The sequence below is a fragment of the Anomaloglossus baeobatrachus genome, chromosome 3 (assembly GCF_048569485.1).
Source record: "Anomaloglossus baeobatrachus isolate aAnoBae1 chromosome 3, aAnoBae1.hap1, whole genome shotgun sequence".
NCBI lineage: Eukaryota > Metazoa > Chordata > Amphibia > Anura > Aromobatidae > Anomaloglossus > Anomaloglossus baeobatrachus.
Genome location: NC_134355.1, coordinates 473,360,705 through 473,504,883, shown reverse-complemented (window position 1 = coordinate 473,504,883; position 144,179 = coordinate 473,360,705). Strand labels below are relative to the sequence as shown.

Sequence of the window (144,179 nt, the reverse complement as noted above, 5' to 3'; positions counted from 1 at the left end):
CTACAGGTGGCGTCACGATCCTAATAGACTTTCCTAAACCCCCAACTACTAACTTCATTCTCCCTGCCACCCTCCAATCCTTCCTCCTGTACACTTTGGGGCAACGAAAATGGGCCAGGCCACCCCATAATGACGTAGAGGATCTGAACCCCTGTCCCACCACGAGTAGGTTAAAACACCTGCCCCGTGGGGCGCTACACATACATTGAGTATTTGGTTGCAGACATTTCTGCATCAAATCTGCAGCTTCTGCAGTGCACATTGCCAGTAATCCGACATTGAATTCAATGACTTCACCTGAGTTGAGGTCACTGAGTTTAGTAAATTCACATCAGGTCAAGTCACCTGAGGTCACAACTGGGGTATCGTGGGAACCCCAGCTTGTGATATCAGGTGAAGTAATTGAACTCAATGCCGAATTAACAGATTAGGTGATGTGTGCACACTAAGTATTTCGTTGCATACATTTCTGCACCAAATCTTCATCTCCTGGCAAAAAATGCACCGATACTGCATGCATTTTGATGCAAGTTTTGGTGTAGTTTTTTTCCAGGAGCTGCTGATTTGGTGTAGAAATGTCTTGAAAACCAGAAAAATTCTCTCTAAAACGTCACTTTTATTAATACTACTAAAAATACTAAAATAATACTAATTCCGGGATAATATCCAGAAGTAAAGACATCAACAAGTCGTGCTTAGTGATAACTAAATAAGGTCTTGAAGGTGGACAGGGGACAAGGGGTGTGCACCGCCGCCTGTATTCAATTAATATGCTGATAGTTTTCAGGGTGAGATAGGGGGTCTGATAATCCCTGATATTATTCCCTACCTAACCACGGAGGTCAAAAGCACCTTAATTTTTTGGGTGCCCCCCGTTCCTCGGCGGCTAGCCCTAACTGGCCCTGTTACTACTCCTGACCCTAACCCACCACCAAGTGGATTGTGCAGTAGTGCATAACAGTCATGTGTCATAAGTAATAACGATTACAATAATAAACCCAAATCTCATGTGTAAATTAAGGATTTCAAATCACAGTTTTTACAAATTGCCTATATGGCTATGAAACTGGGAAGATACATGAGAATAAGGGTCTAAGCAAAAGATGATGGACCTGTGGTCCTAGTACTTATCCTGCCAGGACTAACTTGATCCCGACGCGTTTCCCCCCAACGTCTTGGGGTTCATCAGGGGATATAGATATATCAAATTATCTCTAATCTGTTTAGGCCATCAATCTCCTCGTTGTTTACATTCTCCATAAGATAAAGGTCCTGTGTAGTCCTTATGTGGGTCCAATTCATACTCTGAACCCCCCCATTAGGTGCTGGAGTTACAATGAAAGCTCCTTCCACATAATGGTACCAGGAAGGCTCTCTAGGCAGTAGGTACCTGCAGTGACAGCCTATCACTGTGGCATCAGGTCCATAAACAATGTTGGGGGGAAACGCGTCGGGATCAAGTTAGTCCTGGCAGGATAAGTACTAGGACCACAGGTCCATCATCTTTTGCTTAGACCCTTATTCTCATGTATCTTCCCAGTTTCATAGCCATATAGGCAATTTGTAAAAACTGTGATTTGAAATCCTTAATTTACACATGAGATTTGGGTTTATTATTGTAATCGTTATTACTTATGACACATGACTGTTATGCACTACTGCACAATCCACTTGGTGGTGGGTTAGGGTCAGGAGTAGTAACAGGGGCAGTTAGGGCTAGCCGCCGAGGAACGGGGGGCACCCAAAAAATTAAGGTGCTTTTGACCTCCGTGGTTAGGTAGGGAATAATATCAGGGATTATCAGACCCCCTATCTCACCCTGAAAACTATCAGCATATTAATTGAATACAGTAGGCGGTGCACACCCCTTGTCCCCTGTCCACCTTCAAGACCTTATTTAGTTATCACTAAGCACGACTTGTTGATGTCTTTACTTCTGGATATTATCCCGGAATTAGTATTATTTTAGTATTTTTAGTAGTATTAATAAAAGTGACGTTTTAGAGAGAATTTTTCTGGTTTTCAAGTGATCCTCTATTCTAATACAATTGAAATTGGTTTATGGTGTAGAAATGTCTGCAACCAAAAACTCAATGTACACACATCGCCTAATCCGGCATTGAGTTCAATTACTTCACCTGAGGTGAAGTCACTGAGTTCAATGAGTTCACCTCAGGTCGGTTCACCTGAGGTCACAGCTGGTGTACCTTGCACCTGAGATGAAAGCAGTATTTGGACTTCAGCCTGTCAATAGCAGTATCCACTGCTGTGTGGAGGGCCCTCCACACAGCAGTGGATACTGCTAATGACAGGCTGCAAACCACAGAGACTCTTAATAGCATTACTACAGCCCATGGCAGAAATAACAGGCTGCAGATCACAGTCACATATCTGCTAGCATTCCAAATACTGCCTTCATCTCAGGTGCTAGTTACTGATGAAGGCCATGTTTGGGCCGCAACGTCTGACTTGAATATACTGAGTATGAAATAATAAAAAATCATCATTTTACTGAATTCAGGAGTGCCTTGTATATATTACTACTGTATATGGTCTAGAAACCTACCTGAGCACCCTGGTAACTAGAAATTCGGTAGAAGTGCCTTATCCTTTTGAGGTGTACCTTGCAACCCCACCTGTGATGTCAGGTGAACTCACTGATGTCACCGCTCTCACAGCCTGTCAGTATGTCCCTGACGGCACAGTGCTCGGTTGCGTTTTCTAATGTGACTGCACACGCAACCTCAGATGTAGCAGAGCCTAGATCATCGAGGGACATTGTGTCTGTGGATTACATCAGACTTGCAGGGGTGTTTCCGGCATTAATAAATTGGAAAAGGAGGGTGTGTTTTTGTTGTTTTTTTAAAAAAGGACTTTTCTTTGTGGTTTGTGTTTATTTCTTTTGACTAACAGGTAATAGTAATTAGTAATAGGCGGTCTCATAGACCCCTCCTCATTACTAACCTAGGGCTTGACGACACCTGTCATTTTTTTTTTTACAAATCTCAGCTGTCATTAACCTCATTATATTACCCTGATTGCCATCACTCCAAGGCAATCGGGATGAGCAAGGTAAAGCACCAGAATTGGTGTATCTGATGGATGTGATAATTGTGGGGCCGCTGTGATCTGCTATTTTTAGGCTGGGGAGGGCCCAATAAAGATAGACCTTGCCAGCTTCAGAATACCAGCCCCCAGCTGTCCTCTTTATCTTGTCTGGGTATCAAAATTGGGGGGACCCCACAACATTTTTTAAATTAATTATTTAAATAATTATAAAAATGCAGAGGGTCCCTTGTTTTTTGATACACAGCCAAGGTAACGCAGACAGCTGAGGGCTGCAGCCTGTAGCTGTCTGCTTTATCTGTGCTGGGTATCAGAATATGGGAGACCCTACACCACACCATGTTTTCCAGTTATTTATTTGTATGCGCTACTTCTTGACCCAGACAGCTAGTGTGAGGGCAACCAATCACAGATGCTGAAACAGATGGTGGGCGGGGGAAGCAGAACTGCAACCAATCACAGACACTGTCACAGAGGGTGGGCAGGGTAAGCAGTGCATATTCATGAACTTTAATGATTGGACCAGGAAGCAGTGTGATAGTCGTGTGCTTTGATCCCGTAATACTCTGGCAACATTTTTACAAGAAACAAACTGTGAGTCAGAAATGCATCCAGGCATCTTCCCCATTTTGTTCCCATTCAGTTTCAGCACTTTTCTATCCACTGCAGCATTTTTACAGCCCTCCCAGACCTACTTCTAAGGTCCTCCAGAAAATTATTTGAGTTTCCATTAGGTTCGTTATTTGGTACGAATAATAGAAATGATTTGGCATGAAGAATCCGAATTCAATTATTTTAATAATCTTCTATCTCTATAAGTTATGCTATTCAGTTATTATTTCTTTTTATCTCCCAAATTTGGTGAATATAGAGAGGAATAAATCACATTTTAAGCAAAAAGGAATATTTGTTTATTCCCAATAAGTACCCCACAATAGCTGTTTATTCCCAATAAGTACCCCACAATAGCTGTAAGTTATTATTTGCCAAGTCTCTCTATTTTTCCATCATATCTTAAAGAAACAACATGTTTTGCAGATTTTGAATGAGATAGAATGGAGTGATGTAAGTTTGGAGACCATTGATTTGATCACCCCCTATAACATAATTGGAAAAAAAAAACAAAACAATTCATCAAAGATTTTACACCAGTATTTTGGCATAAAAAGGTTTAAAAAGTTGCATAATTTTAGTGCAACTCAATGCTGCTCTAAAATTATGCTAATTAGACTTTTGGAATTCCCATCCCATTTTCCCCCAGGTCTATCAAAGTGGGTGGAGCTGGGGCAAGACAGGGACCTGGCAACAACCGATCATCAAACTCATATTGAGCGCCAGCGGACTGGAGTAGTGCACAAGTATGCTTCTTCATGAATCAGGAGCTTCTAACTCCAGCACTGCTCCTTATTGAGAACAATGCCGGTCTTGACGAATCAGCCCCAAACCCTTGTGAGACAATCAACTTATTTCATAGTGAAAATTACTGTAAAGAACAAGCAATTTTTAATGTTGGATGCTTTTGGTTGTCATTATGATTTAAAAAGAGAAAACACAGTAGATTGACAATAATTGACTTCACCCAACCACTAGCCATGAGTGGGGAAAAAAGGTTTTGTGTTATCATTCATATTATCTGAAAAAAGGGCAAGAAAGCAAAAAATCTGTCTGGGTAAGTAAACTTTTGAGCACAACTGTAATCCAACACATACTAAGAAAAGTGAGGGCCCTGCTTGCATGCTTACAATCTAGGAAGAAATAAGGGTAACACAAAAGGTAAAAAGTAAAAATCAAGTGCTTATTTATTAAGGTCCAGCCATGAGTATACTAAATAGGAGCATGGAAATAACTACATGAACCAGTCACCAGCCAGTATCTGCACAAGCACAGATACAAAGTGCTACTGATGGATGGAAGAGAGAACGGGGATGATAATTAGTTAGATTAGTGAGGTGAGAAGATAGACTAATCTTATATATACTTAGAATAAACTGGATTATCTGGGTTAGCGCATTCCAGAAAACTGGTGCAGCACAAAATAAATCCTGGAGACGAGAGTGTGAGGTTCAGATTATAACTGTTGTCAGTCTTAGGCTATGTGCACACGGTGCGTTTTTTTGACGCTGCGTTTTTGTGCGTTTTTGGCCACTAAAAACGCACAAAAACGCACCTGCGTCGAAAAAACGCGGCAAAAAACGCACGCGTTTTGCCGCGATTTGGTGCGTTTTTTTGCTGCGTTTTGCTGCGTTTTTGCTCACTGCGTTTTTTATCAGTGAGCAAAAAAAAAAAAGGTCTGATGTCATTTCCTTCTTCAATGTGTTCTTCATTCTCCACTAGTGTATGCAGAAGAGCAGACAGCTGCAGAACTACAAGGCTCAGCATCCTCGATCCAATAGTGTATGCAGGACAGCAGACAGCAGCTGTCGAACTACAAGGCTCAGCATCCTCCATCCAATAGTGTATGCAGGAGAGCAGACAGCAGCTGTCGAACTACAAGGCTCAGCATCCTCCTTCCAGGACTGTATGCAGGATTTCTTTGCCCCCCCCAAAAAAAAAAATGACGTGGGCTTCGCCATATTTTTGTATGCTAGCCGGGTACAGCAGGCAGGTACGGGCTGCCCCCAACCCCCAGCTGCCTATTTGTACCCGGCTGGGAACCAAAAATATAGGGAAGCCCTTTTTTTTTAAATTATTTCATGAATTTCATGAAATAATTTTAAAAAAAAAATGACGTGAGCTTCGCCCCATTTTTGAGTCCAGCCGGGTACAACTAGGCAGCTGGGGATTGGAATCCACAGTGCAGGGTGCCCATGCTTTCTGGGCACCCCCGCTTTGAATTGCAGTCCCGCAGCCACCCCAGAAAATGGCGCTTTCATAGAAGCGCCATCTTCTGGCGCTGTATCCAACTCTTCCGGCTGCCCTGATGCCGGGTGGCTAGCCAGGTAATAATGGAGTTAGGGCTAGCTGTATATTATCAGCTAGCCCTAAGCCCGAAATTCATGGTGTCACGCCAATATTAGACATGGCCACCATGAATTTCTAGTAAAGATAAAAAAAAACCACAACACAGAAAAATATTTTTATTAGAAATAAAACACAACACAATTAGTGACTCCATCTTTATTGAAATAAACCCCCCTCCGCAGTAATCCTGGGTCAGGGTCCCGCGTCGTCCAATCAGGATCCAATATCATCTGATCGGTTTGCTGGAAGGCAAAGCGATCAGATGATGTGTCAGGTTAAAGGATGTGAATCCCATCACACATCAGCTGATTGTATAAAAGCCGATTATACAATCAGCTGATGCATCAGTAGAAAAAAAAAAAAAATAATACTCACTTATGTGCTGAATTACCGGCAGCTCCCGGAGCGATGGGGCGGGAGTCTGATCCTGTCCGATCGCTGCAGCAGCTGCCGGTAATCAGGGATGAAGTCTCCTGACGCATCCGCTGATACCGGCCGGGCGCCCGCGTCAGCCCGAGACTCGATCAGCTGATGCGTCAGGTGACTGCATCAGGTGATCCATCGCCAGGTCCTGCAAGCAAGGTCCTGCCCCGGGGAGACTGCACACAGCCGGAGCGGGAGCGGCGATACCGTGACAGGAGCTGGGAGCGGGCATGGCACCGCGAGGCTGCAGACAGGTGAGTATAACTTTTTTTTTTTTATTCTACTGTTAACTTTTGTTTTCGCAGCCGCTTCCACCTCCTGCCTGTACATGGCGCCGCACGGCAGCATACATGCACAGGACGGGAGATGGACGCGGCGGTGACGGTACCGGGAGAATTCATGCTTCTGTCTATACTGACAGAAGGAATCCTCTTCCTGTACACGTCACTTTACTACCCACCTCCTGCGCTTATAGCTGCGTTTTTGGTCTTAGAAACGCACCAAAACGCAGCTATTTGCGTTTCTCATTGCGTCTTTCAACATCCCATTGAACTCAATGGATGAAAAGCGCAGTGAAAAACGCGGGAATAATTGACATGCTGCGTTTTTGTGGTCACCACAAAAACGCAGCTGAAAAAAACCGCTGTGTGGGGACAGCAAAAATGAAAACTCATAGACTTTGCTGGGGAAGCAAAGTCATGCAGTTTTGAGGCCAAAAACGCACCCGAAAAACGCGCAAAAACGCCGAGAAAAACGCACCGTGTGCACATAGCCTAAAATCATTAGCCTAACAAAAAGGATGGGTAGAGTGTTAAACAGAGAAGAGGGAAGAGATGTAGGGCGATGAAGATCTGTGGACAGTTTTGTTTGTAAAGCGGGCTTTACACGCTACAATTTATCTAATGATGTGTCGGCGGGGTCACGTCGTAAGTGATGCACATCTGGCATCGTTAATTAGGTACATTGTAGCGTGTGAAACCTCCGTGCGATTGCGATTGAACGTTAAAACGTTGATCGCATGCACGTCGTTCAATAACTAAAAATTGAACGTCAGGTTGTTCAATGTTCCCGGGGCAGCACACATCGCTCTGTGTGACACCCTGGGAACGATGAGCTGCAGCTTACCTGCGTCCCGCGTCTCCCGCTGGCAATGCGGAAGGAAGGAGGTGGGCGGGATGTTTATGTCCCGCTCATCTCTGCCCCTCCGCTTCTATTGGCCGGCTGCCACGTGACGTCGCGGTGACGCCGAACGTCCCTCCCACTCCAGGAAGTGGATGTTCGCCGCCCACATCGAGGTCATATGGAAGGTAAGTAGTGTGACAGGAAATAATCGTTTGTGCGACATGGTCAACAAATTGAACGTGCCGCACATACGATGGGGGCGGGTCACATCGCATACGATATCGTATGCGAAATTGTAAGGTGTAAAGCAACCTTAAGAATGATAAGTTTATATTATATTCTGTAATGGATGGGAAACCAGTACAAAAACTGGCACATGGTAGCGGCATCAGTGTAGCAGTTGGACAAAGTATAACAGGGCTCCATCAGTGATCAACTGGCAGTTTTAAAAAATGGCTACCACCGACTGGATTAGTGTAATCCACTCTGTTTACCAAATCACAGGAGTTTTCCTTGCCTTCAACCTTTAACTGTTGGGTAAAGGTCTGGACTTCCTCAAGAGCCACTGGGTTGGGGAGATGGAGTTGGCTCCTGGCCAGTGGTGCAGACTGGTAGGAGTAATCTATTAACTGAGTAAGAACTACCGTAGGGCTTAGGTCAAAGTATAAAAGCATAAAACATGAGAATTTACTATAAACAGGTCAAGATCAAAACCAACAACAAAAACAGACAAAAAAAATATCAGGAAGCAGACAAATCGTTGGGAAATAGGCAAAATCAAAATAAGAATATCATAGGCTAATATGAGTTGGAGTAAAGATGTGAATCAAAGCTAGTACAGCTATATCTGGCAGCTCCCAGCACTAACCTGGGAATATTACTAGTATGTAGTGCTATCCAATTGGCCAAGACTGAGAGCTGACTACTCCAGCTCAACAGCACACAAAGCCATACTCCATAGAACTAGACTGGATGCTACTACTGATCCCAGCCATCCTAATCCCAGTGGATGGACAGAAACTGCACTGTCCACAGTTCTGCACGCAACATTTCCCCCATCTACAGTGATGCTGGCAGAAAGAACACAGCAGCACCAGGTAGAAGGGTAGACATCACTGCAGAAGGCAGTTTGTTCACCAAAGGGCTTGAAAGCAGAGCAATAATAAAGCTGGTGTCACACTAAACGACAGCGACAACGACGTCGCTGTTACGTCACCATTTTCGGTGACGTAACAGCGACCTTGTAAGTCGCTGTTATGATCGCTGCTTAGCTGTCAAACACAGCAGAAGCAGCGATCATAACGTCGCTGTGCTACATGTGCAGAGAGCAGGGAGCCGCGCTTAGCGCTGGCTCCTTGCTCTCCTGCAGCACACATCGGGTTAATTAACCCGATGTGTGCTGCAGCTACATGTCACAGTGCAGAGAGCAGGGAGCCGCGCGCACTGCTTAGCGCTGGCTCCTTGCTCTCCTTGCTACAGTATACATCGGGTTAATTACCCGATGCGTACTGCAGCCACATGTCACAGTGCAGGAGCCGGCACTGGCAGCAAGAGCGGAGGCTGGTAACCAGCGTAAACATCGGGTAACCAGGGAAAGGTCTTCCCTTGGTTACCCGATGTTTACGCTGGTTACAGCTTACCGCAGCTGCCAGACGCCGGCTCCTGCTCCCTGCTCGCTTCATTTCGTCGCTCTCTCGCTGTCACACACAGCGATGTGTGTGTCACAGCGGGAGAGTGACGACCAAAAAATGAAGCTGGACATTCAGCAACGACCGGCGACCTCACAGCAGGGGCCAGGTCGTTGCTGGATGTCACACACAGCGACAGCGACGGGACGTCGCTGCAACGTCACAGAAAATGGTGACGTAGCAGCGACGTCGTTGTCGTCGTCGTTATGTGTGACACCAGCTTTAGTGTCTCCAGGCAACAGTGAAGTTTGTTGGAGGATCCTTGCAAGATTGTGGCTACAGCTCAGCAAATAGATGTAAGAGTGGTGGACAATGGTGATCACGTTCCTATCCCTGAAGATACCAATTGCATTCCTGTCTTGTCATGTATTGTAATGTGAATAATGTCTTGCATCTTTTGTAAATATTGTGTCATGTGAAGTGTAATCCATTGTATTGTGTTGTAGAGTGTGATAAGCATTGCTAATGTGATATGTCATTTTGATGGAGTAATGTATGGTATCTATATTAGAATATTTTGTAAGAAATTTCTGCCCAGCAACAGACTGCAGGGATAGAAACAGTACAGTGTTGGCACTAACCAACCCTTGGAGCCATCAGCTGACAGAGAAAGTGTCAATTCTAGAAAGAGTCAGTGAGGGCCCAGTGAGTGAACAAGACAGACGCATGGTTGGCCAGTTATGAAGGACACGTAAATAGGGTGATTTGTGGCAAAAGAGAGCTGGACATAGAAGGCAAGATAAGCAAGATCCTCAGTCATAGCTGTAGACAAAGGATGTGAACAGCATTGTAACTTGAGACCGATCCTTGAACTGAGAGGCCCCAGACAATAGGAGTTGAAGGATAGAACGCTAACAACCAAGCCCCTTCAACCATAAAGATACAGGGTGACTACTACTGGTGCAGGACTTTAGTGGCCAGGACCCTTAACCATTAAGGTACTTGGATAACCTCAACTGGCGTGTGAATGTAGTCAACCAACCAAGCAGTTTCCTGCTAGGCGTCTCGGTGTACAAAGCTTTACTCTAGTCATTATGAGCCCCTGAAGGGAACTGCAAGAGAAAAAGGTGACCATTACAGTGTACATAGTAATGCTAGACTGGGTTGCACTGGGACTCACTGGCCCAATTAGATTAGACACAACTTAGAGGAAAGTTGAACTTTCTCATAATGTGGTGCAAAACTGTAACGTGCTGGAAGATATGTGCCTACCATCTGGAATGCAAAGCTGTGAATGACAATGAATCGCAAAGTAAAGAGTTATGGTTTAAGAAGAGCTGTTGGTCTCCTTGTGTGTGTAAGTTGTCATCCGGTCCTTGCCAACCAACACCAATGGCAGTGTACGGCCTGCAGGGGTTCCCAGCCCACATGGTCAATGTCTACACACCCAGCCAGAATCAGGTGTTTCATGTAGCGTGCTGAGGCATCTGGAGTCAATCCCTTGCTCTCATCTACCGCCCTAAGCTACTCTGCATAGAGTTAGGATTTTGGTCAGGATTAATGGTGCTAAGAGATATAGGAATATACTGTACTTATCTATCATGCAATACTTTCTGCTTCTTTGTCTTTCTGAATTGCTCTTTCACTCTCAAATTATGAGTAAAATCTGCATTCATTGTACACCGGTTTTCCCATTACTGAGTCTGTATTTTTAAAATTCTATGGAGATGGGACAGGGGACAGGGAGAGAAGAACTAGAGACAGATACAGATATTCTGCCCCAAGTTCTCCTGAATGGACAGTTACATTACTCTATAGTTACTTTATGATATACTTATACTTTATGAGCACCAACTGTCATTTTATCTTGGGAAAGTCTGTGATCATTGAAGACAGATTTTACCCATGAATTAAGAATTTTGAAAATATTACAAAGTTTTATATAATTTATGAGTAATAAGTTAAAATAACTGATAATCTATAAGTTTAAAAAGCTTAAAAAGATGCAAACTCTGTTTTCAAGAGGTTTTTTTGCCCCCGATATTAGAAAAGTGAGCAGTAGGTAGCAGCTATAGTATTTCTTAATATGAAATTTATTTTTTTAATATGAAGTATTTACAAGTGAAACCAGCTTCATACAATTTTACAGCTGTTTGGAACAATATTCTAGTTAAACACTCCTGATTTTAAAGTTTGATAATGTCACTGTCACGATTCCTCTTAGCAGTGTGAGTGACAGTTCCAATCTGTGCAGGGGCGTTCTGAGCTGTCAGTATGGTGATAAACAGTTCATCTGTCCAATCGGAAGCAGGGGCGTGCTGGGTTTCATCCATGTGTCTCTTGTTCAGAGTGACTACCTGGATATTTAGCTGGCTCCCTGACTCCAAATTACTGCCAGTTGTAGCTTATGCTCAGTGGTGTATGAGTGCTGTGATTCCTGTGCTAAGTATTTGATCTATTGTTACCTGACCTTGGACCTTTGTTCTGATTATCCATTTGCCAATTCTCTTTGTCTTGATAAGCTACCTTCCTGGAATTCTGACCTCAGACCATGACCAGACTAGGCCTTTTGTTTTACCCCTTTGTTTATTACGAGCCCTCTTGGTATTTGACCCCAGACCTCTAGATTACCCAGCCTCACAGCTAGCCTGAAAATAGTGACTAGCGTCACAGTCATATCCTAAATTGTTTTTTAAATCATAAGAGAATTAAGTTTTGATGGTTTCATGTTGAAATGACATCATCTATACAGCTAAGCAAAGTCTAATTTTTTGTGCAAGAAGAAGACTGCACTGGTATGAATTATTCTGCCATGTTTATGGCAGTGTAAGGAGTTATTCTGTGAATGTGGAGGTGCAGGATTTGGTTGGGCTGTGTGGATAACATTGGATACATCATCCACTTCTTTGAAACATGGATCGTAAGTGAGATAAGGTAGTTGGAATTGTATTAATATAGAAAACCTAGTGTCATGATTCCCTTTAAGTAATATGTTCATGAAACTGGAAAATCCATGAAAAGTCACATTCACCCCTATGTGACATCTAGCTCAATTGTAAATTATAATTTACAAGCCATAATACAACAAAGCCAATGTCTATTAACATATCTTTACAGAGCAGTCTATTGTTTACTGATGGGCATATAACATTTTTCCACAAACTGATGAATTATTGCTAATCATCCTTCAGTTTGAAGGTCTCTACACCCATCTGGACATGTGATTTAATTATCTGATTGTTTGATTTGTTACAAACACAAGACTCAAGTATGGTTTGATTTGCACACAATCTGTCATTGTCATTGCAATTGTCATTGAAAGTCGTGTCCTTTAGCTGGCGACCTTGAGTCATAAATATTCAGACTATATAGCCGCTATTGTTTAAAATAGCTATTCTGCATAATACATCTTCATGGAAATGATCTGGAGGAATCATGCAAGGTCTAATGTTGCATTCAGCATTAGACATGCTTCATAGTCATTTGTGCAACAAAGCATCTAATGGCCTGAACATTTCCCCAGGTCTTATGGCGAATTCTTAATGTACTGAAAATCAGTAGGTCATGATCATGGAAGGAATTAAACAGTTATTCTCTACGTTCTGCTAAACTACATATTGTCTATTAATAAATGTTTCAGTTTTTCTGGAGCCAAGAGTATGTCAGTTCTGTTTTATTAGTAATCTGTTTATGTACCATGCAGACAACTGAACTGAATTTAAAGTGTTCATATACTGAACAGAACATTTACGAGGCTCATGTGCCATTCCCATGAAGACTGGTACTTAATCACTGGCAGCAAACGTCATATCTGGAGACAACAAAATATAAGCAGGTACATGTGTATGGGAGATAAATGACATTGAGGGTGAAATTATAGAAAGTAGCAAATTTACCAGCCTTATAATTGAAGCACATAGGTCTCAAGGCAAAATGTCTAAAAGGCTATAGAACCAATCCACTAGAAGGAAATGGCAAGAAATATGTAAAAAAATATTTTAAGTTCAGAGCAAAATTAAGGCTCAGTACTAAAACATTAGCATGAAACCCTCTATAATGTCAAAAAGTGTACAAGCAAACTATATGAAAAAATATAGATACTTTATTTATTTATAGCTTTGTGTCTTAGCCAGTTTTGGCCTTTTTGATAGACTATTTTATTTTTACTTTTTTATTGTCACATTCCAGGAGCCATAACTTTTTTATTTTTTCAGCAACATACCGGTAGTAGCCAACTCTTTGATCATTTCATATTCCCCAGTTTTGGAGACAAAATGAACAAAAAGCTTTACTTCTAAAGCTACCTTATTTTTCGTTTTCACCGGATTATAAGACGCACCCCAAATTTGGAAAAATAATTTTTAATGTTAAACTGAGGATTCGTCTTATAATCCTAGTGCGTCTTAATTCTAATTCTCACCAGGGGGAAACGGCGGTGGTGAAGCAGGTCAGGGTCACACGAGGCTGGGTAGGCGATGCTGCGGCTCAGGAGAGTCGGCAAAACTGCTGGCTCAGGGGTGCAGCGGCAGGCGCAATTGAATCCCCTGGGTATGCCTTACCAGGGCGATGGTGGTGGAGCGGGGTCATAGGAGGCAGGTCACAGGACACGCTCAGGGGTGTCGCGGCGAGCATCATGGATCTGCAGGCAGGCGGTCTATGGAGGTCTCACTGCACGGGTGTCTCAGCGGCTGGTGCATTGAGCTGACTGCTGGCTCCATTGAATCACCCACGGTTGACTAGAAGGACATCAAGAAAATGGCAGTGGAGGCGGCGTGTGTGCAGATAGAACTCTGCAACCATTTTCTTGAAATCCAGGACGTCAATCTGTGCACGCGCCGCCTTCGCTGCCATTTTTTGAAGTTCATTGCGTCAACCACTGGCGATTCAATTGAGCCGACAGTCAGCTCAATGCACCCGCAGCCAAGACACCCTCGCAGCCCACCCGCAGATCAATGCACCCACCACCGAGACACCCTCGTAGCCCACCCACAGGTCAATGCCGCATGCCACGACAGCCCCGAGCGCGTCCTATGAGCCTGTCTCCTATGATCCTACTTGACCACCGCCGCCCCGGTAAGCCATATCTGTTTTGTAAGATGCACCCCCATTTTACCCCCAGTTTTGGGGGTAAAAAGTGTGTCTTAGGCCTCTGGCACACTCACGTGCCTCCGGTACGTGTTTGCCATTTTTTACATGTACTGGAGACACGTACACATGGGGACCTAGGTAATCCCAATGGTTAGGAGACACGTAAGTATTTAGGAATGGAACGTGTGTCCGTTCTGTACTTACGTGTCTCCGTGAGTTCCATACGCTGACATGTCCGTGTTGCTCCGGCAACACGGGTGTCACACGGCCCGCACACGTACCACACGGATGTAGTGTGGATGCGGTTCCATGTGACACGCGCTGGAGAAACACACATGTCAGGTTAAAAATAAAAAAAACACATACTCACCTCCATGAGCCCTGCAGTATTTGCCGCGGCTGTCACCTGCATCCGTCCCACAGTGAATTTGAACAACGCATCTTCTTCACTGGGGGCCGGAAGCAGCGTCAGCGGGGCGTGTGTGAACAATCCAGTCACATTCCAGACCTAAATCCAATTGACTATCTGTGGCAAGACTTGAAAATTGCTGTTCACAGATGCTTCCATCCACTCTCATTGAGCTATTTTGTAAAGAATGAGTACAAATTTCAGCTTCTAGATGTGCAAAGCTGATAGAGACATACACCAAAAGACTTGCAGCAGTAATTGCAGCTAGAGGTGGTCATACAAAGTATTGACTTGGGGGGGCTGAATACAAAGGCAAGTCATATTTTTCAGATTTACAATTTAAAACCTTTATAAAACCATGTATCATTTCCTTTACACTTCACAAATACTCATTCCATTATCACATAAAATCTCAATAAAATATGTTTGAGTGTGTCGGAGTAACATGAAAACATGTGGAAACGTTCACAGAGTATGAATATTTTTTCAAGGCAGTTTATATATCGGTGTGTGGGAAATCACCTGCAATCTTAACACACTGTTACATAATTTTGCAGGAATCGGTTAATAAACAAATTGACTGTCCACAAGACAAGGTAAAGGCATTAATAAAGATGCATAGACAACATAAAACAATTCTTAAAAAATATGTAGAGAGGTGTAGGGGCAGTGGAAAGGGAGAATATAACTAGCTGTCCAGTGGACTGAAAGACATGCAATAAATAAGCACTAAAGGAAAATTGTAAGACACGAATTCTAAACATAGTTAAATACCTGTGTATATATTCAGTAGATATGTAGACCAATAGAAAATATGCAAATTGTAAACCACAATGTAGTTGAAATAAATAATGTAGCCAATGTCAAATATAAATTCCATATATAAATGAGACCTATTCCTAAACAGCTGATAAGGAATAAATAACTGTACACTTAGCGTTTAATATTGCATTAAACAAATGTTGCTCAACAGGCCACATATACGAATAAATAGATACACATACAAAAATCTCAACCTGGATCTTGGCGCCAAAAAGTGTTGAAGGCTGCCTGAAGCGATAGGACATAAAATGAAATAGAAAGTGCACAGGTGTAGCTATGAGGCTTTACTGTATGTAGTCGTGTGGTGTAGCAGAGGCCATCAGAACCTAGTTAAATGAAATGAGGGGCTAAACACTGCCGTGATGAATCTATGGAGAGAGGAAATGTGTCAGGAGTAGTCCTCAGCTACGGATCCTACTCAGAAGGATGTTAAATAAATTTAATCCCCCTGATTTTCTGCCATAGTTTAAGTACTTTCACAGCTCAATTAATTTAAAAACAAAATGTTCCAGGTCTCCGAAAAGTATGACACAACCCAAACATTTTTTTTTATCTTTACAAAGTTCTGTTTTTTACCCTTTTCCAGTTGAAAACAGAAGCTTATATACACTATCTAAAAAGACACATCTGCAGGTTTTTCTCACTATCTGACAAGAAATCAGAATTAATCTTTCCTGTTTTAGATCAATTAGGATTTTCAAATTATTTATATTTGCCAAATGCCAGAATAATGGGAGAGAGAGAAAGAGAGAGAGAATGTTTAAGCCATTTTCATTGCTTTCTGCAAATTCAAAAGTTTACATACATTTCATTAGTATTTGGTAACATTGCCCTTAAATTGTATGACTTGGGTCAAATTTCACATTTTCTTCCACAAGCTTCTTACAATAGTTGGTAGGAATTTGGGTCTATTCCTCCTAACGGAACTGGTGTAACTAAGCCATGTTTGTAGGTCGACTTGCTCGCACCTGCCATTTCACCTTTGTCCATAAATTTTCAAGAGGATTGAGATCAGGGCTTTGTGATGGCCACTCCAAAACATTGACTCTGTTATCCTTAAGCCACTTTGTAGCCAGTTTGGCAGTATGCTTCGGGTCATTGTCTATTTGGGAGACCCATTTCCGCCCAAGCTTTAAGTTCCTGGCTGATGTCTTGAGATGTTGCTTCAGTATTGCGACATCATCTTCTTTCCTCATGATGCCATCTATTTTGTGAAGTGCACCAGTCCCTCCTGCAGCAAAACAACCCCACAACATGATGCTGCCACCCCCATGTTTCGCGGTTAAAATGGTGTTCTTAGTCTTCAAAGCTTCTTCCGTTTTCCTCCAAACATAACAATGGTCATTATGGCCAAACAGTTCAATTTTAGCTTTGTCTGTCCAACCAGGCATGACTCAAAAAATGTAGGTCCTTGTTCCTATGTGCATTTGCAAATATTGATCTGCCTTTTTTATGTTTCTTTTGGGGTAATGGCAGAGTGGTCTTTTAGCCCATGTTGATACAGTACTTGTTTCACTGTGGATAATGACACAAATTTACTAGCTTCCACCAGCATCTTCACAAGGTGTTTTGCTTTTGTTTTGGGCTGATATGCACATGTCTGACTAAAACATGTTTATTTCTGGTACACAAAACCCGTCTCCTTCCTGAGCGGTATGATGGCTGGACATTCCCATCTTGCTTCTACTTGCGTGTAAATGTTTGTAAAGATGAACGAGGCACTTTCAGGTATCTGGAAATTGCGCCAAAGGATGAAACAGACTTGTGCAAGTCCATAATTCTCTTCCTGAGATCTTGGCTGATTTCTTTTGACTTTCCCATGATGCTACACAAAGAGGCAGTGTGTTTCGGGTGTGCATTAAAATACATCCACAGCTGTGTCTTTAATTAACTCAGATATTGCCAATAAACCTATTAGAAGCTTCCAAAGACATGACATCATATGAGCTGTCCCATATTGTTTAAAGGCATAGTACTCAGAGTATGTAAACTTTTCACTTTGCAGAAAGTAATAAAAATGCCTTAAAACATCCTCTCTCTCTATTATTATTCTGGCATTTAACAAATAGAAATAATTTTGGTAATCCTAATTGACCTAGAACAGGAAAGGTTTATTCTGATTTGATGTTAGATAGTGAAAAAAATGTAATATTGGTGTGCACTCAGCCCGAATTTTCTTCAAAGGTGCTAGTGAGAGAACCAGGGTCCAAGTCATATACTGTATCTAGAAGGGAACACTGCACTCTCTTTTCTTTCACTTATTCAATGAAACAGAATAAAGGTTTGTTTGCAAACGTTTCGGCCTCACAGGGCCTTATTCATATACAGTCGCTCAATGATAGAAGAAATAGACTTCAGAAGAGTGGAGAATGAGAAAAAATATATCCAAGCAAGATATATTAAGTGGGGAGTCTCAAAAAAATGGTTGCCTCCTTCCCAGGATGTGGCCATGTTTCTCAAAACAGGATGTGGGTTGTTTCCCACCTGTCTTGATTTTGGCAATTGGTGGCTGTTCACATTCAGTCATCAGGCCCTGTCCACAGGCTATTTACTTCAAGCAGCATTTGCTTGGGCCTATCCCGCTCACTGCCATGAATCAGTCATGGGTACGGGATTGAAAAACAAGTAAGTGCTGCTAAGAACAGTTCTACTTTTTCACATGTGAGGCCATATGGCACATTTTATATAAAAATATTTTAGAGTAGGACTGCCCCAAAGAGATTTGCCGTGATGTGGTGGGGTAGCTCAAGAAATTGCGATTTATTTTTTTTTGCAAAAAATCTCAAATTTTAATAATAAGTACAGTTAGGAATTTTTAGTGCTGTAGTGCACATTTAGTGCTGGCTTTCTTGTTTTTTTTCATATAATAAAAAAGTTGAGGTTGTATTTTTTTTCACCATTTCATGCCACTTAGATTTTTTTTTAAGTACTGTCAGAATTTTTCTTGCCAGCAGTCTGGTTTTTGCCACAGAATAAATCTGCTGCAATACTAAACAAAATAACCAAGAAAACTGAATAGAAGGTCAATAGATAGTATAGTCAATAAATGGTATACACTTCATTAGACAGACAGTTGGTGTGCAGTAGACTTGCAACAAGATGAAAAAAAGGAGGCGCACATTCAGATACAAATACAAAAAATATATGTGTATAAAGTTAAAATATGTAGACAATAATAGTAAAGACGTATAGTAAATGTATAGGAAGAGAGCTAACTAATATAAAGATCCATATGTGATATAAAGACAGTAGTATGCTGTTATAACACTATGCATATACACCCATGGGCTATATGTCAATTAAATGACCAAAATGTCCCAGGTGCAAAAATAAATAAAGCCAGTGAATATATTATTGCGATATCTTAAGTATAAATAATAAGACATAAATAAGACCTATAAATGGCAAAACCAACAAGAGTCCCAGTAGCCAGAACACCAATACACAAAATGTAGGGGGAGACCACTGGTAAGAGAGAGACCAAGACACAAGTACTTAGTGAAATACAAAAATATTTTAATAAACTACATGTGACATAAGGACAGACAGTAGTGACGAATAGGATCTTAAAATTGCCAGACACAAAATTGCACAAACACCACCTGAAAATATAATGAAGCTGCTAGATATGAGAGGGTTAATGTAAAAAAAAAACCCAGAAAGCCGGAGGATGGGGAGATCATGTGATAAATAATAGACAGGTCGTAGTCACCCACGTGTACCTCCCCCTATGTATGCCAAGGGAACATGCCACTAAATAAACATATAAGAGTAACTACCTTGAGATATGTTGGGAGTGCTAGCAGACCAAGCAGGTGGCGGTGGGCGGAGCCTCGACGCGCGTTTCACCAGGCGTGTCTTCGTCAGGAGGCCCGGTTGTTATATAGATAAAAAAATATGTAAAAAATATGTTTTACATATTAGTATAGTGGATAACATTGCAGCATTTAATCTTCATCCTTTCATTCATTTTCAGATCTCATTATATGCAGTTTGCTGCTGCATCCAAGTTTTAGACTTTTCTCTGGTGGGATTGTCTCTCCCAATAATGTAGGCTGGATGTGAGCACAGTGTGAATTCAGGGCTTACAGACACTGTACAGCAGCAAAAGTGTAAAAAAAAGACGATTTAGAGAATTGCTTGATTGGACATTTAGGAAGAAAATTAAAAAACAAAAATCTGTGCAAAGGTTTGCATAGGCTTTCAGAAATATTAAAAATAAAAAAAGTCAAGAAGTGGGCATTCAATAAAATTGGTATGGACCCGTGAAAGCACCCCTAGAGGTGCGAAACGGTACCGTCGTCCTTGTGCTCCGCTCCGCCTCGCTCCCCCATGTTTGTATCACCTGTATGCAAAAAGGAAAAATAAAACAAATTTTTTTTGACACCACAGAGTGCTGCCAAACTCCTCTCCTTTTGCTACATGATTCAATAAAATTGATAATCATACATGAGCAGAACTTATATACAGTTAGGTCCAGAAATATTGGATTTGAAATGAAATCTCTACAACAGAATTCAAGTGCAGATTGTAACGTTTAATTTGAAGGTTTGAACAAAAATATCTGATAGAAATTGTAGGAATTGTACACATTTCTTTACAAACACTCCACATTTTAGGAGGTCAAAAGTAATTGGACAAATAAACCAAACCCAAAAAAAAATTTTTAGTTTCAATATTTTGTTGCGAATCCTTTGGAGGCAATCACTGCCTTAAGTCTGGAACCCATGGACATCCCCAAACGCTGGGTTTCCTCCTTCTTAATGCTTTGCCAGGCCTTTACAGCCTTCAGGTCTTGCTTGTTTGTGGGTCTTTCCGTCTTAAGTCTGGATTTGAGCAAGTGAAATGCATGCTCAATTGGGTTAAGATCTGGTGATTGACTTGGCCATTGCAGAATGTTCCACTTTTTTGCACTCATGAACTCCTGGGTAGCTTTGGCTGTATGCTTGGGGTCATTGTCCATCTGTACTATGAAGCGCCGTCCGATCAACTTTGCGGCATTTGGCTGAATCTGGGCTGAAAGTATATCCCGGTACACTTCAGAATTCATCCGGATACTCTTGTCTGCTGTTATGTCATCAATAAACACAAGTGACCCAGTGCCATTGAAAGCCATGCATGCCCATGCCATCACGTTGCCTCCACCATGTTTTACAGAGGATGTGGTGTGCCTTGGATCATGTGCCGTTCCCTTTCTTCTCCAAACTTTTTTCTTCCCATCTGTCCATAGAATACTTTTCCAGAACTGAGCTGGCTTCATGAGGTGTTTTTCAGCAAATTTAACTCTGGCCTGTCTATTTTTGGAATTGATGAATGGTTTGCATCTAGATGTGAACCCTTTGTATTTACTTTCATGGAGTCTTCTCTTTACTGTTGACTTAGAGACAGATACACCTACTTCACTGAGAGTGTTCTGGACTTCAGTTGATGTTGTGAACGGGTTCTTCTTCACCAAAGAAAGTATGCGGCGATCATCCACCACTGTTGTCATCCGTGGACGCCCAGGCCTTTTTGAGTTCCCAAGCTCACCAGTCAATTCCTTTTTTCTCAGAATGTACCCGACTGTTGATTTTGCTACTCCAAGCATGTCTGCTATCTCTCTGATGGATTTTTTCTTTTTTTTCAGCCTTAGGATGTTCTGCTTCACCTCAATTGAGAGTTCCTTAGACCGCATGTTGTCTGTAAATTATATACCAATACAAATTACGTAAAGTAGATATTTAGCCAAAACCAGAGTCTAACTACTTTAAAAAATTTTATATAGAATTTTATTGATCAAAATTACGTACAAACATATATTAAAATTGGAGGTTTGAGAAAGGGAGGAAGAAGGAACTTCCCTACCCTGGCCCTTCCTCAACGACGGGGGTCGGCGTCCTAATGTTAAGACGCCCCCGTTCCACGACGGCTAACCCTGAATAAAGCCCTCCCTCGCGGGTAAAGATGTGACCCCTATGAGATAGAATCAACCCCTAAAGTAGTAACACCACAGTGAGGAAGAGGTGCTCAGTCCACAGTGGCTAATTTGTCTGTATCACCACTTGGGTGAGTGAGGGTATGTCTTACTCACGGGTTAATAATATGCATAGTCCATCGATCACTGGACGCCACACCTGGTTTCTCCTATACGGATCTGTTTAAGATACTGGTTGCTGTGGTCCCTTACGGTTATTCCTAGCCCCATTGTGGGACAGCAACTAGGATTTGCCTCTGATATTGGTGGCTGCATAAGCTTTACATGGCCGTTGGGAAATGGGCTACCGGTCGAAGATATTTACTTTGGCCGATATATATAAGTGCAATTGCCCGTATTTTGGGCTAGATGCGTTTAGCCACACCCCACAGTCCGTACTTTGAGCAACGTTGCGCATATTCCAGGGTGGATTAAGCACATAATATTCCAGGGTCCTGTTTGGACTATGCATATTATTAACCCGTGAGTAAGACAGGAACCTCTACTTGGAAAGGTGAATAAGTCATCCTGACAAGCCCCATGATAGACCAGCTGAGTAGGCAGCTTATTATTATCCTATACCCTTCTGAAGTGAACAATATTTACCACTGCTGATATGTTCAAAACTGGATACTTCATTCAAGAACATGTTGGAAAGCCCCTGATGAGCCCCTGAATACTGACAAGGGCGAAACGCGTCTGGCATTTCTTGAATTAGTTTATAATTGGCATATGAATTATGTCTCTAATTGACTAATCTGTATTGTGGTTAATCAATGTGACTCTTACTTCTAATATTTATACTGAGCACATGGACTTATTAATACATGACGACTTCCCTAGGCCCATACCCTCACTCACCCAAGTGGTGATACAGACAAATTAGCCACTGTGGACTGAGCACCTCTTCCTCACTGTGGTGTTACTACTTTAGGGGTTGATTCTATCTCATAGGGGTCACATCTTTACCCGCGAGGGAGGGCTTTATTCAGGGTTAGCCGTCGTGGAACGGGGGCGTCTTCACATTAGGACGCCGAACCCCGTTGTTGAGGAAGGGCCAGGGTAGGGAAGTTCCTTCTTCCTCCCTTTCTCAAATTTCCAATTTTAATATATGTTTGTACGTAATTTTGATTAATAAAATTCTCTATAAATTTTTTTAAAGTAGTTAGACTCTGGTTTTGACCGCATGTTGTCTGGTCACAGCAACAGCTTCCAAATGCAAAACCACACACCTGTAATCAACCCCAGACCTTTTAACTACTTCATTGATTACAGGTTAACGAGGGAGACGCCTTCAGAGTTAATTGCAGCCCTTAGAGTCCCTTGTCCAATTACTTTTGGTCCCTTGAAAAAGAGGAGGCTATGCATTACAGAGCTATGATTCCTAAACCCTTTCTCCGATTTGGATGTGAAAACTCTCATATTGCAGCTGGGAGTGTGCACTTTCAGCCCATATTATATATATAATTGTATTTCTGAACATGTTTTTGTAAACAGCTAAAATAACAAAACTTGTGTCACTGTCCAAATATTTCTGGACCTAACTGTATATACACACAATATTGCTGTATGGACTGCTTCTAAAAATATTGTATATGTTTTTGTTTGTATATCATAATAGCATATATTATTATGTTTTTGAAGCCTATAACCTAAATGCCATTCTGCTTGTCAAAGATCAAAAGAGATATAATAGATAGGCGCTAAAGAAAATATAAACAAAGATTTTACAGCATAACCATCGTTTTTATTTCATACATCAATAGGACACATGAAAATAAGCAACTTTGTAAATACAAGGTGGCCATAAGATAAACTAAGGTGTTTGGAGCCGTGTGCAGACTGACTCAGTTGACAGAATTGGCTGAAAATTGGTATGTTTGCTATTTAAGGCATGGGGAAGCAGAAGGCATCTTAAAATTTTTTTTATAACAAAACTCCCCACCAAGTGAAAAAGTGGCGCTGTACAGTGAGCACGCCTTGCAACTCAGTCTGCAAGATGCCTGTTACGGGGGGCTGTCTGATAATAACCTAAATGAGTATCAGACAGTCAGGGTCCACCGTGCAAAGACTCTGCTGCAGACTATGGCAGAGTGCAATACCTCTGTTAACTCACAGAAGGATATAATAAGTAAGTAAAGCAATTCCTCCCTTACTTGGAGGGTGTGTGGAATGATCTCTGTTAATAATCACAGAGACAAAGGCAATGTGTGCGAAATGGCACCTACCTAGGTCCGCTCTTCTAGTGGTGCAAAAGAGACGAACAGCAGCGTAAGCCGCACAAAGCTCCTACCTGCGTTCGCTCCACTAGTGTGCGAGGACACGAACACGAACCACTAGATATGGCACCTGCCTAGGTCCGCTCTTCTAGTGGTGCAAAAGAGACGAACAGCAGCGTAAGCCGCACAAAGCTCCTACCTCTGTTCGCTCCCCTAGTGTGCGAGGATACGAACAACTGCCAGATGCAGTATAAGGAACGTTACCCTAGCGGCAACGTCCACCTACGAGTCGAATCACAAGGCCCAGCCAGACCATGTGCCTCAGGCACCTGCCTATGTCCGCTCCCCTAAGAGGTAAGGATACGGACAGCAGCCGAAGCTGTAAGGTATAAGAACGCTACCCTGCCGGTAGCGCTCACCTAGCATAGACAGAGGAATGCCTAGAGGAACGCGCACAGAGCGTCTACTCTTATGCATGAACCAAGAGGACTGAGCGCCATGCGGCGTGTGTCAGGGTCTTATATAGACTCTGTGCCTCATCCAAGATGGAGGACACCAGAGCCAATCCGCTGTCAGAACGACAGGAGTGACGTCATGCTGGCCTATCACCGAGCAAGGCGTCACAAGCACATGACCAGCGACCAATCGGCATAGAAGGTGTCAGAGACATGTGACCTCGTGTCAGCGATGATGTCACCCGCACATGTGCAATGGCTCCAAGATAGGACTTAGTCTCCGGCGCTCGCACATGTGCAGTAGCAAGAAATCTGGACTTAGTCTCCAGCGCTCGCACATGTGCAGTAGCAAGAAATCTGGACTTAGTCTCCAGCGCTCGCACATGTGCAGTAGCAAGAAATCTGGACATAGTCTCCAGTGCTCGCAGCAACCGTAACAGTACCTCCCCCTCAAGGGCCCCCCTCCCAGCGACGCAGGTAATCGGCAACTAAGTCGGGAGCATGGACAGCCTCCTCAGGCTCCCAAGAGCGATGTTCCGGGCCATAGCCCTCCCAATCTATCAAGAAGAACCTGCGCCCTCTAACCATCTTAGAACCAACTATGGCTCGTACCTCATAGCTAGAGCGAGAGGAATCAGAGGCAGGAGAGTGCACTTCACGAGCGTGAAGTAAAATAGCCGGCTTTAGCAGTGAGACATGGAATTTGTCATGAATCCTAAGATGGACAGGTAACTTCAATTGGTAGACTACAGGATTTACCTGTCGAAGAACCTCATAAGGACCCAGGAAGCGAGGAGCAAATTTGACAGAGCTCACTCTAAGTCTCACGTGTTTTGCAGAGAGCCACACAAAGTCCCCTGGAGAAAAGACAGGAGCCGGGCGACGAAACCGATCGGACACCGTCTTCATACGGTCCTTAGCTGCTTGGATCGACTCTTGAGTCCGATCCCAAACCTCTCTGGCATTAGTTGCCCAGTCGGCCACAAGAGGAGGAGGTGCAGCAGAGGGAAACGGTACCGGTACCCTAGGGTGTTGCCCATTATTGAGTACGAACGGTGTCTGCCCAGTGGCCTCAGCCAGCGAATTGTTAAGGGCAAATTCTGCCCAGGGTAGGAGGGAGGACCAGTTATCGTGATTCTCAGCAACAAAGTGTCGAAGGTATATAATCATAGATTGATTGGTACGTTCAACCAAACCATTGGTCTCCGGATGGTATGCCGAAGAGAGATTCAATTCAATTTGCAGAAGGCTACAAAGATCTCGCCAGAAACGGGAAGTAAATTGCGGGCCTCTATCACAAATGATACGATCTGGCATCCCGTGAAGCCTAAAGACATGCTTGAGGAATAGTTTGGCTAGTACCCTGGAAGATGGGATTCTCGATAACGGTACGAGATGAACCATCCGGGAGAAATGGTCCGTAATGACCCACACAAATCTATGTCCCTGTGAACATGGAAGATCACCCACAAAGTCCATGCCTACCACCTCCCATGGTCTATCTGGCACTGGTAAAGGATGCAAGAGCCCAGCCGGTCTCTGCCGTAATGGACGGTTGCGAGCACACGAGTAGCAGGAACCGACATATCTCTTGACGTGGCTGGCTAAGTGTGGCCACCAATACCCCCTCTCCAGTAACTCTCGTGTCCGCCTAATACCAAAATGCCCACCCACCTTTGAGGTGTGGGCCCATGACAGTATATCATTCTGTCGATCAGGCGGAACAAAGGTCTTGCCCGGTGGGATTTGGTCTAACGTCACAGGGGAGAGCGTATGAAAAACCCTGGAGGGAAGGATAAGACGAGGTTCGTCAATCTCTTCCTGGGTAGAAAGCATAGAGCGAGACAGGGCGTCTGCCTTGTTATTCTTACTCCCAGACAGATAGTTGATGGAGAAGTGAAAGCGGGAGAAAAACAAGGACCAGCGGGCTTGGCGAGGATTCAGACGCTGAGCGGTTTGTAAGTACGTCAGATTCTTATGGTCTGTATAGACCTGGAAAGGATGTTTCGCTCCTTCCAGCAAGTGACGCCACTCCTCCAAGGCTAATCTCAAGGCGAGCAGTTCCCTATCCCCAATGGTATAGTTTCTCTCTGCCGGTGAAAAGGTTTTAGCAAAGAAGAAACACGGCCTTTTTCTACCTGCACCGTTCTTTTGATACAAGACCGCACCAGCACCCACTGAAGAGGCATCAACCTCTAAGAGGAAGGGCTTACTCTCATCGGGTCTTTGAAGAACGGGAGCAGTTGAAAAGTGTCTTTTTACTGCCTCAAAAGCCTGAGATGTCTCAGTAGACCAGGCTTTGGGATTAGCACCTTTCTTAGTCAAGGCCACCAAAGGGGCCACCAAAGTAGAAAAATGGGGTATGAACTGCCTGTAATAATTTATGAATCCTAAGAAGCGTTGCACCGCCTTCAAGGAATGAGGTTCGGACCATTGCAGGACAGCAGAGAGCTTCGCAGGATCCATAGCCAGGCCCTCTTGTGAGATAATGTAACCCAAAAAAGGCAATGAGGACTGCTCGAATACACATTTCTCGAGTTTAGCAAACAATGAGTGCTCTCTTAAACGGGAAAGGACACGAACGACATCCTGACGATGAGTCTCCAGATCAGGAGAAAAAATCAGGATGTCGTCCAGATACACCACTACTGAGGATAACAGTAAATCCCTGAACACATCGTTTACGAAGTCCTGAAATACTGCGGGTGCATTACATAACCCAAAAGGCATGACGAGGTATTCATAGTGACCGTCTCGGGTGTTAAAAGCGGTCTTCCATTCGTCACCCTTTCGAATTCGTACCAAGTTATACGCACCCCGCAGATCCAACTTCGTAAAAACTTGAGCTCCTCTCAGTCTGTCAAAGAGCTCCGAAATTAAAGGTAATGGGTATTTGTTCTTTATTGTGATTGCGTTGAGACCCCTGTAATCTATGCAGGGACGCAAATCACCCTCTTTCTTCCGAACAAAGAAAAACCCAGCTCCCGCGGGAGAGACAGACTTACGAATGAACCCCTTCTCTAAACTCTCTCTTATATAGGTCGACATGGCCTCCGACTCAGGTATCGACAGGGGGTAAACCCTGCCTTTAGGTGGAACCGAACCTGGGATAAGGTCTATGGCACAGTCATACGGCCTATGGGGTGGAAGAACCTCAGCACCCTGTTTGGAGAACACGTCAGCGAAATCCAAATAGGGTGTAGGTATGGGAGAGAGATCAGTTGATGCAACCGCAACGACCTTAGGTGGTAAGGGAAGACATCGGGACTGACATTTCGAACCCCAACTAATAATGCTGTCAGACTCCCAGTCAATGTGAGGAGCATGAGTCCGAAGCCATGGAAGACCCAGAAGGATGTCGTCTATACCCTCAGGCAAAACAAGAAAAGAAATCTCCTCTATGTGACCCTGAGACAGGGAAAGGCGCAAGGGAACTGTCCTCAATGTAATGGAGTCAGACAACATAGTTCCATTAACAAGACGGACAGGAATAGGCGCCTCTAACATGATAGAGGGAATATTGTGTCCCTTTACAAATCCTGAGGACACAAAAGTCCAGTCAGCTCCGGAATCCACAAAAGCCATAATAGGCCATGTATTCTCAGATAACGAGAGCTGACCTGGGATACAACACTTAGAGGGTGCAGAAGATGTCTCTAGTAACCCCCCTCTAATGGTTACTAGGCCAGGGAGTTTCCCTGACGACTAGGACACTTGTTGGCATAGTGCCCAGCCTGACGACATACGTAACATATAGGAGGACCAGACTTGCGTAGTCTGGAGAACGTATGACCTAACTCCATAGGAGTGGGAGATGTTTCAGATGCTGAGGAAGATGGTAGTGGACCCTCAACAACTGGAATAGCCCGATGCTTAGGGCGTGAGGAAGAGACCTCGAGTCTACGTTCCTTATGGCGTACATCGATCCTCGTTGCTACTGTGATCAAGTCCTCCAGAGAAGCAGGGACCTCACGAGTAGCAAGAGCATCCTTGACATAGCCTGCCAACCCTCTCCAGAAGATAGGAATCAACACCTTCTCTGGCCAATCTAGTTCTGCCACCAGAGTTCTAAAAGCAATGGCATAAGAACTAGTGGATAACGAACCCTGAGATAGATCTAACAGTCTCAGGGCCACATCATGGGTAACCTGCGGACCCATGAATACCGCCTTAAGAGCATCAAGAAAGTCTTGATGTCTCAGAGTAACCACATCAGAGCGCTCCCATAGGGGAGTCGCCCATTCTAAGGCTTTGTCCTGAAGTAAGGTGATGATAAAGCCTACTCTGGACCTCTCCGTAGAGAAGCGAGAAGAGTTGACCTCTAGGTGTATCTGACACTGACTAATGAAACCACGACATGATCTGGCATCGCCAGAATATCTGTTTGGCAGAGCAAGTCGAGGATCATGTGCAGCTGTCACCATGGTCTGAGGTTTATCCTCTATACTCTTGAGCCGTGTTTCAAGTACTTGTATGTAACGATGTAACTGCTGATATTCTGTCATAACTGCCAGACCCTTGGCTCAGTCCTAATGTTACGGGGGGCTGTCTGATAATAACCTAAAGGAGTATCAGACAGTCAGGGTCCACCGTGCAAAGACTTTGCTGCAGACTATGGCAGAGTGCAATACCTCTGTTAACTCACAGAAGGATATAATAAGTAAGTAAAGCAATTCCTCCCTTACTTGGAGGGTGTGTGGAATGATCTCTGTTAATAATCACAGAGACAAAGGCAATGTGTGCGAAATGGCACCTACCTAGGTCCGCTCTTCTAGTGGTGCAAAAGAGACGAACAGCAGCGTAAGCCGCACAAAGCTCCTACCTGCGTTCGCTCCACTAGTGTGCGAGGACACGAACACGAACCACTAGATATGGCACCTGCCTAGGTCCGCTCTTCTAGTGGTGCAAAAGAGACGAACAGCAGCGTAAGCCGCACAAAGCTCCTACCTCTGTTCGCTCCCCTAGTGTGCGAGGATACGAACAACTGCCAGGTGCAGTATAAGGAACGTTACCCTAGCGGCAACGTCCACCTACGAGTCGAATCACAAGGCCCAGCCAGACCATGTGCCTCAGGCACCTGCCTATGTCCGCTCCCCTAAGAGGTAAGGATACGGACAGCAGCCGAAGCTGTAAGGTATAAGAACGCTACCCTGCCGGTAGCGCTCACCTAGCATAGACAGAGGAATGCCTAGAGGAACGCGCACAGAGCGTCTACTCTTATGCATGAACCAAGAGGACTGAGCGCCATGCGGCGTGTGTCAGGGTCTTATATAGACTCTGTGCCTCATCCAAGATGGAGGACACCAGAGCCAATCCGCTGCCAGAACGACAGGAGTGACGTCATGCTGGCCTATCACCGAGCAAGGCGTCCCAAGCACATGACCAGCGACCAATCGGCATAGAAGGTGTCAGAGACATGTGACCTCGTGTCAGCGATGATGTCACCCGCACATGTGCAATGGCTCCAAGATAGGACTTAGTCTCCGGCGCTCGCACATGTGCAGTAGCAAGAAATCTGGACTTAGTCTCCAGCGCTCGCACATGTGCAGTAGCAAGAAATCTGGACATAGTCTCCAGTGCTCGCAGCAACCGTAACAATGCCTGTGTATTTGCCGTACCATGCGCTGTTATTGTGGTTGTTTTATTAGAATGCCAGGAATGCAACAGCTGCACTGACAGCCTTTCATCATTTGAAAGACCTTCACAGACATATAGCGGTCCAATGGCTGTCAATTCGCTGAGACAGATAATGACACATCTTGAGGTAACAGGCTCCAAACTCCTTGGGTTATTTTATGGCCGCCTTGTATATCTTATCAGACAAATTTGTTTCTTTCACTGCCAGAATTGATCAGTTTTTATTAAATACTGAGGTAAAATCTGAATTCAGTGAAGACTTTAACATTACTGAGATAGGAGATGGCAGTTGTTACTGATGAGAATCTATGTAGATAAAAGAGGGAGAAGAGGCGAAGCTCTGCCTCTAGCTCCTCCCTCTGCCTCCAGCTTAATCCTCTGCCTCTAGCTCCTCCCTCTGCCTCCAGCTTAATCCTCTGCCTCTAGCTCCTCCCTCTGCCTCCAGCTTATTCCTCTGCCTCTAGCTCCTCCCTCTGCCTCTAGCTTATCCCTCTGCATCTAGCTCCTCCCTCTCCCTCCAGCTTAATCCTCTGCCTCTAGCTTATCCCTCTGCCTCTAGCTTATCCCTCTGCCTCTAGCTTATCCCTCTGCCTCTAGCTCCTTCCTCTGCCTCTAGCTCCAATCTCTGCCTCCAGCTTATCCCTCTGCCTCTAGCTCCTCTCTCTGCCTCCAGCTTATCCCTCTGCCTCTAGCTCCAATCTCTGCCTCCAGCTTATCCCTCTGCCTCTATCTCCTCTCTCTTCCTCCAGCTTATCCCTCTGCCTCTATCTCCTCTCTCTGCCTCCAGCTTATCCCTCTACCTCTAGCTCCTCCTTCTTCCTCTAGCACCTTCCTCCTCCCGTCATCATAGAATCTCTTTAGTAACAACTGCCATCTCCTATCTCAGTGATGGGAAAGTCTTCACTGAATACCGATTTTACCTCAGAATTGAGACTTTTGATAATGACTGATCAATTTTGGCAGAGAAAGAATCAGCTTTGTCTGGAAAAATATATTAGTTGTTTATACAAAATTAAAATGATAGTTACTCTTTAAAGGTTGATTTAAGCCTACATTGATTTGCAATTTGTGTTAGTTCAGTAATAAACTGTTAGAAACCTATTGGCAGAATTCATTTGGCTAATGGTTACAGAGTTCCAGATGGTCAACTAAATGCAACTATAAGAAATAATTTGGCCCCTAAAATTTTAGGTTTAGAAGCCAAATACCTCCAAGTTGTTGTTGTTTTTTATGCATGAATACCTACTAGATGGAAAATGTGATCTTACAGTATGCTGTTTTTTTTACTTAAAGGGAACTTGTCATAAACCATTGATCCTCAAACCATCAATATGACTGTTTAGCCCTTTAGTTACTCAAGCACTTTAAATTATTACTCAGTTGATCTCTTTATGACCCCAAAGTGCTGATCCTGCAGTTAAGAAATCCTGTTCTGAAGTTCTATCCACAAGTGTCTGGAAGTGCATTGGTATGTGACAATGTACTTACAGCTCCTCAGCCTAATGCTTTATTCCCAAATTAGCAACACCTTCTCCTGGCTGATTGTCAGGTTGTTTGCTCTGGTGCACTAGCCACTGACCTGTTAATGAGCTATGTGAGAGTTCAGGAAAACACTATGAGGCTGAGAATCATGTGCACCATCATATGCCAATGCAATTCCAGGATCATGTATACAGAACTTCAAAACAGGACACCTCCACTACGGAAGCAGCATAGTGGGATCATAAAGGGATTGACTGGCTAATCTTTTAATGAATTACACAGACATATAAATGGTTTGGGGGGGTTAAAGTTTCTGACAAGTGCCCTTTAAATCAATAAAGGAATGCAATAAGTAGTGATGAGTGAGCACTACCATGCTCGGGTGCTCGGTACTGTACTTGTTAAGAGCAGTAGGACACTCAGATGGGCATGACTCGAGCACACGAGTATAATGGAAGTCAATGAGAAACTTGAGCATTTGTCCGGAAAAATGCTTGAGTTCCCCACTGACGTCCATTGTACTTGGTTACTCCAGTCACACCCATCTGAGCATCCAACTCCTTGTTATAAGTACCGTGCACCCTAGCATGGTAATATTCACTCATCAATAGCAGTAAGCTTTAGTGGTGGCCGTCATAGTGAAGTACAGTTTTTATGTAGAAGCTGCTGCCTGGCTGATGAGCCCGCACATAGCTTCCTTATATACAGCATGAGCCCCCATATATAAAAAAGAAAAACCAACAACATGTACTCACCTCACTCCTGCTTGGTGCACTGCTTAGGCCCCCGGGGCTCCACTTCTTGAAGTGGAGTGATGACTGTTGTGAATGTCAGTTATGCTTTTGCTGCCGTGAGGCTCCATCTTGTGGCCAGGAATGGTTTGGACAGAGACCAGGTGTGCTGGAGCAATGGGCGTTTCCATTGCTAACTCTCTGCCTATTTAAACCTTGGTCTGCTAGCAGTCTGAGCCGGTTGTCATTTGTTCTTTAGTTTACCAGCCTTCTTATCTTGCTGCAGACCACATCTACCCCAGATAAGTGCTTTGTTCTTTCTTATGTTGTTTTGTTCTTTTTGTTCTTATCTAGGTTTGTCATTTACTGTGGTTATTGTCAGTTCATTTGCATGTAGGAATCTTCCCTCTCTGTTGCTTAGCTGGGAAGCTCCCTGCAGCTATGTTTGGAGTATTGCTCCTATAAGTCCATGTGTTTGTTGCTTCTTGAATTTGTAATTGTTCCTGTTTTCTGTTCATTGGTTTGACAAGAGCACCTGATATAGGACGGAGTTCAGATTGTGCGATCTGAGAACTTTTTTCCTTCAGGTATTTGGATTTTTGTAGGGTTTTTCTCTGGCCACCATCAGCCCCTTTCCTATCCTTTCCTATTTAGTCAATGGGGCCTCACCTTTGCTAATCCTATCATCCATCTGTGTATTGTGTTTTCCAATATCACCGTAGTCTTTGAATGTGCTTGCTATACCTTTGCGGTCTATTTCTGAGGCAGAGAGTTATTCATCCTTCCTTCCTTTAGCATAGTTAGTTCTCCAGCTGGGTTCACGGTGCATAGGATGTTAGTTCACCCCTCAGCTACTTCTAGTGTTGATGGTTAGTAAGGGGATGGCGGCCAGATTAGTTGCCAATGCTCTTGTCACCTTTTTTGCCAATGATCTATTGTGATCTTCCATGGTTCCGGATCATAACAGATGACGCCCCAGTGTGCCCAGATTACAATCCGGCTATGGTTGAGACTGGCGTAACAACACCAAAGCTGCAACATTTTTGAGCAATTGTGAGTAGAGCAAAAAATGTTGCAATTTTTCGATTTAGACACTGCTTGATCAATTGGGGCCTATATTGTCTGAAAGGTCAAAGTTCTATGTTTCCTAAATTTTGCATATATCTTTATAGTGTTTAGAATTCTTCAATAGACATAAAATTGGTTTGGCTCACCTGGTGAGATGGATCTTTTTAGCCCAAAGTCCAGGTAGGCACATGGGCCATGGGTGTAGAATTCACATGAGGTACATGGGAAATGGGTAGTATTAATACTGAGGCTGCAAGTAGGCAAGAGACCAGGAAGCGGGTAGCAGAGACAATGAAGAATACAGGCAGAAAAAAGACCGGTACGAATGTAGCAGAAGCACTGGACGACGCAAGCAGACAGGAGACCAGGAAAGCGTGTAACAGAAGCACTATAGGCCACAGACAGACAGGACACAAGAAAACTAAAAAGTCTTAATACTAATACACAAGTGTGTGTCTTGGGAGCCTTACGCAGGTCCAGGGAAATAATCACATGGCAGGATGCAGGGCCACTTGCAAAGCTCGTTGTGGAGCACATGGGAGCAAAGCTCAGATCTGGGACAGGTGTACAACAGTACCCCCATTTGAGTAGGGCACCTTCAAGATGAGTCCATAACAGAAGAAAGAAGATGACATTTGTTGAAGAAGATTGGAGCATTTAAGTCTTTTTGGCACCCAACATCTCTCCTCAGGATCATATCTCTTCCAGTCTACCAAGTAGAAGACATTACCGCTTCTTAGAGTGCAGAATTTGGTTGGTCTCATATTCTGTCGGGATAAGGAGCAAGAGCAGGGAAAGTCTTGACCACAGGGAAGAATCTATTGAGGACCAGAGGACGTAGTAGAGAAACATGAAAGGCATGAGGGATTTTGAAAGTAGGAGGTAGTTTAATTTATATGCTTAAATGTCTACTTTGGCCGGCCATAGGACCAAAGATTTAGCAATCAGAATTTAAATGCTGAAATTTCAATTTCTGGGAGGACCACAGAATTAGCAATCTATTTGTGCCAGGAGAATAGAGTTATGAATTTGTATTTACAGTATAGGAAATAAGTATTTAATCCCTTGCTGATTTTTTAAGTTTACCCACTGAGAAAGACATGAACAGTCTATAAATTTAAGGGTTAATTTTAACAGTGAGAGATAGAATATCCAAAATAAAATCCAGAAAATCACATTGTATAAATTATATAAAATTATTTGTATTTTGCAGAGAGAAATAAGTATTGGATCCCTTACCAACCCACCAGGGTTCAGGATGATAAATAACAACTTGGCATGGACCTTGATTAGTGCGAATAATATAAATTTTATTATACATGGGGTGAAAAAACACTCACATTTAAAATCATTTAAAAACAGACATACAAAATACTGTTTCCTGCATGGTTCAAACCTGGCACATATTCAATAATTCAGGGAAAACATATACAATCCAAGATGGAGAATGGACTCTGTCCCCTAGGGAACTCTAAGTACTCTATATATGCATCCCATATACAATCAAGTGTGCCTGCATTGCACCTACTGGTTTTGAAAAGCCTGAAAACTACCACCAAGTAATATAAATCACAGCTGAAATAGCCAGATTTAAGTCTAAATAACGACTATACAGGATTACCCAGGCAGCAATGCAAGGTGCAGGAAACTCAGTACAGGACCCGACGCGTTGCGCCAGTCAAGCTGGCTTCATCAGGAGAATATCTATATCTGATATTCTCCTGATGAAGCCAGCTTGACTGGCGCAACGCGTCGGGTCCTGTACTGAGTTTCCTGCACCTTGCATTGCTGCCTGGGTAATCCTGTATAGTCGTTATTTAGACTTAAATCTGGCTATTTAAGCTGTGATTTATATTACTTGGTGGTAGTTTTCAGGCTTTTCAAAACCAGTAGGTGCAATGCAGGCACACTTGATTGTATATGGGATGCATATATAGAGTACTTAGAGTTCCCTAGGGGACAGAGTCCATTCTCCATCTTGGATTGTATATGTTTTCCCTGAATTATTGAATATGTGCCAGGTTTGAACCATGCAGGAAACAGTATTTTGTATGTCTGTTTTTAAATGATTTTAAATGTGAGTGTTTTTTCACCCCACGTATAATAAAATTTATATTATTCGCACTAATCAAGGTCCATGCCAAGTTGTTATTTATCATCCTGAACCCTGGTGCCTTTTTGTATCAAGTGTTGTTTCAATGTTTTGTTAGGTACTTGGCACAGTGGTTTTCATATTATTCATTGGTGGTACTGAGGCTCTCTTTTGGAGGTTGTTATATGGGCAAGACCAAAGCGCTTTCCAAGGATGTCAGAAACAAGATCATAGACCTGCACAAGGCTGGAAGGGGCTACAAAACCATAAGTAAGATGCTGGGTGAGAAGGAGACAACTGTTGGTAAAATAGTAAAAAAATGGAAGAAATACAAAATGAGTGATTTCGACATCGATTAGGGGTAACATGCAAAATCTCACCTCGGTATCTAGGATTATGAGGAAGGTGAGATATCAGCCTAAAAGTACCCAGGAGTAACTTGTTAAGACAGCTGGGACCACTGTCACCAAGAAAATTATTGGTAACACATTATGCCGTAATGGATTAAAATCCTGCAGTGCCCACAAAGTCCCACTGCTCAAGCAGGCCTATGTGCAAGGCCGTCTAAGGTTTGGCAGTGAACACCTGGATTATTTTGAGAGTACTTGGGAGAAAGTGCTGTGGTCAGATGAGACAAAAATTGAGCTCTTTGGCCTTAACTTAACTCACCTTGTTTGGAAGAATAGAAATACTGCCTATTACCCAAAGAACACCATACCCAGTGTCAAGTATAGAGGTGGAAACATTATGTTTTGGGGGTGTTTCTCTGCTAAGGGCAAAGGATTATTTCACTGCATCAATGGGACAATGGATGGATCCATGTATTATAAAATCCTAAGTGACAACCTCCTTCCCTCCTCCAGGACATTAAAAATGGGCCGTGGCTAGATCTTCCAGAATGACAATGAGCTAAAACATACAGCCAAAGCAACAAAGTAGCGGCTTAAAAAGAAGCACATTAAGGTCATGGAGTGGCCTAGCCAGTCTCCAGACCTTAAACCCATAGAAAATATATGGAGGGAGCTGAAGCTCCGAGTTGTCAAGAGACAGTCTCAAAATCTTAATGATTTAGAGATGATCTGCAAAGAGGAGTGCACCAAAATTCCTCCACACATGTGAGCAAACCTCATCATCAACTACAAAAAACTTCTGACTGATGTGCTTGCCAATAAGGGTTTTTGCTCTAAGTATTTTCTTATTTGCCATAGGGATCAAATACTTATTTCTCTCTGCAAAATGCAAATAAATTTATATAATTTATACAATGTGATTTTCTGTATTTTATTTGGATATTCTATCTCTCACTGTTCAAATTAACCTACCCTTAAAATTATAGACTGTTCATGTCTTTGTCAGTGGGCAAATTTATTTACAAAATCAGAAAGGGATCAAATACTTATTTCCTTCACTGTACCTGTAGTGATATATATGTGTTGGAGGCCCACACAAGTTTCAAAATCTTTTTAGCTCTGCTCACATAATGTGGCAGGACCACAGAATTATCAATCACCATTTATATGCTGAAATATCTATTTGTGACAAGCTGCAGGACTACAGGTTTAGCAATCAGAATTTAGATGCTGAAATTTGAATTTCTGGAAGGACCACAGAGTTAGCAATCAGTACCATATTTAGATGCTGAGATGTCAACTTGTACCAAGAGCACAGAGTTATGAATTTGTATTTATCTGCAGTGATATATATATATATATATATATATATATATATATATATATATACATATATATATATATATACACAGTACAGAACAAAAGTTTGGACACACCATCTCATTCAAAGAGTTTTCTTTATTTTCAGGACTCTGGAAATTGTAGATTCACATTGAAGGCATCAAAACTATGAATTAAAACGTGTGGAATGAAATACTTAAAAAGTGTTAAACAACTGAAAATATGTCTTATATCCTAGGTTCTTCAAAGTAGCCACCTTTTGCTTTCATTACTACTTTGCACACTCTTGGCATTCTCTTGATGAGCTTCAAGAGGTAGTCACCGGAAATGGTTTTCCAATAGTCTTGAAGGAGTTCCCAGAGATGCTTAGCACTTGTTGGCCCTTTTTCCTTCACTCTGCGGTCCAGCTCGCCCCAAACCATCTCCATTGGGTTCAGGTCTGGTGACTCTGGAGACCAGGTCATCTGGCGTAACACCCCATGACTTTCCTTCTTAGTCAAATAGCCCTTACATAGCCTGGAGGTGTGTTTGGGGTCATTGTCCTGTTGAAAAATAAATAATGGTCCAACAAAACGCAAACCGGATGGAATAGCACGCCGCTGCAAGATGCTGTGGTAGGCATGCTGGTTCTGCATGCCTTCAATTTTGAATAAATCCCCAACAGCGTCACCAGCAAAGCACCCACACACCATCACACCTCCTCCTCCATGCTTCACGGTGGGAACCAGCCATGTAGCGTCCATTCATTCACCTTTTCTACAAAGACATGGTGGTTGGATCCAAAGATCTCAAAGTTGGACTCATCAGACCAAAGCACAGATTTCCACTGGTCTAATGTCCATTCTTTGTGTTCTTTAGCCCAAACAAGTCTCTTCTGCTTGTTACCTCTCCTTAGCAGTGGTTTCCTAGCAGCTATTTTACCATGAAGGCCTGCTGCACAAAGTCTCCTCTTAACAGTTGTTCTAGAGATGAGGTGTGTCCAAACTTTTGGTCTGTACTTTGTATGTATATATATATATATATATATATATATATATATATAGTCATATGAAAAAGTTTGGGCACCCCTATTAATGTTAACCTTTTTTCTTTATAACAATTTGGGGTTTTGCAACAGCTATTTCAGTTTCATATATCTAATAAATGATGGACTCAGTAATATTTCTGAATTGAAATGAGGTTTATTGTACTAACAGAAATTGTGCAATATGCATTTAAACTAAATTTGACAGGTGCATAAGTATGGGCACCTCAGCATAAAAGTGACATTAATATTTTGTAGATCCTCCTTTTGCAAAAATCACAGCCTCTACTCGCTTTCTGTAGCTTTTAATTAGTTCCTGGATCCTGGATGAAGGTATTTTTGACCATTCCTGTTTACAAAACACTTCCAGTTCAGTTAAGTTTGATAGTCGCCGAGCATGGACAGCACGCTTCAAATCATCCCACAGATGTTCAATGATATTCAGGTCTTGGGACTGGGATGGCCATTCCAGAACATTGCAATTGTTTCTCTGCATGAATGCCTGAGTAGATTTGGAGCGGTGCTTTGGATCATTGTCTTGCTGAAATATCCATCCCCTGCGTAACTTCAACTTCTTCGTCACTGATTCTTGCACATTATTGTCAAGAATCTGCTGATACTGAGTTGAATCCATGCGACTCTCAACTTTAACAAGATTCCCGGTGCCGGCATTGGCCACACAGCCCCAAAGCATGATTGAACCTCCACCACATTTTACTGTGGGTAGCAAGTGCTTTTCTTGGAATGTCGTGTTTTTTTGCCTCCATGCATAACACCTTTTTGTATGACCAAACAACTCAATCTTTGTTTCATCAGTCCACAGGATCTTCTTCCAAAATGTAACTGGCTTGTCCAAATGTGCTTTTGCATACCTCAGGCGACTCTGTTTGTGACATGCTTGCAGAAATGGCTTCTTTCGCATCACTCTCCCATACAGCTTCTCCTTGTGCAAAGTGCGCTGTATTGTTGACTGATGCACAGTGACACCATCTGCAGCAAGATGATGCTGCAGGTCTTTGGAGGTGGTCTGTGGATTGTCCTTGACTGTTCTCACCATTCTTCTTCTCTGCCTTTCTGATATTTTTCTTGGCCTGCCACTTCTGGGCTTAACAAGAGCTGTACCTGTGTTCTTCCATTTCCTTACTATGTTCCTCACAGTGGAAACTGACAGTTTAAATCTCTGAGACAACTTTTTGTATCCTTCCCCTGAACAACTATGTTGAATAATCTTTGTTTTCAGATCATTTGAGAGTTGTTTTGAGGAGCCCATGAGGCCACTCTTCATAGGAGATTCAAATAGGAGGACAACTTGTAAGTGGCCACCTTAAATACCTTTTCTCATGATTGGATACACCTGTATATGAAGTTCAAAGCTCAATATGGTTATAAAACCAATTTAGTGCTTGAGTACCGTAAGTCAGTAAAAAGTAGTTTGGAGTGTTCAAATCAAGAAATTAATAAGGGTGCCCATACTTGTGCATCTGTGAAATTTAGTTTAAATGCAGATTTGCTGTTAGTACAATAAACCTCATTTCAATTCAGAAATATTACTGGGTCCATCATTTATTAGATATATGAAACTGAAAAAGCTGTTGCAAAAACCCTAATTGTTATAAAAAAAAGGTTAAAATTAATAGGGGTGCCCAAACTTTTTCATATGACTGTATATATATATATATATATATATATATATATACGTGTGTGTGTGTGTGTGTGTGTGTTGAAGGTCCACGCAAGTATCAAAATCTTTTAATGTGGCAGGACGACAGAATTATCAATCTCTATTTATATGCCGAAATGTATATTTGTGGCAGGCCGCAGGACCACAGGTTTAGCAATCAGAATTTAGATGCTGAAATTTCAAATTCTGGCATAACTACAGAAATAGCAATCAGTATTTAGATGCTGAAATGTTTTTTTTGTGCCCAGAGCACAGAGTTATAAATGTGTGTTTATCTGCAGTGATATATATGCTGCAGCAACACCCTCCCAATCTGTAGCAGTCTCAAAATAGCGCAGATACCGCATGTCCAATTCTTATATGCAGAGGGACATGTGACTTAGGCAGTCAATGACATTCTGGGTGGCTTTGGCGCCCTCATTGGCTGCTGGAACAGCAACACATTAAATTAAGGGGGAAAAAAACAGTCTGCCGCTCCTCTGACCTATTACCACCCCCTCCTCACAGCAAAAACCTCCCCCCACTCATCATACAACCCCACTATCCTAGCTAAAGTGATAATAAGGTAGAAGCAAAGTATTAATGCAAACGCGAATAGTTACTGAACAAAGGACACATTGTTACGGATTTTGAAAAAAGTGCTCAGGCATCTAAACCTGAATGGGCAAGGTTCGTGCTGTATTTGAGATTTGCGAACCCTTTTCAAATAAGTTTGCTCATCTCTCCAAAGAGTTCGGCTTGACATAACTTAGCCAGGAGAGTAATAACTTCTGCATTGTTTATTGCCCACGTATTACCCTATTATGTGCTTTTTGTTTCTTTTTAGCTATACCACTCCTCAACATATTGCAACACCAAATAGAAAAACTTGTAGAATTTACAAGATTGACAGACATGTTAGTGCACCATAGGCAGAAATGCATAATTTGGCAGCTATGAAAGAGACTATTAATGATTGTCTGAGGACTTTTCTGCCATGCTGAATGCACTTGGGAATGCAAATCACCATGATCTGCTGCTGAAAGCTGCTTTTGCAATTGTTGACCGATGACGTCCCAGATGTGCTTGATGTGAGATAAGTTTGGAGACACTGCAGGCTCATTCTGGGAGGAAAAGTTTAGTAGGTGGTTTGACTCAGTGATTGACAGCTACCTTATACAAAAAAACATGCTAGTTATTGAGTTCCCACCGGACTTATAAGTTCAGAATTAGTATTGCTTCATCAATAAAGAAAAATTATATAGAACAGGTTACTACAAAGCTATATAGCAATTTGTTCAGCTACCTCTACTCTAAAGAGGGCTTTACACGCTACGATATATCTAACGAGATGTCGTCGGGGTCACGTCGTAAGTGACGCACATCCGGCATCGTTAGTGATATTGTAGCGTGTAACAGCTACGTGCGATGGTGAACGAGCTGAAATACTCACCTTCTCGTTCATCGTTGACACGTCGCTCATTTTCCAAAAATCGAACGTCTGGTTGTTCATTGTTCCCGAGGCAGCACACGTCGCTCCATGTGACACCCCGGGAACGATGAACACAGCTTACCTGCGTCCCGCCAGCAATGCGGAAGGAAGGAGGTGGGCGGGATGTTTACGTCCAGCTCATCTCCACCCCTCCGCTTCTATTGGCCGGCCGCTGTGTGATGTCGCTGTGACGCCGAACGTCCCTCCCCCTTCAGGAAGTCGATGTTCGCCGCCCACAGCGAGGTCGTTTTGAAGGTAAGTACGTGTGACAGAGGTTACAGCATTGTGCGACACGGGCAACAAACTGCCCGTGCCGTACAAACGATGGGGGCGGGTGCGATCGCAAATGCGATTGCACAAGAAATTGTAACATGTAAAGCAGCCTTAAAACAAGTTGCTTGCTCATCGGACTTCATGTCAATGTGACAGGCTTTATTTAAGCTTTTGGGTCACCAAATGTCATTTGTTATGTATGCTGGTAATGAGGCGGTGAGTGAGAGTGGACCCACTGGACCATAGCAGGGATCTGGACTTACCCTGATGTGGGACAGGCTTAACTAAGCACCTACCAGGTATATGCCAGAACCCCAGGTGGTGAACACGGGCTTGGTTACTGGTAGTCATCAGGTGCCACTCCCAGACCAGTGCTCAGGCATCTAAACCTGAATGGGCAAGGTTCGTGCTGTATTTGAGATTTGCAAACCCTTTTCAAATAAGTTTGCTCATCTCTCCAAAGAGTTCGGCTTGACATAACTTAGCCAGGAGAGTAATAACTTCTGCATTGTTTATTGCCCACGTATTACCCTATTATGTGCTTTTTGTTTCTTTTTAGCTATACCACTCCTCAACATATTGCAACACCAAATAGAAAAACTTGTAGAATTTACAAGATTGACAGACATGTTAGTGCACCATAGGCAGAAATGCATAATTTGGCAGCTATGAAAGAGACTATTAATGATTGTCTGAGGACTTTTCTGCCATGCTGAATGCACTTGGGAATGCAAATCACCATGATCTGCTGCTGAAAGCTGCTTTTGCAATTGTTGACCGATGACGTCCCAGATGTGCTTGATGTGAGATAAGTTTGGAGACACTGCAGGCTCATTCTGGGATGAAAAGTTTAGTAGGTGGTTTGACTCAGTGATTGACAGCTACCTTATACAAAAAACATGCTAGTTATTGAGTTCCCACCGGACTTATAAGTTCAGAATTAGTATTGCTTCATCAATAAAGTATTGCTTCATGTCAATGTGACAGGCTTTATTTAAGCTTTTGGGTCACCAAATGTCATTTGTTATGTATGCTGGTAATGAGGCGGTGAGTGAGAGTGGACCCACTGGACCATAGCAGGGATCTGGACTTACCCTGATGTGGGACAGGCTTAACTAAGCACCTACCAGGTATATGCCAGAACCCCAGGTGGTGAACACGGGCTTGGTTACTGGTAGTCATCAGGTGCCACTCCCAGACCAGTGTCCGAGATTTTGGCAGGGGAATAGGTACAGACCGGTACAGTCTCTAGTGCAGGCAGGCATAGATGGAACTGTTTGTACAGGCAGGAAGGAAGATGAAGGCAGATACGGATGGCACAATAGATACTGACAAGTATGGAAAGGCAGGTACAGGAAAAGGTAGTGGCCCAGGTATGAGTAGCAGATACAGGATAAATGGATAAATAGGACCTGACAACAAACTTGCAAGAAACACACTAAACTAACTGAACAAATTGCTCAGGCTCCTCCCCTAGTGGGACTATGTCTTAAGTACCTAGTGCCTCTCAGCATTAAGCTGAGAGTTACTTCTGGGAATTGGTGTACTAGTCCTTTTAAAATAGGGAAGGCGTGTGCATGCGCCCTAAGTGCACTTCCGAGGAACCAGTGCTATGTGCCCAGGCTCCAGGAGCAGGAGGCAGAAGCACAACACATGGAGGACCGCAGCAAAGTGGAGGAACATGCACTCTGGCTGCGGAGCTGAGCAAGTCGATGTCCCTGTGTGGAGCCCCCTGCCCAGGTGTAGCGGTGCATTACCTTCAGGGACTCCACATTGCAGTGGTCTGGTCACAGGTAGGTTGCTTCTTTAGGAATTTCGTGACGCCACTCTAGGTATTGCGGTCAGGGTGACCGCCACTGCAGATTAGGGGACGCCTGGGGCTGATGTTGGATGCAGCTAGATGAAGTGGCCTCCAAAGAGTGAGGCAAGCCCCAGGGCCCTGTGTAGGTGTGTGGAACCACAGGTCGCAGAATGACTCAGGCACAGTCCAGACAGTCTTTCAGGGTTTTTACTCACAGCAGATGGCAGGGTGAGTACCCGGGCGTAGCTGGGATTAACCAGAGGAAACCAGGCACTCCGTCAGGCTGACTTTTGAGGGTGACTACCGACTCACCTTCTCTAGCCCTGATGTTTTTGTGGTGACCCCGACTTGAAGTCCCTATGGGGGTCACCCAGGGAAGTTGCTGCTGCCTGTTCTCCCCTCTCTTCGGCCCATTTTCTTGTAGCCTGGACCAGGTCACTCCGGCTGCTTGCCTGTTGTGAGATATGGGCCCTCTCGTTGCTATGTGGCTGCGGACTCTGTGGTATTGTGGTGGGGGTCTGAAGTGACCCCTCCGGCAGGTTTGGCAGGAGAAAATTGAATGAATCTCTGCACTGGGACCTGTTACCCTTCGGGCCTGGTACCTCCCTGGCAGTTCCCTTACTCAGCCACCGCTTGCCTTCAGCCTCAGGTGGTTTTCGGGTGGCACTCCCAGGTGACCGTTCTCCCCCGTCGGTAGCCACTGCACGTGCGCTGTCAGATTGTGCCAGACTCCAGGGTCTACTGCATGCGTCTGCTCTCCCTGAGCTGCACTCACTAACTGGATCACTACTCCCTCCCCACTGTGCCTACCTATGCAACCTAGAAACCAGGCTCTCTACCACACCCCTTGAGTGGAGATGGAGGCCACGCCCCCTCCTGGATTCCACAGGGGTTCACTCAAAGATCTATGTGGGAGACCTGATTACTATGCGCCTGTGTAATCACACCTCGGTCAGCCTTCTGGATTACCTGTATTATACTGCCCCAAGCATGGGAGCAGTACTCAGTGGTGCCTGACCAGGTCAGGGGCGCCACACCTGCAGCAGGGGAGAGGCAGGATAGCACAGGGATGCCAGTATTACAACATTTCGAGGTATTGTGTAAAAGCCAAATGGTTAAATGGTACTGCTATCCTCTAACTATATATGACAATGACCAGGTAAACTGCATCCTCTATAGTTCCACCATTATTCATCTGTGCCAAAAAAGTAGGCAGTTGCTTGTGGTTTTGCTCTTACAGTTCAATGTTAGGTTATATAGTAAACAAAAATGCTACTGCAGTTCATCTTCTTAGGTAAAGATAATGGAATGATTTTATAATATACCAATATAAATGTGGTATTACTGTAGAAAAACTAAAAATAAATTTTCCCATTTTATTAATACAATTAGAAAAGACACTTAAAGTTCTGATACAAAAGGTTGCATTAGAAATTTAGACCTTTTTACTGACTCATTTTCAGCATTTACACGCTTTCTCAAAACTTATGTGAAAGCAATTTTAGACAATTTATTGGTTCTATTTATATCTCAATGACAAAAATACAATATGGTATCTGTCCAGGAAAGTGGTGATTTCAGAGTTCATTAAATTACCCCCAAAGCCGTATAATTCATGCAGAGCTACCGGAAGGCTTCTTATACCATTTGCTCCAAAAGAAATGTTTTCAGGATTCAGAAATAATCTTTTTCACCCCCGGCATCAAGGGTTTATATGGAAACATCATTGACTTTGGGGCATAAGGGCATTCTAACTTCCCATGCCTTTCAACACTTTCCACTAATGGGCATGAATCACTTATTAAACACCAAAATAGAAAATTAAATGACACAAAACTAAAATTATATTTATATACATTATATATATATATATACATATATATATATATATATATATATATATATATATATAAAGTGCTATCTCGTAAATTTAAATTAGTTTACCTTTTTTAGGTTTCAACAAAATAGCTTTTATATACAATATATGTACATGTATGTAGTTTAATTGCTGAAACACATTCATTGGGGGGGGAGAGAATTTGCCAGAAAAATCCAGACAACTTGTTTTTTTTTTCTCCTCGCAAGCTTTAGTTTTGTAGCTATTATATCACATCAATTTTCTTGTTATTTCTTATATTGTTGGTACTTCTGCTGGGATAACTGCAAGTTATTTTTTATTGAGATTTGTAATGAAGAAAATAAGTTAAAAGGCACAAAATAAAACAATAAAGGATATTTACGGAAATCTAGGAGGGTTCTGAGGAGATGATCATTATTTTGAGTCATTACTTTTCTCGAAGATATTTAGAATAACGCAGTTTATTTACTGATCCATCATGCTTTTTTGCTTCAGGTCTAACAGTTTGGATATTTGTCATATTGAGAGTTTCTGTGCAAGAAAGTAATGATAATGATTTATCCTTTCAAAATGAGTTTGCTTTACCTTCGTATTTACACTCATCCATTTTGGACTGGGGAATTAAAAATAGTGTTTTTTCAAGGAGGTGAAAAAACCCACTGGGATTGATTTTTCATAAACACCGAACAGCTTCTATCAATATGTTTTCTTTCGCATTCAGTAGCTAAAGTCTTTTGACTTTTAATATGAAAGGCACTGTAATAAATCTACAAAGAAGCCAGTATGCTAAATAAGTGATCTAAAGGCCATCTTTACTCTTAAAAGTCTCTTAATGTCACAAATGAATGTTTTATGAAGAATTGCTGTTGTATGTCCCTTCCTCACAGTCGAAACATATTTGCTGAGTCAGACCATTTTAAGTAACAACTTATTAAATTGATTACAAATTTAGGGAGACTTGTGTCCTCTAATTTACCACAGCCACAAAACTCTGGCCAGGAGGTGTTGAATGTAGTGACACCCATATGCACTGGTGCTCTATTCAAGTCTGCAGGTGCCATTATGATAGAATTTAATTAAGCATCAGGGTGCATGGGCGACCTGCAGCGCCATTCATCTCCTATTGGTTACAGTCTTGAGGAAGGGAACAAATGGCTAAAAATGTCAACCTGGTGTAATGCAAGTATGATGTCATGTCAGGCTTACAAATCAAATTAAGAAAGAATTGACTAGTATTTCTTACTCCAGAATTGCAATGAGTTGTTTTGAATATTATTGTAAGGCAATCCTACAAAAATGTAACGTTTTCGTTCTGCTTTTTGAACTTCAAATTAATAAGATTTGTTTTACTAGCGCTCCGGAAATCAATACGGCACAGCCTTGTATGGTGTACTCAGGACTTCTGCTTTAGTAGCACATGTAAGCACTTTAAGGAAAGTTCCCTCTGAACTAAGAGCCAATAGCAACTTTAAGGGCTAGAACAGAAGTGTTAAACTTCACCGCCCATAAGTTTTATTTGATCACTATGACATCAGAAATTATAGGACAAGATGGCTACCACAGATACAAAATAGATTCTGTTGTCTCACATTTGCCACTATTGTGATCAATTACGGATATATCAGGAGGTATATAGGAGAGTACCACTCATGTCCTTGGGACTTTTCTACATGATGCACCTCAGTTTCCTACCTGTACACCAATAATTATACCCCAATAATAATGGATCTCTTTTTGCCTCAGGTCCATAATATACAACCAGGGATTCTTTGACAAGGTTACATACAGTTGTGCGTTATCCAGGAAAGTTACACGCTTACAAAATTGAACTAATTGGCTGGTTCAGGAAACAGAATGTTTCTCCTATGATAAGTTTTTGCATCATTTTCCTGTAACCATATCTCCCTTTATTTTCTCTATTTTCTGTATATTAGCCCTAACCTGGAGATCTCCCACAAGATCAATATGCAAGATAGTCTATCATTATGTGTATTGGTTAGTGACTACAATTATCGGAGACTACCATTCCGCTGGTGATGTTTCACTCCTTACAGCAGCTGATGTGTCTCCAAGTGGATGTTCTCTCAAGCTCCACCAAAGTTATTGGTTAGGAGAACCTGGAATGGTCCATCAACATTTGGTTCAAGGGTTTTTCTCACATGACCTTTCTGCACCACCCAGTCTCCTAGCTTGATAACATGTTTTCCTGATAATAATTCCCATACTTGACTTGAAGAATACACTTGTTTATCACACTCTTTAGTCAGGCTAGCATGCTGAATTTGAAGCAACTGTGGGAAATATAATCCTGATCTACATGCTAAAGCAAAAAGATCCTTATATGGAGACCTATTTTCTATCTGTGTCTTATTAAGAAAGAGATAAAGGGAAGCATTCAGTTTATGGCTTGCAGGTCTTCACCTTTACCTTCTGGATTTTTAACTTTAATGCCCTATTCAGCCTTTCTATCATCCCACTTCTTTGTGGATGGTAAGGAGTGTGAAAAGCCTGCTCAATTCCCAGAGACTGCAAAATCTCTCTCATGACTTCTCCTGTAAAATGTTTACCTCTATTACTTCAGGAACGTCATATCTGCATACCACCTCCTACATTAGTTTTTTGAGCAGTAACCTTGTAGCTTTCTGCATGAGATATGCCTCAGACCAAACTGAAAATAGATCAATACAAAGAATCACAAACTCATATACCATTACTCATGGTATCTGTATATAGTCAATCCGAAATCTCTGACACAGTAGATTCAACGAGGGGTATGTTTCTGCAAGGTCTTTCCAAATTTTTCTATGTTGTGTCGAGCACACATCATGCAAAGCTGGGTGTTCCTGGCCACCTGGGTACTGAACCCTGGGGCCATCCTTATCTTGTCTACCAAAGCACACAGAGCCTGTTTTTGACAAATGTGTTAGTCCATGGGTTACCTGGACAATCATTTAGTAGAGAGCTCATGGCAGACAAAGCTTACTGCCCATTATACACAGACCTTCGGTAGTGAGCTGGTCTCCTTGCATCTCCCACTTCTTGTGCAAGCATTTAAGAATTGCAGGAGTGACAGGAGCCACTGAACCTCTCGACTCTTCATCAGTGTCAGATCAGGTGTGAGCTTTTATCTTTAGTCACATGCGAGCCTCTATCAGCACTCATGCTCTTTTCCGTTTGTTTCTCATGTGACGTATACTTACAGTTTTGGCCATCTTACTGTCATGCCTCAGTTTCGGGATTAGATCCAGTGACCTCTTGCTCGTGGTCGGTTTCCCTCTCTACTGAGCCACAGCCTGTTTTGGTGTCTGGCCAATTACTGATGGTTATTTTCTCATTTCTTTCTTTTCTTTGGATATGCCTCTATTCAAGTGTCTCCACTTCCCTATTTGGTTCTGTCCTTTTGCATTTTGGGTGAGGCTAATTATACTCACCTTGCACAAGACTTCTTTGCTTTCTATATTCCTGGATCTTGCCTGTCAGCAGAGAAAATTTGTATTACTTTTGTGTGTTTGTTGATTTACCTTCCGAAAACTTTTCCTCTCTCCTCAGATAGGTTGGTGGGAAATTTCTCTTCCTTTCATTTTTTCTTCTTCTTTTTTGTACTTTGTGCACATGCTTTTAGCTTCCTCACGTATAACTGTACACTTTCTCTTGGTTAGCTCTGCATGCCAGCCTCTCTCCTTTTTCCCCAGGAGATTCGAGAAACCCTTCAATGGCCTTTCAAGAAACCAGGTCCGAGATTGTGTATTTAGTTTTGCGGCTAGGGGTTTTCTAATCTGTACAGGAATTATTATATGGCAGTGGCTTCTGGGTTGTAGACTTTATTACTCACATTACCCATTTTAGAGTGAGGTACGCGCAAAATACTTACCTTTTGCAGCTCTACACACCTCAGTGAGTGCTTCCAGCTCTGCCTCCTTTGTTGATAGATGAGGAGGGAGTGGTTCGGCTTTTATTACCTGATGTTGTGTAACCACAACAAATTCAGTGTAGCATTAACCAGCATCTTAGTATCTTAGTTAATTTACAGAAATTCAATGGACAATGGGCTCATCTGAGACATGTTGAAATCCTGCCATTTCTTATTTCATTAGAGCAACACAATCATGAGGTGTTTGTATGTCTGCTGTAAAAATTGGTGAATTTCTGTATTTTTCCCCTTTATTAGACTCCAGTGACCAGCACATAGATTCAAATTTGAATTCAAAACATGGATTCAAAACTATGCATCAATTGACTTCCACATTTCAGGAATGAGAATGACACATTGTACCAGGTTCTACCAGATTAAGAACACCATAAATATTGTGTTAGATCTAACCTTGTAATCAAGAACCATTTATATGGCATTTTTAACCATGGCTTGAACCACAGTAATGTATCTGATACAAGAAATGCACCCCTGGCAACGGGGTCCAATATGGCTGAATAGTAACTCACAGGTCTCTGCTGTAGAGCATGTGTTTAAGGCAATTTCAGCAGCTGTATTATAACCTCCTATTCCTCTGTGAGACATTTAGTAGCTTCCACAGGCAGTGTCCTAAGAAGACTACCCTCTGCTGACAGCACTGTAGTTTGTTCTTAGAGGCTATATCTATGTTCTGCTAGGCAACAGAAAAGGAAGATAATTGACTCCTGATATGAGATTTGATCAGGACAGCAAGCAGTAAATCATCCACATAATGTAAACTAAAGCAACACAACCTCTTAATATAGCGGAGTCCAACTTTGCAAAATTGAGGTTATTGCAACAGTAGAAATTGTCAGTGAATTTTTAGCTCTTTAGGATAACTCCATGTGAACTGTTTATGGCCAAGGAAAAAAGTAAATAAATGCTGTCAGAGTGCAGAGGTACAGAAAACAATGTGCTTTCCAAGTAAATTATTATGAAATGCTTCAATGGTTTGCCAAAGAAAAATATTATGTCTGTTTGTGCATCATCTAAGTGCATCTATAAGTGTATTGTAATGAATTAGACCAGAATTTAATATGATGCACTTGGTCATCTATCATCACCACTCTCCATTCATCAGCTAATCATTGTGTCTACTTTTTCCACACGTATGATTGAACTACTACTCAACTTTCACAACAGCTGACATACCTTACCTCTGCTGCTTGTGTCAATCTGGTATGTTTGAACTACTAAACTTTCCAACAACTGACATTCCTTACCTCTGCTGCTTGTGTCAATCTTGTATGCTTCTAATTGACCACTCCATTATCTACTCCCCACTTTTCTTTATAACTTGCTTATTTACTCTGCCTATGTGTCACAACCATTTCTCTGTTACTATAGACTTGTAACCGGATCTGGGCCAGAGTCTCTCTTTACTATCTGAGACTCCTCACATTAAATGTATTTTTTTCCTTTGGTGCTGAAAGGGTTAATGTCAGTTTTGCTTTCCAGCAGCTTCTGACTCCTGACCTCAGGTGCTTCCGGTTGGTGACCACTCCCTTCCCCTTTATATGGTCACATCTCCCATTAGAGGGCGCCAGTTATTTTGATTCATTCTGTAGCTTGGCCTTGAGGTGGAAGGAGCTGCTGGAGCCCTTGTTGAAGTGAAGCAATGTAGGCTGCAGCTCTGGTGTCTGACTGCAGCCATGAAGCTGGGCTTTGTCCTTTTGTTGTTTCCCCTGTCTGTCGTACCTTCCCTTCATGTTGTATTAGTGCAGTGGTGGGAATAGAGATCCTGACCTGTCAGCCCACTAGCCAGGGTTATTACAGGGTCTCCAGGGTTTAAAGTAGCCTGCTCGGAGATAGGGTTGGAATCTGTATAGGGACTGGCTAGGAGTGCTGGGTGCAGCTGCAGGTGAGTGTAGGTGTCCCATCATCCCTCTCACTAGCACCAGGGCCCACCGTTGTTAAAGTGTCCCCGGTGTATCCCTTGTTTGTTCTGGTGAAAACCCTATTTGTTGTGTGTCTTGCCACATGATGGACCAGACAGGGGAAACCAAAACTCTGTTACTCAGCACCCACACACAAAGGTATAAGCCAATAAGAGATAAGGAGGAAAACAAGAGCAGGGAAGAAGACAACAGGGGTAAACTCCACAACCACTCCAACCAAAAGCAACACTCTTACCAGAAAGTCTGGGGCACTAAACCTCACAGACCAACACGGGATAACCTATAGCTGGCATGGGTAGAAATTTCATCCAGCACAAATAGGAGGAAAGTAGATGCGATTGGCTTCCCCACCACATGTGATCACAGGAGCCTAACAAGCAGACTAGGAGAGATTAACTCTTGCTTGCCTGCCTATAAATCAGCACACCGCATGTTGACACCCATGTCTACCTGTGTTGATCCCAGACAATAGAGAAACCAGCGGGTGGAGTGTCAGAATCTGCAATGTGAACAGAGCCCAACACCACCATGAGAATCAGCGAACATTGTGCAAAACTCTGTGTGAAACTTACCTTATGCTGCAGCTTTTTAGCTTTACTTTTTCATGAGGGTTTATTCTCGAGATAGATGGGATCCATTTTTGGGCTCCACACTTTAAACAGGATATTCAGACGTTAGAGTCCATTCAAAGGCGGGTAACTAGATTATTGCAAGGAATGCAAGGCCTCCCATATGAAGAGAGGTTGAAAAAGTTAGATTCGTTTAGCTTAGAAAAAAGACGTCTCAGAGGAGATCTCATTTTTATGTATAAATACATGAGTGGTCAATACAAAGGACTGGCATATGACTTATTCCTTCCAAAGACAATACTAAGCACCAGAGGACACTCACTGCGAGTGAATGAAAGGCAATTCCAGCAGCTAAATAGGAAACAGTTCTTTACAATAACAGCAGTCAGACTGTGGAATGCCCTACCACAGGTAGTAATGGTAGACACTATAACAGTTTTAAAAAAGGGTTGGATGATTTCCTCAGTAATAATAATACGTTTTATTTCTATAGCGCCAACATATTCCGCAGCGCTTTACAATTCAGAGGGGACATGTACAGACAATATGAGACAACACAAAATAACAAAATTAAGATAACAGGAGGAGTGAGGGCCCTGCTCGAAAGCTTACAGTCTATGAGGAAATAAGGGAGGCACAAAAGGTGAATGGGGGGGGAGAAAATCTTGTTATATATGGTCCAGCCATCGATTTAATAGGGGATTCAAAAGCAGCTGCATGAACTCGTCATTGGCCAGAATTTATACAGGTACAGGGGACAAGAATTGGAAGTAAATTTTTGGGAAGGGCAGAAAGGGACTAGATTAGATCAGGGCAGTGAGGTGATAGGCTAGTCTAAAGAAATTAGTTTTTAGGGCCCGCTTAAAGGTGTGGATGTTGGGAATTAATCGGATTGCTCTTGGTAGTGTGTTCCAGAGCATAGGCGTAGCTCGTGAGAATTCTTAAGACGGGAGAGAGAGGTTCGAATTGTTTGAGGATGTCAGTCTTAAGCCTGCTTTACATGTTACGATTCTGCATACGATATCGTATGCGATTGTAACCGCCCCCATCGTATGTGCGGCACGTTCAATTTTGTTGAATGTGCCGCACAAACGATTAACCCTGTCACACGTACTTACCCGTCGATACGACCTCGATGTGGGCGGTGAACGTCCACTTCCTGGAGTGGGAGGGACGTTCGGCGTCACATCGACGTCACGCGGCAGCCGGCCAATAGAAGCGGAGGGGCGGAGATGAGCGGGATGTAAACATCCCGCCCACCTTCTTCCTTCCACATTGCTGGCAGGGAGCCGCAGGACGCAGGTAAGATCTGCTCATCGTTCCCGGGGTGTCACACACTGCGATGTGTGCTACCCCGGGTACGATGAACAACCTGATGTTCAATTCATGAGGAATGAACGACGTGCATGCGATGAACGTTTTACCGTTCATTCGTAATCGCACGTAGCTGTTACACACTACAATGTACCTTACGATGCCGGATGTGCGTTACTTACGACGTGACCCTTCCGACACATCGTAAGATATATTGTAGTGTGTAAAGCGGACTTTAGATCATTAGCAGAGCGGAGGGCACGGGTGGGGTGATAGACAGAGATGAGGGAGGAGATGTAGGGTGGTGCAGAACCATGGAGAGCTTTGTAAGTGAGAGTGATAAGTTTATGTTGGATTCTGTAGCTTCAGTGAAGCGGTTGCAGAGGAAAATGATCCTGGCTGCGGCATTCAGCATGGATTGGAGAGGGGAGAGTTTAGTAACAGGGAGACCAATTAGTAAAGAATTACACATGACATTGACAGTTATAAATGATTTAGTGATAAAATGTATAATTGGTGAAGGAAGGTTGAACTAGATGTACCTAGGTCTTTTTTCAACCTATAACTATGAGATCCAGATGCTATGATGAGGGTCTGGTCCTGGGTTTTGGCCTCAAATTCTGTGAGCAAAATACACTTCTTCTATTCCTTTCGAACTCTAAATTAATAACATTTGTTTTACGAGCTCTTGGCTAGTCAATACTGCAAAGCCTTGTATGGTGTACAGAGGACTTTTACTTTATTAGCACATGTAAGCACTTTAAATAACGTCACAAACAAAGGAAAAGTTCCTTCAGAGCTATTAGCCAATAGGAACTTTAGAGGCCTGAATAGAAATTTGAAACTTCCCTACCCATTAGTGTTATTTGATCACCATGAGATATAGGACAAGATAGATGCCACAGACACAAAATGTATTCTTGTCATGGCTCCACTCCGTGGTTCGAACTGGTGATCTCTGGTTGTTGGTCGGTTACCCTCTTGGTTGTACCACAACCTGTTTTGTGTTGCTCCAACTGCTGAAGGATCTCTTGTCTTTCTCTCTTATTCTCTATCTTCCTGTTTCAGTTCTATTCAGGTGTGTGCACTTTCTCGCTCGGTTTGCCCAAACACATTTTGGGAGGGGCTATTTATACTCCCTACTCTTATGCTTCAGTGCTGGCTATATTTCTGGATGGATCGTTGTCTGGAATCCCAGTTCCTCGGTTAAGGTTTTGTTACTGAGACAGTGCTATTGCTCTTCCCACAAGTTTGTTTATGTAAATCCCTTCCCAGTTAACTCTTTTGTTTTTTATTTAGGTTAGGTAGGGTTTCCACATAATCTGTTACTCTTTTTGGTTTCATTTATTCCATCATTCCTGGAAGACTGTGTTTATATGTTTCTAGCTCTGTTTCTCACCTTCTGCTTCTGAGCACTTCATTTATGTATATTGTTTTGTGTTACAATTGGTATTTAGCTTAGGGTGCTGTTAAGGACACTCAGGGTCAACTGTCAATAAGTGATCTTAGAATAACAACGTCTGCTGTCAGGCAGGCAGGCACAAATCAAGGTCAGGTATAGGGTACGTACTAGCCTGTTTTGGGACCTGTTTATTTCTGGTTTTACATCTCCCCTCATTTGTCCATCCCTGTGAGAGTGTTAGGGTGCAGTCGTAACAATTCTGTTCTCTCACAATCCAATCCTTTCATCAGTCATCTTGTAGTGGTCCCAATAAGCTTATCAGTATTTAGCAGAGGTTTGTTCATTGCAGCAGAGCTCACATTTTTGGGAGAAGATGAGAAGGTGAGTTCTGCTGGTAAGAACAAACCTCTGCTAAACAGTGACATACTCATACTGGGATCACTACAAGATGTTTGAAAAGATCAGGACATATGACTAACACGTTATTTTTTTAGGATTGCCTTACAATAAAATTAGAAAAAAACCTCTTTGCAACTTTGGAGTGCCAAGTACTATTCTATTTTTGATATTTAGATGTGGAAACCTTCTTGAGCACGATCCGCTTTGTAGGCGTGCTGAATATCTTCTAGATTTAATCAAATGAAAAGTTGGGGATGCCAACAGATAGCAGGAAGTTTTCAGGGCAGTGGTCCAGCAACCATAGGCTACAAATGAGGTTGCTGGATAAAGGTCCTGCAAATCATTTGGAAGAATTATTTTTGCCACATTATACATTTAGCACATAAGTTAAAAAAGGATTAAAGGGCTTTTCCAGGACTTTAATATAGATAACCTATCGGACTCTGAATCAGCTGATCCATTTAGGCATCCTATTTAGGCAGATTTGTCATGGTGGAACAAAGTTCTAAAATTCTTATTTGGTACAACCATCGCATGCAATTGATGTCTTCTATTTCCTACCCTACTATTCCATTATGGTTGTAAACATAAAGTCAGTATAAAGACTTTAGCTGATGGAGACTGTGCAAAACTGTTTTATATATACTATAATGCTGCTTAGCAAAGTACTTACTCCCAAAGATATTCCTCTGGGCATCCCTTAAGCACATTTTCTCCCTTATATTTTAATAAGCTCAAAAATGTTACGTGTCATTTGGAGACCTTTTGGAGAATACCATTTGTACTACTGGGATTTCTTCAGCTCTGCTTTCCATAGGCCCTGCAGGCATAATATGATTTGGAGACTGTACGGCATTGGTGTCAAGGTTTATTACACAGTTATCCCACTGCCCCAGATTTGCACCAGATCTGATGATATGATTATAATTTAATGCCCACAAGAGAAGAGTGTTAAAAAAAATAAATGTGTTGAAATGACATATTAATATAATCTACTGGTGCACTGGAATTTCATTGTCATAAAGAATTTGTGAACTTTTTTTAGTCCATTTCCTCCTAGTAGATTGTGATTTTGGAGATATTTCTTTTCTATTTATTGCTTCTTATACCATGACTTAGCTCATGAGACTCCTAAGGCAGCAGTCACATCAGCGGTATTTAGTTGCAAAACCGGATCCGTCACAAATGCGTTTTAGATCCATTCATTTCCAATGAACTCGTGGCAAGATACGGTCACGTGCGTCATACACAACCGGATGTGACCGCATCTTGCCGCGAGTCCATTGGAAATAAATGGAACTGAAATTTGTGACGGATCCGGTTTTGAGGCAAAATACCACTGATGTGAGCGCAGCCTAACTGAAATAAGAAACTAGGAAACCAGTTCATGTCTATAGAGAAGAGTGAAAGCGATAAACTCTAAAGTCTACTTCAGATGCCTATCCATATAGCTGTACTTACCAAGGCCCCGGGGCAGCTGTACACTGCTTCCAGACCGCGCATTCACTTCAGAGGTTGCTCATTACTTTCATTACATATGCACTGCTTTCCCTGCCCATCAGCTGTCCTAGCGTCTGTGATTAGTTGAAGTCAGATGCACCCCCAGCCAGTGTGACAGCATCTGCCTGCAACTAATCAAATGTGTAATCAGGAGAGAGATAGGTAGTATGCCTCGCTATCACCAGATGATAGATGTTGATTACTCCATTTCTTTATTTATAATACAGGTCAGGTCAACGCGTTTCAGAGATCGACTATCTTTTTTATCAGGACATCAAGGAACCATCAAACAGACTGCTGTATAAAGGGGAGGACACCCTTTATATGCATACAACTACGTCACAGGGACCAAGCACTGTATTTTAAATCTTGCGCAATCTCTCACTGTTAAAACAACGGCAATCCCATAGCAAAGAATGTGACATCAAAAAATAGTTTGAAACATTAAAAATATCAAAACTTTTAAATGTATAAACAATGAAAGCAGAAAAAAAACACATTTAGTAAATAAAAAAATAAATAAAATCAGGGGATCCAAAAAAATCTTGAACTCAGAAGTCTAGGAAGAGAATCTAACGGTTAAGAGACAACGGGACTATAGCCACTGCTACATGTGGAAATATCGAGTAAGAGGGGAAAAAAACCTGTATGTGTATTAAAATGAGTGGAATAAAGAGAAGTGGAGAACCTCACCTGTGAGGTTCAGGCCATGACTGAAGTGAGCCGCAAGAGCAGCAGTGACATCACTCAGGTGAGTCCTTCACCTGCGGCTCACTTCAGTCACGGCCTGATTTGCGGTCACAGGTGGAGGACTCCAGCTGTGACCTGAAATCACCTGAGTGACGGCACCACTGATCGCGCACCTCACTTCAGTCACTCGGGTGATTTGCTGTCATAGGTGGAGGACTCCAGCTACGGCCACGGCTGATGTCACCGCTGATTGCGCCACTCATTTCCGTTACTGCATGGAGCTCACAGCGTATGTCTTGTTCTATGATGCGCACTGTAAGTGTCAGATGTAGCAGTGCTGGAAGCGTTGTAGGACCTCGTGTGGATTATGTCGGACCTGGAGGGATGTTTGGGGTGTTAATAAAGTGGGTGGCTTTTTTGTCTTTTATTTCAAATAGAGGAATTTTGGTCTTTTTGTGGTTATTTACTTTCATTTACAGATTAGTAATGTGGGGTGTCTCATAGACGCCTGACATCACTAACCTAGGGCTTAGTGGCAGCTGTGGACTGCCATTAACACCTTATTACCCCGATTGCCACCGCACCAGGGTAATCGGTATGAGCCGGGTAAAGTCCCAGGACTGTCGAATCTAACGGATGCGGCAATCCTGGGCGGCTGCTGGCTGATATTTTTAGGCTGGGGGGTGCCCAATAACGTGGGTCTCCCCAGCCTGAGAATTGAGGCTTTGTCTCGCCTGGTGTCAAAATTAGGCGGACCGTACGCAGTTTTTTTGTTGTTTTTTTTAAAATTATTTATTTATTTATTGTACTGTACAATATAGACCCACCCACCGGTGGCTGTGATTGGTTGTAGTCAGACACCTGTCACTGAGCATGGGGGCGTGTCTGACTGCAACCAATCACAGACGGAGGACGCATTGAATATGTATGAACCTAAAGAGCAGATGCAGTGAATATGTAATGAGGCTAATGAGCGGGTTGGGAAGAAGTATGAGAGGCTGCGGGAGCAGTGTGACAGCTGCGCTGATGATCAGTGAGTATGAAGGGAGAGATACAGAGAGAGAGATTTCACTCCTGCAATTTTTTTTTTTTATCCTGGAACAAAGTGGGTGACCAACGTTTTTTGTGACAAGAGCGCAGGTACATCACATACAAAAAGCAACCCACTTTGTTACAATGCGTGTTGCCATCCAATTTTCATCCCCACATTGAGTTTGATGGTTTACAAAACGTGACCAAAATGCAAAAAAAAATGTCATGCAACTTTTTTTTGTCAAAGATTTTGACAAATATTTAAATAAAACGCTGACAAAAAAGTGTGCATGGAAATTCTGATTTCTCATAGACTTTGATGGGGAAGCAAAAGCATGCAGTTTGCCATTGACACTGCAGTGTAAAACGTGATAAAATCGAGAAAAAAAACGCAACATGCGCACACAGCCTTATACAAGCTGTACACTGACTACTTTACATTATATCAAAGTGTCATATCTACAATGTTGTATCATGAAAAGATATAATACAACATTTACAAAAATGTGAGGGGTGTACTCACTTTTGTGATATACTGTATATATATCACATAACCTTGTTGCAGGTTCTGGCTTTTTGATGGTGTAATGACCTAGCATTTCACATTTTGCCATTTTTTGGACGCAGGGTTATATTTTACTGAACACAACAAAAAAAAAATTGAAGATACTTAACTATGAATGTCCACTTTTGCACATCTAGTTTACTAGTCCAATTTGACAACCGGAATTTGACTACCTACATAGGATATTTATTGAGTCCTTTTTGGTAAGGGTTGAATAACGGGTTGAATGAATTACAGATAAAGTAATAAAATAGCAGCTTGATTTTACTTAAGAAACCACAAGTCTAAATTAGTAATTTATTCTTATATATTTCTGTACGTTATAAAGAAAAATATCATTTCATCAACATACATGAACAGCAAAACTACACATCCTATAAACAGACATATGGTACCACGCAGCAACAATGTGCAGTAGAGTTAGGCCATGTTCACACGTGGAGTATTTGGTGAGTTTTTTACCTCAGTATTTGTAGTCAAAACAAAAAAAAAATCACACTTTTCCCTTGATTGTTCAACTCCAGATTTTGGCTACAAATACTGAGATAAAAAAACTCACCAAACACTCAGTGTGCACGAGGCTTTAAAAAGAGAAACAGGTACATGTCAAAATCCTTCATTCCTAAGATAAAGGTATTAAGCACATAAGTAATATGTTAAATAAGGATTATGCAGTAATGGGCAACAGAAACAGCAATATTTTATTTGGTTAGCCTCTGAATTTCTGCATTGTGGATAACATTAGAGGAGGGGAGACTGCCCATTGAACCTTCTATCTCTTCTAATGTGACAGTCAAAACCAAGTGACAGATGAGAAGATTCTTGAGTTAATACCTGATGTGGCGTTAAAGAGGACCAACCACCAGGATTTTGCGATATGAACTAAAGTCAGTGCCATACAGGCACTAGGATGCTGAATCCAGGCATACCTGTTGTGGAAAGATCGGATGCTTGGTTTATGAAATATCTGTAATCAAAGTTCAAGAAATGCACTGCCCTTTGATTGATGAGTGCAACAGGGGCAGGCCTTTGTGAGTCGGGTCCTTGGCATTTGTTTCTCCTCCGGCATCCTCTGGCTTACCCCCTTTTCTTTACTTGAATCTCGCACCGAGCCACTATTGCTGTTGTTGACGGCGCATGCGCATTGTTAATTCTGTCTTCATCAAAATGGTGCCAGACTCCGCACATGCGTGTACCACAATGTCTGACACCATTTTATTGAAGACACTACGGTGAAGACTATCAGTGGCAGGGGCACAAGCACAGATGTAAAAAAAAAAATCTGTTGCCGCACTGATGCCTCTCATAGTCTTCACCTCAGTGTATTGAATAAAAACGCGCATGTGCGGACTCCGGCGCCATTTTAATGAAGACAGAATTACTGTGGTAACATGCACATGTCGCCAATGACAGCAATGGCAGCGTGATATTCAAATAAGGAAAAAGAGGCAAGGCAGGAGGGCACAAGAGGCGGAATTAATGGCAACGACCCGACCCACAAAGGTCTGCCCCCGTTGCATCCATCAATCAAAGTGCAGTGCATTTCTGCAACTTTGATTAAAGACATATCATCATCTAAGCTTCTGATCTTTCTACAACAGTATGCCTGGATTCAGCATCCTAGTGCCAGTTTGGCACTGCCTTTACCTCATATAGCAAAATCCTGGTGGTTTACCCTCTTTAAGGGCCATTTCACATATCCAGCATTTCGCCGAATTGCCGGATCCGGCGCACTCCAGTACAGTGTATACAGTACAATGGCATCACGGCAACCTTCGGGCACATGCTGTCATGTGACCGGAGCATGTGACCGGAGCTTCCCGCAATGCCATTGTACAGTATTAACACTGTACTGGAGTGTGCCGGATCCATCAATCCGGCGAAATGCCGGATGTGTGAAACAGCCCTAACTGTCATGGGTCTTAATAAAGTTAAACAAAAAAAGTGCAGGTGCAACATCAGAGTTGGTCAATTTTGTCCCAGTGATAAGAGACTGAAGGTAAGAAAAAGTAGGGTAGGTGGTTAGGGTACACATATATTATGCATTTCAGACATCACAAAAATAGGAAACCGGTTTTAAATAAATGACCAACATAGGGAATGACAAAAAAGGAAAAATACTCTTTCTTAACTGACCGACCAAAGTCCCTTGAAGTCTTTGTCATTGACACAGTACCTACAGCAGCAAAGGATTTAAAGGGAGTCTGTCAGCACAGAATGACGGTTCAAACCAAGCCCAGGCACTCGGTGCACCCTTGGATTGGCCAGTTTAAGTGCACCTTCCCATATATTTATTTTACATTCATCTTTGCCCTTCCTTGGCTCTATAATGTAAAGCCAGAGCTGTTAATCAAAGAAGTGGTGGGGTAGAGATGGAGTGAAAACAAATAGGCAGGAGGGCCCACTTAAATGTTTGGCCACGGCATGATGCACCGAGAGCATGTAATAGGTTTGAACAGTCGTTCTGTGCTGAAAGACTCCCTTTAAGTGCAAAGTGAAGGATATAAATTTACCTATCAAGAGACACATACAATACAGTTCATTGCACAGTAATTGATTAAATGCCCAACAGCAACAAACCATTAAGAGGAATGATCTATAAGGTTTGTTGGGAAACACAGTGATGAGTTCTGGAGCGTTCCACAGTAAAATACAATGTACACAAAAAGTTTTGAACCATGCTTAGATCTACATGCTGTACACGTCTGCGCTGCCTCTGGTCGTCTCATGTCCTATTCAGGACATGTAGGCGTTTTCCATCGAGCTATTCATCATTTTCCAAAATGGGATTCTTTGGCTACTAAGCAGACAGTGTAAAAGATAGTGTAGTGGCAAATAGTATAATGCAAAGCCAGTAATCAGTATATCCATAGTAGGATATTTAGGACACAGCAAACCCAGTACCTTTACCAAGTGTAAACTACCATAGCGCTGCTTAAAAAAAGTGGCTAAATCCCTTTAGAAATAGCGGTATCAGTCTGAACAGGCCTCAACAGAAGAAACAGTTTCCACAGTGCAATACGGTCTATCTCACCAAAGCTTCATCATTCTAAGAAATTCCTATCAATGTCTTATTATGAGTAGCTCAAAAAGTAATTTACCTCCAGTAAAAGCAGTGCATGAAAACGGTCAGTGTTGGCCTACCCTCATAAAAAGTACAGTGTATTGTCTGGTACTGTCATGCTAAACCTAACACCCCTTGAAAGGGCTAAGCCTCATATTAAAATAAAACATAGGAAAAGGAAGTCAGCCCTCCATATCTGGCAACCAAAATCAGCATCTGAAAGGCCTCCAACTTGTGAAATGATTACAAGGTAAATTGGTAATAACAAATAAGGATTAAAGCAACAGCTTAGAAACACCATCTGGTCTATTTACATGTATCCCAAATTCTCCATCTCACTGCGGTATCGCTGCTCGGAAACTTTGCTTTTGTGCTGCTTGGTCTCCAGGTGTTGCCTGAACTCGAGCTCCTCACTGGCTCCAGCATTGCACATGGAGCAATAGAACTGTCCACTGGGGGTTACACACATAGCCAGGTCCTTAGGGATCCGCTGACGAGACCGAGGATTAAAATATGGACCTAAAGGAAATAAAACAAAACATTGTTTTATAACGGTAAAAGCGCCATGAGATCACAAAAAACAATCTAATATAATAATGTATTGGGAAACAATGTGAAGTGACTTCTAGAGAAAAAGCCAATGCTCTCATAAGTTTTCATCTGCGTGTTCTACAACACAGACAATTTGTATTGTTTGGTCCATTAACTTTGCCTATTTCTTAGTTAATGGGGAAACCTTCATATAGTGACACATGACATTGATATAAAATGTCCTAATAATCTGAGCCACTCCAAGGAGCAATCTTACGAGCCTGATTATAAACATTCTTCTTAAAGACAGGTTACAAGGGTTATTCTCATCATTACCATCACCTTTTTTTAGGCCTGGATGACATAACACCTTTTACAACCTTTTTAGATCAAATGACGTTATGACTTGATCCACTTAAAGGGAACCAATCATCAGGATTTTCGTATATAATGTAAAGCCAGTGCAGTACTGGCACTATCATGCAGATTATCTACATACCATTAGTGGTCAGCTCGGATGTTTAGGCTTTCAAATCCAAGAAAGTGAAGTTTCAAAATTCATCAGCTTTTTGATTGACAGTTGCACCACAGCAGATGGTAGCAGGGTGGGTTATGCACATGGATTCCCACCCCCTGCCTGTTGTTCCTCCCTCTCTCTGCTCTATGCTAATCTTTCTATTCAGTAAGATGGCGTTGGAGTTGGCGCCTGCACATAACGCTTATCTCCGGCGCCATCTTTCTGAAGCCCGTGTTACCCAGTTATTATACTCTTGTGGCTAAGAGGGCGGCGCATGCGCCCTCCCATCTTTAGCTCTAGTTGTGACCGCGGGAGCGAGCGGTCACAACAGGAGTGGAGATCAGCTGATCGTAGCAACTAGCTGCAGAAGAGGATATTGTGCCGCACCAGGACACCGGGCCAGCACAGCAGTCTCCCAGGACACCGGGACGCCATAGGACACCGGGAAGCCACAGGACGAAGAGGAAAAAGCCGACATTAGCCTGCCAGCGACATCGGGGGTCAGGTGAGGTGAGTTGACAATGGACTCACCTGACCTGTGACGTCAGTGCTGCAAGACCGGGTCGCGGGGTCAGGTGAATGAAAATCACTCGCACATGTGACGTCATTGCCCCAGGAGGCGCACACACACACACACACACACACACACACACACACTGCTGTATGCGCCCCTGCGGTGTCCTTGTCTCACCTTATGAGTGCCAAGTCACCAGTCACCACAGGGAAGCACACACAGCAGTGTGTGTGTGTGTGTGTGTGTGTGTGTGTGTGTGTGTGCGGCTGCAGGGGCAATGACGTCACAGGTGAAAGTGAGGGGCTGCTCTCACAATCAATGGGGGAGTTTTAGTTCTCCATTGAATGTGCCAGGGAGTATGGGATTGACCCCAGATTTGGATTACGGCGGACCTGGATTATGGATTTCATAGGGAATTAAATTGGAAAAGATGGCGTATTTTGTGTTTATTTAACTAATTTCTATTTTTATGTCTTTTCAGGTTCAACTTTGGAGAACGTTGGGGGACATCTAAATGGATTACGGCAGACCTTTTGCATTTTAATACATTTTTTAATAAATTGGTCAATGAAGGATGGAGTTGGGTTTTTTTTGTTCTAATTAAAAATGTATTACTTTCAAATAATGGAATTCGTAATGGGGGTGTCTGCTAGATGCCCACCCATTACTAATACCAGGACTTTATGCCAGCTGGCAATTCACAGCTGGCATCAACTCCATTATTTACCCCGTTTGCCACCGCACCAGGGCAACAGGACGAGCCGGGTCCAGCGCCAGAATTGGCGCATCTATAGGATGCAACACTTCTGGGGTGTCTGTGGGCTGCTATTGTTAGGCTGGAAAGGGCCAAATAACCATGGCCCTTCCCACCATAATAATATCAGCCCCCAGTTGTCTACTGTTCCTTGGCTGGTTATAGAAAAATGGGGTGAACCCATGCCATTTTTTATTTTTGTTTAATTATAAATGCGTGGAATCACCTCTAATTTTTATAATCTGCCAAAGTACAGCAGATAGCTAAGGGTTGCAGCCCACAGCTGCTGCTGTTCCTGTGTTATATATGAAAAATAAGGGGGCCCCACGTCATTTTTTTTACCAAAAAATAATTTTGTTTTTTTGCGCAATGAGTTGTACTTTTAAATGAAACCATGAATTTTACCATATAGTGTACTGGGAGACGGCAAAAAAAATCCAAATGTAAGAAAAACTGCAAAAAAATGTGATTGCACGATTGTTTTTTGGATATTGTATTCACTATGTTCACTATATGGTAAAACTGATGTGTCTCTGTGATGACTCAGGCCGGTGCAAGTTCGTACACACCAAACATGTATAGCTTTACTTTATGTAAGAAGTTCAGTAATGGATTATTTTTGGCTTCACGAGCTGACGTTTTTAATGGTAGTTTTGCGCAGATGCTACATTTTGATCGCCTGTTATTGCTTTTTTCGCAAAATTTGCTGCAACCAAAAAACGTAATTTTGGCGTTTGGAATTTTTTGTCGCTACGCCTTTTACAGATCATATTAATTGATTTTATATTTTGATCAGCCATTTCTCAACACGGAGATACCAAATCTGTGTTAATTTTTTTAATTTTTTTAACACTTTAATTTTCAATGTGGTGGAATGGGGGTGATTTCAACTTTTAGGTTCAATATTTTTTATTTTTATTTTTTTTAATACTCCCCCTAGTGGGTTATAAGTAGAGTTGAGCGATGTTCGATGTTCGAGGTTCGCCAATTTCATCTTCGAGTGATTTTGGGGGTGCTCGAGATCGAACTCGAACGCGAGTTTTTCGCTAAAAGCTCGAGTTACGTTCGACAATGGTTCGATCAGCAAAAAGCCTAGCTAGTTACTAGCTGGCTTTTTACTGTAATAGTGTGAGTCACTCTGTGATCCACACTATTATCAAATTTCAGCGTATAGTGTGCGGGGGGCAGGGGGCGTTTAGATCAGTGCTGCTGGGATAATGGCGATCGCCATTTTTTTTTATTATTTTTTTTCCCTAAGCCCGCGTGTAGTGGGGCGGGCCAGCATGTCAGCCAATCACAGACACACACACAGCTAAGTGGTCTTTTTTGCCAGACAAGCAAGGGCAAGTGTCATAGGCTGTGAATGTCACATGTCCTTGCATTATAAATACGGCCATTTTCCCTCACAGCGCCATTATCTGCTTTCTGCGTGTAGGTGACAGTCACCGCTCACGCATCTCCTATCGCTGCTCCGGCTGTGTAGGCTATACACACAGCGCTCTACAGATTAGGGACAGAAGTTTATTTCAGCCCTTTTCAGGGCTGATTTCCTGGGGCTCAGAGCCATAGGTGACAGGCAGGTCTGTGGAAACGCTGTATACAGCTTCAGATAACAGCGTCTGTGTACCTAAGCTCAGGGAATTCCTTGCTGCACTTCACCATTAAGAGGGATAGAAAGTGAGGCTTCCTTTCCTGTCCACTGACCCAGAGAACCCGGCCACTGTACACACCTGCCCACTTTTGCCACGCTATTTTTATAGCAAACAGTGCTGAAACTTCGTGGCATCCAAAAAGTGACTGCTATACTCCATTGTTGTCCCACTGGTGCCAAGCAATTTCCAGCACCTCTGCATTCTAACCTCATGCACATTTTGCTACGCTATTTTTATAGCAAACAGTGCTGAAAATTAGTGGCATCCACAAAGTGTCTGCTATACTAATTTAGTGTCCCACTGGTGCCAAGCAAGTACCAGCACCTCTGCATTCTACCCTCCTGCCCATGTTTGCTACGCTATTTTTATAGCAAACAGTGCTGAAAATTAGTGGCATCCACAAAGTGTCTACTATACTAATTTAGTGTCCCACTGGTGCCAAGCAAGTCCCAGCACCTCTGCATTCAACCCTCATGCACATTTTGCTACGCTATTTTTATAGCAAACAGTACTGAAACTTAGTGGCATCCAAAAAGTGTCTGCTATACTAATTTAGTGTCCCACTGGTGCCAAGCAAGTCCCACCACCTCTGCATTCAACCCTCATGCACATTTTGCTACGCTATTTTTATAGCAAACAGTGCTGAAAATTAGTGGCATCCACAAAGTGTCTGCTATACTAATTTAGTGTCCCACTTGTGCCAAGCAAGTCCCACCACCTCTGCATTCAACCCTCATGCACATTTTGCTATGCTATTTTTATAGCAAACAGTGCTGAAACTTAGTGGCATCCAAAAAGTGGCTGCTATACTCCATTGTTGTCCCACTGGTGCCAAGAAATTTCCAGCACCTCTGCATTCTACCCTCATGCACATTTTGCTACGCTATTTTTATAGCAAACAGTGCTGAAAATTAGTGGCATCCACAAAGTGTCTACTATACTAATTTAGTGTCCCACTGGTGCCAAGCAAGTCCCAGCACCTCTGCATTCTACCCTCATGCACATTTTGCTATGCTATTCTTATAGCAAACTGTGCTGAACATAAGTGGCATCCACAAAGTGTCTGCTAAACTAATTTAGTGTCCCACTGGTGCCAAGCAAGTCCCACCACCTCTGTATTCAACCCTCATGCACATTTTGCTACACTATTTTTATAGCAAACAGTGCTGAAACTTAGTGGCATCCAAAAAGTGGCTGCTATACTCCATTGTTGTCCCACTGGTGCCAAGAAATTTCCAGCACCTCTACATTCTACCCTCATGCACATTTTGCTACGCTATTTTTATAGCAAACAGTGCTGAAAATTAGTGGCATCCACAAAGTGTCTGCTATACTAATTTAGTGTCCCACTGGTGCCAAGCAAGTTCCAGCACCTCTGCATTCTACCCTCCTGCCCATGTTTGCTACGCTATTTTTATAGCAAACAGTGCTGAAAATTAGTGGCATCCACAAAGTGTCTACTATACTAATTTAGTGTCCCACTGGTGCCAAGCAAGTCCCAGCACCTCTGCATTCTACCCTCATGCACATTTTGCTACGCTATTCTTATAGCAAACAGTGCTGAACATAAGTGGCATCCACAAAGTGTCTGCTAAACTAATTTAGTGTCCCACTGGTGCCAAGCAAGTCCCACCACCTCTGCATTCAACCATCATGAACATTTTGCTATGTTATTTTTATAGCAAACAGTGCTGAAAATTAGTGGCATCCACAAAGTGTCTGCTATACTAATTTAGTGTCCCACTGGTGCCAAGCAAGTTCCAGCACCTCTGCATTCTACCCTCCTGCCCATGTTTGCTACGCTATTTTTATAGCAAACAGTGCTGCCAGTTTTAGGGCCATAGTTGCATTGTCAGGGATAGTCAGTGTTTGTTCTTCAGCTGTCAATAAAGCTAGACCACCTCTGCAATCTACACCACCTCTCAATTTTTGCTACCACATTTTAAGTGGCTAATCTTGTCGCTAACAAAATGAGTGGCAAAAGGACAGATGCTGGTGGAAAGGGGAACAGGCATGTTGGAAAAGGAAAAAAAGTTTGTGTCCGTGGGGAAGGTGGCAAAGCTACATTAACATCTGCTGAAGATGAGCCATCTTCCAGCAAAAGTAAGATATCTACTACTTTCCGTGGACAATCCGATGTGCTCCGAACAACTGTAAGAAAGGTAGATGATGCACAAAAAAAGAACATGCTTGAATGGATCTCAAGTGCTCCAACAAGTGCCCTCTCCCCCACCTCAACTACCACATAAAAAAAACAGTCCTCTGAGTTGTCATCCCAATCACACTTGCTTTCTCCCAGCTCTCAAGTCTCCACCCGCCCTGCACAGTATGGTGTAACAGAGATGGCTGAGTCTGCAGAGCAGTTCAGTCATACTATAGCCTGGAAATCAGAGGTCTGCTCCCAAGCTACAGTGAGTACAGACCAGGAAATGGTCTGCAGTGATGCCCAGAAGCTTTGTGACTCAGATTCAGGCCCTGATGACCAAGTTTATGAGCATAATGTAGACCCTCATTCATTTTGATACTGTCCAGTTGTGCGCGGTGAATTCTCACCGCCACACAATTAGAGAAAAAAGGATGGATCTACCTGTGGCCAAACATTTTTGTAACCCAGACCACAGCATCATGGACATGAAATTGCTGGTATTGAAAGGAAACTTCAAGTCCCAGAGAGACAGGAGACTATGGGAGTACAAACTTATGATGACCTTTGACACATTCAGAGAAGGAATGAATGTGTCTCATGGATTCATGTCTTTTTACATCAGTTAAAAGATGTGCTCCTCTGACCATCCGAGCGTGTCACAGCCCGGACCAGACCCTTATCAAAGGACAATAAAACTTTCACACTGAACTGCATCAGTATTTATGGCTAGAACAGCTTGTCCCCCTGCCATAGAGATAGTTCTGTTTCATATAACTTGTTCTTTTTTTTTTTTTTTTTTACTGCACTATTCTAAGTCCTGTTGTGTATAAATACGTGACTCTTCAGATTTTGTGTTATACCATGCCTGATGAAGAGACCTGAGTAGTCTCGAAAGCTTGCAATTATTACCATCTTTTCAGTTAGCCATTAAAAGGTATCAACCACTGAGGACTCTCTGTTCTTTTAAACAATTTTTTTGACCCTCATTCACAAACTGTAACACCTGTTGGTGTAGACAATGAGGAACATACTGATGACGATGAGACGCAGATACCAGATTGGGATGACAACTTAAATATTCGGTCAGTGCAGGAAGAGGCTAGGTCTGAGGGAAAACTCTGTGAGTGAACGGGTGCATTTCACCTCCGATACTTGGACCAGTAAGCATGGACCGGGGCGTTACATGTCGCTGACTGGGCACTGGGTAACTATGGTGATAGATGGAGAAGGGTCTGCTGAACAAGTCTTGCCATTCCCACGACTTGTGAGTCAATCCTCTGTATGTATAAGTTCCTCCAATGCTTCTGCCTCCTCAACCTCGTCTGGGACCTCCACCTCTGCCCCAAGCCTGCCTGGTCATGCCACCAGTGTTGTAACTGCGCACAAGGATTCACGCACACCTCCTTACTATGCTGGCAGCAGAGCGCAACGGCATCAGGCGGTCTTTAGCTTGAAATGTCTTAGAAATAAGAGTCACACAGCGGCTGAGTTGTGGGCAGCTCTGCGGTCCGAGTTTCATAAATGGTTGTCTCCACTCAACCTGCAGCCAGGTAAGGCCGTGTGCGACAATGCTGCAAACCTGGGTGCGGCCATTCGCCTGGGCAAGGTGACACACGTGCCTTGTATGGCTCACGTGTTGAACCTTGTTGTCCAGCAATTTTTAACACACTATCCCGGCCTAGATGACCTTCTGCACAGGGCACGAAAACTGTCTGCTCACCTCCGCCGTTCAAACGCCGCAGCTGAGCGACTTGCATCGCTCCAGAAGTCTTTCGGCCTGCCGGTTCATTGCCTGAAATGCGATGTGGCGAAACGCTGGAATTCGATTCTCCACATGTTACAGCCACTGTGGCAGCACCGCCGAGCACTGGTGCAATACGTCATGACGTATAGCCTTGGCCAACGAGATGCAGAGGTGGGGCAGATCACCCTGATGGAGTGGTCTCAGATCAAGGACCTATGCACCCTTCTGCACAGTTTCGACATGGCGACGAATATGTTTAGCGCTGACAATGCCATTATCAGCATGATGATTCCAGTCATTTTCATGCTGGAGCACACACTAAACACTATTCGGAGTCAGGGGGTGGTTCAACAGGAAGGGGAGGAAGTACATGAGGATTCATATGCGCAAGGGATAACAACATCACCAAGGTCCAAATGTTCATCATCACCAAGGCGGCAGGCATGGGACGATGGGGGAGAGGGATTAACAAGGGCGCATGGTAGCAGGCAAAATGTTGAGGAAGGTGCAGGAGAACATGAAGAAATGGAGGACGAACTGTCCATGGACATGGAAGACTCAGCAGATGGGGGAGACCTTGGTCACATTTCACTTGAAAGAGGTTGGGGGGAGATATCAGAGGAAGAAAGATTGGTTAGCACCTCTATGCCACAAACACAGCAAGGACTTGGTCCGCATGGATGCGCAAGACACATGAGCGCCTTCTTGCTGCACTACCTACAACATGACCCTCGGATTGTCAAAATTAGAAGTGATGACGACTACTGGGTTGCCACACTATTAGATCCCCGGTACAAGTCCAAATTTTGTGAAATAATTCCAGCCATAGAAAGGGACGCACGTATGCAGGGGTATCAGCAGAAGCTGTTACTCAATCTTAGCTCGGCTTTTCCACCAAACACCAGTGGTGCACGGAGTGAATCTCCCAGTTGTAACTTGAGAAACATGGGACGGTCTCGTCATCAACAGTCTAACCGTACCAGCAGCACCGTATCTGTTGCTGGTAACAGCAATTTTATTGAATTGTTTCATAATTTTTTTAGACCACCCTTTGCAAGGCCAACAGAGACAAGAAGTCCGAAACATAGTCAACGGCTGCAGAGGATGATACAGGAGTATCTCCAAATGAACATCGATGCCATGACTTTGCAACTGGAGCCTTGCTCATTTTGGGCTTCAAATCTTGAAAAATGGCCTGAGTTCTCCACTTACGCCTTGGAGATCTTGTCGTGTCCAGCTGCCAGTGTTGTCTCAGAACGTGTCTTTAGTGCTGCTGGGTGTGTGCTGACAGATAAGCGCCTGCGTCTGTCCAGTGACATGTGGACAGACTAACGTTCATCAAGATGAACAAGTCATGGATCCGCAAGGACTTTACTACCCCTGTGTCATCCTGGGGAGAGTAAAGGCTTGTGGATTTGGAATGTGTTTGATGCAAATGTACCTGTCAAGTTTGCAACTGGGGCACAAGTGATGTCACTGAAGTGGTGTCTGTGGGGCACAATTTTTGGAAGAAAGGGAGACTCCGCTTGGAGTCCCCTTGCTGTGTTTTTAAAAATGAGCCAAGATGAACAGGTCATGGTTCAGCAAAGACTTTGCTATCTACCCCGGTGTTATCCTGGGGACAGTTAAGGCTGGCGTATTTTTGAATGTGCTTGATGCAAATCCCACCTGTGAAGTGTACAACAGGAGCACAAGTGCTGCCACTGAAGTGGTGTGTGGGGCCCAATTTTTGGAAAAAAGGGAGACTCTGCTTTGAGTCTGCTTGCTGTGTTTTTAAAAATGATCCAAGATGAACAGATCTGGGATCAGCAATGACTTTGCTAGACCTTCCCCGGTGTCATCCTGGGGACAGTTATGGCTGGCGTATTTTTGAATGTGCTTGATGCAAATCAACCTGTCCAGTTTGCAACTGGGGCACAAGTGCTGCCACTGAAGTGGTGTCTGTGGGGCCCAATTTTTGGGAAAAAAGGGAGACTCTGCTTGGAGTCCACTTGCTGTGTTTTTAAAAATGAGCCAAGATGAACAGATCTGGGATCAGCAAAGACTTTTCTACCTACTCCGGTATCATCCCAGGGACAGTTAAGGCTGGAGTATTTTTGAATGTGCTTGATGCAAATGTACCTGTGAAGTGTACAACAGGGGCACAAGTTCTGCCACTGAAGTGGTGTGTGTGGCCTAATTTTTGGAAAAAAGGGAGACTCCGCTTGGAGTCCCCTTGCTGTGTTTTTAAAAACGAGCCAAGATAAACAAGTCATGGTTCAGCAAAGACTTTGCTACCTACCCCGGTGTTATCCTGGGGACAGTTAAGGCTGGCGTATTTTTGAATGTGCTTGATGCAAATCCCACCTGTGAAGTGTACAACAGGGGCACAAGTGCTGCCACTGAAGTGGTGTGTGTGGCCCAATTTTTGGAAAAAAGGGAGACTCTGCTTTGAGTCTGCTTGCTGTGTTTTTAAAAATGATCCAAGATGAACAAATCTGGGATCAGCAACGACTTTGCTAGACCTTCCCCGGTGTCATCCTGGGGACAGTTAAGGCTGGGATATTTTTGAATGTGCTTGATGCAAATCAAAACATCCTGTTTGCAACTGGGGCACAAGTGATGCCACTAAAGTGGTGTCTGTGGGGCCCAATTTTTGGAAAAAAGGGAGACTCTGCTTGGAGTCCCCTTGCGGTGTTTTTAAAAATGAGCCAAGATGAACAAGTCTTGGTTCAGCAAGGACTTTGCTACCTACCCCGATGTCATCCTGGGGACAGTTATGGCTGGCGTATTTTTGAATGTGCTTGATGCAAATCAACCTGTGCAGTTTGCAACTGGGGCACAAGTGCTGCCACTGAAGTGGTGTCTGTGGGGCCCAATTTTTGGAAAAAAGGGAGACTCTGCTTGGAGTCCACTTGCTGTGTTTTTAAAAATGAGCCAAGATGAACAGATCTGGGATCAGCAAAGACTTTTCTACCTACCCCGGTATCATCCCAGGGACAGTTAAGGCTGGCGTATTTTTGAATGGGCTTGATGCAAATGTACCTGAAGTGTACAACTGGGGCACAAGTGCTGCCACTGAAGTGGTGTCTGTCGGGCCCAATTTTTGGAAAAAAGGGAGACTCTGCTTGGAGTCCCTTTGCTGTGCTTTTAAAAATGATCCAAGATGAACAAATCATGGATCAGCAAAGACTTTGCTACCTACCCCGGTGTCATCCCAGGGACAGTTAAGGCTGGCGTATTTTGGAATGTGCTTGATGCAAATGTACCTGTCAAGTTTGCAACTGGGGCACAAGTGATGCCACTGAAGGGGTGTCTGTGTGGCCCAATTTTGGGAAAAAACGGAGACTCTGCTTGGAGTCTCCTTGCTGTGTTTTACATGATTTTAGAAGGGCATGCCATGCCTATATCTGTGTCTCCTCCTCTTTTTCCTCGTCCAGCTGTTTAGCTTTCGCATGGGTATTTGTCCTTGTCACTTTCCCATGTGTTTGTGTTGTCTTGGGAGTTGTTTGTCACCTTTTGGACACCTTTGAGGGTGTTTTACAGGTGTTTTTAGGTGTTTGTGATTGCCTCCCATTGTTTTCAATGGAGTTCAAGAGGTTTGTCGAATGGTTCGTCGAATGGGGCACCGTTCGACAAACCGAACTCGAACTCTAGGGGGGTGGCTCATCTCTAGTTATAAGGTTCAGCTGATCACTCATTCTTTTCTCCTTATCAGAGAAGCACCGCTAAGATCGGGAGAAATGCTCATATCCTGTAACTTACAGTACACGGCTGCTGGTTATGGGACCTGAGTCATGTGAGCTACAGGAGTAATCACAAGACCCTGTGCTAACATGCCAACTATCGGATCCAAGTGATCCCTTCACGTGACTTCCTGTGGAGGCTGGTGAGTATGCGATTAAAGCGATCGCCATTAAAATGGCGCTGTGATATTTTGACAGCGCAATTTAAGGAGTTAACAGATACGGGTGCATAGCGACTCCAATCGTGCCTGCAAGGCACACGTCAGCTGTACAAATCAGCTGACATGTGCACTGATTGCTGCTGTCTAGCTGCAGCAGCCGGTGGGGATTAACAAGATGACCGCAGGGACGTAATATATTTGCATGCATTTGTTAAGGGGTTGAAAAATGCATTAACAAAAACGCGGCAAAACTCTTGTTCTTTCATGTGTTTTTTGGTCACAAGCTGTGTTTCTGTGACCACAGGTAAAAAAGATGCATTCAGGTTCAGGATGCAGCCTGTTGTCATAGCCATTAACTTATTTGTCTGCAAACCTGTACAATTTCTTGTATATTTTCTCACTATTTCTATACCTTATCATTAAAAAAATGTTTTTTATATTAGTATTTTATTGGTTTTTTTTGGGAATAGGTTCTGTTGCCCCCATATACTAGTATGCAGAAACATACAGTATTTTGTGCCACCATACAGTAGGATACAGACCCATATTGTATTATGCGCACTCATATTGTATTATGCACTCCACATATTATGCTCCACCCTGGGGTGCAAAGTAATACATGCAGGACTATGAGGTGTGCATTAAACTGTATAAAGGACTATGGTGCGCTTTATAATACACGTAGGACTATGAGGTGCATTAGATTATACGGAGGACTATATGGGGCACATTACTATATGGAGGACTGTGTGGCACATTATACTATATGTAAGGCTTTGTGGGGCCATGATAATATTTAGACGGCTGTGAGGAAGCCTTTATACTTTATCTACAGTTATATGAGGGCCAAGAAACGTGGAAGAGTTCTGGCTCTCACAGACCTGTAATTCTTCTGTAAGAGGCTCCTCTGTCCTCCACTCATTACCTGTAGTAATGCCACCTGTTTGAACTTGTTATCAGTATAAAAGACACCTGTCCACAACCTCAAACAGTCACACTCCAAACTCAACTATGGTGAAGACCAAAATGCAGTAGAAGGACACTGGAAACAAAATGTAGCCCTGAACCAGGCTGGGAATACTGAATCTGCAATAGGTAACCAGCTTGGATAAATGAAATCAACCTTTGGAGCAATTATAAGAAAATGTTAGACACACAAGACCTCTGATAATCTCCCTTGATCTGGGGCTCCACGCAAGATCTCAAGGGTCAAAATGATCCCAACAATGGTGACCAAAAATCACTGAACCACACGGGGGAACCTAGTGAATGACCCGCATAGATCTGGAACCACCGTAACAAAGTCTACCAGCAGTAACACACTACACTGCCAGGCACTCAGATCCTGCATTGCCAGACGTGTTCCCTGCTTAAGCCTGTACATGTCCGGGCCACTCTGAAGTTTGCTACAGAGAATTTGGATTATCCAGAAGAGTATTGGGAGAATGTCATATGGTCTGATAGAAACTAAAGTAGAACTGTTTGTTAGAAACACAACTTTTCGTTTTTTGAGGAAACAGAATGCTGAGTTGCATCCAAAGAACAACATACCTACTGTGAAGCGTGGGTGTGGCAACATCATGTTTTGGGGCTGTTTCACTGCAAAGGGACCAGAACGAGTGATCCGTGTATATGACAGAATGAATGGGGCCATGTATCGTGAGATTTTGAGTGCAAACTTCCTTCCATCAGCAAGGGCATTGAAGATGAAACGTGGCTGGGTCTTTCTGCATGATAACGATCCCAAGCACACCGCCAGGGCAACAAAGGAGTGGCTTCATAAGAAGCATATGAAGGTCCTGGAGTGGCCTAGCCAGTCTCCAGTTCAACCCCATAGAAAACCTTTGTGAGGAGTTGAAAGTCCGTGTTGCCCAGCGACAGGCCCAAAACCTCACTGCTCTACAGGAGACCTGCATGGAAGAATGGGCCAACATACTACAACATACCACCAACAGTGTGTGCCAACCTTGTGAAGATTTATATAAGACCTCTGTCATTGCCAACAAAGGATATAGAACAAAATATTGAGATGACCTTTTTTTATTGACCAAATACTTATTTTCCATCATAATTTAAAAAAAAAAAACTTGCCAAATCAGACAATCAATGCAGCAATCTATTGGAGGAAGCCAACATGTACTGTGAAGCAGAGCATAATCTTCACCGTTCAGAAACTAGGCCGCAGGGCAGTATCCCAACACAATAACGACCCCAAACATATCTACAAGACGACCACTGCCTTGCTAAAGAAACTGAGGGTAAAGGTGCTGGACTGGCCAAGCATGTCTTCAGACCTAAACCCTATTGAGCATCTGGTGAGGATCCTCAAATGGAAGGTGGAGGAACACAAGGTCTCTAACATCCACCAGCTCCGTGATGTCATCATGGCGGATGGAAGAGGAGTCCAGTGGCTCCTGTGAAGCTTTAGTGAACTCCATGCCCAAGAAAGTTAAGGCAGTGCTTCAAAATAATGATGGCCACACAAAATATTGACACTTTGGGCACATTTTTGCCATTTTCAATAAGCAGTGTACTCACTTTTGTTTCCAGCAGTTTTGACATTAATGGCTGTGTGTTGAGTTATTTAGAGGGCACACCAAATGTACACTATTATACAAGCTGAACACAGACTACTTTACATTGTAACAAAGGGTCATCTCTTCAGTATTCTCACATGAAAAGATATAATAAAATATTTCCAAAAATGCTTGGGGTGTACTCACCTTTGCAATATACTGTATATACAACAAATAGCCCTGTTGCAGGTTCTGGCTTTTTGGTGGTGTAATGACCTAGCATTTCACATGTTGTCATTTTTGGGAAGAAGGGTTATATTTTGTTGAACATAAAAAAAATGAAGCTATTTAACTATGAATGTCCACTTTTGCACATCTACTTTACTAGTCCAATTTGACAACCGTAATTTGACTACCTACATACATAGGATATTTATTGAGTCCTTTTGGTAAGGGTTGATTAACTTGGGTTGAATGAATTACAGATAAAGCAATAAAATAGCAGCTTGATTTTACTTAAGAAACCACAAGTCCAAATTAGTAGTTTATTCTTAGTTTTCTTTATAACGTACAGAAATATATATTTGCAGTAGAGTAAGGCCATGTTCACGCAGTGAGCATTTGGTGAGTTTTTTACCTCAGAATTTTATAAGCCAAAACAAAAAAAAAATAAAAAAATCACACTTTTCCTCTCATTGTTCCATTCCTGGTTTTGGATTACAAATACTGAGGTAAAAAACTCAAAGATACTCAGTGTGCACGAGGCCTTAAAAGAGAAACAGGTAAATGTCAAAATCCTTCATTTCCTAAGATAAACGTATTAAGCACACAAGTAATATGTTAAATAAAGGCAGCGTTACAGGCTACGATATATCGTGCGATCGTATGAGCAATCGCACCCGCCCCCGTCGTTTGTGCGTCACGGGCAATTCATTGCCTGTGGCGCACAATGTCGTTAACCCCCGTCACACGTACTTACCACCCTAACAACGTCGCTGTGGGCGGCGAACATCCTCTTCCTGAAGGAGGAGGGACGTTTGGCGTCACAGCGACGTCACACAGTGGCCGCCCAATAGATGCGGAGGGGCGGAGATGAGCGGCCATAACATCTCGCCCACCTTCTTCTTTCCTCATTGCCGGCGGTACACATGTAAGCTGTGTTTGTCGTTCCCGGGGTGTCGCATGTAGCGATGTGTGCTGCCTCGGGAACGACGAAAACCGGCGCGCAGAAGGAGGAACGACATTATGAAAATGAACGACGTGTCAACGAGCAACGATAAGGTGAGTATTTTTGCTCGTTAACAGTCGTTCGAACGTGTCACACGCTACGACATCTCTAACGATGCCGGATGTGCGGCACGAATTCCATGACCCCAACGACATATCGTTAGATATATCGTAGCGTGTAACACCGCCTTTAGTCATTTGGGCCAGGATTATGCAGTAATATGCAACAGAAGCAGCAATATTTTATTTGGTTAACATAATGCCCCCCATATTGTTGTAATGTCCCCCTTTCTGCCACTCTTTAAATACAAAGAACATCATCCTTTTTCACAACCAGGGTAGTCTAGCCACAGTCAGAGTTTCAAAGAATCACTGCCATTACAAACACGGAGCCTCTCTCCATAGCATTCTATGGCGCTTGCTGTGAGTTGCAGAAGGACCAGAACTGTAATCGTCGTGGACCTCGTGTGGGTTACATCGGACCTGCAAGGGTATTTTGGGGGTTAATAAAGGGGTGAAAGAGTTAGTTTTTTGTATTTTATTTCAAACTAGCTGTAGTACCCGGGCGTTGCCCGGGATAGTAACTGTCTCTCTTCGAGTTTCTGTCTGTCTCTGTCTGTCTATATCAGTTTCTCTGTCTGTCTCTGTATCAGTCTCTCTGTCTGTCTCTATCTCTGTGTCTCTCTCTTTCTCTGTGCCTGTCTCTATCTGTCTGTCAGTCTCGTTCCCCGTCTGTCTCATTCCAGGTCTCTTTCTTTCCCCGTCTCTCTCTTTCCCCGTCTGTTTCTTTCCCCGTCTTTCTCTTTCCCCGTCTGTCTCTTTCCCCGTCTGTCTCTTTCCCCGTCTGTCTCTTTCCCCGTCTGTCTCTTTCCCCGTCTGTCTCTTTCCCCGTCTGTCTCTTTCCAGGGCTGTCTCTTTCCAGGGCTATCTCTTTCCAGGGCTGTCTCTTTGCCCGTCTGTCTCTTTCCAGGGCTGTGTCTTTGCCCGGCTGTCTCTTTCCAGGGGTGTTTCTTTCCAGGACTGTCTCTTTGCCCGGCTGTCTCTTTCCAGGAGTGTCCCTTTCCAGGGCTGTCTCTTTGCCCGTCTGTCTCTTTGCCCGTCTGTCTCTTTGCCCGTCTGTCTCTTTCCAGGGCTGTCTCTTTCCAGGGCTGTCTCTTTCCAGGGCTGTTTCTTTGCCTGTCTGTCTCTTTCCCCGTCTGTCTCTTTGCCCGGCTGATTTTTTCCAGGGCTGTCTCTTTCAAGGTCTGTCTCTTTCCAGGTGTTTCTCTTTCCAGGTCTTTCTCTTTCCAGGTCTGTCTCTTTCCAGGTCTGTCTCTGTCTGGCTCTATCTCTCTGTCTCTTTCCTCGTCTGTTTCTGTCTGTGTCTGTCTGTCTGCCTCTTTCTGTCTCTCTCTATCCATCTCCCTACCGACATCATATTACCTCACACATCACATAAGCTTCTTATACTAACAGTTTATTTTGTTCCTATAGCAACCACTGACAGTTGCTATTAATAGCCTCTAGCTCCCACCTCCATTCAGTTAAATGGAGCATGTTTTTTAGAGACTAACTGTAAAGCGCGGGGTTAAATTTTCCCGCCTAAACATAGTTTATGATGTTCCCTGAGTCACATGGGGCGTCTGTGTAAAATTTCGTGATTGTACATGCAACGGTGCAGATTCCTTTAGCGGACATACACACATACATACACTGAGCTTTATATATTAGATAAAGATTTTTTCGGTGCTTGTGTTTATTTACTTTTACTTACAAATTAGTAATGGTGGGGTCTCATAGACCCCCCCCCCATCACTTTTCTAGACCCTGACTGCCATCGCACCAGGGCAATCGGAAAAGCCTGGTAAAATGTCGGGACTGTCACACCTAATGGATGCGGCAATTCCAGGCGGCTGCAGGCTGCTATTTTTGGGCTGGGGAGGGACTCGGTAAGCACAGGTCTCCCTAATCTGAGAACACCAGCCCCCAGCTGTCAGGCTTGAAGATGTCTGGGTATCAAAATTGGGGGGACCGCACGCCGTTTTTTTAAATAATTTGTTTAAATAGTAAAAATATATAAAAAGCCACATGCAGTTCCTCCAATTTTGATACACAGCCAAGATAAACACAGGGCTGGGTCAGCAGCCTGTAGCCGTGGGCTTTATCTGTGCTGGGTCACATAACATGGGGGGACCCTAAGCCAATTGTTTTACTTTTATTGTATGATAGACCCGCAGACCAGGTCTGTGATTAGAAGCATCTGACACGCTGTCACTCAGTGTGGGGGTGCATCTAACTGCAACCAATTACAGACGCCGGTGGGCGGGTAAAGCAGTGCATATGCAGTGAAGGTAATGAGTGGTCCTGGAAGTGACTGAGCAGCTGCAGGAGCAGTTACAGCTGCAACGCAGACTTCAATAAGTATGAAGAGCTTGCTTCATTCTTCTTTTCTTTATTTTTCCTTTATTTATTTTTATTACCCGAGTGCCGGATACAGATCATTACCCACAATCCCGAGAATTCTGGGCCCGGGTCTGGCACTTGGGTATATTTGAAACCGCACAGATCCAGGTCCAACCATCACTATCAGTGAAATGTGGAGAAACCTATCAGTCAGTAGGCATTTCACTTGCCTGCAGCACCACCACAGGGAAAATTAGACATAATGTCCAAACCAAGCATTGTTTTTTTGTTGTTGCCCAAACCAGGACAGGTCATTTAGAGCAAGAGATGCTCTTTGTTGGAAAGTACATCTCTATATTAAATCAAAAGTTTCAAAAGGGTTATACAAAAAGAGGTTATCTAAACCATATAACCTATTTTAAGAGGCTCCAGGCCTCTCCCCTAGGGCACGCTGAGGCCACGCCCACTTTCTTAAATGGCCAGCATTCTCCTAACCCGGATGTGCCTCCCAGGTCAGCTAGGAGGCTGCAGGTATTTAAGGCATCTCTGCCCTGTGAGAGTTGCCTGGGCAATGAGTTTGTCTATCACTCATTGCTGTAGTCAGGTTCCCTAGTACTGTGCTGCTGCTGTAATATTGTGCTAGTTCTGTCACTTAAACCTGTTTGTATTATAGGGAGCTGCTGCCAATACCTATACTTGTTGCTGCGAGCCGTTATGCAGGCTGCGTACCTGCTGTCTCGAAGTATTATTACTAGCTGTTGCCGTCCATCCATCCATCCCGGAGTCTGACATCAGCTGCTGCCGCAACCTACACCAGAGTCTGCCCCCAGCTGCTGCCACAACCTGTACCAGAGACTGTCACAAGCTGCTGCTGCAACCTTATACCAGTGACTGCTGCTCCCGTACCCCTGAGGCCAGCCGACGCAACACCAGTCTTCCTGAGTGGCACCCAGACCAATATCTGCAGCGCAACACCTCCACCATCAGGAGCTCTGGAGAAGACCAGGATCAGGGCCGTAGTCAAGCTCCCCTGTGTTTTCTGTGGGTTGCAGCCCAGTGGATACACAAACATCTCAGCTCGCTCGGCGAGCATAACAATTGCTTCTGCCATGTTGGCATTCTGATTCCCAGTGATCATGTGACATTATAATGGCAAGGGACCGCTGCAGAAAATCGGTGACCACTGACCAAGTGCAGCCTTTCAGTATTCTACCAGAGCTGAGGTCTACTCTGACAGGATAGTGAAAGCTGCAAACAATCAATAGGGGCTGATTAACTACAGTGGTCACGTGACATAACAATGCCAAGCAATATAGTATATGCCCTTTATCTTATTTTCAAGACTAAGGGCGGCGTCACACGGGACGATCTATCGTGCGATCGCACGAGCGATCGTACCCGCCCCGTCGTTTGTGCGTCACAGGCAATTAGTTGCCCGTTGCGCACAAAGTCGTTAACCCCTGTCACACGTACTTACCTCCCGGACGACGTCGATGTGGGCGGCGAACATCCTCTTCTTGAAGGTGGAGGGACGTTCGGCATCACAGCGACGTCACAGAGCGGCCGGCCAATAGAAGCGGAGGGGCGGAGATGAGTAGGACGTAACATCCCGCCCACCTTCTTCCTTCCGCATTGCCGGCGAGATGCAGGTAAGCTGTGTTCGTCGTTCCCGGGGTGACACACGGAGCGATGTGTGCTGCCTCAGGAACGATGAACAACTGGAGCACAGAAGGAGGACCGACATTTTGAAAATGAACGACGTGTCAACGAACAACGATAAGGTGAGTATTTTTGCTTGTTCACAGTTGTTCGTAGATGTCACACGCTACGATATGTCTAACGATGCCGGATGTGCGTCACGGAATCCGTGAACCCGACGACATATCGCTCGATATATCGCAGCGTGTGACGCCGGCCTTACTATACAGAAGTACATCTGAAAGTCACAAGATAAATTCCGCTTCGTCTTATGCTTTAATATCTGCTCTCTAACAATATGCACAAAAGTAATGAGAAATCCAATGAGCTAAAGACCCTTCCCAACTTTGACAATTAAAATCTAGCATAAACGTAAAGCGCGTCTGTCTCTACACTGTATAAGTACATTTGTGAGCCAGGAAAGAGCACTTTGGATCTCTGCCGTGGTACATACACAATATGGACTAGAGATTTCTATTGCATTTGGTTCCATCAGTACATTTCTTATCAGCAACTTAAAACCCAACTTAAACAATAATGTAAAACAGATAAAAAATACTATCAAGAAATAGCGGCCTGCCATATGGTGTCAGCAATAGAATGAAAAATAATTGTGATTGAAGCCTGCGTCTGTAAACGTAGCACGCGATAAATACAGTAAGAATACGTCAGGTCTTGGAGATTACCATAATGGTAATGGAAGATGATGGTTATTTCAATTATCCTAGAGATCATTTTGTAAAGGTAACAGATTGCAAAAGTAAAAACTAGCCAAGAAAGTTTACATATGGAATAAAGATCAGTTCCTCGGAAATCATGATTTATACACGATTGAGGATCACATTTTAGTATGTATCAGGTAGATGCAGCTCATTGAAATTCAATTTAATTCTACGGAAAAGTGCACCTCACTATACACTATGCATGTAACATGGCCCCGGCAAACACATTCTTCATCTGTTACCATGGTAACCCTAATCCATTACTCTATCAGGCCTATTCTACGTACCGGCCTGGACAAGTCTCCCTGATAGAATACCTGTATTATTCTGAGGAGAGCAGACATTTCTCCGATTCTGCATCATTTTATGCTCATTGCCTTCTTTCCGAGCTCTTCTCTTGCATTCAGAGTCCCTGAGTGTGATAAAAATCACATTACATCAGTGATGAAAATACAAGCAGCCCATCATATGTGTTTATATACCGATCAGATGAGAAATATGCAGATTTGTAGCAAATTGGTGAAAACTAAACCAAGCAGATAACAGTTTTATTACATTACTAGTTCAGGTGAAACGTGGAAGTCTTTCAGGAGAAACTGATAAAAGTCAAATCTTTAGTGACTACTTAAATGTTATATATTATGAGCATAATTGGTTCCGGGACTATGCTCTTAAACCAAGTTACTCTTATATCAAAGCAAATTTTCCCATAGGAAATAATTGGAATGCAGACAATTCATTCCACAACCCAAAAATATTTACTGTATTTATACAAACTCATTAGAGTAATACAAATTGTAATGTATTCATATAAAATTATTACAGTACACTAATACAACATACTGTACAGTACAGTAAAAGCATATAAAGCAAATTAAACTGCACTTTAGCTTACAATAGAATTGTTGGTGTGCGGGATGCAGGAGGTACAGTATAAGCAATGTGCTGTACTAGTTATCAATAAGAAAGTACAATACTGTATCCACAAATGCAAATTGATAGATTATATAGTATATACTCTACAGTACAATGGTACACTGTATATAGTATACAGTACATATGGGCAGAAAGTTACCTCCAGAGCGGGTCAGAGCGTAGTGAAAGGACAGAACCAGAAGTGTGCACGGTGGGAATTTGCTCTTATTGCAAAGCATTGCTCTTACACCAAGTTACAAATTTGTAAAAAGCATTGCTTGTCTTGCAAAACCCTCTCAAACCAAGTTACCCTTAAACCAGGGTTCCACTGGATATATATATATATATATATATATATATACACACACAAACAAACGCAAATAGAAATATATATTTCATCCCTGCTCAGTTTCATTCACACATCTTGAAATTCATGTGTAGCCACCAACTGGGCTTCACAGAAAAACCAAGATGGCGACCATGAAGTACTTCAGTAGGCTAGCAGCTGGTGAGCCAACCCATCAGTTTTTTCGCAAATGCGTTGATAGAAGCCGTGGTAAATGCTTGCTCGTATTCACTCCATTTAAATGCTTCTGTCAGTGATAAATAGCAGCTATCGGAGCTAACTCTGGTCGCTGCTGTCTAACTTCTGTATTTCCTAGGTATGGAGTTAGCGACGTTGCTTAGCCCACTCTATACACCCCACCTGTGACAAGGGTTGACAACCAAACAGAAATTCCTGAACAGTTTGTAAAAATAGGGCACTTTGTACTGTTCATGATTTTTTTAGCTGTAGAAACTTTTACAAAAAATGTCATGACTGTAATTTGCATCATATTCCAGTTCTCAGTGATGGCTGCTCATGTGTTCATATCAGAATTGCGAGCTGCAGACATATCGCTTGCAATCTTAATGATTTATTACAACCTATCTACAATGTTGCTACTGTAAAGACGCACATTTTCTGTCTGGATGTCTACTGTGTATACGGTAAGCACCATGATATTTATTAGCTATCAGGCTAAGTTTATAGATCAAATGGTAACCATTAAAAGCACTTTGACCCCAACTCATCAAGCAGTTTTTCACAGAATTCTGTCTGTAAATCTCTTTGAAATGTAGCAAAGTGTTTGCTCAACTCAAAAACGGACAAAAATTCAGTGACTATTTTACAAAAGTAGGCAAAGCTGGGTGGGACGAAGAATGGGGAAACCCACCAGACGCATCGTAATTTAAGCTTGTATACCTTTAGGCGATACCTGACATCAAGAGACTGATTGGGCGCTGTCTTGAAGACTTGCTTATTTCCTTAACAATCACAGAGGCCATACACAATGCTAGATGTAGTAGGTAGGTTTTGATGTGGGGTGTATTCATTTTTGCATCAACTCATTCGAGTAAAGGCCCTGTCACACACAGAGATAAATCTGTGGCAGATCTGTGGTTGCAGTGAAATTGTGGACAATCAGTGCCAGGTTTGTGACTGTAGAAATGGAACAATATGTCCATGATTTCACTGCAACCACAGATCTGCCAAAGATTTATCTCTGTGTGTGACGGGATTTTGTAATGAAAGTTATATTATTAACCTTACTTTCATTTTATGGGTTAAAAAATTGTTCTAAGAAACTCAGTCTTGTCAAAATTTTGGAAATTCTTCTTGTATTTAGTAGGATATTGATTAAAGGGAATCTGTCACCACTTTGACCTCCTTAAACTGTTAATACGGACATACAGGTTATAGAATGCTGAAAAATGTCCTACCTGTCTGCCTCATATCAGATGCCTCGTTGTGGATAAATCATCTTTCATCACTATGTAAATGAGCTCTTCCAGGCTATGGGGAGGATACTGCCTGGAAGATAACTCCGTCTCCAGAGATTATGTTAAATAGAAGAGGCATTACCAGTGTGAGACAAGTGACTGACACAAAATAGGAGAAATTAAATTTGTTTCCTTGCAAACACATTTTTGCAGCTCCCTGAGCTCTGCTTCATTGCAACACTATTGTAACACTGTCTGGCTGTGAGATGGAGGCTGAAGCTGAGAGGAACCTGCAGATGTGTCAGTTATAATCACACAAAGCTGTGCAGTGAGAGCAGAGAGCGGATGTCACACAGCACACTGGTAACGCCCCTCCTTTTATTTAAAATAAGCTCTGGAGGCGGAGTTATCTTCCAGGCAGTATTATTATTATTTATTTATAGAGCACCATTGATTCCATGGTGCTGTACATGAGAAGGGGGTTACATACAGTATACATATACAAGTTACAGTAGACAGACTAGTACAGAGGGAAGAGGACCCTGCCCTTGCGGGCTTACATTCTATAGGATTTTGGGGAGGAGACAGTAGGTGGGGTGTAGGTTGGGCGGCAGTTCCGCACGGTGGTGGGGCGGAAGCTCCGCACAGTGGTGGGGAGGTAGCTCCGCACGGTGGTGGGGAGGCATAGCCTGGAAGAGCTCATTTATATAAAGTGATAAAAGATAATTTATCCACAACAAGGCATGTGATATGAGGCATACCGGTAGGACATTTCTCAGTGGTCTATAACCTGTATGCCCATATTAATAGGTTAGATAGGTCAAAGTGGTGACAGAATCCCTTTAAAATCTGTTTTCAGAGGGAATGTATGCTAGATGGCTTTTACCACTTTTACTTTTTCCCTACTCTATTAGTAAAATATATAAAGTCCAATGCCATGTGTACTCCGTAAAGTGATGGAAAATGTAAAGGAAGAAATTCATTTCCCTGTGACGATTTTCTACGTACGTAAAAGCATTAGGTGGTGTCTCGGCCAGACGTAACCTCTTGGCATGGTTCTTTCCTTGGTAGTGTGCTTGAGCCACGACTGGGGAGCTGAATGAAGCGTCACAGAGTTTGCAGTAGTCATTCTCAGTAGCAAGAATCACTCGCCCACCACTTTTAGGGGCTGTCACCTGCATGAATTGAACACATAACTTTTAATTTTCGGCTAAGTGATCAAAGACAATGAATTAAACAATTTCTAACGATACACTGGAGTTGTATCACAGTCATTCTTCAGGAGCACATCACTCCCCCGCCTCCAGGCTTCATTCTCACCTGGGAGTAGTGTGCTACAGATGACTTATAATGGTATAATTGTGCTATGGATCCGACCTATAAGCAGAAGCAGCTATGCATTTGCAGTATTGGAGTTCAGGGTCGGTAAAACTGGCTGAAGGATCCAGTGATCCAGCCAACTTCAGAGCAGCAAGTACAAGATCTATAACAAAGAACTTGTAAGCACTCTTACTCCTTGCCTAGGCGACCTGGCCACCACTGATAGAGAAAAGAGGTGGCTGGTAATCTAGGTAATGAGCAGAACATTAGAATTACAAATTCCTTTGTTCTTGAAAACAAAGAGAATATTTAATAAGAGCTCAATTGCAAAGTTGTTATTTTCTACAAGCACTTTGCCATTTTACCCATAAGAAAACCTCTTTAAAGGGAATCGGTAAGCAGGTTTTTGATATGTACAGTGCTGGCCAAAAGTATTGGCACCCCTGAAATTCTGTCAGATAATACTCCGTTTCTTCTTGAAAATGATTGCAATCACAAATTCTTTGGTATTATTATCTTCATTTAATTTGTCTTCAATGAAAAAAAAAAAAAAATTGTCATAAAGCCAAATTGGATATAATTCCACACCAAACATAAAAAAGACCTGGAGCAGTTTGCCAAAGAAGAATGGTCTAAAATTCCAGCAGAGCATTGTAAGAAACTCATTGATGGTTACCGGAAGTGGTTGTTCGCAGTTATTTTGGCTAAAGGTTGTGCAAACAAGTATTAGGCTAAGGGTGCCAATACTTTTGTCTGGCCCATTTTTGGAGTTTTGTGTGAAATGATCAATGATTTGATTTTTGTTTCATTCTCTTTTGTGTTTTTTCATTGCAAGCAAAATAAATGAAGATAATAATACCAAAGAATTTGTGATTGCAATAATTTTCAGGAAGAAACTGAGTATTATCTGACAGAATTGCAGGGATGCCAATACTTTTGGCCAGCACTGTAAGTTGAAGCCAGCATGCTGTAAGGGTTAACACAGAAACTTTAGGCGTGCCTGGTCTATCACAGTCCAATCTTATCTTAGATTTGTTTAAGCAGCAGGACTCTAATCATTACAGGACTAGAAACTCACATACAGAGAAGTCCAACATGCCCCCTGCTGTGACTGACACCTCACTGTCAATGTACAATCTCTATAGAGAGCCTGTTGTGGGCGGGGACAGCTCCCTGGACTCAGCTACATGACTAAACCTAAAAATTCTAATTTTGTAAGAACAGCTGTACCCAGTAATCTAAGTGATACATCATTGCATTCAGAATTTCCTTGCCTACATTATGCTGCTCTCAGATCAGGTAGCAAAAATCTTCTGTCAGATTCCCTTTAACAGTTTATGAGCAGTTTTCATATTTAATAGCACATACTTTTTACATTTCAATTCACAGGAAATAAACATTTAGACATCACCATTCCAGAGGGTCTGCTAATTACAATGGAAGCTGTTAATTGTCTACATTGCAGCATTGTGCTGCCAGTATAAAACACAACAAATTAAAAAATGCACAAGATAATGATTAGTAGGTGCTTATGTACCAACTAAATGGCACCCGAAGTGCAAATTTGGGGAACAAAATGCATCTATTGAATATAAAGGTGGCAATAGGCATTATACGACTGCTGGCGGAGAGCTGTCCTGCCGGCAGTTATCAGTCTTCCCATAAACGTACATACTGGCCGGCCAGAATGGGAATGTTCACTCCAAATGAGAAGGGAAGAGAATAATATAAGGCTCCAGTGTAGCTTCTGTTAAATGGGGAAAGATAAAATAATGAGTGGAAAAACTTCAGAAAGGAAGTCACCATAGACAATACACAAACAGCCCATTAAGAACCAGTAAAATAACATACTGGCATTTGTGAACATGGCATTAGTACATCTCCCTCTGCAATAAAGATTCTTTACGTTCTGTGTAATGGATTCATTCCAGCCTTCATCTGAGCTTTATTATGGCACAATCCTCATAATAAAAGGGCCCGAGGGCCTGTCCTACTATATTATTATATTATTAACCCTATAAAAACACTGTCCTTTTTATATACTCAAAATGAAGTCACATACTGTACTTTGTAAGTATATCTCATATTCTATGAGGGAATGTCGGCTATATCCGCGCTCTAGATGTCAGATATAAAAGGATGCCATGTCACTGGCCACAGAACGAGCACTGAGGTCCGATCCTCCAAATATCAGATGTTGTGTATATTGTATTATGAAGGGATGACGTAAGAATTCATTCTGTATTATTCCATCAGTCATGCAGGACTGTATCCGTCCTACTTGTACATCAGGGTTTTATGCCGCCACTGTCTGAATATGCAGAGGGATGTCCTTACACAAAACTAAACTCGAAGCGCCCTCCGGTGGACACTACCGGATACAACCTCTCTGCATTTCACCAGCAGGAAAAGAAAATTCTCTTTTTTAAAAAATCTATATAGATTTATATAAATTATATAAGACATTTATAAAAAAAAATGAAAATAAAAAAAACTACTAAGAATGGAGCTGCACCTTAATATGTAAATAATTTAGCAACTGGCAGAAAACATTGGAGCACATAAGACGCAGGGTAAACTTTTGGCTCCAAGTACAGGAGCAAGCAGTATAAGGCTACTTTCACATTGCGTTTTGCCTTACGTTTAGTGGTCCTGTCGGGGCATCTGTCCGAACCGTCCCTCCCCCCACCCCGCAAAGTGTGTTTCGGACGCATGCGCCGACAGGGCCATTGACTGTTATGGAGCAGACTATGTTAGCGTGTGCTCTGTTTTGTACTATTTTTGCACATATACGTTTCTGCAGATGGACACCCGAACATAGTCGACTACCTTCGGGTGTCCGCCTGCAGAAAACGTATGTGCCCGAAAATAGTACAAAACAGAGCAGACGCCATTGTAGTCTGCTCCATTACAGTCAATGGCCCTGCCGGCGCATGCGTCCGAAACACGCTTTGCGGGGTGGGGGAGGTACGGTTCGGACAGATGCCCCGACGGAACCACTAAACGTAAGGCAAAACGCAATGTGAAAGGGGCCTAAGGCTTTTTTAGATCACCTTTCAGAACACCACATACAGCAGATCCCTTGCAGTTGCAGACTGTACAGGAAGGTGAAACAGGCTACACCTTCCTAAGTAGTACCCATGAAGCCAGGGGCCATTGCTGGCACACACTCTGAGAATACATGGCAAATGCAGTCTCAAATTTTTATTGTATTTTTTCTTTCTGAGAAAGTGAACACTAGTGAGGACTAAAGCACCCTTTACACGCTGCGACATCGCTAAAGCTATATCATCGGGGTCACGTCGTTAGTGACGCACATCCGGCGCCGTTACCGACATCGCAGCATGTGACACCAAGGAGCGACGATCAACGATCGCAAAAACGTCAAAAATCGTTGATCGTTGACACGTCGCTCCTTTTCATAATATCGTTGGTGGTGCATGCCGCTGGTTGTTCGTCGTTCCTGTGGCGTCACACATCGCTATGTGTGACGCTGCAGGAACGACGAACATCTCCTTACCTGCATCCACCGGCAATGAGGAAGGAAGGAGGTGGGCGGCATGTTCCGGCCGCTCATCTCTGTCCCTCCTCTGCTATTAGGAGGCCGCTTAGTGACTCCGCAGTGACGTCGCTATGACACCGAACGCACCTCCCCCTTGAAGGAGGGATTGTTCGGCGGTCAGAGCGATGTCGCAGAAAAGGTATGTGCGTGTGACGCTGCCGTAGCAATAATGTTCGCTACGGCAGCGATCATCAAATGTCGCACGAACGACGAGGGCGGGTGCTATCGCGCACGACATCGCTAGCTATCGTATGATGTTACTGAGCGCAGGGACTAAGGGCGTTAGTTCCTGCACTCATTCCACTCTCTTAGCATGTTAGCAAGCCCACAGGGGCGTACTAACATGCTATTCAGTGCCCACTGCCCAGCGCTCATCAGTGGTGACGTACATACCTGTGTCTGCTGTCATCGCTTCAGACGCTGGGCAGTGAGCATGATCAGAAGTCTCTGCATTTTCTATCATGTGCACTATACCTCTCTGAAGCCAGGATGTATACACCAAGCTTCATAGTGCACATGACTGGAAGTGCCAGGGACTTCTGATCATGTGCACTGCCCGGCATCTAAAGCAATAACAGCAGACACAGGTACGCACCTCTATGCTGATGACGCTGGGCAGTGGGTATAACATGCTAAGAGGGTGGAATGAGAGTAGGAACTAACGCCCTTGCGACTAGTTCCTGCACTCATTAGCATATCATAAAGGATCTTTAGAAATACTTTTTCTATAGATTTCTTTATGTACACTGCTAGATACAGGGACGGTTAGGCAGAGATTAGCAATATGCACCCAGAACTGCTCGTGGTGCTGGGTGCATATTGCACCTGACAGGTTCCCTGGTTTGTCTGCCTCACTTCGGTATCAGGAGGTGCCTGTCAGGGTGTCAGGGTGCATGTGCGTGATCTATTCAGTTGTTGGATACTTGCCGATCGCCCTGGTTGGTATGTGTAGGCGTGATGTCATCACCACCGCTGACCTCATGTGGAAGTGAGCAGCACTGTACAACCAAATTATGGTCAATTTCAGAGTAACAAGTAAGTAATTTTGTGAATTTAAGGGTACCATAGACACACGGGCTGGAACCAAGTCACTTAAGGAGAGATTTCATCAAGTAGGGTCAGCAATGAATATTAGATAAGATCCCACACTCTGCATCCCTATTGGTCAGTTATTTAAAGAATCAGGATTTTTTGCACAGCTTCGTACTTTTAATACCATGTGAGCTCAGTCCCGTTCATCTGATGATACTTACATTTGTGGATTCAGACGATACTGTATGTAACGTGTGTCTTGATGACTCTGGACAACTACTCGATGCACAGTAATTCCGTAACTTCTTGCTGTGGTTTCTGCCCTAAAATATATGGGTTACATAATAAATATAAGGGTCTACATCTACAATACACACACATATATTCATAGAGTTATAAAAGGACAGAAACAATGAGCTCACTGTTTTTATTAATGACATCTGTATCATAAGCCTCATTTTCTATATACTGTATGTATTTTGTGTACTATTACATGGAAAGAGAATTTGGGAGAATTTGTGCTAAAGTTAGATGGATATGCCCATAGCAATCAGATACCAGTTCTAATATTGCTAGATCTCTCCCAATATTTCTTCCATCAATAGCAATTATTTTTTTATTTCTTTTGCGGCTCTTAGCCTGAAGCCATTTAATTAGGGGATAAATGGGGTGGGGTGCAGCATGTATTATGTGAAGCCACTTCAATGCTGCAGAAATATTCAGTAAATCCGCACAAATCTTGTATAAACTTGTTTTGCTGTTTTAGAAAAATTAACTGTTGAAAATGTTTGGTAATAAGTTGCAAGTGCAGTGGGGTGGGCAGTGCCCTTCCAGCCCTCCTGCCTCTCTCCCTATTACCCCCCCCCCCCCCCCCACTGCCTGCCTCCTGCCTCTCTCCCTATTACCCCCCCACTGCCTGCCTCCTGCCTCTCTCCCTATTACCCCCCCCACTGCCTGCCTCCTGCCTCTCTCCCTATTACCCCCCCACTGCCTGCCTCCTGCCTCTCTCCCTAATACCCCCCCACTGCCTGCCTCCTGCCTCTCTCCCTAATACCCCCCCACTGCCTGCCTCCTGCCTCTCTCCCTATTACCCCCCCCACTGCCTGCCTCCTGCCTCTCTCCCTATTACCCCCCACTGCCTGCCTCCTGCCTCTCTCCCTATTACCCCCCACTGCCTGCCTCCTGCCTCTCTCCCTATTACCCCCCCCTCACTGCCTGCCTCCTGCCTCTCTACCTATTACCCCCCCACTGCCTGCCTCCTGCCTCTCTCCCTATTACCCCCCACTGCCTGCCTCCTGCCTCTCTCCCTATTACCCCCCCTCACTGCCTGCCTCCTGCCTCTCTACCTATTACCCCCCCACTGCCTGCCTCCTGCCTCTCTCCCTATTGCCCCCCCCACTGCCTGCCTCCTGCCTCTCTCCCTATTACCCCCCACTGCCTGTCCCCTGCCTCTCTCCCTATTACCCTCACTGCCTGCCTCTCTCTATTACCCCCCACTGCCTGCCTCCTGCCTCTCTCCCTATTATCCCCCACTGCCTGCCTCCTCTGACTGACAAGTCACTGATTCAGGGACAGAACTGTAGAAAAAAGACATGAACTGCACATCCAAAATGCACTGATCTAATATGTCAGGCTCGGACTGGCGAGTGTCCGACACACGCCGTGACACATGCGCACAGACCAACGACTGTCTGGCACACAGCGAAATACACCGGTATCAACAGGGATGGTAAAGGAGAAGAGGACCCTGACGATAGGGTGCAGGGGATGGGACACCTCCTGACACTAACCTGTGTCTGGTCCCTGGGTTCACCTAACGTCCCTATAAGAGTCCTTCCCTCATCACCGTCACGTGCTTAGTCCCTTACTGTCCCTCCTCTCACCCTGGATAGTGACAAGACATGATAGACATCACCACTACAGTAGCGACACATAGGGGACAAACATGGAAACATAGACAAAAGGATATACAAACAAACTTCATTGCTGCAGCCAGACACCAAGGCTGCAGTTGACTAGGCTCCAAAAGATAGCACTGCAACAGCTAAGCTCCAGCAGCATAACACCAGCAGCTTAAAGAAAGCTTCCTTCCTCCATAGTGGTCAGAAACACAATGAGATTCTGTTACCAGCCTCAGGTGATGGAGCAAGTGACTATTTAAAGGAGAAGGGAGTGGTCACAAACTGGCTGCTCCAGAGATTGACTAACTTCAAAGACTTGTGCTTCAAAGACTTGTGACATCTCTGGGACCCGAGCTTCACATTGCTCTGTGATTCTAAATGTGTTTTGCTTTCTGTTGTTGCCGCAAGGGTAATGACATTTTCCTTGTTTGTAGCACCCGGTTAGTCAATCTCTGGAGTAGCCAGTTTGTGACCACTCCCATCTCCTTTGACATAAAGGGAATCTGTCAGTAGGTTTTTGCTATGTAAGCTATAGACAGCATGCTGCAAGGGTAAACACAGAGAATTCAGGGATGCCTGTCTTGTCAAAGTCCGGTCTGTTGTTTATTTGTTATGTTTGTTTAAGCAGGGTGACTACATATCACGGCAGTCTGAGACGCCCCCTCCTCTGACTGACACCTCACTGTCAATGTACAATCTCTATTGAGAGCATGTTAGGGTGGGACAGCTCTCCCAGTTAAGCTACATGACTAAATCAAAAAATTCAATTGTGGCAGAATGGCTGCACCCACTAATCTAAGTGATACATCATTGGATTCAGTGAATCGTTGCCTACATCATTCTGCTATCAATTGAGGTAGTAAAATCCTGCTGACAGATTCCCTTTAACAATTAGTTATTTTCTAATGGCATGTTCTATTGAATTATACACTATTTCACAAAAGGTCTGTCGTGGTGTTTTCTATGGCTACACTCTCACAAATGTTCTTGGACCCATCACATCTACAAACTGAGGATGTGGCTAGTTCTGGATGAGACTAGTGCATTTGGAAAGTCACAATGACTAAGGGGTACTTTGCACACTACGACATCGCAGCTGCGATGTCGGTGGAGTCATGTCGAAAGTGACGCACTTCCTGCGTCACTCTCGACATCGTAGTGTGTAAATCCTAGATGATACGATTAACGAGGGCAAAAGCGTCGTAATTGTATCATCGGTGTAGCGTCGGCGAATTCCATAATTACGCTGATGCGACGGTACGATGTTGTTCCTCGCTCCTGCGGCAGCACACATCGCTGTGTGTGAAGCCGCAGGAGCGAGGAACATCTCCTACCTGCATCACCGCGGCTCCCGTCGGCTATGCGGAAGGAAGGAGGTGGGCGGGATGTTTACATCCCGCTCATCTCCGCCCCTACACTCCTATTGGCCGCCTGCCGTGTGACATCGCAGTGACGCCGCACGACCCGCCCCCTTAATAAGGAGGCGGTTCGCCGGCCAGAGCGACGTCGCACGGCAGGTGAGTGCATGTGAAGCTGCCGTAGCGATAATATTCGCTACGGCAGCTATCACAATGATATCGCAGCTGCGACGGAGGCGGGGACTATCGCGCTCGGCATCGCAGCATCGGCTTGCGATGTCGTAGTGTGCAAAGTACCCCTAAGGCAACTTTCAGACATCCGTTCTTTGCCATCAGGAACAATCCGGTTTGTGCCTGATGCAACGGATCCGTCACAGATTGTGTAAAAATTGATGCGACGGATCTAGCAAAAAACGGATCCGGGTTACCGGCACTACCGCCCCCATCATCATCGCAGACACGCAGGCACTACTGCCCCCATCATCAACGCACACACAGACATTACCGTCCCCATCATCATTGCAGACACGCAGGCACTACCGCCCCCATCATCACCGCACACACCGGCACTACCGCCCCATCATCACCGAACACACCGGCACTACCGTCCTATCATCATTGCAGACACGCAGGCACTACCGCCTCCATCATCACCGCACACACGCAGGCACTACCGCCCCTATCATCACCGCACACACCGGCACTACCGTCCCTATCATCACTGCAGACACGAAGGCACTACCGCCCCCATCATCACTGCACACCAGCACTACCGTCCCCATCATCACCACACACACAGGCACTACCGCCCCCATCATCACCGCACACACCGGCACTACCGCCCCCATCATCACCACACACACAGGCACTACCACCCCCATCATCACCGTACACACGTAGGCACTACCGTCCCCATTATCACAGCAGACACGCAGGCACTATTGCCCCCATCATCACCGCACACACGCAGGCATTATCGCCCCCATCATCACCGCATACACGCAGGCACTATCACCCCCATCATCACCGCACAAACACCGGCACTACCGCCTCCATCATCACCGCACACACACAGGCACTATTGCCCCATCATCACCGCATACACGCAGGCACTACCGTCCCCGTCATCACTGCACACACACTGGCACTACCGCCCCCATCATCACCACACATATCGGCACTACCGCCTCCATCATCACCGCACACACACAGGCACTACCCCCCATCATGACAGCACACACGCAGGCACTACCGCCCCCATCATCACCGCACACACGCAGGCATTATCGCCCCCATCATCACCGTATACACGCAGGCACTATCACCCCCATCATCACCGCACACACATACTGGCACTACCACCCCCATCATCCCCACACACACCGGCACTACCGTCCCCATCATCACCTCACACACGCAGGCACTACTGCCCCCATCATCACCGCACACACACACAGGCACTACCGCTCCTATCATCACTGCACACACACACCGGCACTACCGCCTCCATCATCACCGCACATACCGGCACTACCGCCCCCATCATCACTGCACACACGGAGGCACTACCCCCCATCAGGCACTATCACCCCCATCAATCAGCACACACGCAGGCACTACCGCACCCATCATCACCGCACACACAGGCACTACCGCCTCCATCAACACCACACACACACAGGCACCATCGCCCCATCATCACCGCATATACGCAGGCACTATCACCCCCATCATCACCGCACACACACTGGCACTACCGCCCCATCATCACCACACACACCGGCACTACCGTCCCCATCATCACCGCACACACGCAGGCACTACCGCCCCCATCATCACCGCACACACGCAGGCACTACCGCCCCTATCGTCACTGCACACACACCGGCACTACCGTCCCCATCATCACCGCACACACCAGCACTACCGTCCCCATTATCACAGCAGACACGCAGGCACTATTGCCCCCATCATCACCGCACACACACAGGCATTATCGCCCCCATCATCACCGCATACACGCAGGCACTATCACCCCCATCATCACCGCACAAACACCGGCACTACCGCCTCCATCATCACCGCACACACACAGGCACTATTGCCCCATCATCACCGCATACACGCAGGCACTACCGTCCCCGTCATCACTGCACACACACTGGCACTACCGCCCCCATCATCACCACACACATCGGCACTACCGCCTCCATCATCACCGCACACACACAGGCACTACCCCCATCATGACAGCACACACGCAGGCACTACCGCCCTCATCATCACCACACACACGCAGGCATTATCGCCCCCATCATCACCGTATACACGCAGACACTATCACCCCCATCATCACCACACACACATACTGGCACTACCACCCCCATCATCCCCACACACACCGGCACTACCGTCCCCATCATCACCTCACACACGCAGGCACTACTGCCCCCATCATCACCGCACACACACAGGCACTACAGCTCCTATCATCACTGCACACACACACCGGCACTACCGCCCCCATCATCATTGCACACACGCAGGCACTACCCCCCATCAGGCACTATCACCCCCATAACTCAGCACACACGCAGGCACTACCGCACCCATCATCACCGCACACACAGGCACTACCGCCTCCATCATCACCACACACACACAGGCACCATCGCCCCATCATCACCGCATATACGCAGGCACTATCACCCCCATCATCACTGCACACACACTGGCACTACCGCCCCCATCATCACCACACACATTGGCACTACCATCCCCATCATCACCGCACACATGCAGGCACTACCGCCCCCATCATCACCGCACACACGCAGGCACTACCGCCCCTATCATCACTGCACACACACCGGCACTTCCGTCCCCATCATCACCGCACACACCAGCACTACCATCCCCATCATCACAGCAGACACGCAGGCACTACCGCCTCCATTATCACCGCACACACAGGCACTACCGCCCCCATCATCACCGCACACACACAGGCACTACCGCTCCTATCATCACTGCACACACACCGGCACTACCGCCTCCATCATCACTGCACATACCGGCATTACCGTCCCCATCATCACTGCACACACAGGCACTACCGCCCTCATCATCACCGCACACACACAGGCACTACCGTTCCTATCAACACTGCACACACACCGGCACTACCGCCCCCATCATCACTGCACACACCGGCACTACCGCCCCCATCATCACTGTACACACGCAGGCACAACCCCCCCATCATGACAGCACACACGCAGGCACTACCGCACCCATCATCACCGCACACACACCGGCACTACCGCCTCCATCATCACCGCACACACACAGGCACTACCCCCCATCATGACAGCACACACGCAGGCACTACCGCCGCCATCATCACCGCACACACGCAGGCATTATCGCCCCCATCATCACCGCATACACGCAGGCACTATCACCCCCATCATCACCGCACACACATACTGGCACTACCACCCCCATCTTCCCCCCCCACACCGGCACTACCGTCCCCATCATCACCGCACACACGCAGGCACTACTGCCCCCATCATCACCGCACACACCAGTACTACCGCACCCATCATCACCGTACACAAACAGGCACTACCCCCTCCATCATGAGAGCACACACGCACGCACTACCCCCCTATCATGACAGCAACACGCAGGCACTACCGCTCCCATAATCACCGCACACACGCAGGCACTACCGCCATCATCACCGCACACACGCAGGCACTATCGCCCCCATCATGACAGCACATATACAGGCACTACCTGAGTGACGTCACTACTGACAGCGCGACTCACTTCAGTTGCTCTGTGGAGCTCACAGTGAGCGGCGGTGTTCTACGGCCGCTCCTGTCAGCTGCCGATGTAGCAGAGCTGAAAGCATCGTGGGACCTCGTGTGGATTACGTCGGGCCTGGAGGGGTATTTGGGGATTAATAAAGTGTTGAAAGAGGGTGTTTTTTGTCTTTTATTTCAAATAAAGAATTTTTTGGTGTCTGTGTTTATTTACTTTCACTACAGGTTAGTGAGGGGGGCTGTCTCATAGACGTCTGCCATCACTAAGCTAGGACTTAGTGGCAGCTATGGGCTGCCATTAACTCCTTATTACCCCAATTTCCACCGCACTAGGGCAATTGGCATGAGCCGGGTAGAGTCCCGGGACTGTCGCATCTAATGCATGCGGCATTTCCGGGCGGCGGCTGGCTGATATTTTTAGGCTGGGGGGCTCCCCGTAACCTGGGGCTCCCCATCCTGAGAATACTAGCCATCAGTCATGTGGCTTTACCTTGGCTGGTATCAAAATTGGGGGGGACCGCACGCTGTTTTTTTATAATTATTTATTTATTTTACTGCAAGATAGAGACCCCTGAAAGAGAAAGAGACCGACCAACAGAGAGAGAGAGACTTTTTCTGTGACCAGAAGTGAATTTACACAACGTCTGGCCATGCCCAGAAACAAAAACCGGATCCATCGTTGGTTTCCGGCATATGCCGGATGACGCCAGACCCGGCGCCCATAGGCTTCCATTATACAACATGCCGGACGGCGCCGGATCCAGCGTGGTCCGTTTTTTTGCCATTGTCAAAAAACGTTCCATGCTGCCGTCCTTTCCGGCAGCCGGACGAAGAAATTTCGCCGGATCCGGGGGACGCTGCATGCAACCCAAGTCCATACAGCACAATCCGGCGCTAATACAAATCAATGGGGAATAAAACGGATCCGGCGCCAGATCCGTTTTATCCGTGTTTTGCTTGATTGTGTCTGATGCCAAAAAACTGATGTGTGAAAGCAGCCTAACATTGCTCAGTGTGCTGTCAGTGGGCTGTCAGTGTGCACTAAGTTGTGAACACAGAAAACACACTGACTGAAAATACATGTGGCAAAACACCCTAAATTAAGAAGTTTTAGGACAGCTACCACCAAGACGTCAAACAAAACGGCTAGGATCAGATACCTTTTTATGCAGCAAGTCCATGTGTTTTATAACTGCATTGTGTCAACAGGGTTTTCAAGAATACAATTTACTACGATGAAGCATTTGGCGGTAACACTAGATTCAGCAAACTGTCAAAAAGTCAGTAAAATGCAAAAAAAAAAGGTGTAAATGATGTGGCAGAGTAAAGTGGAAAATTGTGATATAGTTACCCTGTACCTCTAGTTGACTTGGAAAACAATGGCCATTATAGTCTACTAAAATGATTTAACACTAGAACTACTACTGAGGTAGTCATTTTGACTACTTTGCACCATGTATTTCTATATAGGTGTCACGAGTCCAGTAGTTCTAGTGTTAAAGGAACCTGTCAGCATGTTTTTTGTCTTTAATCTGAGGACAGTATAATGTAGAGGTAGAGAACCAGATTCCAGAGATAAGTCACTTATTAGGCTGTGTGCTGTAGATTCAGTACAATCAGTGTTTTATCTGCAGGAGATTATTGTTACTGGACTGCATGTCTCCGGCAGACAAGTCTGGCTAATCTGTATAACTCTGCCCCCACAGCTAATTGGCAGCTTGCTGACAATGCATAGTGTACACAGGTAGCTGCCAGTCAGGGTTGTGGGTGCCCGGACGTCTTAGCTCTGCTACATCTATATCAGACTAAACAGGTTTTCTGTGAAAACTATACCAAACATCCCAGTAAGTGTACATCACTGGAACAAGGCTGAATGTCTACATTATGCTTCTACAAAAAACCTGCTGAGTGATCCCTTTAACACAAATATACAATGCATTTTATTGGAATTAATTACCTTGTATTTTTATTATTTAACCCCTTAAGGACGAAGCCAGTTTTGTACTTAATGCCCAGGCCATTTTTTGTAATTTTGACCAGTGTCCCTTTATAAGGCTATAACTCTGGAACGCTTCAATGGATCCCGGTGATTCTGAGATTGTTTTTTCGTGACATATTGGGCTTCATGTTAGAGGTAAATTTAGGATGATATTTTTTTTTTTTTTTTGTGAAAAAATATGAAATTTGACAAAAAAAATTAAAATTTTGCAATTTTCAAACTTTTAATTTTTATGCCCATAAACCAGAGAGTTATGTCACACAAAATAGTTAATAAACAACATTTCCCACTTTGAATAAGATCAAGGACAAAGGGAAAAATTGCAATATCATAGTAGTAATTTCATCTACTTCCCTTTATGTATGGAAAAATAAATGGAATAACTCCATCAACAGACTGCAAATAATGTATGAGTCCCAAAAGAACCACATACACATAGGAGTGTAAATTTCCAAGAATACATCAATTTTTATTAAAGATTTACATATACAAAAATCTAAAAACACATGATTCATTAATCAGAAGGTATTAGGCTATGTGCCCACGCTGCGGATTTACCGCGGATTTTGCCGCGGATTTACCGCGGATTTGCCGAAAATCTGCAGCACTTCCAAGCCATTTCAATGGCATTTTGGAAATGCTGTGCCCATGCTGCGGATTTTTCCGCGGCGGATTTGCCGCGGATTTTGATGCGGAAAAATCTGCAGCATGTCAATTATTGTTGCGGATTTTGGTGCGGATTTTTCCCATGCAAGTCAATGCAAGGTGTAAAATCCGCAAGAAATCCGCAGGTCTGTTCCCACAGGCTATTTTTCCTGCGGATTTGGTGCGGATCTCGCAAACAAATCCGCAGGAAGTGATGTAGGATAGTTCAGGAAGAGGAAGTTTCACCATTTTGTAGTGTAGAGTAGTGGCAGTGTAGTCGTGTTGTGTCCGGACTCTGGATTGCCAGCTAAAAGCAGCTAGTTACAGGCTGCTTGCTTTTAGCTGGCAAAACAGGATCCCAGCTCTTTTTTCACAATTCTTTTTTAAAAAAAAAAAAAAAATGTGCTCCGCTGTATTTTCACTGTCCAGCCCGATGCAAGCAAGCAACTGAGGGCTGTGCTTCTCAGCGGGATAAGGCTGAAGCATTCTCTGCCCCTCCCGCTGAGAAAAACAGTCCTCAGCTGCCCCTGAAAATGGCGGCTTCAATGTGAAGCGCCATTCTCAGGTGCTGTACCGAGGCTCATCCAGCCGCCCTGATGCATTTGGCTGACTGGGTAATCTGAAGGGGTTAATGCCAGTTTTCTGCAAAATGGCACTAAGCCCGAGGTTCATAATGTCATGCCTGTGTAGACACGGCCATTATGAACCTCCGTTTGGTAATAAAGAAAAGAAAACACTTTTTGAAAAATTTTATTTGAAATAAAAACACACAAACATCCCTGATTCCCATCTTTATTACTCCCTGAATCCCCCGACGATAATCCATGACAGCTCCGATGTGCACCCGGCTGACCCGGGCACTGGCGTCAGCCGGTCACAGCAGCTGTCAGTGTACGAGATGCTGCACAGCTCTCTTCTGTCTGCTGGGACCGGCTGACGTCCGTGCCCGGGTCACATGAGTGCACATCGGAGCCCGGCACATCAGCTGGTCGGTGTGCAGTCAGCTGACCCGCCCGCGCTCGCGAATTAAGTCAGCTGACGATGTGCAGTCATGTGACCCGGGCACGGACGTCAGCCGGTCCCAGCAGCCGTCAGTGTACGAGATGCTGCAAAGCTCTCTTCCATCTGCTGGGACCGGTTGACGTCCGTGCCTGGGTCAGATGAGTGCACATCGGCCGACTATTCAGCTGTCGATGTGCACTCAGCTGACCCGCCCGCGCTCGCGAATTAAGTCAGCTGACCGGCTGACTTCTGTGCCCGGGTCAGCTGATGCTCTGAAGTCAGCTGACCCGAGCTCAGCTATGAACTGAGCTGACCCGGCCAGTGAGTTCTGCCGCTCCCAGCAGCCGGCAGAGAGCTTTCCTGTGATATTGTCCTGGATTAACCTCTGAGGCTTGGGAGTAATAAAGATGGGAATCAGGGATGTTTGTGTGTTTTTATTTCAAATAAAATTTTTCAAAAAGTGTTTTCTTTTCTTTATTACCAAATGGAGGTTCATAATGGCTGTGTCTACACAGGCATGACATTATGAACCTCGGGCTTAGTGCCAGTTTGCAGAAAACTGGCATTAACCCCTTCAGATTACCCAGCCAGCCAAATGCATCAGGGCGGCTGGATGAGCCTCGGTACAGCACCTGAGAATGGCGCTTCACAATGAAGCCGCCATTTTCAGGGGCAGCTGAGGACTGTTTTTCTCAGCGGGAGGGGCAGAGAATGCTTCAGCCTTATCCCGCTGAGAAGCACAGCCCCCAGTTGCTTGCTTGCATCGGGCTGGACAGTGAAAATACAGCGGAGCACATTTTTTTTTTTTTTTTTTAAATAACAGTGAAAGGGAACATGGGACCACATTTTTTGGCTATAAGCTGCGGCCACCACCACTGGGTTATTATATACAGCCTGTTAGAATGTAAGAGCCCAGTGGTGTTGGCCGCAGCTTTTCTGTATAAGCACACTGTGAGACTGCTAACAAAATGGATAATGGAGAATAAAGGAGGGTTGGGACAGGAAATGACACAAAGAGACTTTTTTTTGCCTTCAAAACAGTCAAAGCTTTATTCAGAAACACATTAGAGTACAATGGACAAAATCCGCATCAAAATCCGCAACGAAATCCGCGTCAAATCCGCGTCAAATCCGCAGCTATGCTAAGGTGCGGATTCTGGGGGAAAGCTGCGGATTTTGAGGCACAAAAATCCGCAGCAACATTCTCTCGTGGACACATAGCCTAAGGAGGACCTCTACCAAACATCCACCCCCCACAAAAGTGGAGCAGTGTGTCTAGCTAGCATAGAAATATGGGACAAATAGTAGATTTAGATACAATTAGTATAAGATAAGATTCACGGCTTACCCATAGAGTAAACAATAGTAGGAGCTGACACAAAGCTGAGGGGGAAGGAATGCAGCTCTCAACCCGAATTCGGGTTGAGAGCTGCATTCCTTCCCCCCTCAGCTTTGTGTCAGCTCCTACTATTGTTTACTCTATGGGTAAGCCGTGAATCTTATCTTATACTAATTGTTTGATCCTGTTAGACGGCATTTTCCCTGCAGTAGCTGGGAGCTACCTTTTGTCTAGTGACAGCTTACACCTCTGGGAGCTGTAACTAAAGGCCCCGTCACACTAAGCAACATCGCTAGCAACATCGCTGGTAACGAACAACTTTTGTGACGTTGCTAGCGATGTTGCTGTGTGTGACATCCAGCAACAACCTGGCCCCTGCTGTGAGGTCGTTGGTTGTTGCTGAATGTCCTGGGCCATTTTTTAGTTGTTGCTGTCCTGCTGTGAAGCACAGATCGCTGTGTGTGACAGCGAGACAGGAACAACTAATGTGCAGTGAGCAGGGAGCCAGCTTCTGCTGAGGCTGGTAACCAATGTAAACATCGGGTAACCAAGAAGCCCTGTCCTTGGTTACCCGATATTTACCTTTGATACCAGCCTCCTCCGCTCTCACTGTCAGTGCCGGCTCCTGCTCTGTGCACATGTAGCTGCAGCACACATCAGGTAATTAACCCGATGTGTGCTGTAACTAGGAGAGCAAGGAGCCAGCACTAAGCAGTGTGCGCTGCTCCCTGCTCTGTGCACATTTAGCTGCAGCACACATCAGGTAATTAACCCGATGTGTGCTGTAACTAGGAGAGCAAGGAGCCAGCGCTAAGCATTGTGCGCTGCTCCCTGCTCTGTGCACATTTAGCTGCAGCACACATCGGGTTAATTAACCTGATGTGTGCTGTAACTAGGAGACTGGGGGCTGGTCACTGGTTGCTGGTGAGCTCACCAGCAACTCGTGTAGCCACGCTCCAGCGATCCCTGCCAGGTCAGGTTGCTGGTGGGATCGCTGGAGCGTCGCAGTGTGACAGCTCACCAGCAACCTCCTAGCAACTTACCAGCGATCCTTATCGTTGTTGGGATCGCTGGTAAGTTGCTTAGTGTGACTGGACCTTAAGATATGGGGCTTAATCTACTATTTGTCCCATATTTCTATGCTAGCTAGACACACTGCTCCACTTTTGTGGGGGGTGGATGTTTGGTAGAGGTCCTCCTTATACCTTCTGATTAATGAATCATGTGTTTTTAGATTTTTGTATATGTAAATCTTTAATAAAAATTGATGTATTCTTGGAAATTTACACTCCTATGTGTATGTGGTTCTTTTGGGACTCATACATTATTTGCAACATTTCCCACTTGTCTACTTTACATCATCACAATTTTTGAAACAAAATTTTTTGGGGTTAGGAAGTTATAAGGGGTCAAAGTTCATCAGCAATTTCCCATTTTTTCAAGAAAATTTACAAAACCATTTTTTTAGGGACCACATCACATTTGAAGTGACTTTGAGAGTCCTAGGTGACAGAAAATACCCAAAAGTGACCCCATTCTAAAATCTGCACCCCTCAAGGTACTCAAAACCACATCAAAGACGTTTATTAACCCTTCAGGTGCCTCACATGAACTAAAGTAATGTGGAATGAAAAAAAAAAAAAAAAACATTTTACCCAAAAATGTTGCTTTAGCATCAATTTTCTCACTTTTTCAAGAGGTAGCTCCAAAAATTGGAGCTCACACTTTGTTACCCACTTTCTTATGAGCGCGCCGATACCCCATATGTGGCGAGAAACCTCTGTACGGGCAAATGGTAGAGCTTGGAACGAAAGGAGCAATATTTGAATTTGGGAAAGGAAATTTGGCTGAATTTGGAATATATTCTCAAATTTGCAGAGCTTTTGGGTTTCAAGAACAGAAAAACCCCATAAATGTCTTTGTAAGTTATACCCTGTAATGTATTTGTTTACAGAGGTAGGGAGTAGTTTGACACCATTTTTTATGCAGCTGATGCCTATTATAGAATGTGCACCATTTGGTCTTCAGGGTAAAACTGATGGAATCCCAGAACCTATTCAAAGCTTACAGAGACATTGTGCTACCAAACAAGAAAATCCTTCCAGGAATTATTACTCACAAAGGGCGGCATGCCCCTAAAAACACATTTACTGAACTTGGTCTTGCTAACAAAACAGTTGTAGAAGGAAGAATAAACTTTATTGGACGGAAGGGCAAAATGTTCAAATGTGGAGGAGTTGGCAGCCACTATGTGGCAAACCTGAGTGTGCCAAAGATGACAGAACACCAGCAGGGCCGGAAGGACAGCTTTATCTTCCAAATAACTGGTCGTACAATGTCTTCTTAGCTCCATCAATCCCTATATGAGGGACAAATGTGCCAAGCGACATGGTACACCATAACAGGCTCCTGCTCGCCAAGGTAGGAACCGCTATGTGCACAAAACGACCAATTCGTTACAGAATTCTGAAAGTATTGTTCGATGCAGGTGGTTCGGCAAGAACCCTGCAGTAAAGCCCATAGTGTTTGAATATGGCACAGCATCATTGTTAGGGGATCCTCCAATAAAATGATCATGCCCATAATACCAAGATAAATGCAAAGAAAAGTTTTGTGTAGTAAGACCTAGTGGTAATATGAGTCAAACTAAAATAATTGGTAAAAAAAAATGTTTGAGTAATGAAGTCCTGGAAAGTTGTCAAATGATGAGACTTTTCAAGAACGTTAGTGGGGTCCACACTCTGGAGTCTAAAGACGTGGGCATGTGGACTGGGTTTTGTCTGAATAATTGTTTGGTATGTGATGATAAAGTCCTGGAATTAATTGTGAAATGGGGTAAAATGTGTTTTACTGCTGAAAATTTTCTCTTTATTACTAGTCCAAGAAAAAAAAATTACTGAACAGAAATATAAAAGTAAAGTATTTGCAAAATTAAAAAAAAGCTGCTACCACACAGTTTGGTGTAATTTATTTATGCCAATTAATAATTGAGGGATGTGTGGTAGGTTTCAAAACAGGGGGAGATGCAAAGGCCTGGTTGGGAGGGGCACATGGGGCAGTAGTACCGGGAATCACTCCTTGTGCCGTGCTTTCTACAAACACGGCATCTTTTTTGGGGATACCTTTGGGTGGGAGTGGAAGGGATGGAGCGAATGAAATGACGCTCGGAAAGTCTCCGGACATCCTCTGACTCGAAGGCTTCCTCCTGTGCCTCCGAGTCAAAGAGGAGGCTCTCAATAATTTTCGATGAAGCTATTATAGGTAGCAACCTGTAGGAGATAGATTGCTACCTTTTTATACCAGGTCCTGGTTTTCCGCTTCACTAGATAAGGCTGAAGCACCTGGTCAGACAAATCTACACCTCCCATGAACTTATTGTAGTCTGCGACACAGAGCGGCTTCTGTTTGTCCCTGGTGGCGCCCCTGTCCCTGACCGTCACAGTGGTGTCCGCATGCAATGTGGTGAGCATGAAAACGTCCTTGCGGTCTCTCCATTTTATGGCAAGAAGATGGTCACTTGCCATTGAGGAGGACGCACCCTTCTCCACACGTTTAGACACCAACTGTGAGGGTAGACCAACTCTGTTTTTTCTGATTGTTCCACAGGCCCCTGTGTTTGCAGCGTGGAGGGATTTAGAAAGGGGGACACTGGTATAGTAATTATCGGTATACACGTGATAGCCTTTCTCAAGGAAGGGGGTCATTAGCTCCCAAACAATTTTGCCAGGGATGCCAATTGCCTGGGGGCAGTTTGGGGGGTTGATTTGGCGATCCCTCCCTTCGTAAATGAGAAAGGTACACGTGTAACCGGTTGTGCTTTCGCACATTTTGTATAATTTTATACCATATTTGGCACGCTTGGAGGGGATAAATTGGCGGAAAGACAGACGGCCCTTATAGCTCATAAGGGACTCGTCTATAGAAACATTTTTGTCAGGGGTATACGAATTTAGGAAGGTAGTTTTTAGAAGGGATATTAGGGGTCTCAATTTATAAAGTCGGTCATAGTTTGGGTCATTTCTTTGGAGGGCTTGGGAATTATCGTTAAAGTGCAGGAATCGCAAAAGGGTCTCATATCGGGATCGGGTCATGATGGCTGCAAACACAGGGGTGCTGTGCACTGTTTTTGTTGCCCAGTACGAGCGGAGTGTAGGTTTTCTCACTAACCCCATGTTAAAAGTAATGCCCAAAAATTTTTTAAGTTCGGGGACATTTGTGGGGATCCAGGAGCGGGAATGGATAGAGGTAGGATGTTGGGATATATGTTGACGGGCATATAAATTGGTTTGGTGGACAAATAATTGGAGGACTTCTGGGGTAACATAAATTTGGAAAAAATCTAATGGGGTAACATTTGTGACATTTACATTTATGCCGGGGGTTGCTACAAATGGAGGAATTTGAGGGGAGAAGGACGGGTCAGGATACCATAGTGACCGGGGAAGGGCACTACTTGGACCTGCCTCTGACGTTTCAGCAGTGACGACCGACTCCGCTACCATCAGGCTGTCGGATCCCGAGCGGGAAGCCGAGTCGTCACTATCCGAAAATCGCTCTATTTCAGAGGCAGACTCTGTATCCGAGCCTGAACTGCCGGAGGCAAGAAGCATGTATGCCTGATCGGCGGTAAATGTTCTCCGCGCCATTACGGTATTTTTCACTGCCTAGCAAAAAAAAGAAAAAAAAATACTACAAATTTTTTTTTACATTTTTTGAAAATTTTTTTAGATTTTTTTAACCCTAACCCTGATCCTAACCCTGATCCTAACCCTGATCCTAACCCTGATCTAACCCTGATGTAACCCTGATATAAGAAAAAAAAAAATCTAAAATAAAAATTCTAACTAAGGGGACATTCTGACGGAGGTGATGAGGATATTTGGGGGGGGATATTTTGGGTGAGGATATTGGGGATGAGGATGAGTGATTTATAATAAAAATTGGTGTTTTTTTTTTCTGACAGAAACGGCAGCAAATGTAGTCTCTCTCTCTCTTCTCTCCCAGATCAACTACAAGGGAGAGAAGAGGGAGGCAGACCCAAATGCTGCCATTTCCAAAATATTTGGGGTATTTGATCACTGTGATAGGGTCTAACACAGTGATCAAATGTCAGGAACCAATGAAATTAATTCCTGACGTTGCTAGGTGGAAGGAGGCAGACTTTGGTTGGCGGTCGAACTGCGCATGCGCCCGCCATTTTACACGGAGACGAGAAGGAGGGGGCCGGGGGAATGCCGTGGGAACTCGGTAACGAGACCCAGGTACCGGAGGGGGACCGAGAGGGACCGGACAAGGACCGTTCTCTCACATTTGACTGTTAGATCACGTCAAATGTGAGAGAAACCATTAAAATCCATTAAAAACCGGCATTTCATTTTGCTGGTACATGCTTGCCGTTATTCGGTTAATAACGGCGATCACCGTACCTTTAAATGAAAAAAAACGGCCTGAACCGTAATCTCCAGGGTCTCAGCTACCCCCGGCAGCTGAGACCCCGGAAATTTTCCGACTCTGGGGGGCGCTAGACCCTTTTTTCCGACCGCCGTTAAAAAGCGGCGGATCGGAAAAAGTACCCTAATATGTCGCCGTTAAAAGGCGTATCGGCGGTCGTTAAGGGGTTAAGCTTCAGAGTGTAAATATTTGGATTTAAATTAAGAGAAAAATATAAATGACAAACTGTATGAGGCCAACCATTCGATTTTAGATTTTCCAGCCGCTGTCATTGTGATTCGAAGCCCAGATGTCCCCTTTACGGTTAGTGCTGATGAAGTAGTAGACTGAGATGGCATGTCTTGGTTTTAGCAGGAGACACTTTTAGCAGTAAAGGGAAATATCAAATCTTGAGACAATTTATTATTTACGCATGAAAATGAACTTGTTTACAAAGCGAGGTCCATTAAAACATGATCTGCTGACTTGTGTGTTATCTCTGTATTTGCTTATTTTTTTCCTTTCAGTTTTAAAGGGAACCTATCCCGATGTACATGCAGTGTGATCTGTGCACAGCATGGTATGGAGAAGACGCTGAGCAGAATGACGTACATTTATAGAAAAAAATTCAGTATAACTTGTCTTTTATTCAGTGAAATCTCTGGTATTTGCATGCCTAGGAGTCCAGTGGGCGGAGCTACTCAGGGAAGCATAGCTACAGCATAAACAGTTATCCAGGCAAAACTGCTGATCACCGAGTAGGACCGCCCACTGGACTCCTGGACATTCAAACATTACAGAATTCAATGAATATTATACAAGTTTTCCTGAAAAGTCTCTCATAAAAATATATATATATCAATCTGATCAGTTTCTCCTGCTCTTTAACATCCTGAGCAGATACTGGTTTTAACATGATAGGTTCCCTTTAATCTTCCCTCGGTGTACAAACCAAAACTCTGACACCCTGCACACACACAGGAATAGACAATGAGAGACTGAAGAGAAAAGCAAGAGCAGGAAGGCAGCAACAAAAGGCAACAAGAGTTAACTCCAGAACCATACTCAGCAAGAAACAGCACACTCACCAGATAGTCTGGATCACAACATCTAATCACACCAGCTAAGATACAATATAGCTGGCATACAAAGAAGGATCTAGCCAGCATATATAGGAGGGGAGCAGATGTAATTGGCTCACCCACAACATGTGATCAAAGGAGACTAACAAGCAGACTAGCAGAGATAAGCTCTTGCTAGCCTGCCTGTGAACTACTACTCTGCAGATTGACGCCCGAGCCTGGCTGCCTTGATCACAGACACCAGAGAAATTATTAGGCAGAGTGTCAGAATCAGTAGTCTGAACAGATCCCGGCGACTCCATGACAGTTGGCAAAGTTTTGTAAAAATCTCCGTGTGACAATATCACTTGACTAGGCAACGGGCTCCTAACTTCAACATCATTGTATATCTCTGGGATCACAAGGGACACCAACTGTGAGCCAATCCTTATTTCTCTGCATCGGTCACCTACTACACTAATTTTCTTATAACTGGATACAAATCTCTACGGTAATATTCCAAATTCTAAGGAATACTTCTCCAAAAGGTTGGAGCCTATTACAAAAGGAACAGATACATAAATCTGTATTTATTCCCATGATTCTGGAATTTTGATGCTTAAAAAGCAAATATGTTGTATTGGTATGTCTATGTATTTATACCATTTAATCTAAGACTTTTCAAAAACTTAGCTTTATTTTCAGCAATTTGGGGTAATATAATGCTTTATTTCTAGTCACACTTGGATGCCATTTGGAATCCACTTTACTACCATTGCAATAACTGCCCTTTCAGTTCCTCAAAAGATATATGGACTATACCTATCCAATTCATCATAGCCAATCATTCTCTGTACAGAGCAAGCAACCCAGCAGGATCATGAGTCACAGATCAAGAGAGCCAGATGAGTGAGATGACAGAAAAAACTAAACGTCATTTTCATTTTCTGCGCAGTTCAGTTGTTTTCATGCTGCCCGGGCCTGCTCTAGGTGGACCGACCAAGCAGATAGATTGCTATGTACAGGCATGGGGACATGAAGGGAGGTGGAAGAGCCAGTAAAGAGAGGGACGCAGGCAGATCGGGAAGAAAATAACAGGATATGTGACTGTATAAGTCACCAAACAAACAGGAGATAACCACCAGAAGCATGGTTATGTGACTTCACATCACACAGGCTTCTAAAGGCATTGCTAAAGCTGACCACACACTGGAACATGGAGGAGTAAGCGGATTTAGATTATTTTCTGCCTTCCTATGGTGCCTTTTTGTTACATCAACAAGGATAAAGCCTGCTTTACACGCTACAATATATCTAACGATGTGTCGGCGGGGTCACGTCGTAAGTGACGCACATCCGGCATCGTTAGTGATATTGTAGTGTGTGAAACCTACATGCGATTGCGATTGAACGAATAAACGTTGATCGCATACACGTCATTCAAAACCTAAAAATTGAACGTCGGGTTGTTCAATGTTCCCGAGGCAGCACACATCGCAGTGTGTGACACCCCGGGAACGATGAACAGATCTTACCTGCGTCCCGCGGCTCCCGCCGGCTATGCAGAAGGAAGGAGGTGGGCGAGATCTTTACGTCCCGCTCATCTCTATTGGCCGGCCGCTGTGTGACATCGCTGTGACGCCAAAGGTCCCTCCCACTCCAGGAAGTGGATGTTCGCCGCCCACATCGAGGTCGTATGATAAGTACGTGTGACGGCAATTAATCGTTTGTGCGACACGGTCAACAAATTGAACGTACCGCACATAAGATGGGGGCGTGTCACATCGCATACAATATCGCATGCTTAATTGTAAGGTGTAAAGCAGGCTTAATACATGCCGACCTAAGACTGTTCTGGCGAAAATCAGATCTACTACATTGGACTTTTTTGCAGTTGTTGGGTTCTGTAGTTAAGTCATTCAAGCCAAACAACAATCATTGGGAGAGCAGACTAAAGGCCCCTTTACACACTGCAACATCGCTAGTGATATCGCTGTAACGTCACCGGTTATGTGACGTAAAAGCGACCTCCCCAGCGATATTGCAGTGTGTGACATGCATCAGCGACCTGGCCCCCGCTGTGAGGTCGCTGATCGCTACAAGTCATTCAGGACCATTCTTTGGTCCTTTGTTTCCCGCTGCGCAGCATGTATCGGTGTGTTTGATGACGTTACAACGACATCGTTAGCGACTTAGAACCCAGCCCGTAGGCGTGCTATAGCGTTCCCTTTCCCACCCCCTTACCTCCGATCGCTAGTGCGTTCTTATTGGCGACCCCAATCAGAACGCACTAGCGATCACCAATCGGAGCTGAGGGGGGTGTGTAAAAAGGACACCTAGGTGGCTTCAGCGCCAAACACCCCGCCCCTCACATACGTGTGAGTCGTCAAATAGCTGCTGTGTGACACGTCCCCAACAACCAGTGAGGTCGTTCTGCAGGTCCATATCGCTGCTGCATCGTTGAACAGATCTGCCTGTTTGACAGCTCACCAGCGACTGTTTAGAGACTTTCCAGCGATCCCGGCCAGGTCGGGATCGCTGGCGGGATCGCTAGAAAGTCTCAGTGTGTAAAGGGGCCTTAAACCTCGATCACAGAAACTGATCAGCAATTTTTCATTTTAACATTGTCGCAAACAACCTTTACAGACCAACCATTAATTACAAGCCACCCAGAAAACAGCAGTCTGAAACCATTCATAGAGTATCCATCACTTTCAATTTTATTTCATAAATCAAGAGAACAGCAGCAGTGTTTCTCCTCCTGACCTGATCTTTCATTCTTAACATTCTCAATTCATGGGTGAAATCAGTCCTTAATGAATAGAGATTTTCCCAATATTGAGATAGATGACAGATGATGATTATAAAGTTCTATGGAGAACTCTGTCATTTTACTAGAACTTGTAGCAGTGTGTCTATTTTAAATAGAAAGAACCGCTTGGTAATCTCTATAATGAAAAACACCTTATTCTGGTACTCACCCTATGGCTGACAATATCCAAAAAAAAAATTAAGTATAGCGGCACTCTACCATCCCAAAAACTTTATTACAGAACACTGTTAAAAAAAATAATTGTTTAAAGGAAACATGTGGAGCGTGCCGATGGCTGTTTTGCGATGTATCTAGCGCTTCTACGGGTACATAAATATATATATATATATAATTGATTCGTAGAAGCACTAGGTACAGAGAAAAATAGCCATAGCTGGCAAGCTCCACTAGTTCCCCTTAAATAATCTGTGATTGGAGTAACGTTTTTTAGATAGTGAAATGCCGCTATACTTGATTTTATGGGTATGTCTATATCTGCCTCTAGCTCTTTCCTCCTCCCCTCTTAATAGAGTTCTAAAAGCACCAATTGTCATCTCAATTGCGAAGAACCAAGGAGAAGTGCCAGAATCTAATGTGATGCTCCACTTCTGTGGAGGCTGCAGGCTGGTATTTTTGGGCTGGGAATGGCTCAATGACCATGGACCTTCCCAGTCTGATAATACCAGCCTGCAGCTGTCTGCTTTACCTTTTCTGTTTATTAAAATTGGGGGGGACCGGATGTCGTTTTATTATTTTAATTATTTATTTGGTTAATAGTTGTAGAATCTATCTACAGTATGAATCTATTACCATCTATCTTTGAACACCTAACATTCAAACCATTTATTTCAGTTTCATGCGTTTTTTTCCAGTATGTGTCAGATGAAAGTCATACAGACAGCACACACATACACACGGAGAGCACATGGATAACACATGGATGACACACACGTACAAACGATGGTCACAAGGATGGACAAATGGACCATGCAACACGTGTTTTTTGTGCGCTCATGTGAAGGGGGCCTAAAACAGATGTTACCCACGTATTGAGAATAAAGAAGCAGATTTATCTTATAAGATATATTACAACGTTTCTTATTTTCATGTGTATTATTGATTTATGGAATGGAAACTAAACCGGCGGTTACTCTTTTGGCCAGCTTCACCAGACCAATCGTATTGCATTTTGCACACAATTTGTAATGATCAGAAAGCTCTGTCACACAGATGTCTATTTATTACCAGGGCAGCTGTACACTACTATGTATGCCAAGAAAAACACCTACCTCCGCTCCCCTTACCTGATAGTGTGCCTGAGCTTGCTGTGCAGAATTTAAAGTCACATTACACAGCTTACAAGAGAGTGGTTTACACAGGTCTTCCAAGGACGGATCTTGCTCCACAACTTCATCTTGTGCGATTTCCAGAGAAGGAGGCGGAGACGTAAGGACAGGTCTTCTGTCTGAATGAGGCTGCACAGGAAGTATCAATTGCTTATTGCCAATTCCTATGGTGGATGGAAACGCAGACGGCTCTGTTTGCGGTGGTGGCCTGGCATGCTGTAATACGATCATTTGCCTGGGTATTATGCAAAGTCAGTATTGAATGAAGAATGCAGTTCCTTTTCCAGTCAGTGTGAAGATTACTTGAATAAAAAACAGAAACAAAAATATAAAAATTAATACATAAAGCCGATACCCTGATATTTTAAAGATACTTTGCATGCATTGATTTAGTAACTGTTAGCTTTATTGAGAAAGTAGTCCTTCCATCATTACATCAGAAGGACAGTGACTGTGTCTGGCTGCTAAGGAAAAACACGGAAGGAATCTTTGGGTGATCAAATGACAAATCAGCCTCTTTAGGCCTTGTGCGCACACTGCGTTTTTACATACGTTTTACCCGCGGTTTTGCGGCAGAAATTTCTTGAGAACTGTTTGTAATCTTTCTGCAGACATTTCTCAGCAAAACCTATGGGAAAAAAAAATAGCTGTGCGCACACTGCGTTTTTTTCTCAAGAAAATTCTTTCTGCAGAATTTCTTGAGAAAATTTCTTGACAAAATGTGCATGTCACTTCTTTTCCGCAGGTATCTGCGGCATTTCACTCCATTCACTGTAATGTAATTGCGAAATACCGGGGGTATACCGCAGGTAGCAAATGATGTGCGGTATACCCTCGGTATAGCCGCGATTTACCTGCAGTAATGTTCATCGCTGCCTGCGGTTTTGCAGGAAGTGATGTCATTATGACAGGAAGAGGAAGCGGAGCAGAGAGTAAACACACAGATCACACTCCCTGGACGCCGCAAAGAAGCGCTTCCGTGTGACCTCCGTCGGGTGCCCGTGAAGTCTGTGTCCCGCTCCAGCCCCGCGGCTGCCCGCACTGCAATGTCAGTGTCTGCCCGCAGTATCAGCAGCTTCTCACCCTGCAGTGCTGGCAGCCGCGGGGATGACGAGCGCTGCTGTCAGGTTAGCTGAGATCATTACCTGCGGTGACGATCTCCTGCAGTGCTGACGTCAACGCTGTCACTGCCTTCTATGCCCATCTCTCGGGCGGCCAGAGACTGTCAATAGCGGTGACGTCATGGGCTCTCGCGATACTGCTGAGAACGCGGCGGGCATAGAAGTCAGTGACAGCGCTGACGTCAGCAGTGCAGGAGATCATCACTGCAGGTAATGATCTCATCTAACCTCCTGAAGTCAGCGCTGGTCATGCCCTGCAGTGACCTGGGCTGACCTATTGATGTTAGCTCAGGTCACTGCACTGCTCTCCCAGCCAATGGGGAACATTCTGTTCTTCATTGACTGGGACAGTGACTATGGTATGGATCATCGTGGGACCCCCTTATTGGATTACGCCGGGCCTAGAATTGATTGTTCTTTTCAATAAATTGGTGAAAGAGGGAATGTTTTGGGGAGTGTTTTTTCAAATAAAACTTTTTTTGTTGTCTATTTTTTATTTCTTACTGACTGGGTTAGTGATGTCGGGTATCTGATAGACGCGTGACATCATTAACCCCAGGGCTTGATGCCAGGTGACATTACACATCTGGCATCAACCCCATATATTACCTTGTTTGCCACCGCACCAGTGCAACGGGATGAGTTGGGGCGAAGCACCAGGATTGGCACGTCTAATGGATGCGCCACTTCTGGGGCGGCTGCAGCCTGCTATTTTTAGGCTGGGGAGTGTCCAATAACAGTGGGCCTCCCTAGTCTGAGAATACCAGACCACAGCTGTCCGCTTTACCTTGGCTGGTGATCCAATTTGGGGGGGACCCCACGTTTTTTGTTTTAAATTATTTATTTAATGTAAAATAACAGCATGGGGTGCCCTCTGTTTTGGATTACCAGCCAAGGTAAAGCTGCCAGCTGTGGTCTGCAGGCTGCAGCCGTCTGCTTTACCCTAGCTGGCTACAAAAGATAGAGGGGCCCTCACGTCGTTTTTTTTTATTTATTTTTTGGCTAAATACAAATCTAAGCACCCTTTAGTGCCACATGAAAGTCACTAAAGGGTGCCAGCTTAGAATATGCAGGGGGATGGGACATTATATAGGTCTTTCTCATCTATCTATCTATCTATTCATCTATCCATCTTTCCCTCTATCCATTATCTGTCTATCTATCGATTATCTATCTATTATCTATATTATTTATTGCAGTTACAGCATAAAAAACCGCAGGGACCAACCTGCGGAAAAACCGCGGGAAAATCGCGGCAAAAACGCATGCGTTTTAACCGCGGTTTTGTTGCATTTTTTTACCGCAGATGCGGTAATCTTCAACTCCCAGAAGTTTCTCAAGAAATGTTCTTAAGAAAAATCACTTTTCTAGTGCGCACATAGCCTTAGGGGTACTTTGCACGCTGCGACATCGCAAGCCGGTGCTGCGATGCCGAGCGCGATAGTCCCCCGCCCCCGTTGCAGCTGCGATATCCTTGTGATAGCTGCCGTAGCGAACATTATCGCTACGGCAGCTTGACATGGACTCACCTGTCCTGGGACGTCGCTCTGGCCGGCGACCCGCCTCCTTATTATGGGGGCGGGTCGTACGGCGTCACTGCAACGTCACACGGCAGGTGGCCAATAGGAGCGGAGGGGCGGAGATGCTGCTGCTGGAGCGAGGAACAACATCGGACCATCGCGTCAGCGTAATTATGGATTACGCCGACGCTACACCGATGATACGATTACGACGCTTTTGCGCTCTTTAATCGTATTATCTAGGCTTTACACACTACGATGTCGCCTGCGATGCCGGAAGTGCGTCACTTTCAATTTGACCCCACCGACATCGCACCTGCGATGTCGTAGTGTGCAAAGTACCCCTTAGAGCTAATATGGCTGAGAATGGTTGTAATCAGGTTGCTACTATCAGTCCCAGAAACATAAACGTATAGAGAAAGCCAAGCACTGAACCTGCTAATTCCCCATCACTCCTACACACAATAGAAGGAGCAGTGCACTTGTCAACAAAACGGGGACTTCATTGTAGTTATCATTGGTGGTCCTAGCAGTGGGACCAAAATCAGAAATTTGTTATCTGTCCTTTGAATAGGTAATACAATTATATTAGAAAATAAATCCCATTAAATTGATTATCTGGGAGTAGAAAAATATGAGAATGAAAATGACAATATGAATACAATCATACATACCTTTAATAGGGAAGTAATCATTGCAGTATATAAAATGATAGCTGTGTTGTTACACTTACAGAAAACTGTTCTAGAATACCTCTGAGCATGTGCAGAAGGAAGCACCTCAGCTGTGATCTGGAAATAACCTATACCATATATTGTTAAAGGGAACCAATCACCAGGATTTTCGTATATAAGCTAAAGCCAGTGCTATACTGGCACTATCAGGGTGATTCTCTACATACCTGTAGTGGTCAGCTCGGATGTTTAGGTTTTAAAATCCAAAAAAGTAAAGTTTATAAAATTAGCTACTTGTTGAGTGACAGCAGCAAAGAAGCAGATAATATATTCATAGTTATCCCTCCCCCCCTGTTAGAATTAGCATAAGTATTACACAAACGATTCACTTTGTCTCTACAGGACCTGTGTGAGGTCATATCCATTAGTGATGTGTCGGTCGGGAACGATCCGACACAAAGATCTGGCTCCCTGCTGTGACTGACAGGAGTCGGAACCCCAGTGAGAGCCACTAAATCCTCTAAACGGCTCTCACTGGGCGTAAAATATGGGTGTTTGGTCGGCGACACTGCGACCACCTGAACAAAACCACACCCATTCGGCAAATTAATTGGATCGTTGTGGGTGGGTGGGGTTTAGCCGCAGGTGGGCGTGGTTTTGGCGGCATTAACACAAGCTTAAATATGTGTTCACCTGCGGTTGAACACATATTTATTAGGGAGCCATGAACGATCCGAAAGAGCCAGCTCTTTTTGGTGAATGGAGCCATGGGAACCGGATCTCCAAAAAGAGCCGGACTGCCCATCACTAATACCCATGTGACCTGGTATCCAGCTTTGTTGGCTGAGGCCCCGCCCCTTCGGCCCCTTCTGGTCACATGGGTATGACCCCACACAGCTCCTGCAACAGACAAAGTGATTCATTTGTATAATAGTTATGTTCATTCTAACAGGGATAGGGGGTAACTATGAATATATTATCTGCTCCTTTGCTGTTGTAACTCAACAAACAGCTAATGTTATAAACTTTACTTTTTTGGATTCCAAAACCAAAACATCCGAGGTGACCAATACAGGTATGGAGAGAATCTGCCTCATAGCGGCAGTATAGCACTGGCTTTAGCTTATATACGGAAATCCTGGTGATTGGTTCCCTTTAAGGCATCGTCAGGTCACAGTGGCTGTTCAGTTTTTAGAAAGACAGGGTAGACTGCAGTGTGGGAAGTCTCATTTTACTTCAGCATTACTGGCATTTTAAGAATTAAATCAGAAAGACACAGTGGACAGCAGTGTAAGCGGCCTGCTCTTACCTCAGGATCATTGGTCTCTCCAGAATTAGATCAGAAAGACAGGGTGGACTGCAATTTGACTAGACTCTTGCTACCTCAGCAACCCTGGTATTTCTGTATTAGATCAGAAAGACAGGATGGACAGCAGTGTAAGCAGCCTCTTCTTACCTTAGTACTTCTGGTATAACCAGTATTATATAAAAAGAAAAGGTGGACAGCAGTGTGAGCAGCCTCTTACCTCAGCACCCTGTTATCTACAGTATTGTATCAGAGAGACAAGATGGACAGCAGTGTGAGCAGCCTCTTACCTCAGCACCCTGTTATCTCCAGTATTGTATCAGAGAGACAGGATGGACAGCAGTGCAAGCAGACTCTTACCTCAGCACCCTGTTATCTCCAGTATTGTATCAGAGAGACAGGATGGGCAGCAGTGTGAGCAGCCTCTTACCTCTGCACCCTGTTATCTCCAGTATTGTATCAGAGAGACAGGATGGACAGCAGTGTGAATTTCTTCCTCATACATGAAGGGAAGGGGCACACGGGTACATAGCTGTGCCAGTACAGATGATAGTGCAGAAAAGTTGGATCAAGTCCATCCTGCACATGCTTATAGGCACCAGTACTATTAATAGTAAAAAGATGGCAGATATTATGTTATATAGTGATTACATCCCTATACAAAACAAATGAGATTAGTATAAGGCTATGTGCGCACGTGTGCGTAATTCATGCAGTTACGCTGCGCTTTGTAGCGCAGCGTAACTGCATGCGTCCTGTGTCCCCTGCACAGTCTATGGAGATTATGCAGGGGCCGTGCGCACGTGGCGTCTTAGAGCGCAGCGCTTCGGCTGCTGCCCGAAGCGCTGCGTTCAAGAAGTGACATGTCATTTCTTCCGTGTGCTTTGCCGGCAGCTCCTGCTCTGTCTATGGCAGGAGCTGCAGGCAGAGCGCATGGAATCGGCTTTTTTTTTTTCTACGGACATTTTCTGCAGCGATTTGAAGCGCACGTGTGCTCTTCAGATCGCTGCAGAAAATTCTGCAGGGCTAGTACGCAACGTGCGCACATAGCCTAATTGAAACTATTTAGTATTTACTTTTATCTATTTCCGAAGAGCCCTTTTAAGCTTATAATGTTAGGGCTTGTATAAAGTTTTAAAGAAGCCTATAAGATAATGTCAATAGTCACAATACTAAAATTTTGACCTGTCAAGCATAAAGGAATAAAAATTTGGTTCATTTTCAAATGTCTTCGTTGCCAACATCCGGACCCGACTAATTAGGCGAGCAGTTTCCATGGTTACGTGTAGATTGTCTGCAGCCCTTCTGTGTAATTTACTTTGTTACATTCTAAGGGGGTCACTTATTTTATGCCATAATATATAGCTACATAAAGCTTTTATTATGCAAACCAGTGACCATTGAAGTTTCAAGTCAAGAATAACATTTCCAAAAAATAATATGAAAGGGATTGTCCCTTTAAGAAAACATTTGTCAGTCACTGAGCTTAGTGATTGGCTGCAGCACTGTTAACGTCGCAGGCTAAACACAATCAATGGAGAATCGCCAAAATACAGCATGGCACCGAAGAGGGTATGTAAAGAGTGCTTTATTCTTCTACACCAACTGAGCCAGCAGACCAAGGTTTTCTGAAAGGGGCAACGACTTCAAGGAGATGATTCATTAAGACGTGAGAGCTGGTTTTGATGCATCGCTATACTGGGGTAATATGCGCTAAATTCAATGAGTCATGCGTCTCTTAATAAATATGGTCCATGAGCTTCAAGTTACAGTGCCTTGCGAAAGTATTCGGCCCTCTTGAATTTTTCAACCTTTTCCCATATTTCAGGCTTCAAACATAAAGATAAAAGTTTTAATGTTATGGTGAAGAATCAACAACAAGTGGGACACAATTGTGAAGTTGAACGAAATTTATTGCTCATTTTAAACTTTTGTAAAAAAGAATAAACTGAAAATTGAGGCGTGCAATATTATTCAGCCCCTTTACTTTCAGTACAGCAAACTCACTCCAGACGTTCATTGAGGATCTCTGAATGATCCAATGTGGTCCTAAATGACTGATGATGATAAATATAATCCACCTGTGTGTAATCAAGTCTCCGTATAAATGCACCTGCTCTGTGATAGTCTCAGTGTTCTGTTTAAAGCACAGAGAGCATCATGAAGACCAAGGAACACAACAGGCAGGTCCGTGATACTGTTGTGAAGAAGTTTAAAGCCGGATTTGGTTACAACTTTAAACATACCAAGAAGCACTGTGCAAGCTATCATATTGAAATGGAAGGAATATCATACCACTGCAAATCTATCAAGACCCGGCCGTCCCTCAAAACGTTCATGTCAAACAAGGAGAAGACTGATCAGAGATGCAGCCAAGAGGCCCATGATCACTCTGGATGAACTGCAGAGATCTACAGCTGAGGTGGGAGAGTCTGTCCATAGGACAACAATCAGTCGTACACTGCACAAATCTGGCATTTATGGAAGAGTGGCAAGAAGAAAGCCATTTCTCAAAGATATCCATAAAAAGAGTTGTTTAAAGTTTACCACAAGCCACCTGGGAGACACCAAACATGTGGAAGAAGGTGCTCTGGTCAGATGCAACCAAAATCAAACTTTTTGGGCACAATGCCAAATGATATATCTGGGGTAAAAGCAACACAGTCCATCACCCTAAACACACCATCCACACTGTCAAACATGGTGGTGGCAGCATCATGGTTTGGGCCTGCTTTTCTTCAGCAGGGACAGGCAAGATGGTTAAAGAAGTTGTCCAGTTACCAAAACTGATTTTTTTTTTTTCTGATAAATCTTGCTAATATGTGCCCCTCAACACATCTATTATGTTTTTTCAGCAAAATTACCTTTCATTGTGCACTAGCAGCACACGGTCATTGCTGGCTCCAGCTCTGATGGGGTTAATCTCTCCTCTGACTTCCTGTGTTCAGTTCCTACAAGTCCCAGAATTCTTTGTGGCTCTAGGGCGGTGTCTAGCTTATCTAACACACCCATTGTGTCTAATACACCCACTCTGCTCCCACCCAAACCCTCCTCCCTGCCTCTTCCCAGTGGATGTGCACTGAGATCAATTACAGAGAGACAGCAGCAGCTCTGCACAGCCAGGGGAAGAAAGTGTGTGTGTGCGTATATACAGTGTGTGTGTATATACAGTGTGTGCGTATATACAGTGTGTGCGTATATACAGTGTGTGCGTATATACAGTGTGCGTATATACAGTGTGTGCGTATATACAGTGTGTGTGCGCGCGTATATACAGTGTATGTGTGCGTATATACAGTGTGTGAGTGAGTGTGTATGTGTGTGTGTATGTCATACTCACCTGTCTGCAGGGTCCCGGTGCCATGCCTGCTTCCAGCCCCTGTCTCGGTCCCGCCGCTTCGGCTGTGTGCAGTCTCCCCGGTGCATGCACGAAGCTTGCAGGACCTGGCCGTGGATCACCTGATGCAGTCACCTGACGCATCAGCTGATCGATTCTCGCCGGCTTTTTCGCGCCCGGCCGGCTATCAGCTGATCCTGCCGTCAGGGGACTTCATCAGCTGATTACCGGCAGCTCCTGCAGCAATGGGACAGGATCAGACTCTCATCCGATCGCTCCAGGAGCTGCCGGTAATCAGCACAGACGTGAGTATTTATTTATTTATTTTTTTTTTCTACTGATGCATCAGCTGCTTGTATAATCGGCTTTTATACAATCAGCTGATGTGTGATGTGATTCACGTAGTTTAACCTGACACATCATCTGATCGCTTTGCCTTCCAGCAAACCGATCAGATGATATTGGATCCGGATTGGACAGCGCGGGACCCTGACCCAGGATTACTGCAGAGGGGGGTTTATTTCAATAAAGATGGAGTCACTAATTGTGTTGTGTTTTATTTCTAATAAAAATATTTTTCTGTGTGTTGTGGTTTTTTTTTTTTTTTATCATTACTAGAAATTCATGGTGGCCATGTCTAATATTGGCGTGACACCATGAATTTCGGGCTTAGGGCTAGCTGATAATATACAGCTAGCCCTAACTCCATTATTACCCGGCTAGCCACCCGGCATCAGGGCAGCTGGAAGAGTTGGATACAGCGCCAGAAGATGGCGCTTCTATGAAAGCGCCATTTTCCGGGGTGGCTGCGGACTGCAATTCGCAGTGGGGGTGCCCAGAAAGCTTGGGCACCCTTCACTGTGGATTCCAATCCCCAGCTGCCTAGTTGTACCCGGCTGGACACCAAAATTAGGCGAAGCTCACGTCATTTTTTTTTTAAATTATTTCATGAAATTCATGAAATAATTAAAAAAAAAAAGGGCTTCTCTATATTTTTGGTTCCCAGCCAAGTACAACTAGGCAGCTGGGGGTTGGGGGCAGCCCGTACCTGCCTGCTGTACCCGGCTAGCATACAAAAATATGGCGAAGCCCACGTCATTTTTTTTTCTTTTTGGGTAAAAAACTGCATACAGTCCTGGATGGAGGATGCTGAGCCTTGTAGTTCTGCAGCTGCTGTCTGCTCTCCTGCATACAATGAACATTTTGAATAAGGAAATGACATCAGACCTTTTTTATTTTTTTCATCAACAATCTTTAATGGCATTGTGCACTGATTAAAAACGCAGTGAGCAAAAACGCAGCAAAAAAGGCACCAAATCGCGGCAAAAACGTGACATGCAGCACCGCAGGTGACAGAGCAGAGCAAGTTGGTGACATGCTCTGCTCTGACACATAGTGTGCTGCATGTCACTGTATCCACTCTGGGACTTGTTGTGCAGGTGACCGGATGATACATGTCACTAACTGCCCCACTCTGTGATTTCTGCTGCATAGTACCAACTGTATACACTCTCACCTGCACAACAAGTCCCATAATGGAGACAGTTAGTGACATGTAGCATCCGGTCACCTGCACAACAAGTGCCAGAGTGGAGAAAGATAGTGACATGCAGCACACTATGTGTCAGAGCAGAGCATGTCACTGTCTCCACTCCGCTGACCTCACAGCCCGTACACGCTGCGATGGATGCAGGGGGACACAGAACAAGTAATCGGCCGACACTGGAGTCATCTGATTACTTGGGATGAATTGAGCAGTAAAATGCTCTGGTGCTCGATGGGCGAAGCCCATGCCGTTTTTTTTTTTAAAAAAATTCATTAAAAATAAAAAAACAAAAAAATCACATTGTTTGTGGGCTCCCGCTGCATTTTCTGTTGCTAAGGGTAACCAAAGCAGCTACTGGCTGCTAGCCCCCGCTGCTTGGTGTTACTTTCACTGGCAATAGAAATGCAGGGAAGCATTTTTTTTTTTATATAGAGAAGCCCTTTTTTTTTTTTTTATTTCATGAATTTCATGAAATAATTAAAAAAAAAATGACATGGGCTTCGCCGAATTTTTGAGTCCAGCCAGGTACAACTAGGCAGCTGGGGATTGGAATCCGCAGTGAAGGGTGCCCAAACTTTCTGGGCCCCCCGCTGCGAATTGCAGTCCACAGCCGCCCCAGAAAATGGCGCTTTCATAGAAGCGCCATCTTCTGGCGCTGTATCCAACTCTTCCAGTGGCCCTGGTGGCAGGTGGCACACTGGGTAATAAGGGGTTAATACCAGCTATGTTTTACCCGCTGGTATAAAGCCCGAGATTCTTAATGTCAGGCCAAGGTTGACCTGGCCATTAAGAATCTCCAATAAAGGGTTTAAAAAAAAAAGACCACACAGAGAAAAATACTTTATTAGAAATAAATACACAGACACAGTAGGGACTCCATGTTTATTACTCCCTCTCACCCCTCCACGATGGAGAGATTTCTGTACTGACCATGCCAGGAGAGAGCGAGGGAAAAGAGAGAGAGCGAGGGGGGGGGGGGGAAAGAAAGCGAGCGGGGGGAGGAAAAGAGAGCGAGCGGGGGGGGAAGAGAGCGAGCGGGGGGGAGAACAGAGCGAGCGGGGGGGAGAAGAGAGCGAGGGGGGAGGAAAAGAGAGCGAGGGGGGAGGAAAAGAGAGCGAGGGGGAGGAACAGAGAGCGAGGGGGAGGAAAAGAGAGCGAGGGGGAGGAAATGAGAGCGAGGGGGGGAGGAAAAGAGAGCGAGGGGGAGAGAAGAGAGCGAGGGGGGGGAGAAGAGAGCGAGCGGGGGGGAGAAGAGAGCGAGTGGGGGGGAGAAGAGAGCGAGGGGGGAGGAAAAGAGAGCGTGGGGGGAGGAAAAGAGAGCGAGGGGGAGGAAAAGAGAGCGAGGGGGGAGGAAAAGAGAGCGAGCGGGGGGGAGAAGAGAGCGAGCGGGGGGGAGAAGAGAGCGAGCGGGGGGGAGGAAAAGAGAGCGAGGGGGGAGGAAAAGAGAGCGAGCGGGGGGGAGAAGAGAGCGAGCGGGGGGGAGAAGAGAGCGAGCGGGGGGAGGAAAAGAGAGCGAGGGGGGAGGAAAAGAGAGCGAGGGGGGAGGAAAAGAGGGCGAGGGGGGAGGAAAAGAGAGCGAGGGGGGAGGAAAAGAAAGCGAGGAGGGGAGGAAAAGAGAGCGAGGGGGGAGGAAAAGAGCGCAGGGGGGAGGAAAAGAGAGCGAGGGGGGAGGAAAAGAAAGCGAGGGGGGAGGAAAAGAAAGCGAGGGGGGAGGAAAAGAGAGCGAGGGGGGAGGAAAAGAAAGCGAGGGGGGGAGGAAAAGAGAGCGCAGGGGGGAGGAAAAGAGAGCGCAGGGGGGAGGAAAAGAGAGCGCAGGGGGGAGGAAAAGAGAGCGCAGGGGGGAGGAAAAGAGAGCGCAGGGGGGAGGAAAAGAGAGCGAGGGGGGAAGAGAGCGAGGGAAAAGAGAGGGGAGAGGAGAGAGGGATAAGAGGGGGGCAGAGAAGAGGGGGAAGAGGGGAGGGGGAGAAGAGTGGGGGGAGAAGAGAGTGGGGAAAGAAGAGGGGGGGCAGAGGTGCTCTGTCACCAACTGTCTCCACTCTGTGACTTGTGGTGCAGGTGACAGAGTGCAGACAGTTGGTCCCATGCAGCAGGACAGATGGCAGAGCACAGCGGTGACATGCCTGTCAGTGTCTTGCTGCTGGGAGGAGCAGATGATCACACTGCCCGACACCGGCCGCTCTCCTGACATCGCAGCAGAGCGGGCGGGTGGACAGTGTGAGCACATACTTACGTGCAGGGGGGGATTCAGCTGAAGAACCCCCCCCCCCCCTGTACTGCACACTGGCGCCCCGTGCTTCAGCCTCTCTGCAGGACTCTTCCGGCTCCACACTGACTTCCTCCGGATCCTCCCCTCGATGCTGAGCTGTGACGTGCGGTAGTCACCGCCCACAGCCCTGTCACTCAATCTGAGTGGCGCCGGCATCCTGTGACGTACCCGACGAGTTTGAGAGCCCGGAAATGCCGGGACGTCAGAGGATGCCGGCGGCCACAGCTCCAGGGGGTCATGTGACCGGCACTGAGCGTGCAGGATAGCGCCGCTCAGTGCCAGAACTGGAAACAGAAGCCAATGGAGAAGACGCCTAGAAAGGTAAGTAGAGCTCATACAGAAAATAAAAAAAATGGGTGAACCACCCCTTTAAAATAGATGGGAAGATGGATGGACCAACAGGACCATTCTTGAAGAAAACCTGTTGGAGTCTGCAAAAGACCTGAGACTGGGACGGAGATTTGTCTTTCAATAAGACAATGATCCAAAACATAAAGCAAAATCTACAATGGGATGGTTCACAAATAAACGTATCCAGGTGTTAGAATGGCCAATTCACAGTCCAGACCTGATTCCAATCGAGAATCTGTGGAAAGAGCTGAAAACTGCTGTTCACAAACGCTCTCCATCCAACCTCACTCAGCTCGAGCTGTTTACAAAGGAAGAATAGGCAAGAATTTCAGTCTCTCGATGTGCAAAACTGATACATACCCCAAGCGACTTGCAGCTGTAATCGCAGCAAAAGGTGGCGCTACAAAGTATTAACTTAAAGGGGACGAATAATATTGCACGCCCCAATTTTCAGTTTATTATTTTTTATAAAAGTTTAAAATAAGCAATAAATTTTGTTCATCTTCACAATTGTGGCCCACTTGTTGATTCTTCACCAGAACATTAAGGTTTTTTATCTTTATGTTTGAAGCCTGAAATGTGGGAAAAGGTTGAAAAATTCAAAGGGGCCGAATACTTTCGCAAGGCACTGTACACCAGTGGCTATATAGCAATCCTCGACACACTAGTCGAGTTAGTTCATGTTTTTACAAATTCTATGTTTCCACCATTATTTATTCAGGCTGCTGACAACCACTAGCCCCAAAGAGTTTTGCTCTCAGCCATATCAGACCCTTTAGTGGCATGAGCGCTTGGGCAGATCAGATTGCAGGCTGCATAAAACACCAGATATTACAGTCTGGACTCTGTGAATGCTGGGTGGCAGCCAACATGCTAGACATTTTAGGTCTCACTGGGGTGGTCAATCATTTAACAGGCTTCAACATGACAGCCTTCAGCACCCCGCACAATGCTATAATGAGCCCCCTTGTCTGCTATGTCCCATGAGACGCATACAAGGAACATGATGAGTGAATATCTGGGATGACCCATCTCCCTCTGTCAGTCGTCAGTTATGCATCCAATGTGCTGCATCAGGGGACTGGAAATGGTTGCAACCTATTCTGCGCTTATTGCAGGTGCACCAATCCTGACCGGCATCGCATGAGAAATTCTCCACAACCTCAAATTTACTAGCCTGTAATTCACTCCAGAAACACCATACACCCTACTGATGAGAAGTAGCTTGTATGTGACAAATCTTCAAGAGAAGAAGAATATCTCCATATAATGGCCTATGCCCCAATATTAGGAGTCAAATTTATATGGGTGACACTCTTTAGTTACAGGTAGATGAAGATAAAGCTGAGACTTTATCATGTTATGACACCCACAGGGGCGTAATAACATAGAAAGAGGCCCTACTAGTCTGGGGAAACAACATCCCTTCGACTAGTCAAAGGCCTAATTAGCATAGGACCAGCACACTTTAAGAATGTTTTATTTTAAACATTGATTTAGGCAGGCAGCAGACCCCCATTACATTATTAATGTAGGTGTCAGTGGAACATTGTTAAACAATTAGCACCCTGTGGTTTTGTTGGTGTGATATCTACTAAAGGATGATTGTTCCCCAGGCATTGGTGTGAATGACAGGGCAATGTGCCTGGGTGTACAACATGTCAGTAAATCCTAGCATTTGAGAACACATATAAGATTGTGATTTATATTTGTGATCTCTACATTATATATACTCGTAGTGTAGAGGCTGCTATATACGGTGGAGAAAATAAGTATTTGATACACTGTCTATTTTGAAAGTTTTCCAACCTACACAGAATGGAGAGGGCTGTAATGTTTATCATAGGTACACTTCAACTGTGACAGACAGAATAAAAAAATCCAGAAAATCACATTGTATGATTTTTAGATTAGAATTTGCATTTTATTGCATGTATCTATTTGATACAATAGAAAAACAGAACTTAATATTTGGTACAGAAACTTTTGTTTGCAATTACAGAGGTCAGACGTTTTCTGTAGTTCTTGACCAAGTTTGCATATACTGCAGCAGGGATTTTGGCCCACTCCTCCATACAGATCTTCTCCAGATCTTTCAGGTTTCGGAGCTGTCGCTGGGCAACATTCAGTTTCAGCTCCCTCCATAGATTTTCTGTTGGGTCCAGGTCTGGAGACTGGCTAGGCCACTCCAGGACTTTGAAATGCTTCTTATGGAGCCACCCCTTAGTTGCCCTGGCTGTGTGTTTCAGGTCATTGTCATGTTGAAGATCCAGCCATAACTCATCTTCTTACTGAGGGAAGCAGATTGTTGGCCAAAATATTGAGAAACAAGACCCCATCCATCCTTCAATATGATACAGTCGTCCTTTCCCCTTTGCAGAAAAGCACCCCCAAAGTTTGATGTTTCCACCCCCATGCTTCACGGTTGGATCGGTGTTTTTGGGGGTATACTTCTTCTTCCTCCAAATACGTGAGGGAGTTGATAGCAAAAAGTTCTATTTTGGTCTCATCTGACCACATAACCTTCTCCCAAGCCTCCTCTGCTTCATCCAGATGGTCATTGGTGAACTTCAAACAGGTCTGGACATGTGCTGGTGTGAGCAGGGAGACCTTGCATGCTCTGCAGCAGTTTAATCCATGACAGTGTAGTGTGTTACTCATGGTAATCTTTGAGACTGTGGTCCCAGTTCTCTTTCCGTAATTGACCAGGTCCTCCAGTGTAGTTCTGGGCTGATTCCTGACCTTTCTCAGAATCAGCCTTACCCCACAAGGCGAAATCTTGCATTGGGCCCCAGACAGAGTAAGATTGATAGTCATCTTGTGTTTCTTCCATTCCGTAATAATTGCTCCAACAGTTGTTGCCTTCTCACCAAGCTGCTTGCCTTATTGTCCTGTAGCTCATCCCAGCCTTGTGCAGGTCTACAATTTTGTCCTTGTGTCCTTAGACAGCTCTTTAGTCTTGGCCATGGTGGAGAGGTTGGAGTGTGATTGATTATGTGGATAGGTGTCTTTTATACAGGTAAAAAATTAAAACAGGTGCAATTAATACAAGTAAAAGCGGGCTTTACACGCTACGATATCGTTAATGATTTATCGTCGAGTCACATTGTTTGTGACGCACAGCCGGCGTCATTAACGATATCGCAGCGTGTGACACTTATGTGCGACCTAACACGATTGCAAAAGCGTCCAAAATCGTTTGCCGCGGAGAGGTCGTCCTAAAACAAAAAATAGTTTTCTTCTAATTAGCGATGTTGTTCCTCGTTCCTGCGGCAGCACACATCGCTGTGTGTGACACCGCAGGAGCGAGGAACATCTCCTTACCTGCCTCCACCGCCAATGCGGAAGGAAGCAGGTGGGCGGGATGTTTACGTCCCGATCATCTCCGCCCCTCCGCTTCTATTGGATGGCTGCGTGTGACGTCGCTGTGACGCTGCACGACCCGCCCCCTTAGAAAGGAGGCGAATCGACGTCGCAGGACAGGTAAGTCTGTGTGACGGGGCAAGCGAGATTGTGCGCGACGGGGAGCGATTTTCCCGTGTCGCACAACCGACGGGGGCGGGTACGATCGCTTGCGATCTTGCTAGCGAGATCGCAGTGTGTAAAGCCTGCTAAAGAGTGCAGAGTAAGGGTGGGTGCACACGATCAGGAGACACTGCATCCTGGATACAGCGTGTCTTCTCCTGCGGGGCTACGAGTGCTATCCGCATGATTCCGCAGCTGCCCGTGCCCACAATCAGGGTTCTGACCACTGCAGACTTTAGCTGTATTCTTCCTCCGGAGAACAGCTCGTGTCTCCGCAGCATAAATTGATATGCTGCGGCTTGGAAAGTAGCGCCGCAAGTCAGTTTATGCTGCAGAGAATAGAAGCACTGAGGGCATTAGACTTCTATAAATTCCATCTACTGTGCTTGTACTGTACAATGCAGCGTTTTGGACACAGCAAATACACGCTGCGTCCAAACCGCTGAAAACCCTAATTGTGTGGACGTAGCCTAAGGGGGCTTCTTAAAGAAAAAATAACAGATCAGTGAGAGTTAAGGCGGCGTTACACGGGATGATATTTCGTGGAATCGCATGAAAGATCGCACCCGCCCACATCGTTTGTGCGTCACGGGCAATTTGTTGCCCGTGTCGCACAAAATCGTTTACTGCTGTCTCACGTACTTATCTCCCGAACGACCTCGCTGTGGGCGGCGAACATCCTCTTCATGAAGGGGGAGGGACGTTCGGTGTCACAGCAACGTCACACAGCGGCCGCCCAATAGAAGCAGAGGGGCAGAGATGAGCTGGACGTAACATCCCACCCACCTCCTTCCTTCCGCATTGCCGGCGGCCGCAGGTAAGCTGCAGTTCGTCAGTCCCAGGGTGTCACATGTAGCGATGCGGGCTGCCTCGGCAACGACAAACCACCGGCGCGCAGAAGAAGGAACGATTTTATGAAAATGAACGACGTGTCAACGAGCAATGATAAGGTGAGTATTTTTGCTCGTTCAGTCGCTCGTAGCTGTCACACGCTAAGATATGTCTAACGATGCCGGATGTGTGTCACGGAATCCGTGACCCCGACGACATATCGCCCGATATATCGTAGCGTGTAACACCCCCTTTAGAATTCTTGCTGGTTGGTAGGTGATCAAATACTTATTTTATGCAATAAAATGGAATTTCATTATTTAAAAATCAAACAATGGGATTTACTGATTTTTTTTTTTTTTATTGTCTGTCACAGTTGAAGTGTACCAATGATACAAATTACAGACCTCTCCGTTCTTAGTAGGTCTTATTTTCCTCACTGTATATACTGTATAGTAAAGGCACAAAATATATACTCTGGGTGTATAGGCTATGATATATACATAAGGTACATTTCATAAATACCGTATTTTTCAGACTATAAGACGCACGTTTTTCCCCAAAAATCTTGGGGTAAAGTTAAAGTTGGTGGGTGGGTCTTATAGTCCGATGGCTGCGGAGAAGGGGTGTGCGGTGGTGGTGGAGCGGGTCATCAGAGGCAAGAGCAGGCTGTAGCAGCGCCTACCGTGACCACCTGGGCCCGCTCATTAGCCTCATTTCACATGCACTGCATCCTCCCACCCATCATCTCTCAGCCCTGAAGCCGGCGCTGACAGGTGAGCAGGATGATGGGCAGGGGGTGCGCGCATACTAAACAGCCGGCCCGCGTGATCGTCCCTGGCTCCTATAGCCTCGAGTGAACATGTGAGGCTATATTCAGTGCCTCCCGCGTATCATCATCGGCGCGGGGGACAGTCAATAAGTATACTCACCGGTCACTGTTCCCTGCAGCATCGTGATGACCTCCTGTCTGCCGGCCCGCTGATGTGTGGAAAGCGGTGCGCACAGCGATGACGTCATCGATGTGCGCACGGCTCCACACAGGTCAGCGGCGCTGCTGCTGGCACAGACAGGAAGACAAGTGATGTTGCATGGAGTGAGGAAAGGGGAGTATACAGCGGGAGTCCTACACCCATTACCGCATATCAGGCCACGGCTGAAGTGAGCGCGATATCAGTGGTGACTTCAGTCAGGTGATGTGCGGTGACAGCTGAAGTCCCCGCTGATCCCGCGTGGCTCACTTCACTTGCAGCCTGACCTTCACAGAGAGCGATCATGCTCTATTGTAGCTCTCTGTGATTGTCAGATGTAGCAGAGCTGGATGCGTCGTGGGACCTCATGTGGATTACTCGGACCTGGAGGGGTGTTTTAGGGATTAGTAAAGGGTAAAATAGGGGGCTTTTTTGTGTTTTATTTCAAATAAAGGATTTTTTGGGTGATATAGGCTGTGATATATACCTGATATAGGCACATTACTGTAGATAAGCTAGTGATGCATATTTGTGATATATACCTGATATAGGCATATTACTGTAGATAAGCTAGTGATGCATATTTGTGATATATACCTGATATATACACATTACTGTATATAAGCTAGTGGTGTACAGGCTGTGATATATACTTGATATAGGCACAGTACTGTATAGAAGCTAGTGATGCATATTTGTGATATATACCTGATATAGGCACATTGCTGTATATAAGCTAGTGGTATATAGGCTGTGATATAAACCTGATATAGGCACATTACTGTATATAAACTTGTAATGCATATCTGTGATATACACCTGATATAGGCACAGTACTGTATATAAACTTGTAATGCATATCTGTGATATACACCTGATATAGGCACATTACTGTATATAAACTTGTAATGCATATCTGTGATATACACCTGATATAGGCACATTACTGTATATAAACTTGTAATGCATATCTGTGATATACACCTGATATAGGCACATTACTGTATATAAACTTGTATTGCATAGCTGTGATATACACCTGATATAGGCACATTACTGTATATAAACTTGTATTGCATAGCTGTGATATACACCTGATATAGGCACAGTACTGTATATAAACTTGTGATGCATATCTGTGATATACACCTGATATAGGCACAGTACTGTATATAAACTTGTAATGCATATCTGTGATATACACCTGATATAGGCACAGTACTGTATATAAACTTGTGATGCATATCTGTGATATACACCTGATATAGGCACATTACTGTATATAAACTTGTAATGCATATCTGTGATATACACCTGATATAGGCACATTACTGTATATAAACTTGTAATGCATATCTGTGATATACACCTGATATAGGCACAGTACTGTATATAAACTTGTGATGCATATCTGTGATATACACCTGATATAGGCACATTACTGTATATAAACTTGTAATGCATATCTGTGATATACACCTGATATAGGCACATTACTGTATATAAACTTGTAATGCATATCTGTGATATACACCTGATATAGGCACATTACTGTATATAAACTTGTAATGCATATCTGTGATATACACCTGATATAGGCACATTACTGTATATAAGCTAGTGGTATATAGGCTGTGATATACACCTGATATAGGCACAGTACTGTATATAAACTTGTAATGCATATCTGTGATATACACCTGATATAGGCACATTACTGTATATAAACTTGTAATGCATATCTGTGATATACACCTGATATAGGCACAGTACTGTATATAAACTTGTAATGCATATCTGTGATATACACCTGATATAGGCACAGTACTGTATATAAACTTGTAATGCATATCTGTGATATACACCTGATATAGGCACATTACTGTATATAAACTTGTAATGCATATCTGTGATATACACCTGATATAGGCACATTACTGTATATAAACTTGTAATGCATATCTGTGATATACACCTGATATAGGCACAGTACTGTATATAAACTTGTAATGCATATCTGTGATATACACCTGATATAGGCACATTACTGTATATAAACTTGTAATGCATATCTGTGATATACACCTGATATAGGCACAGTACTGTATATAAACTTGTAATGCATATCTGTGATATACACCTGATATAGGCACAGTACTGTATATAAACTTGTAATGCATATCTGTGATATACACCTGATATAGGCACATTACTGTATATAAACTTGTAATGCATATTTGTGATATACACCTGATATAGGCACAGTACTGTATATATACTTGTAATGCATATCTGTGATATACACCTGATATAGGCACAGTACTGTATATAAACTTGTAATGCATATCTGTGATATACACCTGATATAGGCACAGTACTGTATATAAACTTGTAATGCATATCTGTGATATACACCTGATATAGGCACATTACTGTATATAAACTTGTAATGCATATCTGTGATATACACCTGATATAGGCACAGTACTGTATATAAACTTGTAATGCATATCTGTGATATACACCTGATATAGGCACAGTACTGTATATAAACTTGTAATGCATATCTGTGATATACACCTGATATAGGCACAGTACTGTATATAAACTTGTGATGCATATCTGTGATATACACCTGATATAGGCACATTACTGTATATAAACTTGTAATGCATATCTGTGATATACACCTGATATAGGCACAGTACTGTATATAAACTTGTAATGCATAGCTGTGATATACACCTGATATAGGCACAGTACTGTATATAAACTTGTAATGCATAGCTGTGATATACACCTGATATAGGCACATTACTGTATATAAACTTGTAATGCATATCTGTGATATACACCTGATATAGGCACAGTACTGTATATAAACTTGTAATGCATATCTGTGATATACACCTGATATAGGCACAGTACTGTATATAAACTTGTAATGCATATCTGTGATATACACCTGATATAGGCACAGTACTGTATATAAACTTGTAATGCATATTTGTGATATACACCTGATATAGGCACAGTACTGTATATAAACTTGTAATGCATATTTGTGATATACACCTGATATAGGCACAGTACTGTATATAAACTTGTAATGCATATCTGTGATATACACCTGATATAGGCACAGTACTGTATATAAACTTGTGATGCATATCTGTGATATACACCTGATATAGGCACATTACTGTATATAAACTTGTAATGCATATTTGTGATATACACCTGATATAGGCACAGTACTGTATATAAACTTGTAATGCATATTTGTGATATACACCTGATATAGGCACAGTACTGTATATAAACTTGTAATGCATATCTGTGATATACACCTGATATAGGCACAGTACTGTATATAAACTTGTGATGCATATCTGTGATATAAACATGATATAGGCACAGTACTGTATATAAACTTGTAATGCATATCTGTGATATACACCTGATATAGGCACATTACTGTATATAAACTTGTAATGCATATCTGTGATATACACCTGATATAGGCACATTACTGTATATAAACTTGTAATGCATATCTGTGATATACACCTGATATAGGCACAGTACTGTATATAAACTTGTAATGCATATCTGTGATATACACCTGATATAGGCACAGTACTGTATATAAACTTGTAATGCATATCTGTGATATACACCTGATATAGGCACATTACTGTATATAAACTTGTAATGCATATCTGTGATATACACCTGATATAGGCACAGTACTGTATATAAACTTGTAATGCATATCTGTGATATACACCTGATATAGGCACAGTACTGTATATAAACTTGTAATGCATATCTGTGATATACACCTGATATAGGCACATTACTGTATATAAACTTGTAATGCATATCTGTGATATACACCTGATATAGGCACAGTACTGTATATAAACTTGTAATGCATATCTGTGATATACACCTGATATAGGCACATTACTGTATATAAACTTGTAATGCATATTTGTGATATACACCTGATATAGGCACAGTACTGTATATAAACTTGTAATGCATATTTGTGATATACACCTGATATAGGCACAGTACTGTATATAAACTTGTAATGCATATTTGTGATATACACCTGATATAGGCACAGTACTGTATATAAACTTGTGATGCATATCTGTGATATAAACATGATATAGGCACAGTACTGTATATAAACTTGTAATGCATATCTGTGATATACACCTGATATAGGCACATTACTGTATATAAACTTGTAATGCATATTTGTGATATACACCTGATATAGGCACAGTACTGTATATAAACTTGTAATGCATATTTGTGATATACACCTGATATAGGCACAGTACTGTATATAAACTTGTAATGCATATCTGTGATATACACCTGATATAGGCACAGTACTGTATATAAACTTGTAATGCATATCTGTGATATACACCTGATATAGGCACAGTACTGTATATAAACTTGTAATGCATATCTGTGATATACACCTGATATAGGCACAGTACTGTATATAAACTTGTGATGCATATCTGTGATATAAACATGATATAGGCACAGTACTGTATATAAACTTGTAATGCATATCTGTGATATACACCTGATATAGGCACATTACTGTATATAAACTTGTAATGCATATTTGTGATATACACCTGATATAGGCACAGTACTGTATATAAACTTGTAATGCATATTTGTGATATACACCTGATATAGGCACAGTACTGTATATAAACTTGTAATGCATATCTGTGATATACACCTGATATAGGCACAGTACTGTATATAAACTTGTAATGCATATCTGTGATATACACCTGATATAGGCACAGTACTGTATATAAGCTAGTGGTATATAGACTGTGATATACACCTGATATAGGCACAGTACTGTATATAAACTTGTAATGCAGATCTGTGATATACACCTGATATAGGCACAGTACTGTATATAAGCTAGTGGTATATAGACTGTGATATACACCTGATATAGGCACAGTACTGTATATAAACTTGTAATGCATATCTGTGATATACACCTGATATAGGCACATTACTGTATATAAACTTGTAATGCATATTTGTGATATACACCTGATATAGGCACAGTACTGTATATAAACTTGTAATGCATATTTGTGATATACACCTGATATAGGCACAGTACTGTATATAAACTTGTAATGCATATCTGTGATATACACCTGATATAGGCACAGTACTGTATATAAACTTGTGATGCATATCTGTGATATACACCTGATATAGGCACATTACTGTATATAAACTTGTAATGCATATTTGTGATATACACCTGATATAGGCACAGTACTGTATATAAACTTGTAATGCATATTTGTGATATACACCTGATATAGGCACAGTACTGTATATAAACTTGTAATGCATATCTGTGATATACACCTGATATAGGCACAGTACTGTATATAAACTTGTGATGCATATCTGTGATATAAACATGATATAGGCACAGTACTGTATATAAACTTGTAATGCATATCTGTGATATACACCTGATATAGGCACATTACTGTATATAAACTTGTAATGCATATTTGTGATATACACCTGATATAGGCACAGTACTGTATATAAACTTGTAATGCATATTTGTGATATACACCTGATATAGGCACAGTACTGTATATAAACTTGTAATGCATATCTGTGATATACACCTGATATAGGCACAGTACTGTATATAAACTTGTAATGCATATCTGTGATATACACCTGATATAGGCACAGTACTGTATATAAACTTGTAATGCATATCTGTGATATACACCTGATATAGGCACAGTACTGTATATAAGCTAGTGGTATATAGACTGTGATATACACCTGATATAGGCACAGTACTGTATATAAACTTGTAATGCATATCTGTGATATACACCTGATATAGGCACAGTACTGTATATAAACTTGTAATGCATATCTGTGATATACACCTGATATAGGCACAGTACTGTATATAAGCTAGTGGTATATAGACTGTGATATACACCTGATATAGGCACAGTACTGTATATAAACTTGTAATGCATATCTGTGATATACACCTGATATAGGCACATTACTGTATATAAACTTGTAATGCATATCTGTGATATACACCTGATATAGGCACATTACTGTATATAAGCTAGTGGTATATAGGCTGTGATATACACCTGATATAGGCACAGTACTGTATATAAACTTGTAATGCATATCTGTGATATACACCTGATATAGGCACATTACAAAACATAAAGTCATTAAACTCATATAATGTAAGCTTGTTGTGTATAGGTTTTGATATATGCTTTGCTGTGCTCTTATTAGATATATAAGCCAGTGGTGTATATGCTGTGATATCTACACAAAGTACTATATATATATATTGCTCAAAAAAATAAAGGGAACACTAATACCATTTTGATGTTTAAATGTTTTGAGCAGTATATATATTTATACACTAGTGGTGTATAGTTGTCACATATACCAAATAAAGGCACAGAATCCAGTAGCCAAGAATTACATCTATTAGGGATGAGTGTCTGTGACAAGTAGGGGTTAACTTTTCACACACAATTCTGCAATTGAAATAATTCATAAGTAACCCAATTCTCCTAACTGATAGCACCACCATGCTCCGTGGCGCTGTCCGCTGTGTGCAGATGATGGTCCCTGAGCCCGGGAAGCTCCGATGCTGCACTATGGACCAGTACGGATGGAGTGATGGACGCGGGCGCTACTCACGCACAGCTGCAGGGAGCCGTCTTCCTGAGGGACCATCCTCGGAGGCCGCACACGCCGGCAGCTCTCCTCTGCAGCGGCTCCTGTGCTCTCAGCAGCCACAGAGCCCCTGCCTCCTCCCCGGCTGCTGTGGACGAGCTTCCGGGGCCTCCTGCCCTCCCATTGGCCGCCTGCCACAGACGGTGCAGAGAGTGAGGCTGGAGGAGCTGCCACTGTGGGGAGAGGGCATCTCCAGCGCTCATGGTGCCCACTACTGTGGGGTGAGGGCATCTCCAGCGCTCATGGTGCCCACTGCTGTGGGGAGAGGGCATCTCCAGCGCTCATGGTGCCCACTACTGTGGGGAGAGGGCATCTCCAGTGCTCATGGTGCCCACTACTGTGGGGAGAGGGCATCTCCAGCGCTCATGGTGCCCACTACTGTGGGGAGAGGGCATCTCCAGCGCTCATGGTGCCCACTACTGTGGGGAGAGGGCATCTCCAGTGCTCATGGTGCCCACTACTGTGGGGAGAGGGCATCTCCAGCGCTCATGGTGCCCACTACTGTGGGGAGAGGGCATCTCCAGCGCTCATGGTGCCCACTACTGTGGGGTGAGGGCATCTCCAGCGCTCATGGTGCCCACTGCTGTGGGGAGAGGGCATCTCCAGCGCTCATGGTGCCCACTACTGTGGGGAGAGGGCATCTCCAGTGCTCATGGTGCCCACTACTGTGGGGAGAGGGCATCTCCAGCGCTCATGGTGCCCACTACTGTGGGGAGAGGGCATCTCCAGCGCTCATGGTGCCCACTACTGTGGGGAGAGGGCATCTCCAGTGCTCATGGTGCCCACTACTGTGGGGAGAGGGCATCTCCAGCGCTCATGGTGCCCACTACTGTGGGGAGAGGGCATCTCCAGCGCTCATGGTGCCCACTACTGTGGGGAGAGGGCATCTCCAGTGCTCATGGTGCCCACTACTGTGGGGAGAGGGCATCTCCAGCGCTCATGGTGCCCACTACTGTGGGGAGAGGGCATCTCCAGCGCTCATGGTGCCCACTACTGTGGGGAGAGGGCATCTCCAGCGCTCATGGTGCCCACTACTGTGGGGAGAGGGCATCTCCAGCGCTCATGGTGCCCACTACTGTGGGGAGAGGGCATCTCCAGTGCTCATGGTGCCCACTGCTGTGGGGAGAGGGCATCTCCAGCGCTCATGGTGCCCACTACTGTGGGGAGAGGGCACCTCCAGTGCTCATGGTGCCCACTACTGTGGGGAGAGGGCACCTCCAGTGCTCATGGTGCCCACTACTGTGGGGAGAGGGCACCTCCAGTGCTCATGGTGCCCACTACTGTGGGGAGAGGGCATCTCCAGCGCTCATGGTGCCCACTACTGTGGGGAGAGGGCATCTCCAGCGCTCATGGTGCTCACTACTGTGGGGAGAGGGCATCTCCAGCGCTCATGGTTCCCACCACTGTGGGGAGAGGGCATCTCCAGCGCTCATGGTGCCCACTACTGTGGGGAGAGGGCATCTCCAGCGCTCATGGTGCCCACTACTGTGGGGAGAGGGCATCTCCAGCGCTCATGGTGCCCACTACTGTGGGGAGAGGGCATCTCCAGCGCTCATGGTGCCCACTACTGTGGGGAGAGGGCATCTCCAGCGCTCATGGTACCCACTGCTGTGGTTGAGGGCATCTCCAGCGCTCATGATGCCCACTGCTGTGGGGAGATGGCACCTCCAGTGCTTATGGTGCCCACAGCTGTGGGGAGATGGCACCTCCAGTGCTTATGGTGCCTACTGCTGTGGGGAGAGGGCACCTCCAGTGCTCATGATGCCCACTGCTGTGGGGAGAGGGCACCTCCAGTGCTCATGGTGCCTACTGCTGTGGGGAGAGGGCACCTCCAGTGCTCATGATGCCCACTGCTGTGGGGAGAGGGCACCTCCAGTGCTCATGGTGCCTACTGCTGTGGGGAGAGGGCACCTCCAGTGCTCATGGTGTCCAGTGCTGTGGGGTGAAGGCTTGTCCAGCACTCATGGTGCCCACAGCTGTGGGGAGAGGGCACCTCTAGTGCTTATGGTGCCTACTGCTGTGAGGGGAGGCCAGCTTCAGTGCTTATGGTGGCCATTGCTGTGGGGTGAGAGTATCTCCAGTTCTCATGGTGCCCACAGCTTTTAGGAGAGGGCACATCCAGTGCTCATGGTGCCCACTAATATGGGGTAAAAGTATCTCGAGTGCTCATGGTGCCCACTGTTGTAGGGTAAGGGTATCTCTAGTGCTCGTGGTGCCCACCATGCTTTCCATTACTGTGCCCACACTGTGCCATACGGGCTAGTGCAGGAGCTGTACGGATGGAGCAGCCGTGAGGTCCTGAGAGCACCCCCATCCTCCTCTCCTATCAGTCTGATCTATCGGTGTTCTCTCTGGTTACCTGCTATGTTCTTATTATCCTCTTCCCAGCTCTGTCTTCAGTGCTGCTTACATTTTGGCATGTGCCACTGAACAAATGCTGAAATCTTGTATGATGGATTATGCCGTGTGTAGGAGGCGACAGAAGGGAACACAGGGCTTGTGCTCAGCACAGAGCCATAGCACGCTGATCTGGTGGCGTCACTGCCAGGCTACTCTCATAATGCTTTGGGCCCACATCTGCACGAGCGTTAGCCCCATCACCAATCAATAGGGTAATACTCGGTGGTTTTGCCTGAAATAAGTAACCCGATACTTATTTCCACCTGGACAATTTTCTTTGCATGTTAATGGGGCTAAAAAAAAAACCCTATTGACGTGTATGGGACTGTTATGGGACTAGACTCCGATTTTGGGACAGAATCCTTGTCACAATCAGTGTCAAATCCAATGTTTAAAAAGAACATTGCGTCTATGGGAGAATAGCCCAGCATATCACACTGTGTATATATATGGAACAAAGAACCAGTCACCAAGTCAAAATTGGTTCGTTTTTGCTCTTACTTTACTCACACTGCTCCCTGATTATTCTGGGATTTCACCCCCAGGGATTTTCCGTTTTTAATTTTTGATTTTTCTTCTCCTTGTTCTAAAGGCCACTTGACACTAGCGATGTTGCTGCCGATCGCACCCGCCCCCGTCGTTTGTGCGTCAAAATCTCTAGTACCCGTCACACGTACCTTCCTAGTGTCATCACTGTGGCCGGCGAACAGCCTCTTTTCTAAGGGGGAGGTTCGTGTGCCGTCACAGCGACATCACACGGCAGGCGGCCAATAGAAGCGGAGGGGCGGAAAGCAGCCGCAGGAAAGTCACGCCCACCTCGTTGCCGGAGGATGCAGGTACGGTGTTGTTCGGCGTTCCTGGGGTGTCACACGTAGCGATGTGTGCTGCCTCAGGAACGACGAACAACCTGCGTCCAAAATCAGCAACGATATTTGGGAAAGGAACGACGTGTCAACGATCAATGATTAGGTGAGTGTTTTGCATTGTTAGCGGTCGCTCGTACGTGTAACACGCAACGACGTCACTAACGAGGCCGGATGTGCGTCACGAATTCCGTGACCCCCAACAACATCTCGTTAGCAATGTCATTGCGTGTAAAGCGGCCTTTAGAGCCATAACTTTTCTATTTTTCCGTCAATCTTGCCACATGAGGGCTTATCTTTTGCAGACGAATTGTACTTTTGAATCAAACTATTAGTTTTACCATATAATATAATGGAAAGTGGGAAAAAATACCAAGTGCGGGCAAATTGCACAATTATTTTGGGGGTCTTTTATTTATCGTGTTTGATATATGGTAAAACTGATGTGTCAGTATGATGCCTCACATAGGTACTAGTTCGTAGATACTAAACATACTTTTACTTTTATCTAAGGGGTGTAAAAATTCAGAAATATGTGTTTTTTGGCGCCATTTTCTGAAACCCCTAGCATTCTTATTTTTCGGGATCTGGGACTCAGTGACGGCTTAATTTTTGCGCTTGAGCTGACATTTTTAATGATGCTAGGTTTTCATCGCCTGATATTGCATTTTTTTAAAAAGTGTAATTTTGGCGTTTGGAATTTTTTTCTCACCATGCCATGTACCAATCAGAATAATTGATTTTATATTTTGATCAGGCATTTCTGAATGTTTTGTTTTGTTTTTAACGGTTTTATTTTTAATGGGGCAAATAGAGGGTGATTTGAACTTTTAGGTTTTTTTCTATTTTTTTCATATATTTTAAAACTTGTTTTGTTACAATTTTATTTATTTTACTAGTCTCCCTAGGGCACTTTATCACTGCACAGTCCAATCACTTCTTAATTTCTGCTGATCTGACCAGCATCGCACTGATCAGCAGAAATGCAGCGTTCCTGTGAGTGCCAGGGCTCTGTCGGCTCTCACAAGAAGTGAGTCATGGCATCATCAGGGCAGGGCTGTGGAGTCGGTAAGCCAAACCTGCGACTCCGACTCCTCAATTTCCCTTGCACCGATTCCAACTCCCACATATATTGCTTATATTTAAGTGAAAAATGTATTGTAGTATAATGTGAACATCAGACATTTAATCATTTTAATGACACAATAATCAAGATATTTAGATAGAACATAAAATATTTTTATTGGAATACAACTTTAGAACACAAAAAACTGTAATAAATTGTAAATATGTAATACAATACAGTTAGGTCCAGAAATATTTGGACAGTGACACAATTTTCGCGAGTTGGGCTCTGCATGCCACCACATTGGATTTGAAATGAAACCTCTACAACAGAATTCAAGTGCAGATTGTAACGTTTAATTTGAAGGTTTGAACAAAAATATCTGATAGAAATTGTAGGAATTGTACACATTTCTTTACAAACACTCCACATTTTAGGAGGTCAAAAGTAATTGGACAAATAAACCAAACCCAAACAAAATATTTTTATTTTCAATATTTTGTTGCGAATCCTTTGGAGGCAATCACTGCCTTAAGTCTGGAACCCATGGGCATCACCAAACGCTGGGTTTCCTCCTTCTTAATGCTTTGCCAGGCCTTTACAGCCGCAGCCTTCAGGTCTTGCTTGTTTGTGGGTCTTTCCGTCTTAAGTCTGGATTTGAGCAAGTGAAATGCATGCTCAATTGGGTTAAGATCTGGTGATTGACTTGGCCATTGCAGAATGTTCCACTTTTTTGCACTCATGAACTCCTGGGTAGCTTTGGCTGTATGCTTGGGGTCATTGTCCATCTGTACTATGAAGCGCCGTCCGATCAACTTTGCGGCATTTGGCTGAATCTGGGCTGAAAGTATATCCCGGTACACTTCAGAATTCATCCGGCTACTCTTGTCTGCTGTTATGTCATCAATAAACACAAGTGACCCAGTGCCATTGAAAGCCATGCATGCCCATGCCATCACGTTGCCTCCACCATGTTTTACAGAGGATGTGGTGTGCCTTGGATCATGTGCCGTTCCCTTTCTTCTCCAAACTTTTTTCTTCCCATCATTCTGGTACAGGTTGATCTTTGTCTCATCTGTCCATAGAATACTTTTCCAGAACTGAGCTGGCTTCATGAGGTGTTTTTCAGCAAATTTAACTCTGGCCTGTCTATTTTTGGAATTGATGAATGGTTTGCATCTAGATGTGAACCCTTTGTATTTACTTTCATGGAGTCTTCTCTTTACTGTTGACTTAGAGACAGATACACCTACTTCACTGAGAGTGTTCTGGACTTCAGTTGATGTTGTGAACGGGTTCTTCTTCACCAAAGAAAGTATGCGGCGATCATCCACCACTGTTGTCATCCGTGGATGCCCAGGCCTTTTTGAGTTCCCAAGCTCACCAGTCAATTCCTTTTTTCTCAGAATGTACCCGACTGTTGATTTTGCTACTCCAAGCATGTCTGCTATCTCTCTGATGGATTTTTTCTTTTTGTCAGCCTCAGGATGTTCTGCTTCACCTCAATTGAGAGTTCCTTAGACCGCATGTTGTCTGGTCACAGCAACAACTTCCAAATGCAAAACCACACATCTGTAATCAACCCCAGACCTTTTAACTACTTCATTGATTACAGGTTAACGAGGGAGACACCTTCAGAGTTAATTGCAGCCCTTAGAGTCCCTTGTCCAATTACTTTTGGTCCCTTGAAAAAGAGGAGGCTATGCATTACAGAGCTATGATTCCTAAACCCTTTCTCCGATTTGGATGTGAAAACTCTCATATTGCAGCTGGGAGTGTGCACTTTCAGCCCATATTATATATATAATTGTATTTCTGAACATGTTTTTGTAAACAGCTAAAATAACAAAACTTGTGTCACTGTCCAAATATTTCTGGCCCTGACGGTATGTAATATAGATTACATATATATATATACACACACACACACTATGTCATAAACTATGTAAGTGGCAAAAAACAGTTTTCAACAAAAACATAGTAAATAACATTTGTACAGTCTATGAATTTGTTGTAAGAAATAGAATTGCTTCCATCAGATCCTCCTTCACAGATGACCTCAAATCTGACCTCATAATTTTAAGGCTAGAGAACAACCTCTCTACAGTAACTTGGGTTGGAGGAAAAGCCGTAACCACATGGGCAACATCTCTAACAATTTATATATATAAAGGATTGCATCATGCACAGTCAGTTTTGATGAACAGTTGAATTTTTCTATTTCTTTGAGAGCAAGTGAAAAATTTTGCTGCAATCTGGTCAATCTGCTTGTTATAGGAGACTGAGTGAAATCATTTTCCTTGCAGCAACGCTTTGCCTGCTCCATGTCATCCAAATACTTGTCAAAAGTTAAACTCCTCATCTGATGAGGATGAAGATATGGCAGCAGTAGAACTGTCAGGACCCAAGTGTTCTTGCGCCTGGCAGTCCTGTAGGCCGCTCATCCTAACTGCTACCACAGTCAGAGCTTATTTTCCTTTAGTAAGCTGTTGATCATCAAGCAGTATACGATGACTTGGGTTCACATAAACAGCTGCCAGAAGAATTTTATTTTGAAATAGCTGTGTCTCTCTCCATTTCATTGAAGCAGAAATGCCATCTGCGATTAAACCTCCTCTTTGGGACAGGCAAA

At 44.0% G+C, this 144,179-nt stretch overlaps 1 protein-coding gene across 2 annotated transcripts; it reads right to left on the bottom strand.

Annotated features, from left to right (window-relative positions):
• Positions 1-59,926: 59,926 nt before the first annotated feature.
• On the bottom strand, positions 59,927-137,385 carry ZMAT3 (zinc finger matrin-type 3). 2 transcript variants are annotated; one of them, XM_075338548.1, is made up of 6 exons: positions 137,187-137,385; positions 112,907-113,250; positions 90,444-90,545; positions 85,317-85,483; positions 81,947-82,041; positions 59,927-61,859 (listed from the first exon to the last, which is right to left on the bottom strand). In XM_075338548.1, exons 2-6 carry the CDS (start codon positions 113,177-113,179, stop codon positions 61,651-61,653), a joined length of 846 nt encoding a protein of 281 aa, XP_075194663.1. In that variant the 5' UTR covers positions 113,180-113,250; positions 137,187-137,385; the 3' UTR covers positions 59,927-61,650. The 2 variants fall into 2 exon arrangements, with proteins under 2 accessions (XP_075194663.1, XP_075194662.1); XM_075338547.1 differs by having other exon boundaries at positions 137,183-137,384.
• Positions 137,386-144,179: the final 6,794 nt, after the last annotated feature.

Excerpts from the sequence above, each read along its gene's own strand:
- ZMAT3 (XM_075338548.1), bottom strand. The coding sequence starts at position 113,179 with ATGATCGTATTACAGCATGCCAGGCCACCACCGCAAACAGAGCCGTCT. Across the intron at positions 85,484-90,443 it reads TATCGTCTGAATCCACAAAT|GTGACAGCCCCTAAAAGTGG; the intron begins GTAAGTATCATC and ends CAATTCATGCAG. Across the intron at positions 82,042-85,316 it reads ACACCACCTAATGCTTTTAC|GGACTCTGAATGCAAGAGAA; the intron begins GTACGTAGAAAA and ends TATCACACTCAG.